Source organism: Anabrus simplex, chromosome 14, assembly GCF_040414725.1.
Source record: "Anabrus simplex isolate iqAnaSimp1 chromosome 14, ASM4041472v1, whole genome shotgun sequence".
NCBI classification, from domain to species: Eukaryota; Metazoa; Arthropoda; class Insecta; order Orthoptera; family Tettigoniidae; genus Anabrus; species Anabrus simplex.
In genome coordinates, this window is record NC_090278.1 from 98,928,850 (window position 1) to 99,072,500 (window position 143,651).

Here is a 143,651-nt window from a genome sequence, read left to right on the forward strand (position 1 = left end):
CCGAGGAAATCTTCTACAATAGTGAGCGTTTGAATTTAAGAATATTGTTTGTCTCCGGGTGGCTCGCTGTATGCTGGCACAGCACTTCAACCAGGAGCTGATGACAACATTAAGCTCCAGTATGACGTTAACACAGAGCTTGGGATGAATGACAGACACACGAATTTGGAAAACACCGAAATGAAATAACAATATAGAAAGGACCTACGTAAGCTGGCAACCACGATTGATAGCCGGTGTCCCTGTTGAAATACGTATTTCCACAGCTTCCCGTATAAATCCTACACCTGTAGTGTTTAGTGTGCGTAAGAGCTCGAACATCTTAAAACACGACATCATGAGATGTTGATAGGGTGTGCTCAGCTATTGCTGACTTGTCTGGCTGATTGAGACGGTTATTTCTTTGGAGTTGCTTGATACGAGTACCAATGGACCGGCATGTTTGACCAATAAATACCTTGCCGCAAGTACAGGGAATTTTGTACATCCTACGGCGTAATAGTGAGACAATTTGTCCTTGCTTTTACTTAAATTATGAGAACCTTTTAGAGGTAACAGCCATGCCTGAAGAAGCCTTTGGTGGAGATCATAGAGTTGTGATAGGAAAATTGAAAGTGGGAAAGATTGAAAAACCCCCATTAAGAAGAGAGAAAAGAATTAAAGTATGGAAGTTGAGGGAGAAAAGCATACAAGAAGAATTTCAAAGGGAAATAATACCCTTGGTACCCAGGACGGAGGTGGGGAATGTTGAAAATGAATTGAAAAGATTTAAGGGAGCACTGGGTGGATGTGCAGAAAAGGTATGTGGTAGAACATCACGAAATGTGAAAGACAAAGAGACACATTGGTGAAATGATAGGGTAAAGATTAAATTGAAGGAAAAGAAAATGGTGTGGAAAGCATGGAAAACATCTAGGACTGAAGAAAGTAGAAGAAAATATGTGGAGGCAAAGAATTTGGCCAAGAAAGTAGTGGAGGAAGAAAAGCTGCGTGTTATTCACACAAAAATTGAGAGATGATATGCAGGGCAGCAAGAAATTACTGTATGGTATCTTAAGAAACAAAGAGAGAGATCAAGTAAACATCAGATTTGTGAAGGATGAAGGTGGTATAATATTAACAAAGCCAGAAGAAATAAGAAATAGATGGAGAGAGTATTTTCAGAAGTTGCTGAACATAAGAACTGAGGACAGTCATTCAAAGGCAATTAGTTGATGAAGAAATGGGTAAAGAAATTACAATGAATGAAATTGAAATGGCAGTAAGAAAGATGAAGAATGGAAATGGAAAAACTGCTGGAATAGATGAAATTTCAGTGGAGATGATAAAGGCAGCTGGAGCTGTAGGCCTGCACTGGACATATCGGATTCTCAGGAATGTCTGGGAGAATAAGGAGGTCCCTGAGGATTGGCAAAAAGGAATAATCATCCCAATTTTCAAGAAAGGTGATAAAGTTTTGTAGAACTACAGGGGAATTACTTTAATATCCCTTGTTGCTAAGATAATGGAAAGGATACTGGAAAGTAGAATAAGGTTGAGGGTTGAGAATCAGATACAGGAAAATCAGTTTGGTTTCAGAAGAGGAAGGTCAACAATAGAGCCCATTTTCATTACGAGACAACTAATGGAAAACCATTCGGAGTACGGGAATGATATGGTGATGACATTCAATGACACTGAAAAGGCATATGATAGTGTCCCCAGGACGAAAGTTTGGGACAGTCTGGTGCAAAAAGGAATTGGACAGGGATTAATAAAAATGCTCATGGCAATGTACAAGGAATGTTGTAGTTGCCTGCAAACACCGGTTAGTTCAAAATCACTAGTGGGCTGAGACAGGGAAGTGTTCTATCACCAATCCTGTTTACAATAGTAATGGATGACATCATGAGAACAGCAAAAGCAACATATGGAGGAAGAGAAATGAACATAATGTTATTTGCAGATGATATTGCGATTTGGGGAGAAGACGACAGGAAGGTTCAAGAACAGTTGGATGTGGTGAATGGGAAGATCGAAGAATGTGGATTGAAAATAAGTGCAGAAAAGAGTAAAACTCTTGTTATGACTAGAGGGGAGAAAGAAGGGAAAGGTCAGATTAGACTTGCAGACAAGCCCCTGGAGACGTTCAAATACCTGGGGAGTGAATTAATGGAGAATGCTCGACTGGATGCTGAGAATACTAAGAGGATTCAAGATGGAAGTTGTTTCTATCATAGTGTAAGAAACATGTTATGGGACAAGGATGTGCCAATGGAAGCAAAGGATACTATGTACAAGATGTATTACGTACCCATAACAACTTACGGAGCAGAAACTTGGACAATGACAGTCGAATACAGGCAGCCGAAATGAAGTTCTTCAGGAGTATGATCCGGAAGAGTAGAAGAGACGAAATAAAGAATGAGAAAATCAGGGGAGAAATTGGAGTGGAAAAAATGAATGATAGAATAGAGAAGAGCTGACTAAGATGGTTTGGGCACATAAAGCGAATGAGTGACAAAAGAATGCCAAAAAAGGTGATGGAAATGCAAATCCAAGGAAGGAGAGGCCGTGGACGACCACGATTGAGATGGAAGGATACCATCCAACGCAGTATTATAGAAAGAAACCTGGACTGGAACACAGTGTTAGAGGAGGAGTGGCGGAAAGACCGAAGAAAGTGGAGAGGAACCATATTTGCCCCTACCCGGTTACAGCTGGATAAAGGGAAATGATGATGGCGAGCAATTTTAGTTAACACAATGTTCTTCTTCAGTGGGTTGGAAAAAGAAAAGTAGGTATTTTTACAGTTCATAAGTAGAGGAATTGTCAACTGGTCGAGTCTTGCACAGACACCTCTCATAAAACATCTCCCTCACAAAACACTGTAAATAAAATTGTTTTGTCAACCTCTGTAGCTGATTACAAAGCTGTTAGTACTAAATAAGTCAATCATAGTTTCAAAACTTATGGACGAATTTTTTCTGTTTGTAATTCATCCAGTTACTGTTCTACCACAAAATGATCGTTTTTGAAAACAGAATGCATAAAGAGCTATCAAAGAAATGATATGACACAATAGAGACTCAGTAAACTCGGCGTTGTCAACGTGGAATATGATATCAGGGAAATCATTAATACATTGTATGGTCTAGTTTCATTAGACTCTGATATTAATACAGTGAAGTTTAAAAATTTTAAAACCAAAAATAGAAGCATAAATTTATTAACATATTTCAACCCCAACAAAGTGTTTAATTTTTAAAACAAAATCCATTAATTAGTCTTGTAATCTTACTTTTTAATATACTGAAGCTCCCACATCACATTCATTACTCCTGATTTACAAGGGCGAATCAAAAAAAAAAAATTGCACTAGCTCGCCATGAGAGCACTCTGTGTGTCGTGACCACAGGTTGGTGTGCTATCCCGGCGTGTTGTGTGTGCAGAGCGAGCAAGGCTCAATGGTGCGTCAACTGGATGTTCACTCCAAATTGCAGGTGCGTGCAACGATCAGATTTCTTACCCTCATACAACAAGAGGTTTGTGTACTCAGATCCTGCTTAAACATATCATTTAACACAAGGGATAGATTAAATGATGCTGTAGTAAATCCATGTGTTAGAATGAGGAAACATCAGTATATTGCAAATGTGTGCATGTCCATTTCTTGTCCTGTTTACATGGTCAGATGTGAAGTGAGATGAATCTTTGTAGCAAGATTTTATGACTCGATGCACTTCCTGATGTCAAACTCATCAGAGGAGTTAATGACCATGCGAATGGCTGCATGGCTTTGGTCACCTACCTGTCAGTTTGAATTCAGGAGAGAGTGGGTTAAAACCTGATGATGGCTTTCTGTGGTTTCCCATCTTCGCCCCAGGAAAATGCAGGGCTGCTTCCTGTCCACTCCTAGCCCTTTCCTATGCCATCATTGGCGTAAGACCTGTCTCTGTCTGTACGTCGTAAAGCAAATTGCAAAAAAAAAATATAAAAAAAAAAATGAAGATTTAATGAGATTAAATGAATAATAATAATAAAAGTAGATAAGGTTCATAAAAAAAAAAAAAACATTAGACATGAACAGTTCCATGTTTGCTTAATCCAGATCATGACTTGTCTCTTTCTCACATTTGATTGTTCACATTGTTTATTGCATAGAGTGCAAATACAGTCTCAAGTGGGTTTGTGAAATTTTGTTGTTGACCAGATCTTGTGGTGGAAACCATGACACTTCTTTGACTTTGGAATTGTGTGGTCCAATTTTGGTCTGTTATTGTGCTTGTACTGTAGAATTTGAGGTGTATTCCCTTGTTCCTCAAATCGAGAACTCTGTCGTAGGATCTTTTAGATGGTAAGATACATACAGATGTTCTCACTGAAGAAGGTTACTTTTGTCAGTTCGACATTGCAGAGTTGCTTACTCCTTCTGCCCTCTTTAGGAATCTTGCTTTAATCTTTTCTGTTCACGATGTCAGAAATGAGAGGGTGAAACACAGTTCTGGCACATCCTCTCGAATAGCGTCAAGTGGTCTGCTCAAGGCTTAATGTCCCCAACCGACAGCAGCATATGACCTCACTCCTTATGAAAACTACAGAAAGGTTTGGAATTTAATCCAAGCTTTTGGCGTGCAGTCGGGTGATTAGAAATTGTATACCGCCACCTCTCATACCCAGCCGGCAAACAGGACTTAAACCAACTAACCATGGTGTCAGGCAATAGACTTGATGCCTTAATGATCATGGCCGCCAGATGGGCTGGTGGATTGAAGATATTCTTCTTCTCCTGCCTTTCCCAAATCTCTGAGGTGCAAACTGTGGAGATGCCCCGTTTTACGGTCGAATGCTCTTCCTGATGCCACGCCTATGTGGAGGGGTGCAATCATAAAGAGCCAGTCCGCGAGCAAGAAGAATTAATCAGACGTGATTAAAATCCCCGACTCGGCCGGGAATCGAATCCGGGACCCTCTGAACCGAAGGCTTCAACAATGACCATTCAGCAAAGGAGTTGTATGAGATTGTAGATAATTTCATAAAATAAAACTGCAAACATATTCACATAACTTCCATCATCTGAGAAGATAAGAATATAAGATACTTACAAGAATCTTGGAAGAACCTGTAATTTTGGAAAACAACTAACAGTATGCAGTAGGTCTGTAGGTGCCTAATTAGGTCCTACAAACATTCAAAATAAGTTTTAGGGGAAAATGGTCTCTGTTAGTACGAAATTTGGGAAATATACCTAAACACAAATTACAAAAAATGTCCAATGCTTCAATGACATTTACATAAATTTCTTCCTGGTTACTGAAAAAGACAGTAATAACTATCATACAAATACATTTGGTGACAAACTGACCACTGATGTAGGCCTGCCTGTACAACCGTTAACCCGTAACAACCACACATGGGTGCATGGGACCCGCTTGGGAATTTTTGTCACTTACAGCAAAATTATTGAAATAAAATATCAGTCATGACACCTTTCAAACCTTTCCTTAATTTGTTAATAATTTAGCATAAAATTATTTTGAAATATTCTTTGTTAATAGTTCGAGCAGGAGTTTCAAAATTAGCTACACCAAGAAAAACACTATTTCAAAAAATATTTGCTGTTCAAAAACCTATCAGTGTCTACTAATAATATTTAGGTAACATAAAGTAAGAATGAGTAGAAAACTGAAAAATTAACTTAATTGTCACATTAAACAAAAAACGGAAAAATCTCCCTCGAATAAACAACATAAATTTTTGATTGCTTCCCCCTTCGCTAACCTTGTTACAGGTATTTCTAGCATTGTATTGGGTATGTATCTACATATATATTAAGTATAGATTTATATATTAATAAATGTTTATATAATAAAGGGATAAATATATAATAACCTATATCTATTTAGTTTTTAACACTTCTTTTAGCTGTCACATAACAAGCTGAAGTGAATAGAATGGTACCACACAATACAGTTTGTCACGTCTACCACGAACTCTGCCTACTAACATTCATCATCATCAGTTTTCCATTCCAGTTGCCCGGGTGTGGTTTACGAGCACTCTCCACTTCTGTCTGTCCATGTACCACACAGCAGTGCCTTGCACTCGTCACACTCTCTGCAGGACTTACGGTCTTTATTTGAAGGACAAACTGAGCACCATTTCCTCTTGGATTTCTGAGCGTTAGCAAATGTTTCTTCTGACCGTGAAGTTGAAGCGTGTTGCTCAATTTCTAGAATACCTTCTATGGACACCCGAATCTGTTTTTGCAGTTTAGGTGACTGAGGTCTTCTCATCTGTCCCTCCACCAGCCCCCTTCCTACCTGAATCATAAAGTTTTCACTGTCAATATCGTCACTTACTTTATGACCTGAATATAAAACAAATGCATTCACACCTGCTATGTTCACCATGGCATAAAATATTGGCCAACATCAAGTGCGCTGCCCTGTTGTGTAGTTCGTACACTTTTCATCCAGCGCATCCACACCCCCCTTTGTTTGATTGTAGTAGTCGCATAGCTCCAGGCTAGTAACAGCTGAGACAAAAATAGAAAACAAAATATCGCTCAGGCCCCCTGCACCCATGTGTGGCAGTTACGGGTTAAAACAAACTTGACAGTCTTCCACATTTCCACTGAAGCTGACGCGACAGGGTTACTGTTTTTGCCTTCTACTCATACAAAAGTCTTTGATAGTATTCACTATAAGGTAAAATGTGTACTTACTTGCCTCTTATTCTCATGGGCTGAAGTATTTTTGCCACTAATTTCCTGTCACCATTTGTCCACCGTTATAGGTGGCAAAAGGATCATCAAACAGAATCTGAAATTGCTGGACCATCATTACGAAATAAACAACTGTAAGTACAAGATTTGTTTTGTAATGTAGGTACTTGAGATAAAACTCTTTAATATTAGCATTAGTTAATTTAATTGCTGAAAAAGACAGAAAAAAAAATCATGTAGATATGAAAATGACTTGAAGTGTCATAAATCAAAACACCTGCCCTGGTCAGTAATCTAAGAGGTTAAAAAGTGATTTTAAAAAAGTCAAAAACTTGGTGTAAAAGCAGAACTACCATGGGCGCCGGCAAGAGGGGGCCATTGCCCCCCCCCCCTGGAATTCTAAAAATGTTGATGTTCATTTGTTTAATATCATACCAGATTATTTCATAAACTTAACTTACTGACAGTTATCTAGCATCTGTTATAACTGGAAATTTCTGTAAACAATTTCATGTTGCTGACGTTATATTGGTTTTATATTCAAGAAATTTGTTAATGTGCCCCCCCCCCCCCTGGAAAAGATCCTGCGGGCGCCCATGAGAACTACCATCTCGTCGAGGACTCAAATAAGATAAATCAACGCCCTCTGCTACTACAGAGGGCCGTGAATAAATACATTACAGTTCGCCAGAATGGGCATGAAGGGTGTCTGTTTCTGCCTTTCAGTCTTTGTTATATTCCGACAGGGATTTCATTCGTTTTGGACAGGTTGTTATATATTACTTTTTTTACACTTCCTGTTCCAAAGATATCGCTGGGTTGATGGTATGGTATATCTTGGTTTGATATATTCTATGGTAGAATCCTATTATTTTGTGATTACATATCCTTGTTCTTGATGTTCTTCAGTTGAAGATTTATAATAATAATAGTTTTATTGCAGCCAAAAGGCCATGTAAAGTCGAGGATTTATTTTATGTTCTTTCCTGTATTATCGAAGAGTGTGTTCTATGACGTCATGTTCGTAGAAACATTCATGCGCTCCATATGAGTTCGTTGGCTCAATCCCTTACAAAATATCTCTCTGGAAGGATTCCATATTTTAAGAATGTGGGTGACCACCACCGTATTTTTCATAGAAAATACGAGTAAAATATTTCTTTAGTAGCGTATTTCATATTTTCTGTTGTTAAAATATAGTTGAAGAAGATGCAGCACTGAACTAACCTTATGGCTGGTTCAAGGAGTAAACTTTTGAGAAGCTACACCAAAGAGGATATGCTTCATTCTCAACCCCATGAGGCGCGAAATTTGAATTGCAATCCTTGATAACTAATCTACAAGTTCACTTAAATCGCCTATTAACGAGCTGGTATTTTTATTTCCCCATGCCCAATACATGATATTAATTTTTCTTTCAATACTCTGGATGTGACGTCACTGAACCGACTCACCAAAGTTCCCATTATATCCTGCATACCACAGTAGTGTGTTTTCGATGCGTGTGTTCACACCTCCAATAGCAGCGCTCCCAATATCTACTTTAGGTTTGTAAAGTAAGTTTGAGTCACGATTTATTAAAATGCATTCCTGTAAAGTGATAATTCCAATTCTAATTTGATATTTTACCATAAAATGTGTCGGAATGCTTGCTTCGTATCCCTGGTGGAACAAGTTGTTGAGAAGTAGCATTCAGACGTTCTTTTTTTACATTTGTATTTAACTTATGATTGAAATTATGTTAGTGAATGTTATCTTGATCATCCAACTCTCGAATTATTAATGTGGAATTCTTAGTTCATGATGTATATTAAGACTTTGTTTACATTTTTTGTAACACCTTCAAATGTGTATGAGAGTATGAAGAGGGGGAAGTGGGGGGGGGGGGGGGGTATAGCCAGCGATACGAGGAGACTAATAGCTGTATTTGCTAATAGTAGTTCATTTTTGTTAGTAAACTTTGACGTTCCTGATTGCTTGCCATGTTTCTAGTGTCCAGTGCAACTCTGTTCCTCCATATATGGACTGATTTTATTTCCCATTTTTCCCTCTGGAAAAAAACCGTTAGAAACAAGATATTTCCATTGCTTCCCCAGTCCCCACTCCAGTTTGCTTTACAATGTGACATTTCTTTGGGTGTCAATTTAGAAACTATCCCCGTTGTATAGTTTGTTGTAAAAAGGGCAGGGTGAGAAGAATTATATTCACTCAACGATAATGTTCATACGCTTGCGCAACGACAGTTCTTCAAGGCGACGATCTATCACGATTACGTCGAGATCTCACCTACAGTATTATGCGGTATTTCATAAAAGAAACCGAACTGAGTCATCCAACTTCTGTTGTCAATAAAAATCAAAATAAATAACACAAGAATGGACTGAAATGACTAGTAAAAACGATTCAGTCAAGGAACGTTCCACGTCGGAGTCCTCGCCTTCACATTATGCATAGTCCATCATCCAGGTTTCCTTATACCTTACACGCCGATACTTGAGCATGAGTATTTTTTTTCTGCGTTCTCCAAGGTATGCAAGTCCCATAACCTAAAAATTGTACTGTGCCACGAACATAACCTTTAACAAGGCTGGCATTCCGGTAAATACTGCTGTTAAAAACTAAATTTACTTTTACAAAATTTGTGAAACACATTAGGAACTGACTGTTTTTCATAACTTTTCAGAGCCAGACCTACAGTATAATGTCTTGCAGCTTCCACCATTTTTACTCTACGTCAACGAACATATTTGTAATTAAACATGACTGTACATTCAGTTAGCTTTGGTGCATTATTTGTCCTACTGGGTTGCCAGATTTCAGGGGTTGGGAAATTAGTTCACACGTTATCGACACTTAACTCTTTTATATAGTACGATAGTCAGTCTACCGATTTAAAAAATTGCATGTACCTGCAGTAACAGTTTCGTTGTTACTTTAACTCAAAAGGATATAGAAAATATAGTTAACCTTAGTCCTATGCCATTTATGTAATTACTGAATAACATATTGCACTTTTCAATAATAAGGTTAATGGCTTTACGTCCCACTAACTACTTTTTACGGTTTTCGGAGACGCCGAGGTGCCGGAATTTAGTCCTGCAGGAGTTTTTTATGTGCCAGTAAATCTGCCGACATGAGGCTGACGTATTTGAGCACCTTCAAATACCACCGGGCTGAGCCAGGATCAAACCTGTCAAGTTGGGGTCAGAAGGCCACCCCCTCTAGGGACACCAAGACCTTACATCGGTGGGAGACTTGTGTGCTTGTTGAGCCCGAGGGCTGTTCCAACTCAGGGTTACCCATGCTAGATTGGCCTCGGTGTATTGTCAGACTAACAAGGTGTTCCCACAGTTGCCTCAGAGGTGTCTGTGTTCTATTCTTCATTTCTATTCCTACCTTTCTATCATAAACCTCTTAAATTTCATCTCTCTCCTGTCTAGCCAACCTCTCTGCGCCTGTGGGTGGGGGCGTAGAATAGTACGCACAGTATCCCGTGCTTTTCGTAAGAGGCGACTAAAAGTGGCCCCAGGGGCTTTGAACTGGTGAGCATGAGTTTATGATCACGGGGCCCTTAGCTGAGTCCTGGCATTGCTTCCACTTGTGCCAGGCTCCTCACTTTCATCTACCCTATCCGACCTCCCTCAGTCAACTCTTGTTCTTTTCCAACCCCGACAGTATTAGGTTTGTAAATCCTGGGGAGTCTTTCATTTTTACATCCTTCGTTGCCCTTGACTTCCTTTGGCCGATATTTTCACTTTTCAAAGTGTTGGGTCCCTTCGATTTTTCTCTCTGATTAGTGTTATATAGAGATGGTTGTCTCGTTGTAGCCTATTTCCTCTTAAAACCATAATCACAACTACCACCACCACCACCACCACCACCACCACCACCACCACCACCACCATCACCACCACCACCACCACCATTCAGAAGGCCAGTGCCTCAACTGTCTGAACAACTCGGCCAGGTTTCAGTGCATATAAAACACATCATTTTTAGCGGTGCTTATTGGGTATCTTAAAAAACATTTGAATCAATTATTTCAGATGTAAAGATAAAATGAAACTTGTGGTTCGTTCATCTCTCTGTTTTGATGGTAATTCCGTAAGCCAATCGCAGGTGATGAAGCATCTAAAGTAGTGTAGAGGAGTGATGCTTGCCAGAGTCACTCTAACTGGCCCCTAGATGTACCGTATAGACTTGTTTTACGCAGCCTATCCTGTTTCTATGTAACTACTGCATCCCTCTGTCTTGGTCTGACCCTGCTGTTCTTATCAACTGCATCTCCCTCAAAAAGTAACTGAAGAGTCCTGGGTGTTCGAACATCATTTTATCCTTTCTTCTGGTCAGATGTCTCCAAATTGTTCTTCTCTCACCAGTTCGATCCAGTATCTCTGCATTTGTGATTTGATACACCAGTACCCATCACCACTGATGTGCCCAGGTGGCATATTTACCTAGTATTTTCTTAAATGATTCTAAAGAATTTGGAAATTTATTGAACATATCCTTCGGTAAGTTATTCCAGTCCCTAACTCCCCTTCCTATAAACAAATATTTCCCATTTGTCCTCTTGAATTCCAACTTCATCTTCATATTGTGATCTTTTTTACTTTTAAAGACACCACTCAAATTTGTTCGTCTACTGATGTCCTCCCACGCCATCTCTCCGCTGACAGCTCAGAACATATCACTTATTAAATGACAAAATAATTTGTTGTCATCCACCTATTCAATACTAGATAATCCTTATATTCAGGACATAATTATTTTACATTAGTTGTCATGGTACATGTTTCGCTTGTCCTTGCAAGCATCATCAGGCAATTTAACCTTTTAAAAACTAGCTCAGGGTCCTGAATTATTTACACAGTGTGTGAGATTATCCCTTAAATTCTAATGTTACATATATTTTGAGAATAGTACATAGTTGTTACATTACCAGGCGAGTTGGCCGTGCGGTTAGGGACACGTGGCTGTGAGTTTGCATCCGGAAGATAGTGTGTCCTGAATATAAGGATTATCTAGTATTGAATAGGTGGATGATAATAAATTATTTTGTCATTTACTAAGTATACTGAACTTCATTACAGTCATAAAATGAGATTAATCACTTGTAACATACCACTTAGTCGAGCAGCTCGCCTCCTTTCTCCCAAGTCTGCCCAGCTCAAACTTTGCAACATTTTTGTAACACTACTCTTTTGTCAGAAATCACCCACAACAAATCGAGGTGCTTTTCTTTGGATTTTTTCCAGTTATTGAATCAAGTAATCCTGGTGAGGGTTCCATACACTGGAACCATACTCTAGTTGGGGTCTCACGAGATACTTGTAAGTCCTCTCCTTTACATCCTTACTACAACCCCTAAACACCCTCATAACCATGTGCATACATCTGTACCCTTTATTTAAAATCCCATTTATGTGATTACCCCAATGAAGATCTTTCCTTATATTAATACGTAGGTATTTACAATGATCCCCAAAGGGAACTTTCACCCCATCAACGCAGTAATTAAAACTCGGAGGACTTTTCCTATTTGTGAAACTCCCAACCTGACTTTTAATCTCGTTTATCATCATACCATTGCCTGCTGTCCATGTGACAACATTATCGAGGTCACGTTACAGTTGCTCACAATCTTGTAACTTATTCATTACTCTAAACAGAATAACATCATCTGCAAAAAGCCTCATCTCTGATTCCACTCCTTTACTCATATCATTTATATATATAAGAAAACATAAAGGTCCGATAATACTGCCTTGAGGAATTCCCCTCTTCACCACATTTCAAAAGCTTCTATTCTCTCTGTTAGTTATTGTCCATGTTTCACTTCCAAACTATGCCACAGTCCAAATGAAAGTCTTCAAAAATATATTTATAATTCCTATATGAATGACAGAGCAAATTGGCCGTGCAGTTAAGGGTGCGCAACTGTGAGCTTGCTTTTGGGATATGGTGGCTCTGAAGATTGCTGCTATAAGACCTATCTGTGTTGGTGCAGCATAAAGCAATGTGTGAGGGGCCTGTTTCAATGTTCGAAGTGAGTGAAAGCTTGTGTTAGCCTGCATTTTATGTCCTCCTTACTTCTGCTACCACCCAAGTAACGATATTCCTTTAAGACTTCATTTCCGAAACTAATATTTCCGTCGTCGCCTCACTTTGTTTGATTGCACTCCATTAGTTTCATTTTGGGTTTGTTTATTTTCATCTTGTACTCCTGTCCATATCATTCAGTAATTTCTCCAGATCTTGTGGACTCAGTTAAAATAACAATATCACTGGCAGATCTCAGAGTTTTGATTTCCTCTCCTTGAGTTGTGATTCCCTTCACATTATGCCTTTTCTATACAAAACAATTATTTTTATAGACTAATTAAAACTGAGACTGTGTAAAGATGAGGAATGTGACCATTCTCTGTGTTGATATTGGCCGACTGTAATCAAGATATTTTCCTATTGTCTCTGATAGAGCTTGCGTTATGCATTCTCACAAGGTTGCTACCTTCGTTGAAAATAAGGAAGCTGCGCAGTTTAAAGTTGCCAAGCTGGACGCGACTGCTCCATTCCTAGACATCTACGAAGTAAGTTGTGATGCAACAATTGTGAAGCCAGCTACATCCGCTACAGCAAACACGTCAATGCCACTAAATATAATCGTTTTTCATCCATAGGGCAACATGTCGAAGAGCACTAATATCGAGAATGATATGGAAGTTCTAAATGTGAACCCCGCAGGCCCATTGGACCAACCTCTACTTAAATGAAATCACAGTTAAAACAAACATTCTCTTCAACACAGCCATTCCCATTCTAAAAGACACATATTTAAAAAGAATCAACAGACACAAACCCACACACAACCCAAAAGACACACCCCACTCCACCCCACCACCTCTCAATCTGAACACTACGACAGCCACACGACGTACACAGCACACTCCCGACTATACTTGAAGACATATCCAGCCGACACGTAAGTAACACACACTCAATAGCACACAAACCATTTAGCAGCCACTCTCTATCAGTTATTCTAATTCCTACTTCCTTTTTCTTTCTCAGATTTTTGAATTTATGTGAGCATAAATGCAAGTATGAAGAGGGGAGCTCTATCAACCTTAATTTCAAAATTTCATCCATAGCATGATATGCCTCAACAAGGATCCTGAAAGCTAGCATGTATCAGCAACAACATACACTCAGAATGAACGTAGTACCTGTTAAACAAGCTACAGAACCTCAGTTTACTATGTTCCCTGCAAAATTGCGGCCCAACAATGCACCTTGATTGTATCTATACAACAGTTGGACGGAATGCTGGCATACTGCTTAGATATTTGAATTTGACACCAAAACCTCAGTGATCCTTTATTCTATAAGAACTGTATTTTCAACCTCGGCTATACAATTTTTGGAATATGTGGCATTCAAGGGACTCCAGCATGCCAAAGCCCTTCATTGTACCATATGTATATATCTTAACAGTAGTATTAGTATATTAGAATAAGGCATTCTTGTTAAATTAATTTTTAGTAATGTTTTAATTACAATCGCTATTAAGCAGGTTCACCAACAACTGATGGTGACCTATTTACGGGTCGAAACTGGTACTGTTTTAATGTAGATAATTTTAAACATTTTGTAAATAAAGTATTGATTAGGTGGAAAACTCATCCTTCATTCTTGTGTTCATTTTACCAGGACAGCGGATGTTGCTTGCCCTCAGATCATATCCTAACAAAATGGAGCCTCTGGACTGAAGGCTGTGTTCATCAACTCAACTGCTGAGATTTTCAAAATCTGTACATTTTGCCTATGGTTGACTATTTGTGCCGTATGCTGAACAAAATAAGGAAAATCCATACTATATTCTTCTGGAAAGAGATGTAAGTCTGGCAGCCTTATTGTCTTAACAAAACAATCTCTCCCATAAAATTTACAAATTACCGTAATGACAAAAATAATACATGCATTTAGTTAAGTTAAACAATGTCCTGAATTTAATAAGAGAGGAAATATTAGTTGAACGATGCTGCAGAGCCGGCATTCCCACGTGTACTTGTCTGTTTCACACTTCAGCTTCCATCAAATAACTTTTATAAAACTTCATATTAGGGAATTTTCTTGAATTTTAAAAATTTTCCTTATTCGTCTTACAAATAAAGTTAATAAGACACACAATCTATATCACACAAATTGCATTTCTTTGCTGGAACCGGTTTATAAAAATGAATTTCCATCATCAGGAATAGTAAATTATTGCATAAGACGAGGAACTGAATCACAGCATGTCTAGTTTCGAACCAGTCCTGCTAATTTCATGAATGTTGTAACCTAATTTAAAGCAATAATTTGTTTGTGATGATTGGATTTAATTTCCTTAAACTAGTTCTTGCAAAGAAATGTGGTTTTTCCTGATACAGACTGTGTTTTTATTATTTTCTTGTATTATGAGCCATCTGCTCTCTATTTGAAGTATGGTTTAGCAATTTATGATGATTTTGGATTATTTATCTTCACTATAGTCACACATCTCAGTGAAATTGTAGATTCATGCTGTCTTCTTTGGCCAGTTACAAAAAATGCGGTCTTGGATTGAGGAGATGGTGAATACGTCATTTATTTATAACAAGTTGAAAATATTAAAATTAAAACAATGTGTGTGATACTGGTTATCTTTACAGTCCTACTAATAGTTTTTAGCTGATTATGTTAAGCTTTGTTTTGACATAAATATCTCTTATGATTGGGGGTCATCCGAAAATTTGCATTACGGAAGTTAGCATGACGGAATGTGTGACGGAAGTGTAACCCTAGCAACCATGCAGGCTGTGATGTAAGGGATGGATGAATGGCCAGACAATGTTACCTACTTAACACATTCTTGCAACGAGGTTTGCCAGTCCATTTCCTATTCGTGCGATTTGGTTGACCGTTTGATCTCAGAATCCCGTAATTTTGTTGATGGTCTTCCTATGTCTATTGTATACTGCCAAGATGTGGTACGTTCTTTTCCTCCCTGTCGTCCTTTACTCCTTTAAGAAGATTAATAGGTATCTTCCTGTTCTCCATGTATTCCAGAATTTATTAATTTATTTATTTGTTTATTTATTTATTACCTTGAGGGAGAGACTGCTCTTACAGTGATGGCTTTAAAAATAATGGGATTATGTTTTGACCTAGTTTGGTAGTTATGAATGTCTTTCCTGTACCTAATTTCTGTGTTTAAGGAAATCATATCATTTTTATGTTTGTACATGACAGTGCTACCTTGCCTCACTCCTTTCTGGTTTGCTGCTGCTTTTTCTTAGCCTCAGTTCAATAACTTTTTTACAGATTGTAGATAATTCTTTGTTCTCGGTACCACCACCACCACCACCACCACCACCACCACTCTGATCCCAATCACTTCCAGAATCATGAACACTTTGGTCCTATCAGCATTATGAAATACCTTTTCTAGATCTACGAGTGCCATGCACGTTGGCTCTAAGATCAGGCGTAAAGTCGGGTTTGCTTCACATGTTGCCACATTTCTTCTGAATCCAAGCTGATCTTCTCCCAGCTGTGCTTCAACTTGTTCTTTCATCCTTCTGTAAATAATACACGTTAAAATTTTGCACCCACTGTCGGCAGCCCTGAAGATGGTTTTTCGTGGTTTCCCATTTTCATACCAGGAAAATGCTGGGGCTGTACCTTAATTAAGGCCATGGCTGCTTCCTTCCCATTCCTAGGCCTTTCCTATCCCATCGTCGCCATAAGACCTATCTGTGTCGGTGCGACGTAAATCAACTAGCAAAAAATAATAATAATTTGCAGGTGTGGGATACTAAACTAATGGTGCGGTAGTTTTCACACTTGTCAGCAGCTGATTTCTTGGAAATAAGTAAAACAACATTCTGTCTAAAATCGGAGGGCATTTCTCCTGTTTCATTCATCTTACACGCTAAATGCTGGTTTCTGCTAAGGCAGTCAGTAATTCTGAGGGTATGGCATCAGTTCCAGGTGTCTTGTTCCTATTAAGGTCACTGAAGGCTCTGTCAAATTTTGACCTCAAAATTGGGTCTCCCATTTCATCAGTGTCAAGAGTTTCTTCTAGTTCCAGAATGTTATGTTCTACTTCAATGGTATGAGGGCCGTATTCAGCAACAGAAATCTCAACCTTCACCTCTGAGTTTGGATGTTGCAGTGTTATGTTTTCTTTGCCCTGGACGTTCAGTCATTTGCTGGAGAGGCAAATTGAATCTTTCAAAATATACTGTACTTGTACTGAGGAATGCTTCAAATATTCGGGGTAGAAGGAAGTCCCTCAACTTGTTAAATAAGAAAAAAGAACCATCATGGAACAAAAGATAATGTACATCGGGCAAGCTATGCAAGGTGATTGATGTGGATCTCTCCAACTCATCATCAACGTGAAACTACCTGTGAGGATACCAAGAAATTCCTGGCTTATGCTGTTGGTGTGGGTGAACTTCCGCTGAAATATGTTGAGTCGCTGTTTAGCGTTATATCATCAATTGGGTCGCCAATCTTTGCAGGGAGGCGGCGTCTTAATAATAATAAGAAGAAGCAGAAGAAGAATCCAAACCTCTTGGCTGTTCGGGCGTTGCAGTCTTCCCAGTAGTTTATCGTTTGTTCCGATCTTTGTGCCCTTTCCAATGTTGAAAATATTCATGTTGCAAGTTTCTTTCTTATGAATGTGAAGCTGATGTTTGTGTCCTGGATATTTTTGTTTCTTATTTGTGGTGTCTTCTGTTGTAAGGACAATTTCCTTCAGATCCTCTCTAATTTCTCTGATCCATCTGCATCCTGCTGTGGTCGAGATTATACTGCACCAGTTGTTTCAGAAGTCTCCTCTTATGCATAATGTCAGTAATCGGTTCCAACTCTTTGTTGGGTACTATCCGCCACTCTCCGTCATTCGATGTTATGGAGTCTACAGTTTCAATACGATTGGTCCATTATAGGAAGTTATACATTTTCCAGCAAACTCATTCATGGTTGTCAGAGTTTCATCCCAGTGTGCCAATTTCGGCTCATCAGTTGGTAACTAGTACATCTACCAAGATACACAACTAGTGCATATGCTACAAGCATGCACAGGCTGGAAGACCTACAGTGAGTTTGCTGGAAAATGTATAATTTCCAATAATGGACCAGTTGTATTGGAATTATGAATTCACTTATTCAGGACAAATATTTCAAGTTCCCTGTGGGAATAGTGATAGTTCATTCAGGTGAACGAGTGACTCTGCTGCATATGAAGCTTCTGTTAATCTGTATCAGTAAATTATAATTTAATCTTATTTTGTGATAGTCTTTCTTGGTTCTAATTGGTCTACTTTGGACCTCGCTTGTTCAACTGTCAGGCTTAGCCCAGTATTGGTGCATTTTCTGCTGGTGTAACTCCTTTCTTCCAGGGTTTTTCCTGAAATCCGTGCACTTCCTTCAGGGTATGTCGTACAGACCATCTGATAATCTGTCATAGCCCTGTTCTGATAATAAAACAAGCATAAACATGTAAAGACGGAACGACTCTGTTGTGTATTTGACTGACTCTCTGCATGGAGGGTCGCTGATGAGTAACCACAACAACACTGACGTGTCTTTACCCAAGACGTGTCCGCTCGAATAGGCCTCATTCCTTCAGCAGTCTGTGTAGCAAGCAGTTCACATTAGTTTTCAGGACACTGTGTGCAGCTAGCAGTGTGTTTGTGCATCTGATCAGTTTCATACCATATTACCTACAAATGGGACGGAAGCAGGAGATTGGAACTGAAAAACGTGCTGTAATTGTAGCTCTGCATCACGAAGGGTATTCTAGTAGGACAATAGCAACAAAAGTTGGCGTAGCCCAATCTACAGTGGTGTACACATTGCAGCGGTGCCAATGCAAGTGTTTCGCGATCTGGAAGACCCCGTGTAACATCATACAGGGAAGATCAGTTCATACGTGTACAGAGTAAACGTCAGAGGACTCGTACTGCACCTAAAATTCGCGAGATGCGAGCTGCTCCAATCTCTGTCTCAACAGTGCAATGCCGTCTTCGTGGACGAGGTTTAAAGGGGTGCATAGCGGCCAAAAAACTGGAGCGTGCAGCAATGGTCCAAGGTGTTATTCACGGATGAATTGAAGTTTGAAGTATTTGGGAACCATCGTCGAATGTTTGTTCGTCGACTTCGTGGAGAACGTATGAAGATTCAGTGTGTGACACCTACGGTGAAGCATAGTGGAGGGTCGGTTATGGTGTGGGGATGTTTTGCGGCTGATAAAGTCGGTGATCTAGTACGAATTAATGGAACATTAAAGAAGGAAGGGTATCACAGGATACTGATCAACAATGCAGTTCCATCTGGCAAGAGGCTTATTGGTCGTGGGTTTGTTCTGCAGCAGGACAGTGACCCCAAACATTCTTCTAAATTGTGTAGAGGGTGTGTCAATAGAAAAGAGAAATGTGGGGAACTGAAAAATATGATTTGGCAAAGTCCGTCACCAGACCTATATCCCATTGAACTGTTATGGGATGAACTCGACAGGGAGGTCCGAAAACTGAGGTCAACTAATGTTGAAGAGCTATGAAATAATTTACAGAGCTGTTGGACTCCAATATCTACACAAACACTACAAAATCTTATTTCCAGAATGCCAAGAGTTTGTGCAGCTGTTCGGAGTGTACACATGTGTGTAGATCTAGAGAAAGCATATGACAGGGTACCGAGGGAAAAGATGTTCACTATACTGGGGGACTTTGGAATTAAAGATAGATTATTAAAATCAAAGGCATTTATATTGACAATTGGGCTTCAGTGAGTAGTAGTAGTAGTAGTAGTAGTAGTAGTAGTAGTAGTAGTAGTAGTAGTAGTAGTAGTAGTAGTACACTCATTATGTTGTTTACATATTTACAGGACTCTGTTTCTTATATACATAACTCTTCTGATAACATTATTACTTGAACTTTATCTGTCCCTGTAATAATTAAGAGGGGAATTCCTCAAGGCAGTATTATTGGACCTTTATGTTTTCTTATATATATCAATGATATGTGTAAAGAAGTGGAATCAGAGATAAGGCTTTTCGCAGATGATGTTGTTCTGTACAGAGTAATAAATACTGTAAGTTACAAGATTGTGAGCAACTGCAAAATGACCTCGATAATGTTGTGAGATGGACAGTAGGCAATGATGTGATGATAAATGGGGATAAAAGTCAGGTTGTGAGTTTCACAAATAGGAAAAGTCCTCTCAGTTTTAATTACTGCGTTGATGGGGTGAAAGTTCCCATTGGGGATCATTGTAAATACCTAGGTATAAATTTAGGGAAAGATCTTCATTAGGGTAATCACATAAATATGATTGTAAATAAAGGCTACAGATCTCTGCACATGGTTATGAGGGTTTTTAGGGATTGTAGTAAGGATGTAAAGGAGAGGGCATATAAGTCTCTGGTAAGACCCCAACCAGAGTATGGTTCCAGTGTATGGGACCCTCACCAGGATTACTTGATTCAGGAACTGGAAAAAATTGTAAGAAAAGCTGCTCGATTGGTTCTGGGCGATTTCCGACAAAAGAGTAGCGTTACAAAAATGTTGCAAAGTTTGGGCTGGGAAGACTTGGTAGAAAGGAGCCGAGCTGCTCGACTAAGTGGTATGTTGATGTACATGTTGATTCCCATAGGGAACCTAAAACATTTGTCCTGAATGAGTAAATTTATAATACCAATATAATGGTCCGTTATTGGACATTATAAATTTTCCAGCTAACTCATTCTTGGTTGCCTGCATTTCGCCCTCGTGTGCTAAGTTAGGCTCGTCAGTTGGGACTTAGCACACCACCCAAGACGCAAGGCTAGTGCATACCGTGGAGGCCACTGCATAGGCTATTTGAAGCCACCAGCAGTGCCAATGCACTGTGAGAACCATGTCTCATTTCCAAAAATAGATGCCTGCCTGGCCATCAAATGATGTAGATGTTGATTCCCATAGGGAACCTAAAACATTTGTCCTGAATGAGTAAATTTATAATACCAATATAATGGTCCGTTATTGGACATTATAAATTTTCCAGCTAACTCATTCTTGGTTGCCTGCGTTTTGCCCTCGTGTGCTAAGTTAGGCTCGTCAGTTGGGACTTAGCACACCACCCAAGACGCAAGGCTAGTGCATACCGTGGAGGCCACTGCATAGGCTATTTAGCACAATAATTTTAATCTGGAAATAGTTTACATACTGAGGATCGCTAACATTTGACTCATCTTGCACTTCTTCACATGTAGGAGTCTATCTTCTTATTTCTTCTTCAGCAGATTTTTCACTATCTGTGTTTAATTCTTGTACCTCTAAATTAACATCTCTCATCATCTGAAGCGACATCATCAATAACTGCTTCGATAGAAGGCAGATCACAATTGACCTATCTAAAGCATTTGATAGGGTGGATCATGGGAGACTACTGACCAAAATGAGTGCAGTTGGACTTGACAAAAGAGTGACTGAATGGGTTGCTGCATTTCTTGAAAATAGAACTCAGAGAATTAGAGTAGGTGAAGCTTTATCTGACCCTGTAATAATTCAGAGGGGAATTCCTCAAGGCAGTATTATCGGACCTTTATGTTTTCTTATACGGTATATATATCATGACGAATATAAGACCCAGTGTGAGGACTCAGCCAATATAGCACTATAAGCGATTATATCCAACACGTGCTCCAGTAGTTCCGCCGAGTCGGGTACGGAAAAGTGCGGGAGACATTACTGTGCAAGCTATTTCAGCAAATAAGTTGAATTTTGTTTTCATTGTGTGTTGTGTACTTTAAGCGTGTATCTTATGTGGCTTGATAAATTTAATGGTTCAGCGTGCTGTACTGTTTTGTTCCTGGCTATGGTAGAGTAGTTGATGATATGCTACTTTATTTCACCACCAAGGGATTGAAATAAATTTTTAAAATGGGCCAGATCTATTCCACGGAAGGGTACTGAGTTAACGCGTAATAGCAAAATTTGTCATGTTCATTTCTCTTATGATTTGATAGTAAAATCTGATAATTTTGTACTGAATGAAATGTGGATATATCTTGTGTGAGACGGAAATTACGTCCGGGAGCAGTACCTCAGATTCAGTCCCGTGATACTCCCAACAGAGAAAGACACCATCAGGACAAGAAGACGACGGGAGTGAAGAAGCGAATGAGGAATTAAAAGATCAGTCTAATGTTCATGAGATTCTAGTGAACTTTCTGATGCCGAAAAGACAATATTATCGCTCGAAAGGCACCTAGAAATGTTTATCATTATTTAAAGTGCCGATTTTTCTTCAGAACGAAGGAACTCCTGCGAGATTTACAATATTACAAACCATCACTCTCATTTTTGATCCGTATTGAAAACGGCGATCTCACTTAGTTTACAAAAGGAGTACATTTATTGTTCCACCTATTCAATACAATCAGTACCACGTTATGTGGTTAATTAGACATAGAAAATCTAAATATTATGGGGACAAGTTTCGCCCTTCTTATTGGGCATCATCAGCCATATTAATTTAATCTTAAAACAAACATTGTTTAGAGGACAATGACACTTTATGATTTGTTAAAATTGAACTGTGATTTCTTATGATATTAACTATAAGATATGATGTAGGGACATGACATGTACAACACTTGCTAAAATTATTGTAAACTTATTTAAAATCTTGTCTAAAAGAAAATTTGTGTCAATATAAAGTTCTAAAAACGGCAATGTCTGGTACTGGAGTGGATCCTCTTCATTATGAAAGTCAGCACTGGGGCAGTTGTCAACGTAAGTTTTCAATAGACTAAAATGCTTGAAAACTTGAGGGTGAATTTTGTTTATATTTTGCGTTCCGACATTAAAAGATTGGCTAAGAAAAAAGGCGAATGTTATGATGTTATCCTCATAAAGTTGATTGGTCTACAATATTATCTGATATAACCGTTGCAAACAGACGTTAGTGTGCTGGTTGAAGCTGCTTTGAGACAAGTTTTTTTTTTCCCCCCAAGTATTTGACAGGTTATGTTTGATTTTCACGTGAAAATATAGTCCTTCTAGAAGATGTGGAACATCGATGAATAGAATGTGGTTATACCATATGCCGTATATATATCTATCTTACTGTATTAGCAGCATTCATCTGTCTGGAGTTCCTACTTCGCGTGTTGTAATGATGTGATAGAGGAAGAGGGGGCCTAGGAGTTGAAACGAAACGTTCATCACCTTAAATAAGGTACAGCCTCATCATATGCCTGGTGTGAAAATGGGAAACCACGGAAAACAATCTTCACAGCTGCCGACAGTGGGATTCAAACCCACTGTGTCCCGGATGCAAGCTCACATGATATAGATATTGATTCCCTTAGGGAATCTGAAATATTTGTTCCGAATGAGTAAATTTATAATACCAATATAAATGGAGGCAAAGTCAAAGACAAAGTCTCTCATAGTGCATTGGCACTGCCGGTGGCTTCAAGTAGCCTACGCAGTGGCCTCCACGGTATGCACTAGCCATGCGTCTTGGTAGGTGTGCTAGGTACCAACTGACAAGCCCAACCTACTTTGTTCAAAACAAGCACTTGCAGAATACAGAATTAAATGTTTTTTCAACCAAAACGCTGGCAACCAGGAATGAGTTAGCTGGAAAATTTATAATGTCCAATAACGGACATTTATATTGGTATTGCAAGCTCACAGCCATGCGTCTCCAACCGCACGGCCAAAATATATGAGTGAAATACTTCTTCTCTCAGACATTATAGGAACTCTGTGTTTGTTCAAAACAAGCACTTGCAGAATACAGAATTAAATGTTTTTTCAACCTAGAATGATTTCGGCGAACCCGCAATGGACATCCTGGAGACAGAAATTGAAATGAGTATAACTGGAGTCATACTTGGCTTTAGCACACTTGGGGTACAAAAAGTGCAATTCAGAAACTTCAGTTGGGCTTGCAGTAGATCACAATAGTCATTACCGGTTCATCGGTTTTCATACAGCACTTCTCTCCACATCAACGGATGTTAAGGGTTCATACTTGAAGCAAGTGAGATGCTGCTCTTCAAAAACACTCGCACCATTTCACTATTTTACTTTTCTTGTACATAATTTGATACCCCAAGTATTAGTTTCATTTCATTTTCTCTGTTAGTACAGGTGATCCATGAAGTAACGATGATTCCAAGTTGCAAAATACTTGTTAAGACCTAAAGAAAGGACAAATCAAACCCACCGTTTTGTGGCCTACAATGACGCAGAATGAACATATATTATGTCGAGCCTCACGTTTGGATACTCTAGAAAAAAAACTACTTCTCCTCAACTTCCGAGCCCTTTTCAAACTGCTTAATGACGTTCAGGAATTTACACAATATTTGTTCACGGGAAGGAAGGGACATCGTGTTCTTTAAAAGGTATGTTATAACAAGGAAGGACTGGTCTAAAATTATAAACACCACTTTTAATTACATAAAGTATAAAAGTATTTAATTCTATTTATATAAAGTATTACAAATTATATTCTATCAAAAAGTTACCAAAAGTCATTAATTCCACCAATTAGTTATGGAATCATTAAAAATAAATAGTGTTATAAATAATAAATACAATGCAGCTGAAGTCAGTCTCTCTACTTCAAATGACTCCACTGTGTAAAGACGGACCACTTGTTTTATCGTTCTGTCATTCGAAGACCTCAGTGAGTGTTTGTGCGAGGTAATGTCGAGAACCATGGAAAGGATTTTCGTGCAGTTTCACCACTCTACAGAGCATTATATATTTAGGAAGGTTTACGTGTATGAAACATAATTCTATGAGGAAAGACAGCCCAGCAGTCGCGATTTTAGGAAACTGTTAATAATAGACCGTAAGTTCCTGTGGAAGAATTGTTGAGCATCAAAAACTCTACAAATAGTCCAGGGTGTATACATCTATCTGCAAGTTGTTTTGTGCTATAGTTTGCAGTAAAAAATATACCTTAAAATGCAAACCATACTTGCAGATGCACAAAATAAATTGTTTATTCACCTCAATAAAGTACCCTTCAGAGTATGTAATGGTTTAGGAGTTATTGTGTGTTTAGTGAAATCCCAAGGAGTAAGACGGACTTGTGGTGTGGAATCTCTGTAACTCTCGGCTCACACTTGACCCTGAATGGACATTGCTGCCACTTGAACTGTGCAGTCGCGTATGCCACAGGGAGCCATTTCTACTCTACTGTATGAGACGCGAGACAATGCTTCTACGGACAACTGTTGGTTTTTTCCTATCTGGCCACTACCAGTCAACTCCAGTTCTCTTCCCACTCGGATGATATTTTTGTGAAGCTTATGGAGCCTTCTCTTTATATGCATTGCACTGCCCTGCAGCTACAGTAGCATGGAAATAAATGCAGTATGATAGTTTCTAAGGCACGTTGGAATTGTGCATTCGTGCCCCCTTTCAACCAAATTGCATTGCATTGTTGGTATATGGCAGTACTATTTCTACACAGTCATTAGTTGAAAGTCTCGGAGTGTTTAAAGTGGTTGGACATGTAAAGAGGACGGAGGAGGAAAGGATACCAAAACAGATGATGGAGAGAGAGCGAGAGAGAGGTGGATCGATTCAATAAAGAGGAGTGCAAGAAGAAGAAAGTTGAACTGGAACAAAATGAAAGAAGAGGAAGGTGAAGTGTCATAAATGCCCCGACCTGGCAGGAGTTGAATAAGGGGAAAGGAGGAGGAGGATGATGAGATATAGATGTTTGCTTTCATACCTGCTCTTAAACCATATTTGTATGTATGGGGATTCAAAGTGAATAAGAATATTTGGGAAAAAAATTGTCAGAATCCATGTAAAAATGTGTTGGTGTTTTCCTAAAGAACAAAGGGCACATCAAGTAATAATAATAATAATAATTTTGTGTGGTCATTCCTAGCCGAGTGCAGCTCTGTAAGGCAGACCCTCCAATGAGGGTGGGCGGCATCTACCACATGTGGGTGAATGTGTGTTATTGTGGTAGAGGATAGTGTTATGTGTGGTGTGAGTCGGATGGATGTTGGGGACAGCACAAACACCCAGCCCCCGAGCCACTGGAATTAACTGGAATTAAGTTAAAATCCCCGACCCGCCCAGAATCGAACCCGGAACTCTGTGAACCGAAGGCCTGTATGCTGACCATTCAGCTAACGAGTCGGGACGGCACATCAAGTATTAACGTATGATCGTTATGTGGCTGTAAAACTTATTTTCTCTAGGTTGTACACGTGTACAGAGTGCGATTAGTATCCGATGGCAGAAACATGCGCAAAGCCCCGAGTCTGGAGGGGGTAACTACTGCTGTGCTACTTGGAACAAAACGAAGCCTTGCGACATGAAGATAGTCACCAGTAGCAAGTAGTGAACTGAACGTTCCTCCTCTCTCAATGACGCTGCATCAAATGGACTTGTCCGTATACGAAACTCGTTTAGTGCCACTGTTAGTCCATCTTTGCGCAGTCTGCTCTAGTTACATTGGTGGACCTGCAGTCTCCTGTGGCAGGTCTTGCACTTGACGTAGCAGCACCAGTAGTATTTACAATGACACCTCTCCTGAACGTCTATAGTGAGCGAACTGTAGCCTCTACCGCAGCACATCTGCGTGCAGCTGTCGTACCCCTCCGAGGTGGCGTTGCACGTGCTGAAACAAACAAGTGCACATTGTTAGCAAACAGCAATGTTGTCTATTTCATGTAATATACAAATTAGTTAAGGTAATAGGTTTTGGCAATGCATTTTGCAAAAAGAAGTAGATTTTGTGAATATTTTGTAATTTCACACTAATATAGTTTTTCAAGAGATAATTCAAAAGTTGTTGTTTGGATCACGAGTTCATAGACGGGTTTGAATGAATGCTCTACCACTATCACACCTCCTACATTAACAAAACAATGAAAGACCCTCAAGACACTGGAAGGCAAGCGCTCGAGTCCCTTGGCTAAAAACTACTTTATTTTTAGCACTTGCTCTTACCTGTGGGTGGGAGACGCAGACAAAGAATACACGTATGGCATCTCCTGCCTGTTGTAAGAGGCAACTAAAAGGGGCAACAAACGGTTGATGACATGAGAACCATGAGACTACTTGTAATTAGTACCATTGCGTGCGGAACGCCAAGGCTCGGTGTTGCAGGTAATAGCATCTTGTGAGGAAAACCATGAGTATATTTGGCCTGTGATCAGTGCCACTATGCGAGGAACACCACGGGAATACCGGCGTCCATGATTAGCCCCAATGTGTGTGGAACACCATGGGTCTGCGTTGCCTTATGTGAGGAACGCCATTGGTTTGTGTTACCTGTGGTCAGGACCATTATGAGGGTCTGGTGGTCTAGGATTTTGGACCCCCTTCAGATAATAATGCATCACCTCTGTGAATTGGATCCACTGATTGTTTTTGTTTCACGATCATTTTTTCATCATCATTCATTTTAATTTTGTTGCACCTTGTACATACATACATACATATCCCACGTCGTTCCATCTTAAGCAATGGGTCGGCAAACGAGGCTTCTCCACCAGTTGCGGTCCCTGAACTTCTCTCCTTCTCCAATGCTTTCCAAAGTATGTCCTCTCTGTTGAATGTCAATCTTCACTAGTCCTTGTACCCGAGTCTTGGTCGCCCTCTTGGTCTTTTGTCTTCAAGTTTTAGATCGTACATTTTTTTGTAATCTGTTATCACCCATGCGTCGCATATGTCCATACCATCTTAGTCGCTGCACTGTTATTTTGTCCTGCAGTCTTACCACTTGAGCCTGCTTGCGGATTTCCTCATTACGGACTCTGTCCCTCCGTGTTTTGCCGATCATGCTACGGACAAATTTCATTTCTGCTGCCTGGATTCTACTAACATCTTTGTTTCTCATGGTCCATGTTTCGCAACCATAGTTCAGGATTGGTACGTAATAAGTTTCATATATGACTCTCTTACATTTGGTTGGTATTTTCTTGTTCCATATTATGTCTTTAACTATTTTGTAAAAGTTGCTACCTGCCTGAATTCTGTGGGAAATTTCCTTATCTATAGAACCAGTATCAGAGATAACACTTCCAAGATATTTGAATTGATGGTTCATCTGTAGCTGCTTCCCCTGCATTTCAATGTGTCCCATTGGTTGCCTGTAGCTCTTCATGACCATAACCTCACTTTTCTGTTGGCTGAAGATGAGTTCATATTCTTTAGCAGATTCTGCCCAGGAGTTTATTTGTCCTTGAAGATCTTCTTTAGAGTCTCCCCACAAGCATATATCATCCTCGAACAATATAACTTTCATTTTCTTACCTCCAATGGTTTGGTGAACTTTTCTCTGAATCTCGTTCATCACAGTGATGAAAAGAAGAGGAGACAGAACACCACCCTGTCTTAACTCAGATTTTATATCAAAGGTTTCAGTCATTCCTACAGGTGTTTTGACTTTACTTCAGGTATCTTCATACAAATTCTTGATCAGGTGTATCATGTCATCCTGTATTCCAATTTTCTTCAGTTGCACCTTGTATGACCTAGCTGTTAGGCCTCTTTAAACAACAAACATCATCATACATGGAGATTTACTAGTGATTTAAGTCCACTGGGGAGCGCTTATGATCGCTTTAGTCCTGCTGTTAGTTTTCCCTTTCTTTCCTTGAAAGTGCTTTGCGAGATTTAACAACCTTTGCTAGAGGTCACCACGAGTTCACCATTTTGCGGTCTGAGACATCAGTATGAGAAATCCCAGCGGGCTTCCAGTGTTGTAGATTTTGATGATTCTCGGAAGGTGCCTGTAAAACTTCAGCCACCTACATTGCACGCTAGTGTTAGCCATTTCCCACTGTTGCTACAGTTCGGAGTTTGCTTTCGGTTGATAGATTCCATCCCAGAGGTTACGTCTTTCAGGGTATCTTTCTTGTTCATCAGTAAGGTCTCCGCAGCGTATAACAACTGGGGTCTGACAACAGTCTTGTAATGGTATATTTTGGCATTCTTTGAAATGCACTTCTTATTTGTAAAAGTTTTGTGACAGTTGGTATGTTGCATTAAGTTTGGCACGTCTCTCTAAAATGGAGGAATGCTTTTCCACGTACCTACACTCATTAAGCGAGTGAAACACTGAAATATCGTCTAACTTCTGCTCACTGAGTTTAGATTAGGATTTTTTTAAAGTTGAAAAACAGGTAAGTCCCAGAACATGTGAAAACCATGACTGTATGATTAGGATACATCACCAGGAAACTGTAAGTACATTGTTTAAAACCTGCTGTAGCTTATTTTATGCCGTGAATACCAATTTGGAAATGCTAATGTGGTGGGACTGTGTTTGCACGTCTATTTATTTGTTTGCAGGCTGGGGTAACGAACATGTTCACCGCACACCACTGATTGGTTTAATGTCGCACTGTGGCGGCGCATGGATAAAACGTCTGGGGGTTCACTGCTGTGGAAAATAATGTGTTCAGATAATTATTGTTACTTGATGTTTACATAGATGTAAAATAATGACATTGCTTGATTAGAAACGCGACTTCGCTTTGCAGAGACACGGCTACAGCTCGAAGAAGTTACCAAAGCAATGAAGAATGAAAGACAGAGAATATGACGTGCAATTACTTTAAGCTGATCCAATTTCCCCTCATGTTGAAGACGTTGCTTACGTAGGAATAACTTCTTCAAGAACGTGAGGCAGACTACTGTTATTTATGTGTTGACACATTTTGCTGTTTACTTTTCATAAAACATGTATTACTAACGAAAAGTTTAATTTAATTACATAAACTTAGGCTACGTATGCCTATTAATGCTATACAAAGCGTAGTTAGCAAAATACTCCGGCTCATTGCGGTTAATTACATCAGAATGGCAAAATCACCAAATTAAAATCCCTTCAAAACCTACCACATACGACAAATTTTAACCGCGCGCTCTGACAATGCTTCGGCTAATTTCAGAACTGCTCCATGTAACTCGTGTCTATCGCTGGTCCAGTTGCCAGCGATTCTGGGCTATGTTTTTCCCGCTTCTCATAAGCCCTCGCCTTGGGCACCCTCCTTACATCTCACGGACCCCGCCTTCAGTCCTGAAATTGAACCTCTTCGCTGGTTCCGGAGAGCAACCGAGCGATGATGTCAAAAATATCACTATGCGCGCTGATATACAAGGAACAGGCTCTGATAAACCATTTTACCTAGACTTATCTATTTCTATTGAACCACTGAACATATAGAACGCGCCGCCACTCATGTCGCAGCAACCCAGGACTAGGACCAGGGGTGTTTGTGGCCTGAATATTAAGCTGCAGCCACTGAGGATGGTTTTCCATAAGTTCCCATTTTCACACCAGGAAATTACGACCATGGTCACTAGCTCCTTCCTTTTCCATGGTTGCCAAAAACCTAATATTCAGCGAGACGTTACAACACTCGCAAAAAGAAAATTTTCTTTCATGTACCCCTTATTGCTCACCGTGAAACCTGCCTTCATCTAGTCAAAGTGGGTTTTAATTTTACAGAACAAAATGTCAGGTTGCATTTTGCTTGAAAGATTACTGCATTAATTAATTATGTATTTATTTACATCAGTTAACACGATTGAACAATTGAACGATGTTAGGAATACTCTGCATTGATAGGGACCAAGCGACAAAACTCATCATAGTCGGTACGGTAAAAGTGTATAAGACATATGGTAAATTATGAGGAACTGCATTCTCTATAACTTTTGTTATGTAGTATTCGATAAATACATAGGTATTTAAAAATAAATAAATAGGCTAAACAGTACTCTACCTCGTAGCACTGAGAATATGATTTCATCCAACGTGAATAAAATTGTTTACAGGCTAGACTGTAGTACCGGTACCATATTCCCCGACTTAACATACTGATTTTCATTCAGTTCTCTTCAGCCATTTTCTGTGATGCAGGGACAGATAGAGTTCATGGAAAATTAAAAATTTGCTTGTTACTGTAGACACGATTGGTACAGAAATATAATTCTTTTAAAATTCTTAGCAGTGTACAGGACTCTTATTCTACATACAGAGATAGATGTTCCCTTTCATGCCTGCTCTCAAACCATGTATGTATTGTCTACTCGGGGTCGGCTACGAAGAGAGATGAATCTTCGTAGCGAGTTTTTACGACCGCATGCCCTTCATGACGTCATCCTCATCAGACGAGTTAATGAGATGAAAACAATGATGTGATATATGAAGCGAGCCGGCACATAGCCTACTGCTACACCACGTATACATCTCACCAGGTAGAGAGGCCTCATGCATGTTGCATACTGACGTAAGGTGACTTCTTGACTATAAATGTTTCAAAGGCATTGGGCCAGATATTCAAGCATTTTCCAGAAAATTTGCGTTGAAAAATTTCAAGTGCCGTATATCAACTAGACATGAGTGCCCGAGTCTTGTAATACGAAGTCCCGTTGCCTGCATTGCTTTATTTTCCTCCCTCCCCTGTTTTGATGTCACATTCCAGGTGGTAATAATCATATTAATAATATTAGGTAATATTATTGATAACGGTTCAAAAGTTGGGTACAAAAGTAAAAATGTCGGATAGGAAGTTGAACGTATTGTATTTTCCTTATCAAAGCAAAATTAAACGTTTCATTTCGTACCTAAAGGTTTTTAATTTTATTTTTGTATATCGACTTCTGAACCGTTACAGATATCGTTATGTAGAATATAACACATGAAATTACAAGAAAGAAAAAGTAGCCCATGCATGCAGCTGGACTTTAACCGGCGATCCCTCACTTCCCACTTGACACTAGAATCTTGAAATTCATCAAAGCGAAATTTTTCGGGAATGCCTGGACATCTAGCCGAATGGTTTTGAGACACTCATGTTTAATGACCATATCGGTATACTGTAACTCCCATCCTTCCTCCAGTAGAAGGCTATGGCTACACTCAAACACTACGCACGTATTCACCATTCTGCGAGTCTGTAATTTGCTGCAAAAGTAATTTTCAATGTGAAGAAAACAACAGAAACCAAATCTTCACTTAGCAGACACATTTATTTACAGGAATCTTTTCTGGAAGATGGCGGTGGACGTAAGCTTCCGGCTTCACTGCTATCAATGCTACGAGATGGAGTTCTGATTTAGCTTATTTATTTATTTATTTATTTATTTATTTATTTATTTATTTATTTATTTATTTATTTATTTATTTATTTATTTATTTATTTATTTCTTTCTTCTTGTAACTTTGAGCTTGAGGAAATCTCGTATCAAGCGAACCCCATTCTACTCCTCAGTCCAGAATTAAAATCCTTGAACTGGTGATGAAGGAGAGGGATAAAAGTAGAATAGAAGCCGTGGAAATGGAAGTTTCAAAGGTGTCGAGTAGGTTTAACGAGATTGCGCAGAGTAAAGAATATGGGAGTTTGGGAAGTCGTAAATGAGTTTCCCCTACAGGAAAATATAGAAAAATGGAGGTTGCAGTGGTGATTATTGTTTTAAGACGAAGCAGAACTAAGCAACCATCGCCTTAATAACAGAAATCGGACAGAAAAATACACAGTTCCAGCCCTTCTGACACGCAGATCAATGTTGAATACGTCCTAGGGATATGAGGTACGAATTTTAGCTAAATAAAATACTTATAATAAAGTATGAGGATATGATCTAAAATTTACGATCCTTTTCTTAAGCATCGTCCGGGCGATTACATTAGCAGTTTGCTTTTCTACCACTGCGAGCGCTAATAGTTTCACTGAAGTCCTTACACTCGGTGTGGACATTTTTCAAAAAATATAAAGAACGCGTGAGGGTTTTGAACCACGGAACACATTATAGAAAGAATAAGTTAATTTGGTTAGTATTTTAATGAAAAAGAGAACGAGAGCTGTGTTTAGGTCGGGAGTGGTTTGATAGAGGTACTTACAATTTGAAATCTTTGAGCACAGTTGAGGGGACCCGTAATTTAAGAAATGTCTTCAACATTCAAATGGAAGGAATGCAACACTTCGAAAAATGAAGGCATCGGCCAAAGAAAGACAAGGAGCATGAAAGACTCCCTAGGACTCGCAAAGCTAACACCGTCGGGGTGGGAAAAGAACAAGAGTTGACCAAGGGAGGTCGGATAGGAGGAGCCTGACAAAAGTAAGAGGAAGCCACGCTCCCTTGCGGCGCCTTACGACAGTGAGGAGACACCGTCGGTGTGTCGGTCTACCCACAGGGGGTTGTGGACATGTTAAGAGAATGGGAGAAGAGATGGAGACATAGAGGAAGACCGATGGCTGAAAGGTGGAAAGAAGAGCAACGAGGCGAGAGGAGGCACGCGCAGTCTGTAGTTAGAAACTGCTCCAGATGATGGTGAACTGGCCCCAAAACCTTGGAATAAGACACAGCCACGCTACCTCCAGACGACAGTGCTGGCTAATAATGATAATGTCCGCCTCTGTGGTGTAGTGGTTAGTGTGGAGGCCCGGATTCTATTCCCGACTCTGCCACGAAATTTGAAAACTGGTACGCGAGGTCAACTGAGAAGAAGTTGGTTCGATTCCCACCTCAGCCATCCTCGAAGTGTTTTTCCGTGGCATCCCACTAACTTAAGGCCACGGCCGCTTCCTTCAGTCTTCCCATCCCTCCACAAGGCACCTGTGAGACCACCTGGTCCTCCTCCCCTGTTGCATCTCCCTTACGCTCCTTGAGGCTGTACAGGTCGGATCCCTCGCTGAGTGCGTGGGAAAAACCTACCCTGGAGGGTGAACAGATTAAGGAAGAAAGAATAAGCCGGTATCTCTCTATGTGTCCTCTGTCAGAAATGTGAGCAAACAGAGAGAAAGATTCTTCACAGCATACAAAAGCGTCATCTACAGAAGAAAATCCAGACCAGAGATCTATTCCAAGATAGAGAAGATGGCGGACGCAATTCGCAAACGCAGGGCTCGCTTTTACGGTCTTTTACGACGGATGGGTGACTCTCGATGGACAAAACGCATTTTAAAACAGATTTGAGTCAAAACCCTGGTATGTTAATGTCAAGGAAAACCTCGAAGAAATGGGCCTACGACTAGACATTTTGAGAACAGGCACCGTGACTTTTGGGACTTGCCGGGATGGGAAGGCACTGGTCGGATGAGAGTTAATGGAAACTTACTCGATCAATCGAACATGCCGGAGAACTAGCTGGCCGATTAGCGAATAATAAATACACGTGTGTTTACGAGGTCCCACTTCATGGGTCTTGTCCTTCTTTTGCGGATACTCGACCAAGCGGTTAGGAGCGCGCATCCGGGAGATAGCCTGAAGATGGTTTTCCGTGGTTTCCCATTCTTACACCGAGAAAATGCTGGGGCTGTACCTTAATTAAGCCCATGGCCGCTTCCTTCCCACTCTTAGCCCTTTCCTGTCCCATCGTCATCATATGATCTGTGTCGGTGCGACGTAAAACAAATTGTATTTTTTTTCTTGTGGATACGTATTATTGTTTCGATTTACCGGAACTGTCTGCCCCCCTGTGGGTGGGTGGTAGAAGGCTCTTCAGAGGTGAACAACCAAAGTTCTCTCGTCTTCCAAGTGCAAAAACATATTCATGATTCTATGCTTTTCCGCGTACTGGTGAAAATGTTCGAATATAACTTTAAAAATGTTGTTGTCCGAGACTATAATTGTTCAAAATAAACATTTTGGTCACAACGTGAAATACAGAATTTTTAAGCTCCCATACGACCGTAGTGCTGGACATCTGGCCGTCTAATGGCTGTTCGTCTTGACCGGCCATAAACCATGAACTTCTCTTTGACGCGCCCTATTCTTGGAACGAACATTATTTCGAAAGAGGTCTAACATACAGCGAAAAGCGTTAGATAAAATCTCACGTTTTCATTTATTTTGAGCAGTGCCTCACTCTGAACTGCTGGAAGAAAAAATTCTACTGAATCGAATCTGTTAAAAATAACTAATGATACAAACGCAATAATTGTCTGTCAATATGTTATAGGACGTACCATTGTATTGTGATGGTTTATATTAGGAAGGCGTAGGTACGTCTAGCTTCAAGAATTTATTGTTTTATGGAAGTGAGATAAACGGGGCCGTATTTACCAACAAGGATGTTCCTAAAACTTATCACCATATATGATGGTGTACTTCGTACAATCTCTGAGTAAATATAAGTTTTGTTGAGAGTTTACCTATGTTTATGGTAACATAAGTAAGGCGGTATGAACAAGTTCAGCTGGGCAACCATACTCTTTTAACTTCAATCAGAGGAAGAACATATAATAATAGTAATAATGGAATATTATAGAACCAGTCTATCGAGTGATGACCCAAACAACAGCAATAGACTTTCACATAACTATATGCTGCCTATCCATGATGACATTTAACCTGGAAGTAAACCGATTTGCCATGCCCAGATGTTTCAACCTCTCTGCCTCAACTCGAGGTACCTTTCTGACGTCATAAAGGTTCTGAGCTATTTCGTAGTACGTCGAGTCTCTCCCAACTTCCTGTTGTGGGGCTGTGTCCACAGTGTGAGTGAATGTGGCTTTCATTTTACCGTGGAGATTGATCGCGCTTCATCCCTTCAGTGGAGATGAGCTTTCTTTTTAAACCTCGTACGTCGAAATGCTCTTCTTACGCATTATATTCCTTAAGACTGGTGACGCCTTCCAACCACATATTCATATGCAGTCCATCAGAATAACTTTCGTTGCATTCATTTTGCTATCAGTCAATCAATCATTACTGTTCTGCATTTAGGGCAGTCGCCCAGGTGGCAGATTCCCTATCTGTTGTTTTCCTAGCCTTTTCTTAAATGATTGCAAAGAAATTGGAAATTTAATGAACATCTCCCTTGGTAAGTTATTCCAATCCCTAACTCCCCTTCCTATAAAAGAATATTTGCCCCAGTTTGTCCTCTTGAATTCCAACTTTATCTTCATATTGTGATCTTTCCTACTTTTAAAGACACCACTCAAACTTATTCCTCTACTGTCATTCCACGCCATCTCTCCACTGACAGCTCGGAACATACCACTTAGTCGAGCAGCTCGTCTCGTTTCTTCCAAGTCTTCCCAGCCCAAACTTTGCAACATTTTTGTAACGCTGCTCTTTTGTCGGAAATCACCCAGAACAAATCGAGCTGCTTTTCTTTGGATTTTTCTTTTTTTCCGATTCCTGAATCAAGTAATCCTGGTGAGGGTCCCATACACTGGAACCATATTCTAGTTGGGGTCTCACCAGAGACAAATATGCTCTCTCCTTTACATCCTTACTACAAGCCTTAAATACCCTCATAACCATGTGCAGAGATCTGTACCCTTTATTTACAATCACATTTATGTGAATATTGAATTTTCACGACCGCATTGTAATTGAAACCGACTTTCAACCTATTAGGTCGTGTTACGTATATTTAGTACGTGTTGAAGAGATGTTAAGTACAGAACAAAAATGGCCAACCAGACATTAACACATGGAAGCTTTTTGGCGTCGGAAGGACGGAAAAATGCTAGGACTAGGAAGGTACAGGCTGGTGTGAAAACGAGAAACTGCGAGGGCTGCGCAACTCCAACCGCTCGGTGAGTTCAAATCTTCTCACCTCTCTAGTGGTTACTGTCCATGTCTCAGCGGCGTAGCTCCATATGGGCGCTTGTCTCACACTTAATTGGAACGAGGTATTTTCATACTCTCACCCTTCGGTAGAATCCTCTGACGTGCTAACACAAGGCCGTATCGCTGGACTTTTGTTTTCTCTTGCATATATATGATATGAATAAAGAAGTGGAGTCACAGATAAAAGACCTGGGCAGTGTTGTGTGATGGTCAACGGAGTTATGAGGGCACTTAGGGGATTTAATGAGGGAGTGCGACTGAATGGTCAGCGCCGAGAACGACGCGGGTTCGCGGCCTGCTTGTGGATTTTAATCGCGTGAGATTAATTCTTCCGGCTCGGGGACTGGGTACTTGTCCTTGTCCCAACACTCTCCTTTTCATATTCAGACAAAACACAAGCACCACACAAACACGCAATAGTGATTGGCTTGGCGTCAGGAAGGACATCCGGCCGTAAAAACAGGGCCAACCCACAGGTATGGGAAGAAGAAGTAAGGATGTAAATGAAAGAGGACGAGTAAGACCCTTTATACGAGAACTGGAAAAGACGGACGATTTCCGAGAAGGGAGTAGTGTTATGGGAGTAAGGAATGAGCTGCTATGTTCCGAGATGATTAAGCCGGAGTGAGGGAAACATTTCGACTTCTTTGAGGTTAAACAATCATTATTATTGTCTGTAAATTCCGATAAACAAGTTCGCACTATAACTGAAACTCCCGACAGTAATATTTGTAAGTGTTAAAATGTACGTTCTAGAAAGCCTTTCTGCTCCCGTTTCTACTCGCTCACACGGCCGAAGTCAGATACAATCAGTATTTTCAAATGAACAGAATTCATCACATTTCAGAGTAAATTTCGTGAACATCGATACCATACGTCAAGGAAGGCGGCCATAAATCAACTTAGGGTAAGTAGCCTATTAAACTCGAAGGGAAGCTCGGTTTACAAGGACTTGAGGACAAAGGTTCATCGGCACTGGAATACATGCTTCCTGCCCACAGATCAGAGTTCCATCATTATAATAATTAACCTCGAGTTTAGCGAGAATTCCACCGACAAGGTAGAAAGAATCAGTTCTCAAAAAAGCTGAAGCTCGCGCAGCGCCCGGGGCGAGGTATGCGCCATGGATGGGCGTGGGAACGGCGGGAGAATGCCCAAAAAACAGAACATAGTTCACATTTCTCCAAGTAGAAAACAACGAGCTTGGTAAGGTTTTACCAACCAACACATTTCCGAGATTTCGGTCCGCTAGAACTGCGAGGCCAATCTTCCGGCATTCAACAACTGAAAACAAATTATGGATGGTGCAATCGCAATAGCTGATACCGGTATTGCTAGTGACCATTTTCCATTTTCAAGCGCTTTTACCAATAAAATTTTAGTTATATTATTTTAAATGTTGATAGCAGACAGATGGCAGTGTAAACTCACTGGGTGCTTCAGCGCCGCATTTCCTCTTTATTTCAGTGACAATTTTTTCAGATATCTTCATTACTTTTTCAGTTATGGGTTTATTAGTACTTCATCATACTCATTTTAAAGATTTTTAGACTACTGACAACAATGATATGGTTTATAGTGATGAAGTAATTAGTTTAATATTGAGTAAAATAACAAATCTATTAATTCATAACTAAATAAGTAAATGCAAGCTTTAGTGGGTTGTAGTTGCAATTGTGACTCTTGGATAGTCCTATCATACTAACGAAACAAATTTTGAAAATGACTTACCGGCCTAAATGCAGTTGCTTGTTTCTTTACTCGTTTTCCTAGTCAAATTAAATTATTTACATAATTCTTTCTATAATGTGTTCCGTGGTTCAAAACCCTCAGGTGTTTTTGGATTTTTGAAAAATGTCCACACCGAAACTCTCCATTGACTCACATTAGCGCTCGCAAAGTGCTAATCTAATCGACCGGATAACGATGGTTAAGAAAAGGATTCTAAATTTTAGGGATAAATAAATGATGTATTCTCATACTTCATTATATTTTATTTATTTAAAATTTGTAGTCCACATCCCTAGGATGTTTTCAACATTGATCTGCTTGCCTGAACTGTGGATATTTTCAATCAGTAAAGGAAGGCAAGGGCCACGAACGGCGGAAAAGTGAAAGACTCCATAGCCCTCGGAATCCTAATACCGTTGAGGGTCGTAAAAGAACAATAATTCACCAAGGGAGGTCGAATAGGGCACATGAAAGTGAGGAGGCTTTTACGATTAAGTGGGAGCAATGTCAGGACTCAGCTAAGGGCCCCGTGGTCGCCAACCGATGGTGCCCCTTTTAGTCGCCTCATACGACAGGCAGGGAATACCGTGCGTGTTATTCTACCGTCTCCACTTGCAGGGGGGTCCTCCCCGTGACGATACTGTATTTACTTTGTCTTTAATCAACGTTTGGTTTCTCCCTTGTACTGCATTGAGGATTATTATTCCCCCAGCAGTCACAAGGGTCCCGGGTTCGATTCCTGCCAGGGTAGCGAATTTTAACTATCATTGGTTAATTTCGCTGACACCGGGACTGGGTGTATGTGTCGTCTTCATCATTTCTTCCTCCTCACGACGCACAGGTCGCCTACGGGCGAGCCGAACATGTCCTCGGACACTGCCGGCACTAAAAGCCACACGCCATTTCATTTCATTCCCCCAGCTTCTTAAAAAGAAAATACCTTGGAGCTGAGCTGTAGATCCGTGATAATAGAAGACCATATCAACGGCCAGAAGCCGTCTTGCGCTGTGTGAAATTAATACCTGATGGTAAGGAGAAACAGTCAAAAAAAATAAATAAATCGCTTTTTCCTTTGCAAAAATCAAATGATCACAAATATGTCTCTCGGTCATGGCCATCTATCAACGGCTGCTAATTTCAGATGACTGCCAGCCTTAAGACGGTTGCTAGGTAACAGTACCTGACATCACTGCCTGCACGGTTGCTATGGTTACACCTCCGTCACACATTCTGTCGCGTCGTGGCACACACATTTTCGGATGACGCCGAGCCATGAAACATATTCATGTAGAAAGAACCATGGCAGTTTAAGAAACCAGCCATGATGTATAAGGAAGTCATCATAAGAGCATCGTACTTTTAAAGAAAAATCGTGTGCCTATTACTAGCCTGGTGCAGCCCTTGTAGAGGCAGACCCTGCGATCTGACGTCTGCGGGAAAGTGCGAGTTACTGTGATGGAGGAATGCTGGCGACAGTCGACGAGCGAAAGGAATTAACCGTTTTAAGATTAAAATGTCCGCTGCAGTGCTGATTTTCTGTGGAGAAAACATTACATTTTTATTCTATTTTAGCCCCTGAAACTAGGAATTAAAGGCCTCTTGTCTTATCAGCTAATTCTGTGCTATTTCCTTTAATTAGCGGAAAGACGCACAACTTCCGTTCGTCGTGACTAACCGATTTGTATAGCGCCACAGCAACTAGTGGAGACTTTGCATGTGCTGTGAGGAAGGGTAGCAGGGGTATATATATATATTTTTTGCCAAGTTCATGGACACTGAGGTATTATTCAACCGCTTGCCGCACGCATTCGTCAGTCTGTTTCTTAGCGTGTAGTCAAAAACTGAAATTATTGTTAATTCTATATTCACGCCATACTTCTGTTCAATTGTAATACGTGTGTAATATTGTTCCTTTAATGAAAGTTTTGTTGTATCATATTGAATCATTATCACAAAAAAGGATTATTACCGCGCTTACGTTGGTCAATTGTCGGCCTTTACCTCTGTCGAAATTCTCTCAGAGAGCATCGAAAGCTTTTTGTTTAGTACGTTGTTTTCCAGTGTTGATGCATATCCCACACATCCGGGCACTTCTTGTTATCTATACATTTTTGTCCCCCTCCCCACTTCTAATTCCCAGTCGCCGAACCCGGGGTTCGATGCCAGACAAGCCGCAAGACATAAGTAATGATAAAGAGATGAGTCTAGATACAGGATGCAGCAGTTACTGTAACTGGAGATAAAGATGTTAAAGTACAGGCACGGAGGGCTGCTCAAAAAACTTATGTCGGTGTTAAATAAGAATAAACTTTTCACTTGACACCACATTGACAAGGTTAAGAAATTGCAGTCCTGTACGCCCGATTGAGCAAAGAGGCCTCACCAAAGAGCGAAACTTCAGAGTTGCGCCAAACAGCTCGATAGGTGGGCGGTCTGTCTCAAGGTGCGAATGATGAGTCATCAGCAATGACAAGAGAATGGAGTTCACAAATCAGTGTGTGCCGTGAGCCGGATACGAACCTAGCACTAATTAGTGTGCGAGGTGTGCTGGATCGTAAATCTCGGCCCTGAGTGGTAATTACAGATAAGAGATCTGAGTGGGCCGAGCACTCATAACTCTCGCACCGGCTATTGTCTGCCGAGATCTACACTCTCTCCAACATTATGGAGCTCTGTATTGCAGTCATTCTGAAATGTCTCTGGCAGAGTAATGTCAAAACAAAATGCCTGAGGTCATTATGACAGCCACAGTCGGAGTTCAATTCCCGGTGTTGACATAGAAACGTACCTGCAGAGCATCTTGCTCGGTAAGAGCTGCTCCACCGTGTTTCGTTTAGGCTGATCAAGGACCACGATATTCAACTGTTGCGTTTGGGCTGGGTTTTCATGTCTACCCAGTAATTGCGCATCATCTGGCTGTGGAGTTCCTTCCTCTCCTTCGTCTTTGTCCATTTGTTTCAGAATCCTCCTCAGAGATATCCTCCCAGTTCCTGCAGATCAACAAGAGAAGCTGGTTGGTCAATGCAGACGTGTCCATAAAATGCTAGGCGCTGGCCTTCTGACCCCCACTTGCCCCAGTCCGGTGGTACGTCACCCTCATGTCGGTAGATTTACTGCCACGAAAAAGAACTCCTGCGGGACAAAATTCCAGCATAACGGCGTCTCCCAAAAACATTCTTTTTAACTTACTTTACGTCGCACCGACACAGATAGGTCTTACAGCGACGATGGGATAGGAAAGGGCTTGGACTGGGAAGGAAGTGGCTTTAATTAAGGTACAGCCCCAGCATTTATCCTGGTGTGAAAATGGAAAAGCACGGAAAACCATCTTCAGGCCTGCCGACAGTGGGGTTCGAACACACTATCTCCCGGATGCAAACTCACACCTGCGAACCCCTAACCGCACGACCAACTCGCCTGGCATATTATTATTATTATTATTATTATTATTATTATTATTATTATTATTATGTTAGGTGTCTCTTGTTGGCCTCATCCGTCATTTTTGACAGCGCTTAATTGAGTAGCCTTTTGTATTCGTTCCCTTCCTCAATATTTTTCTCCTCCAGTCGAATATTAGACATTCTGAAGCGGATGACTGTCTGTGTTACGGGAGTAGGTGTCTTGGTCAGTTGTTCATGATAATACTACTCCTTCGGAGAGATCGGGCTCCAGGTACTTGGTTTTCGTGATCGTTCCTTGCACAAGGGGATTCAATGATGTATTGCGTTTTCTCAAATGAAATGTGTAGCCCTTCCTGAGTTTTCACTGAAGTTTCTATTATATTATTCTAATATATCAAATTGAATATAAATAAAAACCGTTTATATCCTTATTTTTTAATTTTACGTTTGTTATTCCTTATGTAATTATTTTCAGCTTGTGGGTGAGCCGGTATTGTATCATCCACGGTATTCCCGGCCTGTCTTTAGAGGTGACTGAAAGCTTCCAAACTGGGAGCGTCGTTTGGCGACCACTGGGCTTACGATGTCCACGTTTTAAATGTGAGAGGCCTAAGAAATCCCGTCGTGGTCCTTCATTACATTGAGCGTCGGACCTATTTGGTAGCATGGACAGTGTGGCAACCACTTCTTCTTCACGTTATTAGTCTGTGCCAGGACACTGCCTTCAGAGTTCTGGCGGTTGGTTGCTAGGGAACAGCAAAGCCCCTTAAACACGGTCAGAAATGTGACGCTCTCTCAGAAGCGTCAGTAGGGAATGCATCTCCTACAATACGTTGGCCACTACCATATACTGACGTTTCTGTCGTCCGTTTTGTTCACCGCCGAGCCAAGAGATGGCATCGTAAACTTCAGTACCACACGTACATGGGCAACTGAAAATGGTACTGATCGTTGACTGAATGGACCAGTGTATCTGACTTTCCTCACATACACGCTGCCGAACAGCTTCCCGCCAAGTTGGAGATCCAGTGCCCGATGTCCTCACCTTGCACTTTTGCGTTTGGGGGGAGACAAGAACAGTGTGGTCTACGTTAGTCGTCAACGACATCAACGCCCTGGAACAGTGTTCGATAGGACCCAGGTAGGCCTATCTTCATGCGGCTTCCGCAGTCCATGGTGAACTTACTCATGGCGGACACTTCGAGCATCTCCTCCGATGAGGCTTGTAACTCAGCACCAACGCACTGTACGATATGTGTTAACGGAGACATTTTTTGGTTGTTTTGATCCCAGAAATTACCCTTCGATTTGTGTTACGAATGTTAACATACACCTTGATTAACACTGTAAACTAGACGTTGTCGAACTGGAAACTCAAAATTCCCTTGCACAATACATTTGTGCTTCTGCAAAATGTCTTAGAACCAGTAACCGGTATTGGCCTTTAAATATTTCCTGTAAAACGCGTCCTCCATTCTACAAAAGGCTGAGACAGTATCTACTACTTCACTTACTGATCATGTCTGACTTCAGTGAAGGCTGAAACAGTGAGTGTAACATATTATTTTAGCTGGACGGAATGACTGAAAGATGTAATAGTTTTCAGTATTGTTGTGCACGTGGCCACTTGAGACAAATGTTTTGACGGGTGTTGCCAGGCGACGCCTTAACAAGTGAGACATTAGCATGGCCACCTGGTAATTATGGTGACAGCCGCACCTCTCGCATTAGCGACACCTTATTCGCTTGCAAGTTTCCCGCTCTTCACTATTTTGTTATTATCTTTACAATGACACGCATTCTGCTTCATACTGTACCATAATTTCCGAACAATTTAACTCTATACGGTCGGTAAATAACATGTAATTTTTGCGTCATATAAACTGTATCAAAAGCGTGTAAATAGTGTAGGTTGTGAAATAGTCATTTACGCAACAGACACCGGAAGTGATATTTTTCGTTAAGATTAGATTTTTACGGAATTTCCAAACGAGTGACTTAAACTTATCAGTTTAGTGTCTATTGCTTACAATGTTTTCTTTCATGAAAAATGAAGTCCACGGCCTGTTTCCAGCCATTCGACGGGCTCAGGGATGGAATGAAAGAGGCCGCCATCTAGCGCCGAGGATAGGAATTGTGCCTGTCGCACTCCTCTGGGGAATGATTAATGACTGGCAGATGAAATGATACTGGAGTGTGTTGCTGTAATGAAAGATGACAGGGAAAACCGGAGTGGCCGGAGAGAAAGCTGTGCCGCCTCCGGTTTGTCCAGCACAAATCTCACATGGGATTTGAACCACGGAACCCAGCGGTGAGGCGCTGCCGCTTGATCCACGGAGGCTACATTCTATTTCATACTGTGGCGAATTTACTCATTTTAAGGTGGGGGGGTCATAACTCAAATGTTGCGATTCTTGATCAAAGAATGGAATGCTCAATTTTAACGTTAAAAATCCGAGAATTATTCCTGTTTCAAATCCCTTTATCAGTTTTGTTCTAAAGGATAGCGGCACGGCCCTTTCCCTCTGGGATTGCCATTTTAATAATCGCGCTGGAATATATTTATCCTGCAGGGAGTCTACGCTGTGCATAAGAGGAAACAGAAGTCTGGGGGAGTAGAGCAATGTTAAAGCTTCTTAAAACTGTCCAAAATGCTTCTTGCGACAGAGTCACCGGAATTAAAAGTAGTTCTGCGTTTTATTACCATTTGAAGATTGTAGCACCGAACTAGATTCTTACCTATCGTATGAATGATGAGAAAGGTGTATCTCCAATTGTTTATGCCTGACTGCCCTACTAGGTAAAGGGCTAAAGGGACCAGAAATATTTAAAATTGCGAGTCTTGGATAATTCTATGAAACTAAAAAGCAAATTTGGAAAATCACTTCCGGCGAACCCTTGCACCGCGTCGTAGGGGACGGGCAACATGTAGAGGATATCCTGTACAGTGGCGACCTTGTGTGCCATGGTGCCTGTGAAGGTCTTAACGGCAGCTGGTGCAGCAAACTTGGCGGAGGAGGCAACCCTCTCTCTTGGAGGGCAACCCCTGCCCTAGGGTGAAGAGGGGTCATCAAAGGCTGACAAAGACAACACCAACAGAAAACAGCATGCCTGGAAGTTTCAAGTGGTAGCCCCAGCACCAGACTCGGGTACTGTGGGCCAAACTGGATACTTTGTTCCACGAGGAATTAAGTCAAGTCAAAAAGACCTAAATGCACTTGTTTCTTTACTCGTTTTCCATATCCTGGCCAAATTAACATAACATGGTCCTTGGTTCAATACCCTCAGGTGTTTTTTTTAATTTTTGAAATGTCCACACCGAGACTGATATTAGCGCTCGTAGTGGTAGAAGAAGGCAAACTGCTAATTTAATCGATGATTAAGAAAAGAATTCTCATTTTTAGGAATAAATAAAGAACATATTCTCATACCTTATTATATTTTATTTACCTAAAGTTCGTAGTTCATATCCCTAGGAGTTGCTTGCCTGAAGGGCTGCAGCTGTGGATTTTTGACAATTCAGCCAAATTATAGCACAAAAGAGTAAAACCAGTGTCGCAAGGAGCGTTTTCCATGCAACAGATAAAATACAAACATAATTGTTAATAACTTTGCAACAAATTAATTAATGAACTCCAAATTTCGTGTGGTGGTATATCTCATTAATAGATGCTTGTGTTTTAAATTTCGCTGCGATAAGTCGTCAATTGTACAAGTCCGATATTTCTGTCATTACTCCCCTTGAATTAAATTAATGTAATTATGAATAATTTTGGTTCGTTGCGACTCAAATGGTTTGAAGTGTTCTTGTTTTGTTGTTTGTGTCTCGCTATAAAAGATACAAGACGCGTCTACATGCAGTTGTTCTGGAATAAGCAGCGAAAAGCCCACTAAGCTACCAGAGTGGTAAGCATGGTCCTCGACTAATGAACGTAATGCGAACTTTATGATATGTGATATTTATCAGTATTGTGATGGCGGCGTGTTACTTGAGCTGAGAACACAGGTGGAGAAACAATGTTAAGTTTGCTGTTCTTTGATTCATTATCTCTCTCACTGTCCGCGTTTACATCGCTCTAAAGTGGAGTTTAACCAATGAAATGACGCATGGCTTTTAGTGCCGGGAGTTCCCGAAGACAAGTTCGGCTCGCCAGACCCAGGTCTTTTGATTTGACAGCCGTAGGCGACGTCCGCGCCGTGATGAGCATGAAATGGTGGTGAAGACGACACATACACCCAGCCTCCGTGTCAGCGAAATTTACCAGTGATGGTTAAAATTCCTGGGAATCGAACCCCGGACTTCTGTGACCAGCACGCTAGCCATTTAGCCATGGGGCCGGACGATTTCTATGAAACCAGTGCGGTAAAGTGAGTATGACGAGAATCCAACATTGCGTTGTCGTATGGAATAACATACAACTTGTTTGTTAGCGTAAAGTTCCGAAAATAAAACGTTACAGTCAGTTATATCCCGTACACGCGAGCACGCTCTTGCGTAATGTAGCGACAGTAACATACATTCTAGGGGTTCTGCTGGGCCGTACCCCTGATGTTTATGCGAAACTAATTTATACAGGTTAGAGCAGGGGTTTTCAAATAGCTGCCTGCGAAGCCATCGGCGAGGACTTAAATAAATATACTTTAAGAAATGTGAAGACAATTTAGAAAAAGTATTTCATAGCTCGTTCAAAAACGTATTAAGCTCTATAGACCCAAGTCAGAACTTATTCATTCTTTCATATTATTTCCTGTTTTTAAGTATTCACTTGGTCTGCATAGAAATGAAAATCCACAGCCTGTTTCCAGTCACTCGACCGGGTCACGAATGGATTGAATAAGGCCTCCATCTAGAGGCGAGGATAGGATTTGTGCCGGCTGCCGAAGCCTGTCGCACTCTGGGGCAATGATTAATGACTGACAGATGATATGAAATGATACTGGAGAGTATTGCTGGAATGAAATATGACAGGGAAAACCGGCGTACCCGGAGAAAAACCTGACCCGTCTCCGCTTTGTCCAGCACAAATCTCACATGGATAATGAGAGGGCGGCGCGTTGTCGTCTGAACCACGGAGGCTATTGGTCTGCATAGATTATTTCTGATTTAAAAACTGTAAAATTCAAACTTCAGCGGAAAATGAACCCTGTCAAATGCCAGTCTGGGTGTTAACCATTATAAAAATGGCCATGGGATCCATGCCAACCTCACTGTGGACATTTTATGCAAGGTAGCTTACAATGAATACCAAGAAATACTGTAACTGCCATTGGTGTGAGAAGTGGTTTCACTTCTTCGTTCTTTCACTGGTACACGGTGCCGCTCAATCGAAGAAAATATTAGGGAATGCTCCTGGAAGTACATTGGTACAACTCGTTGGCTGAATGGTCAGCGGTTCAGAAGGTCCCGGCCGGGGACTGCGGCTTTGTGTCCGTCCCAACACACTCTTCTTCATATTCAGACAACGCACTACACCACCAACCACCGCAGAAACACGCAACAGTGATTACATCCCTCCCAATAGGGTTGGCGTCAGAAAGGGCATCCGGCCGTAAAACAGCGCGAAACCCCATGTGCGACGTGGTTCGCACCCGCGACGCCACTAGTGTGGGAAAAAGCGGTAGGAAAAGAAGGAAAAGAAGACTGCTGGAAGTACTGTACATTGCTGGGATTCTAGGTTCTACAACGGTCTATGCCTGTACCCTTCCCTTTAAATTGTCCTCTTTAAGTTTCGTTTTGACTACAGTTTGTCTTTAGGTACTTTTTTCCTGACATGAACTGCCATTGTCGGATGCTCTTCTTGCAATTGACGTGGGTATAATAGCGTTTATTTTAAAATTTCACTTTATTATGTAATAATTCTAAGATAGTGCCTTAAGCAATGAAATGAAATGAAATGGCGTATGGCTTTTAGTGTCGGGAGATCCCAGGACGGGTTCGGCTCGCCAGGTGCAGGTCTTTTGAATTGACTCCCGTAGGCGACCTGCGCGTCGTGATGAGGATGAAATGATGATGAAGACAACACATACACTCAGCCCTCGTGTCAGGGAAATTAACCAATTATAGTTAAAATTCTCGACCCTACCGGGAATCGAACCCGGGATCCCTGTGGCACGCTAACCATTTAGCCATGGAGCCGGACGCTTTAAGCGATAAAATCATTAAACCTTCATGTCATTTGAACTAGGCATATTATTTCATAGTGGTTCCTCTGTTCTATTTGGGGAATTGCCCGGTAACCCTGAAACCCCTTAACATCCGAGCTCGACAAGGGTCTGAGAAAGCAATGAAGTAATGAGCCTACCGTCCGTGTGTGCCGAGACTGCCGAGCCTGGGGTCCCTGAGGCAGTAGTCTGGGGACTTGGTCACGTAGATGAGGTCGTCCTCGTTGTAGAGCCCCATGGCGGCGGAGGCGGGCAGCAGCTTGCGGCCGGTCCCCACTCGGCGACTCACCACCTCGGTGGCCTCGGAGAAGCGCCTCTTGAGCCGCTCGCCCACGTCGACCAGCCTGGGGAGCGCCCGCCAGCACGTCTTGATGTTACACGAGCCGGACACCCCGTGACACTTGCACTGCGTCACGAGCGCCGCCTCCACAGCCTGCAACACACTCGACATGTATGCGCTCACTAAGGAAGCTGAACAGATCTCAAAACTTAACAGTTTAAAGACGTCAACATTGGTATTTGAAATGTCCTTTAAAAATAAAGAACACGTATTTTTTGTTTTCGGAAAATCTGCTTAAGGGGGGCGGGTACAAACAAGTGAGAAAAGAGGTTCAATCCTTTTCATGAGGATACTTATATATCAAGAACTGAAGATGTTAGAGACGTGAAAATTGGTCCATGATATCTCCGCTAAATATAAAGAAATACTCTTTTCTGGAACACCCACTTAAGGGGGGTGAATTTATAAAATGTATAGGCTATTTCTAAATCCTAACATGTTTCAGACGTGAACATTGATTCTTGGAATCTCCTTTAAAAATAAAGAAGTATGGATTTTTGTTTTCGGAAACTGTAATTAGTGGCGATGGAGGAGGGGTGAAAGGAAGTGACAAATGAATTGAATTATTTTTATGAGGATACTTATATCTCTAAAAGTGAAGGTCTTGGCGTGAAAATTGGTATTTGAAATCTATTTTAAAAATAAGGACACACACATTATTTTGTGTTTTCCACTTTGGAGAGGACAGTTTCTCACTTGTACAGTTCTACATCGCACATTCCAGAGTTAGCTCTGCCAGTAGCAGGTTATCTCAGCCCCAAACGTCGTTTACAGAGAGATTCTGGGGTAAATGAAACTCACTTTTTGGTGAGTTTTTATACTTTAGGGATTTTCAGATAATATCTTAGTAAGTACCGATGAAATTAGGAAATCCACGCGAGCGAAACCGCGGGTAATTTATTTACTGCAGTGATTCATTTAATTTGCTGCCTATAGTTCAGTTATTATGAGTTTCGACTTGACGTTTGAGCGCTGCCTTTTGGCGGAGGGTAAGTGAATTAATCAACAGCCAATCATAGGCAGCCGATCGGTCCGATAGAGCGCGTTAGACTCCAGTTGCGGTTAGCAATGTTGTCGATTTGTTGTTTACTGTAACCACGTGCTATCAGCTGTGTGTTGTATTGTGCTCAGTTCTTTTCGCGGTCTTTGTGCTAGGTTGTTGTTCGTTTACATTTCGCAGTGTAGAGTTTATAAATGTATTGTTTAGTATTTTTAATAGTATAGCGCGTTATATTGTAGTAAATAGTGTGTGACAGGTGATCTATTTTATATAGTAGCTTAGTTTAACATTTCGTTCGGTAGTTATATAGTAGGTTAATTTTAGGCCCGTGTGTGAAGTTGATGTTCTGTCATGTCGACGCCTACGTTTAAGGATGAAGCTCCCAAGAGAAGAAAGCCCTTCGGACGAGGTACTCCACTAAGGAGCCGGGCCCGGGAAATTGTTTTTAATGTTAGAGAGTCATTCTTGACAATGCACTAACAATGGCGGCTAGAAAGAATGAGTTGATTAAGTGGTTGAAGGAGCACAATATTTCGGTTTGCGATGACATGGGGAAGGGGGATCTTATGCATCTCTTGAAACAAAACAAACCCCAGTGCCCAGTTTATGTGGTGGATAGACAGAAGGAACGGGCATAAAGTAGTTCAGACGATTATGTTTATTATCTCTTTAGGGTCAAGCGAGAGTGAAACCTCAACAGACGATGACAATGCCGATAGTGACTGAGAAATGAGTGGTATATTTGCTTTGTAGGATTATTTCCTTCGTTACGGGAAACTGAATCTAACAGCAACGCGAGATCTTCTACATGGTGAGTAGAAATTTAATTTATTTTCTCACGGGTTATCTGTTCGAGCATTGACATATTTTTATCTTGTAGCCTTATCCTAAATGTGTGTGCTTTATTGATCTTACGTGAATCATGGATGTTGCTACAAAGAATAACCGATTATGGACTTATATTGCAGTAGTTACATTTCTGTTTGTGTTGTGTATCGTAAATCAGCTGTTTGTATTTGTGGCAATTTGGCACCACCGGCTGACTTCCGGCTAGCTGTCAAGTCGAAACTCATAAAAACGGAACTATAGAACATTTTTCATATACATTGTTCTTTAAAGTATTTTTTTTCAAGAATTCGCCATTTTTATTAAACCTGCTTACAAAATTATATAATTTGCTAAATCTGTGTAGAAAAAAAAATCGTAGGAAGGGAGTTCTTCCGGGGAGCAGGTGAGCTTTTGTCATCTCGGTGCGGGCTTGCAAGAAGTACGCATTTGAATAATAGATGGAACAGTAAAATTCGTCATTACTTTGCAGTGATCAAACCTGAACCTCGTTATGCTTCAGAACCCCTTAAACACTTAAAAATGAACAATTAGAGACTAAAGAAAGGAAAATCATGACAAAAATCTTGGGGCCAAGAATTAAAAATGCAATACATGAGCCCAAACCCAACTCGGAGACTGCGACGAGTTCAGTGTAGAAGCATTTGGAAAGAACGAATAACTCCAGACTTACACATATTCTTGCACGAGATCAAAATGGTACAAGCAAGTAGAAGGACCTCACTGAATTAGGATCAGGAAAGTTGTTCACTCAAGGAGGAAGACGAGAAGAAACTGACACAACATACTTGGTCGGAGGAACAACAATGGATCAAAATGAAGAACTATTGGGCAAGGAGGAAATCTCAACAAATGTTGTGCTAAGTGACCCTTTCGTGCAGAAGAAGGCTTACACAGTCAAGAAGCAAGTTGAAGAACTAGAAAATGTTGGGGCCAAAACAGGATTAAGAATTTCCTTTCAAACAAACAGCATTCATCAACTCAGAGAAAGCAGATGACACGGAGTCAGTTTGGGGACATCCATTGCGTTCATGAATTTCAGTACCAGTGAGAGATTCTCACTGCCAATGGAAATGAGGTATTAAACGGGAGGGCGAGGAGGATGGAGATGGTCTTCAGACTGTCATGACATGTACAACTCCCAGTCCATCTCCGTTCAAGCGAAATTAAGACAGGATTGCTCAATGCTCAAAACTTAGTGCCTTTATGGGGTAGAAACACTGACAAGGGTGACACTCAGACGTTGAAAAAAAGAGAAAGGAAGTTGTTCGGAAAAATCTTGCTTGTAAAGAAGTTGCAAAGCGACCACCAAACGAGAAACTGTATACAATCAGCAAAGAAATAGCAATGATGATGAGGAAAAAGAGTGACCCTTCATGGAAACATTGAAAGGATGAATCAAGAGACGTTGGCGAACAAAATACTCCTTCTACAAGAAAAATGGAAAACATAAAGACCTAGTAGACTTGGGTGCCGGCAGAAGGGAGTGAGGGAGAAAGAGAAGAGCAGATAGACTGTGTAAACGTGGCCCTGCGTTATCTACGACAAGAAGAAACAGAGTAGCGAATAAACTACAAGTGCCGGAGGGGAAACATCTGTACAGAATGGATGACAGTTAGCAACAGGAAGTCAACAACAACATGGATTCACGAAGTCAAGAAAGATTTCTAAAGGAACAGCAACAGAGGAAGAGATTTTTAGAAAGAAAGTGTTTAAAATGGAAGGATTCCAAGGTCGGGACGGAAAGAAAGAATTCTCAAAATGGTTTGAGGAGAGGAAATGGAGACATGGAGGAAGAAGGAACAACAGAGGGTGAAGCGTCACGCGGTTCCATAGGAGACCCTAACAGAAAAACAAGATGAGGACATTTTGCGGTCACGTCTTGCTAGACTTACTCTGCTACATGGAAACTTGGACCTCCAGAAGAAGGGTTGACACGTTGCATGCCCCGAGACCTGAATATAGGGGTCTAACCATCGTCGTCTTGCTCTACCTCTACTTCTCTTACCCTACATATTCGAGTCCATTATTCTATCCCCCTCCATTCGCCTCACATGACCCCACTACCGAAGCCGCTTTATGCGTATCTTCATCCATCGAGTTCATCCCTAACTTAGCCTTTATTTCCTCATTCCGAATACCCTCCTGCCATTGTTCCCACCTGTCCGTACCAGTAATCATTCTCGCTACTTTCATGTCTGTCACTTCCAACTTAAGAAGAACATAATGCTGAGTCCACCCAACTTTCACTCCCGTAAAGCAAAGTTCATCTGAAAACAGACCGATGTAAAGATACTTTCATCTGGGAGCTGGCTTCCTTCTTACAGAATACTGCTGATCGCAACTGCGAGCTCACTGCATTAGCTTTACGACACCTTGATTCAATCTCACTTACCATATTACCATCCTGGGAAAACACACATCCTAAATACTTGAATTTATCGACCAGGTCTAGCTTTGTATTCCTATCAATTCCGTTAGGTTTCTTGCCTTCTGGCATTAGTTCGGTCTTGGAAAGACTAATTTTTATACCATAATCATTGAACCTATTCTGAAGTTCCATGATATTAGACTTCAGGTTTTCTGCATAATCTGCCATTAAGACCAGGTCGTCAGCATAGGCCAAACTGCTTACTACATTTCAATCTAATTAAATCCCTCACTATTTGCAAAACAAAATTCTTCAAAAGAATTCACTATAAGGGATCCACCTATTCAGTACTTAAAATCGACCATTTAACAATTACAAAAATCATACCTAGAACTGGAACATATGTCGGCCTTCTTGTGGCCATGGTCAGCTAGCTATATGTTTTATTCGATTCGCTATGCGCAACCAAGCAGCACGTTTTTTTCTTCCTCCATCTCTTCATCCTCTCTCTGCATTCCTTTTAACGTTGTTTAGTCCATGCTGTATTTAGTCGGGTGAGTTTCACAGAAAATTTGTGTTTGTGAATTAAGGTTCTGAATTTTATTCTATCTTGCTCGCTTTCTTCATTATTGGCAATTTCCTTTAGGTCTTCACTGATTTCTTTTAGCCAATTATTTTAATTTTTCATTGATAAGGCCAATTTTAAAATTTCTTTGTGGTCCTGTTATTATGCGTTCTGTATAAGTGACCATGAAATTGAATCGCTGTTGCCTGATTTTATCTGGGATTTTTTCTGTAACTTGATAGATTTCATTTGATTTATTTTTCATCCAAATTCCATTTTCCCACTTTGAGCTTAAGATGTGTGGTTCCAGGACTACTTGATACGAGAAGTGAAAAAGAAACCCAAAGAAAAGCAGCTCGATTAGTTCTGGGTGATTCCCGACAAAAAAAGTAGCGTTACAAAAATGTTGCAGAGTTTGGGCTGGGAAGACTTGAAGTGGAGTGTTCCGAGCTGTCAGCGGAGAGATGGCGTGGAATGACATTGAATGGTGTCTATAAAAGTAAGAAAGATCACATCATGAAGATAAAGTTGGAATTCAAGAGCATATTGTCGCAAATATTCATTTATAGGAAGGAGAGTTAGGGACTGGAATAACTTACCAAGGGAGATGTTCAGTTAATTTCCAATGTCATTGAAATCATTTAAGAAAAGGCTAGGAAAATAGGGAATCTGCCATCTGGGCGACTGCCGTAAATGCAGATCAGTATTGATTGATACCCAAATAAGAGAATTCCGTGACTTGTTCTATCGGCGTGTTATTTAATTTGAACTTTTTTCTAGACGTAGGCTTCTTTTAGTCTACTGACATGAATTTTGTTTTCTTTATGTTGATTTTTAGTTTCGATACTGTGCACCTGAATACCATTACAATTCAACCCTTCACTATGCCCTTTCATTTCTCTAACTGCATTTTCTACGAACAGGTTAAAGAGATATGGTGACAGTGGGCAGCCTTGTCGCACTCCTCTGGTAGTATCATTAATATTAACTTCCGTGGTTTGAGCTTTATATAGATTCAGAATAAGGCGCCTGTCTTTCTAGTGAACTCCAATATTCCTCATTACTTGAAAAAGCCATTTCCATTCAACATTATCGAAGGCTTTTTCCAAGTCAATAAATGTTACATAAGTTTTCCTATTGACTTCTATCCTCCTTTGTAGTGCTAATATAGCCTCCCTAGTTCCTTTGTGTCTTCTAAAGCCATATTGTTTCCTTCTAATTCTGTCTTTAATGATGACATGCTCTGTAATATTTCGTGGAGGATCACTATTTTAAATAGTTTAAATCTAGCTGAAGATGACACAAGAAAGGCCGAAGCGCGTTCAACTTTTAAGTGTGACTTTTTAATTGTTAAATGATCGATTATAAATTGAATAGGTGGAACCTAAACATTCCTTTTAAGAATTATATTTTTGCATATTGTTAATGTCAATACGGAACGAACTATGAAATTCGTAAGTGGTAATCCCTCTCTAATTGTGGATCCCGGGCTTTACATCCCCTCCCAACCGCCACAACAAGCCATACATGATACTCACCCTGCGCCCCGCTCTATTGTTGTGCAGGTTGACTGCCGCCACCTGCGACCGCTGCCTGTTCTTCTTCTGTTTCTTGCCGTTGCCCCGCTCCGCACTGTCCGTGAACTGCCTGGCGAAGTGCGTCCCCCAGCGGACGTTGTCGCCGCATCCACCCCACTTGAAGTTGCCGTTAGGAGGATCCCTAGGTGGAGACGAGCATGCGCAGTGGAAGAGCGCACCCATAGCGCAGGCGCGGGCGACTGAGTAGGCCACTGCTGCGGAGCTGAGCGCGTAAACGTAGGCTTGTTCCCGGGTACCTGCGACAGACGTATCCTGTAATTAAAGTTTGGAAGGGCACACTAAAACTACTGTCACTTGAATCTGTTACATCACTGGCATCCTGCAGACGAAGTGGGTTTCCTTGCCATTCGTGTGTCAAGATGGCTTTCTCAAGCAATGTGACAGATTTCTGACTTGGATCGAAGGAGAATTGTGTTCCAGTGTTGAATGATTGTGGGTTCAATGATGTGAGTATGGATGCGAAAGAAAGTCTGTTCACATGTTCACTTCCGATATTGCCTACAGATACTTTTATGTCTTACTATCTCCAGTTAACAGAAGTTTGTGTGTAGAATACACAGACCTTGATAGTGCGTCTTGAGGCGATATGAAAGTAAATACAGTAGTTTTATATCTCAAGAGCTACCTATGGGTTGTCAGCTTGTACGGTTGCTAGGTAACAGTACCTTACATCACAACCTGCACGGTTGCTATGGTTACATTTCCGTCACACATTTTGTCGCCTAACGTTACTCAAATTTTAGGATGACCCCCAGACATAAGACACATTTCTGTTTCATTTCTACCATATTAACCTTTTCACTGTAGTGGCTCACCGCCTTCCGTTCAGTAGAGTTGCCCTCTGTGCTAGGATCCACTACGGCCCGTTCACTTTGCGGGCTGTACAATCCAGCTCAATCGTGACATCCAGCGGTATGACCATAGGACTGTCACTTCATGTCTTGGTTTTGAGCGCATATGTGTGTGTGTGATAGAGCGAGAGAGAGAGAGGAAATGAGTCCAGAACACCTGCCTCTCACCCAGAGCCCATGGGTTCGATTCCCAGGTAGGTCGGGGATTTTACCTGGATCTGAGGGCATCTTCGAGGTCCAGTCAGCCTCGCTTGAAGAGCTACCTGATGGCGAGAGAACGGCCCCAGCGAAGAAAGCAAAGAATAAGGACCTAGATGATTCGTCGTGCTGACCGCGCGTCATCTGCAGGCCACGGCCCGTTCATTGTTGCTGCAGCTGTCTTGAGAACGGTTTCACTCCCAGGACAGTTCCCATTCACAGCTCAGCGACTTCCATTCCATCTTAATGCGCTCCTCAAATGAGGGCATCCTGCATATCATTTCATCTCATCCCCGACCACGCATCACAGGATCCTAAGATAGCGGGTTCAAACCCGGGAGAGGTAGTCGAATTTTTGAAGGGCGAATAAAGTCCATCCGACACTCCATGTCGTAGGATGCCGGCATGTAAAAGATCTCTGGTGACACATTTGATTGAAACTCAGTCATGGACGCCCAAGAGAGATTCGGTTTACCCGGTCTGCCATCTAGTAGGTCTAGAGAAAAGCGGAATGTAGAAATTGATGAACAGGAACGAGATGGCGTCAAATAAAAACGTTTGCTTATGATAGTTGAGGCCATAGATTATTATTATTATTATTATTATTATTATTATTATTATTATTATTATTATTATTATTATTATTATTATTATTATTATGATTATTATTATTTCGTATAGGCCTACTAAGGGCCACGTTATGTCAGCTGTCTTCTCTGGGCTTTGATCTTTGCCCAGTGCTCCTCCATTCGTTGTCGATGTAGCTTTTTTCTTCCCTCAGTACGTCTTCAACTTTGGCCTTTCTTGAAAACCCTGGAGGTCTTTTAGTTTCCTCCTGAGTGGATTCCGTTCTTGTATATCTTCATAAGAGATTCCCGTCTCCTGTAGGTCCCTTTCCACCTCCTCGAACCACGTTGGCTGGGTCTTCTTATCTTTAAAATAGGTAAAGATCTGGTTCGATAATCGCGTCGGTTTCATTCTTAGCAAGTCGCCATAAGAGGTAATTCTCCTTCTCCGCATGGCATCGGAGATCTTCTGGACCTGAGCATATAGCTCATGGTTATGGCGATATTTAGATTCAGCTTTCTTCTTAATTGGGCAAAGAATTTTGCTTAATATCTATCTATCTATCTATCTATCTATCTATCTATCTATCTATCTATCTATCTATCTATCTATCTACCTTTCTTTCTTTCTTTCTTTCTTTCTTTCATTTTTTAATTTTTACTTTTTCTATCAGGCTTTTGTTCTTGATAATAAGCCATTCCGCTGCATACAAAGCCTCTGGTCTTATGACTACAAGAATGAGTGAGTTTTTGCGTTCAAGGATATGGACTTGTTATTGTAAACGTGTTTGGTCATTTGATAAGCCATTTGCATGTAATTCGTGCGCGATGCGAAAGCTTCTTTTTCAGAGATGTTCGGTCATGTTCTTGTAACGCAATCTCACACATTTCTCCATTAGGGTCTTGTAGGTTTGTTGTTCCTCCGTTTCCTCTCCTCGGATCATTTTCTTTCCCTGCCGACCTCGGAATACCTAAATTTTTAACACTTTCCTTCTACAATGTCTCTCTCTTCCCTTACGTTTATACATTGTGGTAGCCACTTCATATGCATTTTCTCTAGTTTTACGCCTGGGTTGTCTTCCTAACGCCAGCTCTCTGTGAAGTATTACGTGTTTGTAGATGATGAGGGCTGTATTAAGAAATCCTCGTCCTCGTCGGGAGTCGAGCCCGATGATCAGTACGTTGAGCAAGAAAAGACGCCTGTATAGGAGGTCTTGCGCAAGGTGTGGGTGTCGTGGAGACTGTATGGGCAGGTTTTAATTAGTTTTAACTCTGAACGTGAGCGCATGACGTGTTCAATGGTCGTCGGCAGCCGGCAGAGGGCTCTTAATCAAGTCGTCTGTGAGGCCGATTTGATGAGCTCAATACCTGACTGGAACAAATTACAGTTCGTGGACCTAAATCATTTAACTGATCAAGTACAATGTTCCCACCTGTTCTGCACGTCTTGGCCGGCTGTCAGACAGCTTATGTCACGACACAGAACAGATTACAAATCTATAACCTTTAATTTTTATTTGTAGGTTCAGGTGACTCATACTGCATAAGTTGTATGAAAGTGGAGGTTTTTAGTAACTTGAAGCATTCAAGCGAAAATAAATTAGATGATGGTTTTTGGTGAAAGGGGCTGATGGTACGAGATGAAACGAAATGTTTATTTATATATGTAAAATCCTGTCATTCACAGCGATATTGAGAAAACGAGAAGGTTGGAACAGCTGAAATTGGTACCACTTACAGATTCTTGTGTCTTCTTTACAAGGAAAAGACAGTGAACGTCTCACGACCACGACGTTCGTACTTTAAAAAAGAAAAATACGTTTCTGTGAGCGGAGACGTTGTTGCATATTCGCCACTATGACGTACGTACTCAGCTCTATCTATGGGCATGATGTTAAACTGCCCACATCCTGGCTACTGTTGCCTACTACAGGTACAATGAGACTGAACTGGTACCAACCAGTTATCGGTTACAAGAAAAATGTAATGATGATCATTGTACTAGAACTGTTCAGTGAAATGTACTATCTTTCACTGAAACGAATTAACTATTTTTTCCATGTGGGATTTGTGTTCATCGATAAGCACGAGATAGACCGTACCTTGTAGCATCAGAATGTTGGTGGCGTGCTCATATGGAGTGAGGGCATGACGCTGTTGATGGTGATTCATTTTGGAGACTGAAGAGTGCGGAGATCGTTGGACGTCAAAGTACAACTGCACTCAGTGTGGTTTTGTTTCCATTCGAACGCCGCGTAGAACTTGGAAAGTGTAACTTTTTTCATAAGATATATTAAGAGTCCATTTAGAATTTCGAATATTGTAATTTCGAGTGTCGAAGACAGGCTTATGTACATGATTGTGAATTTAAAATAATCAGTGGATGTAATTCGTAATGCCTTGTTTTCTTATAAAATGATTTAAAGATGACTGTAATGTATTAAAATGGAAAAAGGCAGTTGCTCGATTATTGCTGCAATTAATCTGAAACGTTCGTTGAACTCGAAAGGACGGCCAAATCCAACATTAATTCGCTCGATGGTGAGCGATGTTTATTATGACTGCCACTGAACCACGGTCTAATTTTAACGCTCCTTTACTTCTAGCTAAACGCTAATTAGTTAGAAGACGAGCGCTTATACAAATACAGAGCACGTCACTTACCAGTCGGACAGTCTTGCATAGGGCCACATGTGTAGTCTGGTCCACTCTCAAATGTGATAAGTGTACGTCTCAAGGCGTGCGACTGCTGCTCTTGTTTCCAAATCCACTCCTTCACTTGAATTTTTTCAGGACCGGTAGTAGTATCGTAGACCCTGCAATATCGTTCTTCATTCCACTGACGAAAAAAGCACGTTTCTCCATCTGCCTTGTCGCGTTGTCTGTGAAGGGAACAGAAGACTCCATTGGTCGAACAGTTCTCCGGCCATTGCTTCTTCTATGAACTTTATTCCGAACAAGTTACGAGGTTTCCATCGCCCAACGACACTTATACACAGTATATTATTGGGGAACACGGTGGTGTAGCGGCTAGTTGGTTGCCTATCATCCCTGGTTTGATTCCCGGTGTTGCTGCCTTGGGATTTTCAGTTGAAAATGCCGCGCAGGTGTTTCAATCCTCAGTGCGTGCAGTGACGCTGAGCATGCGGAAGCATCCAGCGACAATCATTAGTTATTTCTGGTACAATCGCAATCGGGAGTACGAAGGTAAAACAATTGGATTTTGGGAGTTTCAGTACATTATTCTCAGTTGAGTAGAGGCCCCGCGGTCTAGGGGGTGGCGTGCTTGCCAGTGATGACTGCGGCCATGTAAGCGTAAGAGGAAGTGCGGGCATGACGTGAACAGAACAAAGTTTGATTGCATCATTTAATAAAACAGTCACCTGTTTATGGATTTACGTTTAAAGAGTCACTTTTAAATAAGCGACTACTGCGTGCAATCACACGTAGTATCTACAGCCATGAATTTTAGATGCAAAGTTTGGGCCAAAAAATGTGCAATAATTTAGTCTTAAAAAGGTCGAAAAGAGATGCAAATTTAAAATGTAAAGCAATTCACACACGTGGCTGCTAAAAGTAGTCTCAATTTGCTTTTCGTCATACAGATAGGACTAAAAAATTACAACAGTTTAAATTTGTTCCCCACTACAGCAGTCGGTGATACTGATTGGTGCTATTTGACTTCATCTTCTCCCTCTTCTCCTATTCGAAATCTTTCGCCTAACTGCATCCCGATAAAACGTGAACTGATATGTTCACCAATGGGAGTTCAGTGAGTCTCAATGTCTCCACTGAAGCAAAAGTAATGTCAGGGATACCACCCTGAAAACCGTAAATTCTAACAAGAGAGTACAGTCAACGGGAGAAACGTCACGAACCTACCAAGAGAGGTGATACTCCCACGTGGCGCGTCCCGGCTGGCGGACTTGGGCGAAATAAAATAGCTCTCGCGGAACAAACACACATCCCCCTGTGGGTGGGGGACGCAGATGAAGAATACACCCACGGTATATCCCTGTCCATCGTAAGGGGCGACCAAGGGATGATTGAATTAGAAGCATTAGTACCATCACGCGGGGAACACCATGGTCCGCCTTTACTTGCGAGTAATACCACTATGTTAAATTTGTGATTAGTAGAACAGACGGTAAGTCAGTACGGGTTTTAGAGTACCGCTACATGGGAAATACCATGGTTCTTACTTTCCTAGCGATAAGTACCATTACGGACCGATGACCTAGCTGTTAGCCACCTTTAAACAATAAACATCATCATAACGGGAGAAAAGTACATTAAGCCACAGACATTCGTTTTCAATTGTTGGATTCTTATGGGAATAAAACTTTCTCAATCAGTCATCAATCACCACTGATCTGCATTTTGCGCAGTCGCCCAGGTGGCACATTTCCTAGCCTTTTCTTAAATGATTGCAAAGCATTTGGGAATGTATTGAACACCTCCGTTCGTGAACTCCCCTTCCTATAAACGAATGTTTGCCCCAATTCTGCCTTACATGGTACTTGAAATCATTATCATGTACTACTGCTACAAAAATGTTTTCATGCCTCCCCTGAAGGGGGAGGCGGGCCTTCTCTCAGGCCGGGAGAAGGTGAGCGGCATTCGCCTTACCGTAGTGCAGGAAAATTGAGGTCCGGCTGTGTCCCGTCTCCCGAATGCAGAGCCGTGGCCACTCTGCACCTACCGACTGTCCATTTATCAGAAATGCCACGCTTGCAGTACATACAGATTTCATTGAATAACCTACATTGAATAATTCAATGAATGTATGTTGTGTATTCTGCCCGAAGGCTGCTTTGATCCTCTGCAGCTCCGCCCACAGCTGTCATAAATAGCCTAGGCGTCACTGAAAAAGCGTACTAGGGAAATGAGAAGTGAGGTAGTTTGCCGTTGCTTTCCTCACCAAGCCAGCCGTTCCTATTACATATCAGTCTGCCAAGCCCACTGAAATGCATGCACCAACCGACCCTATGAGCGATATTTTCACACCATTCATGACAGGGACTGGCTGCACAAGGAATGGTATTACTAGCATCACTCATACCTCAGTCACTTTCATATTGCCAAAGCCAAGGATGAGACTGAGACAGGTCAATGAAAGTAACAAATTTGATGTAGCCCATACCAGAAGACACAGCGCACTGTAAACACTACATCTCGCTAGCAAGGGCATTAATTCAATGTAAGTTTCATAATAAAGGACTTTTTGAAATAAACCCATGTATCGGGCTAACATAGAGAGATGATCGGAGGCGACTTTAATAGGGCCATCTACCGGCGATTACAGTTAATTACAACGACCTAAGCATTGTATTATTCGAATAAATGATTATTTTACGCAAATAAACGACTTAATGAAATAATATTTTTCTAGTAATCCTGAGATGGAAACCTTTCCTTTGATGTATAATACATAGGTGTTAGTATTGTGGGTTACACGTTCAAATTGTATACAGATTCCCAATCTGTTATTTTCATACCCGTAGATAATTCTTATTTATCGTGTCAGAAGCATTACTTTAAAGAGATAATACATGAAATACGAGGCTGAATCAAAAGGTCCCCGCGAGAGCACGCTCTGTGTCGTGACCGTGGCCAATGCGGAGCAAGCTACAGTAACTGCTGGTGTGGTATTCCATGCAGAGCGTCAACTGGAGATGCCTGCAGCGATCAGATTTCTATGGCCTAAACGGCTCAATTGCACGGACATTCATCCTGAAATCACAGCTGTATCTGATGAGCGTGCAATTTCTCGCCCAGGTAATGTAAAGCGGTGTAAGCAGTTTGACGCCGGACGCACGCATCTCGCGAAGGCAGGCTCGAAACGTCCAACACCGTATAAAATGTTGGGATCATAACACTGCAGGAAATTGCCAGCATGCTGAACATTTCGTATAGCACTGTTCACCACCATCTTGAATTTCGTAAACTTGGGTCAAAGATGGGTCCCACGTCTGCTTACCGGTGTTCACAAGGGGCAATTACTCCAATTCTCACTGGAGTTTTTGCAACGGTATTCTGTGGACGGCAACGAGTTTCTGGGGATGGAACGTGGATCCACCACTTCACCACCGAAACGAAGAGAACGAGGGAATGGGTGCAAGGACAAGGTCCAACCTTCAGCAGGAAAGGTGTACGTGGAATGTATGCCGAAAGTCACGACAGTGAACTCGGCTTCGTGTGGTCAAACGTAGAAGTGGTTGCGTAAGGCAATTAAAGAAGAACGGCGGGGAAAATTGAGCGCCAGTGTGACACGGCCCGCCAAACCTTCGAACTGCTGCAGCGAATCAAGTGGGAGGTATGCGATTATCATGTGTTCGGTAAGCTGAAGAAGGAGCACAGTGGACGACGATTCCGAAACGATGACGAGGTGAAAGCAGCTGTCTTAGGTGATTTCATAAATGGCCGTAACTTGGAAGTGTAAGTTACTTTTTGGTTTGCTCTCGTACTTTGAAAGAACAAAAACACATATAATCTATACTGTATAGTCGCAGGATAATACTGCAGAAGACCAAAATCTGGCCACTTCAGCAGTATTGAGCAGGTATTCACACAAACTGGAATCTACACTTCACTTCTGACCTGCATCTCGTGACACCTGAACGCAGTCTGTTAAGTGACTTCCCAGTCTGCTGTGTGACCCGGGGCGAAATGTTCATTTGGCATCATTTAGTTACATTTTTCACAGACTTCCGGGTTGCGGTAACTGGATATAGTAATATCAACCAACCTAATTGACAACTGTAGAGAACAAAGTAAATATCAGGACTAGGTACTCAGTTTGGTTTTCAGCTGTTAGGAGCGTATCACCATGACAACAAGAGGAGGTATGTAACCATGACAACAAGAGTAGAGTACTGTAGCAGTGGTCCTCACCTGTGGTGAGGTCCGGCGAGAGGTGCGGCGCCTGCTCTATGCTGGAACAGTTCCACCGTCGGTCCTTGAACAGCATCTTGCAGGTGACGACGGCCTGGGACGCGGCGCGCACCACATGGGGCATGGCGTCCACTGTGGAGCGACACAGCCGAGTTTGACGTCGAGCTAGACCGTGGTGTAGCCGGGCCAGGCGGCACGAGACAGTGCTCTGGTTCCACTGCAGACTGGAGCTTCTCAGCGCCCTGGACATAGAGAACAGCCTGGATGTGTTAGCAACAACATGTCTTTGTTTGGACCGACGACCTAGATGTTAGGCCCGTTTAAGTAACAAGCATCATCATACCTTTTTGTTCTTATAAGAGGAGTATGTTGATGGGGAACGCAGGCGAAGACTTGCCTGTCGTGAGGCGACTAAAAAGGAGTGACGTTAGAAGCGTGAGATTACTAAGTACCATTACGTGCGGAACATCAGGGGTCTGCGTTGCCTGAGAGTAGTACCCTTATGTGCGAAACACCATAGGTTTGTGTTACCCAGTGGTGTGCGACTGTGATCGGTACCAGCATAGGAGGAACACCCTGGCTCTCCTTTGCCACTTCTATTGATGATGCTTGTTGTTTAAATGGTCGTAACATCTAGGTCATCCCCCCCCCCTCCAATTAGTTCTATTACGAGGCGCCGGTGACCTGGATTTTGGACCCCTTTAGATGATTCGTATCAAGCGAGTAATGAAGACATTGCGAATTGGAAGCACTGATTGTTTTGTTTCACGATCGCTTTTTCATCGTCATTTGTTTTATAGTGTCGTCAGTGGAAGGTTTAACTATCGTTTCATTGCGTTGCACCTCGTAGCATAACATCAAACACCATCACCATTTTATGGAGTCGCCTATTGGAACTGAGGTAAAGAGAATAGAGCTCTGAATATCCCCAGCTGAGGCTCACTTCCCTTTGAGCTGTTACCAACCAGCGAAAGTGAAGCTGAACGGCGAGTATTTAACTTAACGACAAACGAAGACACGCAATGCCCGTCGAAATGAAACTAGCGAACTCAGCGGTGATATTTGGATTGATGCTTTCTCGGCCCGTAATTGCAAAGTTCTCCTTGTTTTCTCATACGGCAAAAAGTTCAGTATTAGGGCGGGTCACATGAAAACCGTCATTTTCTTTCAATATATTAACATGAATATGTTTTTGGGCTGGGATTCTATCTTGCCTAGTGCCATCACTTGTATTATACACACAAAAAAGAAACCACCTTTCTCTTTGCGAAAATCAAATATATGTCGTTAATTTCAGATAGCAACCAGCTTGTACGGTTGCTAGGTAACACCACTGCTTGCACGGTTGCTATGGTTACACTTCCGTCGCGTCATGTTACCCACAGTTTCGAATGAGCACAGACATAAGACATATTGATACAAATGAATGGTATTTTTGGTTGTTTATTTGTTGTGAAACGCCTCGAAAACTACTGGACAGATTGAGCTCAAGTTTGACGATATAATGAGTCGCCCAATTATATTTCACCGTTTGGAACTAGTGGGGGATTTTACAACGGTATGTCCCAGATTTCGGCAATTTCTACCCTGCAAAACTAAAATAACTCCCTATCGAAAAAGGAAGTGACGCATACGCTCTTGAAATTAAATTTTCTGGAAGAAACATCGTATACATTTTCCTCGTAACTCAAACGTAGAGTGACCAGATTACAAGCTTGTACTTCGGCTGCAGTTGGTTATTCGGCCTTATTTAATGTTAGAATTTCGTAGCACGAACCACAGACCTTACAAAGAGTACCATTTATTTATAGAAAACCAGTACTGATATTATTATTATTATTATTATTATTATTATTATTAAAACGCAAGCGGCCCGATTCCAGAACATACATCGTCTTTTTTGCTATGCACGATAATAAGTTGCCATTTTTGTCTGTCTCACTGGTTTATCCTCTGCGGGTGGGAGCGGTAGAAAAACCGCACGACATCCCCTGTCTATCCTAAAACGCGACTAAAAGGGGTACTAGGGGCTCTCAACTTGGGAGCATGGGTTGGCAACCATGGGTCCCCTAGCTGAGTCCTGACATTGCCTTCACTTAGTTGTGCCAGGCTCCTCACTTTCATCTACCCTATCGGATCTCCTTTGGTCAACTCTTGTTCTTTTCCGACCCCGGCGGTATTAGCTGTCGAGCCCTAGGGACTCTTTCATTTTCACGCCCTTCGTGGCCTTTGTCTTTCTTTGGCCGATACCTTCATTTTTCGAAGGGTCGGATCCCTTCCATTTTTCCTCTAATTAGTTGTAATAGAGGATGGTTCTCCAGTTGCTCATAAAACAATAATCACCGCCACCACTACCATCTGAGTGGTTTGTTATATATAACCAGAGCTTTGTGGTAAAGTTTAAACACGGTCTTATGCGCCCAATTAAATCGGGTACGCACTAATCATGGACCTTGTGCTGCCGTGGCATATAGGCTGCCTGCGACTCTGGCAATGACTGTCAGACAATCTACCACATCGAATCTGAATGTCCTACCAGGTGCGACACCTGATGGCTCTACTTGAAAGTGCCCATCATCAACTTCTTTTGCTTGTCTTTGCTTATTCCCTGTTGTTTTGTGCTCTATGGAAGTCAGACGCCTAATAGATAAGTAATAGACATGGTATTTTAAAATATGCGGAACGGTTTACTGTACACGATATTCGTTGCGTATACTTTTTGCTGGGACAGCCGGATACTTAAGGGAGGTTTGGTCCCCCTACTCCTCCGGTTTTCGAAAAAAAAATCGTTTTTCTTGTGTGTTTGGCTCTGGTCGCCTTCACTAATGAATAGGCTACTCATTTCGCGCGTAAGTCGTTGTTCGTGTGTTAACAGGGCAGCTGAAGAATGAGCGCGCCATTCGGAATGTATTTGTAGGATTCAGTTGAAATGGCTTTTAGAGCCGGGAGTATCCGAGGACATGTTCGGGATACCCGGTGCAGGTCTTTTGCGATCCGCGCGTCGTGATGAGGATGAAATGGTGATGAAGACCACACAGACACCCAGCCCCCGTCCCAGCGGAATTCCCGACCCTGCCGGGAATCGTACCCGGGACCCCTGTGACCATTTAGCCATGTAGCCGGACTAGGCTACAGGGAGAGTGGTAACTGCTGTGGCCTGTAGTTAACATCATCGTCATCGTATTATATTGTTTTTATATTTTTAATATTGTTTAGGTTTGGGATTCATATTTACCGTCTGTCTCACCATGTTTGAGAGTCGCAGTGTGCAGTCTGTGCGAGGTTTGGTTTTAGGAACGCGCTGCCTACATGAGCATCTGCACAAAAATCAACGTTGCTCACCTTATTATGTTCGGAAGAAATTTAGCAAGCATATGTTTTTGCTCATTATTACCAATATCATTAGAGTATTCCTTATTCTCTCTACATGCATATACAAATACGTTACATCCCAGACATAGGGAACAGTATGCGGGAAACTACGATCAGTTTCGCAAACATCGATCATCAATTAATACTGATCCGCATTTAGGCCAGTCGCTCAGATGGCAGATTCCCTATCTGTTGTTTTCCTAGCCTTTTCTTGAATGATTTCAAAGAAATTTGATATTTGATATTTATTGAACGTCTCCCTTTGTAAGTTATTCCAATCCCTAACTCCCCTTCCTATAAATGAATATTTGCCCAATTTGTCCTCTTGAATTCCAACTTTATCTTCACATTGTTATCTTTCCTACTTTTAAAGACATCACAAAAATTATTCGTCTACTGATGTCCTCCCACGCCATCTCTCCAATGACAGCTTGGAACATACCACTTAGTCGAACAGCTCGTCTCCTTTCTCCCAATTCTTCCCAGCCCAAACTTTGCAACATTTTTGTAACGCTACTCCTTTATCGGAAATCACCCAGAACAAATCGAGCTGATTTTCTTTGCATTTTTTCAGTTCTCAAATCAAGTAATCCTGGTGAGGGCCCCATACACTGGAACCATACTCTAGATGGGGTCTTACCAGAGACTTATATGCACTCTTCTTTACATCCTTACTACAACCCCTAAACACCCTCATAACCATGTGCAGAGATCGGTACCCTTTATTAACAATCATATTTATGTGATTACCCCTAGTGAAGATCTTTCCTTATATGAACACCTAGATACTTACAATGATCCCCAAAAGGAACTTTCACCCCATCAATGCAGTAATTAAAGCTGAGAGGGCTTTTCCTATTTGTGAAACTCACAACCTGACTTTTAACCCCGTTTATCATCATACAATGTTCTCTGAGCCCTGTAACTCAGTATTTGCTGATCCGAACTACATGTGGCCAGTTTTCTTGTTTGTGAATGCATAGCGTTTATATTTTTTAAGTGGTTAGAAGTGTAAGTGTCCGTGCAGAGAGAATGTCTGGTATTTGTAAACCATTTTGTGAGCAGAAGCACTAACGAGTAACGAGGAGACGTGTGTGTGAAATGTGTCCTGGAAGTACTCTGGATGAAGCAATATGTGCAGTGACCGACGTAGCAGATATTTCTACGCCGAGCTGGCCTTTGGTCACATGGGTCCCGGGTTCGATTCCCTGCAAGGTCGGGAATTTTAAGCATCATTCGTTAATTTCGCTGGGACAGGGGCTGGGTATATGTGTCGTCTTCATAATTTCATCCTCATTACGACGCGCAAGTCGCCTACGGGAGTCAAGTCACCTGGCGAGCCGAACACTCCCGGCAGTAAAAGCCATACGCCATTTCATTTCACCTTGGGAGGTTGACAGGAATCTGGTTACGCTTAAGGAAACACGTAAAGCGACAAACAAAAGTGAAAACAACCTTTTTACGAAATGCATTATGCATAAATAAATTTATTTCTTTTTAACAAATTAAATACTAGCTCTTATAAAATATTAGCCTCGGGAAATAGTGACTATACATTGTGTACATTTTCTCGTGCAACTCTTCAGACTTTTGAAAATTATAAACTTCACTTAAGTGACTCGAAATCGCCAGTGGGTTTTTTTAAATTCTTTTATTTTTTTACAATTACCTTTACGTCGCACCGACACAGATAGGTCTTACGGCGACGATGGGATAGGAAAGGTCTAGGAGTGGGAAGGAATTGGCCGTGCCCCTAAGTAAGGCACATCCCCAGCATTTGCCTGGGAAGCTGGGCACACTACTACGAAAATTTCGAAAGATTAAACTATAACATCTAGTAAAGATGGGTTTCTTAGAAGATTATCGAGTGAGTTTCGACATAGGAAATGGAAACGGTTAAAGAACGAAAGAGAAATGCTTTGGCACAGGTAATACACGAGCTTGCGGTTGTCTTCTTCGACTGTCAAACATGGTGAGACATACTGTAGCGGGTTTATAACTGACATTTCATTTTTCGTCATTACGGGCTGTGCTCTCGAGTGTCGGGGTATACGTTTATATACCCAATGAGAAGGCTCCGTCTACAAGACCATACACTTGCAAACCACATTAACGTAATCACTTTAATCTTTGCTCTTAGATCCGCACAAAGAACAGGCAGTTTAGCTAGTGACTGATAAGGTACCCTGAATAGTGACAGAAATTTTAATTTTTACACGTCAACTGTTACTTATTCCATCCCTGTTGTTGCATAATTGTACTTTGTCCTGGAACAAAGAATTTGTTAGGTATGAAGCTAAGGTGCTGTTGAAGGCGACATCCAGGGATGTACTTCCCCTTGCACTCCGTCTGGTGGCAGGTGTGGTTTGTTAGCACCTCGACTTGTTTCGGGAGCTCTCATTAATTAGCAGACTCATAAAGCAGACGGACCAATTAGCACCGTCATAAAAGTAGCGTGTCTGCAGACAAAGCCGTCTGTCTGTCCATTGTTTACCGCAATAGAATGGTTCTCCAGCATTTTACCGTCTTCAGACTAATTCCTAACGTAGCCTCTACTTGGTTAAAAATGACTTGGGAATTATTGACTAATCGAATTACACGTTACGAATGTCTTATGGCTGGCGGTCGTGTAAGGCGACGCGACAAAATGTGTACGGAAGTGTAACCATAGCAACCGTGCAGGCGATCTGAAATAAGAGCCGTTGATGGATGGCCATGACTGGCAGATATTTATGATCATTATTTGATTTTCGTAAAGGAAAAAGTTGTTTTTATTTAGTCATGTTTACTTGTAATCGTTACCTTTTACTGAATGTAATCGAGAGGGGAATTCGTCAAGGCAGTATGATTGGACGTTTATGTTTTATATAACTGATATGAGTAAGGAAGTGGAATCAGACGTAAGGCTTTTTGCGGATGATGCCATTTTGTAGAGTACCAAATAAGTTAGAACATTGTGACCTCGACAACGCTGTGAGGTGGACAGCAGGGAATGGTATGTTGATAAAAGGGGTGAAAAGTCACATTGTGATTTTCTCCAAGAGGAAAGGTCCTCTCACTTTTAATTACTGCGCTGTTGAGGTGAAATTTCCTTACGATATCTTCATTGGGGCGATCACTTAAAGGGGATTGTAAATGTTTGTTTTGTTTGTTTGTTTGTTTGTTTGTTTGTTTGTTTGTTTGTTTGTTTGTTTGTTTGTTTGTTTGTTTGTTCGTGCAACTCTTGTCCGTTTCTCTCACGGGGTCGGGCATAAGGCGACATAAATCTGTCGTGGCGAGTTTTATGACCGGATGCCCATCCTGACGTCAACCTCATCAGAGAAGTTAATGAGATGAAATGAATGAGGTGATATATGATGGTACAAAGGGAGAGGGTGAAACCCGGTGCCGGCACATAGTCTACTTCTGTCGAATAGCACTAAGGGGTCTGCTCAAGGCTTAATGTCCCCATCCGACTATCATCATCACTCCATACGAGAGGTTTCGAATTTAATGCAGGATTTGGCACGCAATCTAGTGATTAGAAATTGTGTACCACCATCTCCCCTACCCTGCCGGCCAACATTCGACCAGCGGGACTCGAACCGGCTAACCACGCTGTCAGACTTCAACGCCTTAACGAACATGACCACCAGGCGGGGTAAATAAATAAATAGCCGTAAGTTGCTATTACATATCAGTCTGCCAAGCCCACTGAAGTGCACGCAACAACTGACCCTATGAGCAACATTTTCACACCATTCATAACAGGGACTCTCTGCACAAGGAATGGTATTACTAGCATCGCTCATACGTCAGTCACTTTCATTTTGTCAAAGCCAAGGATGAGACTGAGACAGGTCAATGAAAGTAACAACATTGCTCTAGCCTATACCAGAAGACACAGCGCACTGTAAACACTACATCTCGCCCACAAAGGCGTTCTAAGAAAATATCCATGTTGAAAGAATGCCAGTCATCTCCTTAAGATTGAAGGTCTGTGAAGCAATTGTAATTTTACATATGAATTGTTGGAAAATTAATTCGTAATTGAGTAATATTTCTCAGATATGTCATTTAACCCAGTTACTTTTTCCTTGTACTTTCTCCAACTAGGGCCGGGATTATTATGTATTTCTTCGTATACAACTGAAAATGTTGACGAATTCTGGTTCTGATATGGTTACAGTTGAGTTTCATTATGTACACTGGCGAAATAAGATATCCAGACACCATTAAATAAGCAATGTAGAATACAGAAATTCTGGCAGTATATTTGTCGAGGTAACATATTTAATTGTTTAAACCTACAGGTTAATATCCACGCGAGAAAAATTATCACAAAATAATGTACCACGCTGGTCCATTAATAACCGGTGCAGTCGCCTCACTGTTGAACGCACAACACACGCACGCACTAGCAACTACCAGAGAAACACGCAATAGTGATTACAACCCTCCACATAGGGTTGGCGTCAGGAAGGGTATCCGGCCGTAAAACAGGGCCAGATTCACATGTGCTACGTTGTTCGCACCCGCGACCCCACAGATGTGGGAAAAGTGGTAGCAAAAGAAGAAGAAAGAAAGAAGACGGCAACGTTAAGCTTTGAGCAGACCTCTTGGTGCTATTAGACAGGAGTAGGCTATGTGCCGGTACCGGGTTTCACCCTCTGCCTTCCTGCTATCATACATCACGTCATTCATTTCATATCATTAACTCCTCTGATGAGGTTGACGCATATTTATATTTCTTCATACCGGACCGCGTGGACAAACACTCCGCGATTTACACTACGATTCTTTATATATCTGAACTATTTTGATTGTGCCCTGAATTTATTTAGTACCGGGTGGAGCTGGCTGTCCGGTTAAAGCCGCGCGGCTGCGAGCTTGCATCCAGGAGATAGTGGGTTCGAATCGCACTGTCGGCAGCGCTGAAGATGGTTTTCAGTGGTTTCCCATTTTCACACCAGGCAAATGCTGGGGCTGTACTTTAATTAAGGCCACGGCCGCTTCCTTCCAACTCCTAGGCGTTTCCTGTCCCATCGTCGCCATAAGACCTATCTGTGTCGGTGCGACGTGAAGCCACTAGCAAAATAAATAAATAAATAAATAAATAAATAAATAAATAAATAAATAAATACATAAATAAATAAATAAAAATAAAAAATTAGTAAGTAGCTACCGGATGCCGAGTGTCAAAATTAGGAAACAGTACACTCTGTAAGTAATTTAAAGTAGGGCGATATTGGAAGCCTTAGAGATGATCGCCGGCCGCAAATACGAGTACGAAAATAATAATATACATAGTTCAATAAAGTGAGGGTTTAATAATTTTAATTGCTTAAAACACTTTTGTAAAATTTCATAAGAGAAATTTAAAATGAACACTCTTATGTCCAGGACAACTGAATTTAGAAGGAGAGGACCAAGCAATGTCAATTCTATTTGACGAATAAGAAAAAAACTGAAATGAATAACATAGTCAAAACACAAGTTAAAGAGGGAGTGGGAGTAGCGTGAAGGGAAGAATGATAGAGAGTTGTAAATTGCTTGTAGTGCACAGCACTGTGTACCAATGACAGAGGAACGAAGAATTGAAACTGCTTCTTGCATCAATGCCAATTAAAGCACTTCTTGGTATTCGTTGGCTTGGAGTTCAGGATTTGGTATGGATTCCATAACTATTTCTATAGTGGTTAGGACTTCGCGCTTGCATTCGTTAGGGCTCATTCTCCGCCCAAGTTTGGGTTTTAGAATTTTTAAATCAAAAATAATCTATTCAAACCAAATCAATACTTAAAGAAAGAAAATGAATTAGTTCCGATTTGGGTGTAGAAAGGGTTTAAATATTGATACATATTTAAACGAGCTATGAAATAAATAAAATTCAAGGAACTCATCCGTCAAAAATGCCCATTGTTTCGCTCCACTGTGGAATGGAATACCGCATCTTTAGTGCATTAATACTGCTACATGTTTCGCACGTTGATATTACTGTACGAAAAAATCCGGGCGCTAGTTTTAACTAATGATATCTTACAATTTTCGTTTAAGTAAACACTGCAAGGTCAAATGATAATTGTATCCCCTGCCTGTCGTAAGAGGGATGATGAAACTGGAACCCATCAGGACGAATAGAAAGGCATAGTGTGACGACTACGCGGCGCTGGTGTAGCTAGAACATGTGATTCTAAATGAGATCTAATGTGACTTAATTCGGAATTTATCGTTTACATAAATGATTTAAAACCGTGTGTTAATTATTGTGATGTATGAGGACTGTGTATTCTGTTCACTGACCGATGACTGTATTTTCGATATAGTGTTCCTTGTTTTGAAAGTAATAAGTGAAAAATACATAGGAAATATTTTGCATTTAGTAATGATTTAATGACATTACTTCTGAAATCGGTTGGTCAGTATCATAACGAATATCTCAAACGTTGTATGTGCTTATAGAGCTAAGTGATCTTTCATTAATTCACCCCGAAATCAAACTCAGTTGCAATGATCAAACCCATTTTCAACTGTTGGTGTACATGCTATGTAATATAAACATGTTATAACTCTACCCACATGATTGTTACGTACCGGTATGGCATACACATTTAATTCCTATAGAACTACTTAACGGGCTTAGCTTAATGAATCTCGCCAGCACTTCACCGCATCAGTCAGTTAAGCGGACACCTTTGGTATTTTCCGGCTATGTTTTTCAGTCGTACGAGCTTGCATTTCTTTCCTTACTTCTTATATTCGGAAATAAAATCGGCATCGTACTGTAATGTAAAATTAAGTTTGGTAACAAGTCCTGAGCAGTGTTCAGTTCAACACCGAAGTCCATGAGAAACAGTAATTGGAGGTAGACTATCCAGGCATTCTTGAAATATTTCTCCCCATAAAGCTTCTTGTACACTAACATTTCTCACAACTTCCTCTACATGAGAAAACAACAATAATTAATTCGCTGGGTAAATGGGATAGTTGGGTGAGTTACTATATTCTGGTAGACTTGTTAGGACTGAAAACGGACTGCTTTTTGCCTCCTCTGTATTAAATAAAATGGCGTATGGCTTTTAATGCCGGGAGTGTCCGAGGACAACTTGCCTCGCCATATGCAGGTATTTTGATTTCATGCCCTTAGACTACCTGAGCGCCGTGATGAGGATGAAAAGACGACGCATACACCTAGCCCCGTGCCAGCGAAATTAACCAATTCTGGTTAATTCCCTGCCGGGAATTGAACCCGTGACCAAAGGCCAGCACGCTAAGCATTTAGCGATGAAGCCGGACTCCTGTATTGTTTTACAGAGAACCAATATATGCTGTAAAATCGCTCACTTTGCTTGCATGTTTAACAATATCCCCACAGAAGTGATGAATAACATTCATTTTTGAACTGGTGAAAGGAACTATTTGTTCATCTTCCCAACTTGATAATGGTGGCTTATCAAAGGTGAGTTTGCTGTATTTTTTTCCCTAAGCTGTACTTATGATTTTGGTATTCTCTTTGACAACACCGTTTGGCATGGCTCTAATCTGACTGAAAAATGACTTAAAGGCAGATCATGACGTAGGATAGCCTTCGATCACTTTGAGAATAGAGTGGGATCTTTTGGGTGTGAAAAAAAATGCCGTTTTTCATTCGAATGTTTATCGTAACCCCACTTGCAACCCGGGACATAGCAAGATGTAGGCAAATTCACATGCGTTAGTAAATTGATGCATATGCCAAAGTATACGCCCTACTTCTCAAATGCCTAATGTATTTCACTTTTCAGTTCACGAAAAGTTAACACCAGATATTTTGCACGCATAAAACTCGAGAACGTATAAAACCATTGAAGAAAGACCACAAACTGTTTACACACTTCCACAGTAAGCCGACGAAAAGCGCGCGAACTTGGACTTTTATCGACGGCAGCGCTGCACGTGGCGGAGAACATGTACACCGTGTCTGTTAACCACCGCCGTCTCAATCTCTATATACTGCCTGCTCTGTGCCGCGAGAATTGCGTTTACAGCGACATTGCAGATGGCAGCACTTACCGCACCCAGAGCACATGTTGGTTAAATGAGAGTTGGTCCGTAACACCAATATAAAATGAAAAATAATCCTTAACATGTTACTAATTGAAACTAACATTTCACATTTAAGCTTGGTTTAAGATATAGAAACGTAAAATATATAAAACCTTACCAGTCACAGTAGATATATTAGGATCATCCCATGCTTCATAGTACATACCAATTTCAGAATTTTTTCGACACGTGTAACGGAGCACCTTTTCCGTACTTTTCTTACTGTTATTTACCAGCAGTGGACGCAAAAAAGTTTCTGTCGCCATTTCGCTGACCGTTTGTTCATGAGCAGTTTTCAGGATACGTTTTATAGCACATAATGCAGTGCGTGCGTTCGTCATGTCATTAAATCCACCACCCAATCTCACTGAATTAAATAGAGCTTCTATTGCGTCTCCAGAAAATCATCTAGTGAGAACATAAAATAACCGATTATTTAACAGATAAGACACACATTCCACTATAGATTTCACAGTTAGCGAGACAGCATCTGCCGTCTCATTAGACAGACACTTCATTTTTTCACGTTCTGATTTCAACCGAATTATGTTAACGTACTCGATGAAATCATCATTCAACCATTGTAAGTATTTTATCTGCTGGTGAATAGAAATGCACACAATCTGGATCGTTTTGCTGAAAGGCATTACAGCATACCTGCCAACCCTTCCGATTTACCCGGAAACTTTCCGGTTTTTAACTCGTCTTCCGACATTCCGATTTATTTTAAATTCTTCCTATTTTCGACCAATATAACTTCTAGTACGGTCAATACTCTTCCCCTAGAATAAATTCTTATGTGCTTGTGTAATTTACGAAATCTCATTTTCAAGCGTATTTATTTGATGCTTTATTTCGTGAGTGTTTCGTCCGGCGCCTTCGTGTATCGTGTTTCCCTCTCACCACAGCAGCGTGTGCGCTTTAATACAGCTGGGGATTCGGGGCGGCAGTCGTCCTGCAAGCAAGACAGGCTGGCGTGCGCTAGCGACTCAGTCAATCGGGATGAAAGAATGAGTTTGTTACTGTTGCTCGCACGCTGTTAACATCGTTTCTGTGCGTAGTTTCGTTGGAGTTGTAGGCCACTTGTTTTTTCTTGCATTTCTATGCTTTCCCCCACTGCCAAAGTCGTATGTCAATAACGTATGGGACATATTGAATTGTTTTGTATGTGGTAGGTTTCGCGTATTTAAGTGCATAATTTTAATTAGTTGAATGTTTTTAAGGGGGTTGTGTCGGTGACAGATACTTTATTTTCTCGTTATGGCCAAAAAATATAACAAACCTTATCTCCAAGTGACCAGAGAAACCTATACATTTCCGTTTATTTTACCGTCTGATAAAGAAAGTACCGTATTCTCTCGCGTAATTAATGCCCTTGCATAATTTACGCATCCCAATATTTTTGGGTCCAAAGTGGAGAAAAATAAATATTCACGTATTTGACGCACCCACAACTTCGAACATCCATCACGCAGCTCCGGATGCGTTTCGAAATAAAGGTGTCAACTACTCAAGTAGCAGGCTTCCTATTGCGAAAACGGGTATTCTAAATACAGGGCAACGTGCTGTTATTAGCGGGCAGGAAATCCCACGGCGCTAGTTGTACGAGTGTTTCGGGTACGGGACATTCTGTGATCTCAGAATTGTTTGTCAGTTCACAGTATTCGAGTAATACTGCATTCTACTAACTCGCGGTGATCAGTTACGCCGAAACGTACGGGAATAGGGCAGCGGGCAACAAGTATTCAATGCCCAAATGAAAAACTTGCGCTTCCGCGGTAACAGACGTGCACTTCAAGCGGCCAACAAGTCTTGCAAAGCATTTTGCGGACCAAAAAGCGGCAAGTTTCCGCAAGTAGAGGAGGATCTGCTTAAATATATGATTTCGTTACGCAACGTTGGATAAGCCATTTTTCACGAAATGCAGTATTTTAAAGAATGTGAAATAACCGCTGTACATGGAATCAGTGTCTCGGATTTGAAGGTTAGCCGAGGCTTGATTAATTTTATGAAGAGAAATGGACTTCCTCTTCGGCGAAGAACATCATCATGCCAAAAAAAAATTACGAATCATTTAAACCATTTTCATTGCTTTGATATTGAGAAGCGTAAAGAGAAGGAATATTTGATCTCCCTTATAGGAACCGCAAGAAAGGAACATAGTTATCATACGCGCTACCGGAAGCAAAAAACGACGATGGACTGCAAGGCTTGCTGTAACAGCTGATGGCAGAAAGCTTGCACCTTACATTGTTCTAAAATGTAAAACAATGCCTAAAGCAAAATTTCCGCAAGTGATCCACGTTCGTATTCAAGAAGAAGGGTGGATTGACATGTCACTCGTACAAGATTGGTTACGAACGGTTTGGAGTAATGTAGCAGGGTCCCTCCTTCGATGCCCGGCTCTTTTCATGTTGGACAGTTTTCTTTTTTTTTTTGATGATTTATTTATTTATTTATCGTATGGCAAGTATACAAAGGAAAAAGAAAATTTACACTATATACAAGGACAAGAATGTTGGTAGCGTTCACATTTACAAATCACTGTCCAGTTGCTGTAGCCATTCTAAGAAGGAGGGTGTAGCACTGATGGCATCTTGGGCTGGTCCACCATACTTCCTCAGAGGGCACTCCTCAATAATGTGCTTGTTTAAAGGTGCCTAACATCTAAGGTCATCGGCCCGTTTTCTTTTTTTTTTTTTTTTTTTTTTTTGCCGGTATGTCATTGTTATGATATTACATGAATTGTACTTTTATTAGTTCATGTTTATTTCACTTCAGCTCGTAATGGTAAGAATATTTTCCAGTGTCGGTACTTCAATCCCACGTGTCTAACTTACCTGATGTGCCCTATTTGAATTTTCAGAAAAAATCTCACGCCGGAATTTTACGCCAAACGACGATAACCGCAAACGAGTTGAACGAATTGTGTTTATATTATATTTGATGTATCTTTGAAATGTAAATGAATTGTAAATATCTGAATTCCTTGAATAATTTACGCATCTGAAGTTTTCGCCTGTATTTTTCGTCAAAAACGTGCGTTAATTACGCGAGAAAATACGGTATTATGCATTTTGTTGCGTGTGTCGGTGTGACATAAATATTATTATTCCCCTAAGTGTCAAAATGAGAATGATTAGGTACATTTTCTTGTAACCATTTTTATGTTTTGGTAGCTTAAGATTTTAAATTTAATGGTCAATTCGTATTTTAACTGTAGATTTGTATGCCTTTTATCTTGACCTTTTTTCACCTAGACCGTGGAGGAATATATGTGCTGAAATCCAGGAATTAAAAAGTCTTCCTATTTTTGCTTTCTAAAAGTTGGCAGGTATGATTACAGCAATCATTTCTGGACTACAAGGGATAGATCGGAGACTTTTAAGCCTTTAACGAGGGAGTAGGCAGCAGGACTAGAGAACTTCTTTGAAAGTCAGATTACAAGAAAACACAATAGTTTATTCGCGAGAGTAGCAGATTTTACAATATCGGTGCCGCATACACTTTCAACATTGACCACGCAAACGAACTTGTCACTGGTTCGGTTTTAAAGGAGCCGTATCTAATTAACCATTTAATCAGCGATCACTGTTACACTCCTCTCAATTGGTTGATAGTTTTACATTCAGCTCAAAGCCTTTCCTTCACTAATTGGGAAATCCCGACAAACACAATCAACATTTTCCATTTAGGCTACCTGTCCAGAGTACTTTGTGACGGAGCTGACACTAGACCAGGAGTCGTGCCATATTCGTAAAAGTTTAGGATACTATTCCCCACGCCACATAGTACCGCGTGATTTGTTCAGATTGCCCAGATTTTGTCTTGGGAAAATTATGGTTTTGATTTTAATAAACGGTCGTTTTTTCCATTAAATTTACCTGCTTCCTTTACTTTATTCAAACGATCAATTTCTGGGTTGTCTTCGAATTGTCTCTATAGTCTTTTAATTTCATTGTGGATAGTCATCAGCTGTTATCGCAGTCTCAGAATTCTTGATCGGAGCCTTATCACTGCTGTCATTCTTACTCGTTGGAATATTGACTTGGATTGATACATCGCTGTTCAAATGAATTTCGTACTCGTCATCCAATATATTTTCTGCGGTTGAAGAGCTTGTGTCATCACAGATTTCTTCCGAAGAAATATCTTGTCGCTGTCTGGTCTTCCGTGGAGCTATTTTTCTGGCTTGAAGGTTATGAAGATAATTTGAAAACCGACTAGGCACGCTCTTTGGCTTCAATATATTTTTCTTTTAGCTTTATCTTTTATCTCCATCTCTAACATTCAGGCTACAAACACGGGAATAATCGGATGGAATCCATTGATCACCTTTGGTTGATCCTTGCCTTGATATAGCGTTAAGCCAATTTTCCCAAATTTCTTTATTTGGGGGGATAACAGGAATCTTCGCGCCTGAAGAATGTGGATTTCCTGCTTTGATATGCAGAGAGGAACACAACAATTAATCATTTTAAAACCAGAGACACACACACAAATGCTCGATGCAAACGCATTGGAACACAATAACGTGGGTACGGAGATAAGTTGGGTGCGTTAGCTGGCGCCCCTAGCGGAGGTTCGTGACACCAAGAGCTCACGCCGAGAAGCATGTTAACCGCATAGCATAGATCAGGGCAGTATATAGAGATTGAGACGGCGGTGCTGTTAACATATGATTCAGAGGGAGTCGTCACACTATTCATTTCTATTCGTCCTGGTATCATCATCATGAGGAACACCATTGGTCTACGTTACCTAGGAGTAGGAATGCCACGGGTCTGAGTGTTGCCTGATGTCAGTACCATTTTGTGAGGAGCACCATCGGTCTGTGTTGCCTGTGGTGGTACCATAATGTGTGATACGCCGTGGGTTTGCATTGCCTACAATTAGTCCCACGATGTGAGTAACACCATGGGTCTGTGTTGCCTGTGGTGGTACCATAATGTGTGATACGCCGTGGGTTTGCATTGCCGATGGCCTAGTTGTTAGGCCCCTTTAAACAACAATCATCATCATCATCATCATCGAGGAGAGATGAAATTTATGGCATGCTTTTACGGTCAGATGCCCTCCCTGACGCAACCTTTGTTTAGGAGCTAATGCGGGTGAAACGAGTCGGGCCGTAATACAAATGCTTGGTCAGGAATGGGCACTGCAGTATGTATAGAAATGATCGAGAGTTAGTGGAGCGCCCTCGTATTTTGGCGGCTTCCCTCAAGGTGCGACCTGCCGCCTGGTGGACAAACACAGCGCAGACGTGCCGAAGGGAAGCTGTTTAGCACCTAGACTGCCCTCTTAAGTGCTTCCTCTAAACAAACGAGCTACTAGCTTTTCTTGAACGTTCATCTTAACTACAGGTTTATGTTTTGGAAAATTGAATAGGGAGCAGGAGACAGAAGTGCTTCCAGGGCGTTTCGCTAACTGACTTTTCCTCCATGTTCTTACCTCCACCGATGTTGAGACCACTTCTTTTAGTCATGTTATTTCGTCCATCATAATACTCTTCCAGTACAGAACAATTTGTCCATTTTTTCTCTCGTCTACTGTCAATACGTCGACTCCCAAATTCGCCCATTTTCTCGTTTTCCTATTTTTGTATATATATCTTTTTATAATAAGTATGTCCGCCTCCGTGGTGTAGTGGTTAGTGTAATTAGCTGTGACCCCCGGATACCCAGATTCGATTCCCGGCTCTGCCACAAAATATGAAAACTGGTGCGATAAGTGGAACGGGATCCACTCAGGCTCGGGAGGCCATCTCAGTAGAAGGGGTTTGATTCCCGCCTCAACTATCCTGGAAGTGGTTTTCCGTGGTTTCCCACTTCACCTCCAGGCAAATGACGAAATGGTACCTAACTTAAGCCCACGGTGGTTTCCTTCCTCTTCCTTGCCTATCCCTTCTAATTTTCCCATCCCACACCCTTACAAGGCCCCTGTTCAGCTTAACAGGTCAGGCCGCCCGGGTGAGGTACTGGTCCTCCTACCTAGTTGTAACCTTGACGAAATGTCTCACGCACCAGGACACTGCCCTTGCGGCGGTAGAGGTGGCATCCCTCGGTGAGTCCGAGGGAAAAACCAGCCCTGGACCGTAAACTGCTTTAATAATAATAATAATAATAATAATAATGGAAATTGTACCGGGAGGTACACCCGCCGCGTTCATTTAAATGAAGCGCCTGGGAAAATGCCATCTTAAAACTAAACTCGCAACTACTAGCGCAAGAAGTTTGAACTTTTCTCTACAGATGTCTGTACCAAAAAACTTATGTTATGCCCTCTGCTGTGAAGAGGGACTATTAAGATTGCAAAGTAATTTGTTATTTTAAGGTTTACTAAACTGAATTGATTATTCTTTGTTTTTAGTATGTTAAAGTTGACAACACTTCTATCTCTTCCCGCCAACTTTGGATGGTGACCACTAGAAAATTTTGTATATTTGTGTTTCAAGCAATTACATCTATCTTGTATCTATTTAATTACTCAGTGGAAATTTGGGGTGTGTCGGGCTTGAGCCCAGAGTTTTCTGAATCCTTCCTCTTGGGTATAAAAGCTGGCACAGCCTGGCTGAGTGGCTCAGACGGTTGAGGCGCTGGCCTTCTGGCCCCAACGTGGCAGGTTCGATCCTCGCTCAGCCCGGTGTTATTTGAAGGTGCTCAAATACTTCAGCCTCGTGTCGGTAGATTTACTGACACGTAAAAGAACCCCTCCGGGACTAAATTCCGACACCTCGGCGTCTCCGAAAACCGTAAAAGTAGTTAGTGGGACGTAAAGCAATTATTATTATTATTATTATTATTATTATTATTATTATTATTATTATTATTATTATTATTATTATTATTATTATTAAAAGCTGGCACATTTTTCGACCAGGTGGTCTTATTCATAGCTCCAGTCTAGTGTGTGTGTTTTATAAAGGAGGCCGTGAGCCTCGTCCATCGCCGAGTAATCCAGCAGCTGGAGGTAATTGCAGTGATAGCTCGAGAGGAAGGTTTCCAATCTTTACTAATGTAACGTTCCAGCAAGTCAATAGAACTTAGCCGAAATCAGGGAATAGAGAGTGTGACACGCTCTCGCGTTTCCTATCAACTTGATTTTGAACTGACTATGATTTTGTAACCTGTTTCAGTTTGAAATCTTTGTACTTTAAATATTGTCTCCATCTAGTCAGCTCGGTTTTTTAGGCTTAGCCTCTGTAACTTCGGGCCAGAAGACCAAATAGTGCAAGTGTCCGCCTCCTGTATTCAGTTTCATTCTTTGATGTTGAGAGGTTAGACTGTTGAGTGTCTAAGACAGTGAATACTGTAGGTTGTGCCTTTGATAGGCCTGGACCTTTCGGGAACGAGGTTTCCAAGTGTAATAGAGCAAAGCCGCTTCTTTTCTGTAATGGTTAAAGGCCGGTGTAGTGAGTAGTCTCCTAGATAATGTTGTGGAGCAAAAGGTGCTCTTGAAGCATTGCATATTTTGAATAGTCTGTAAAAGAAAATGGAAAGTTCATCTCCTTGACTGTTTTTTTTAAAGGAGCAAGGTGGTTGTTGTTATTCAATATTCTAACATTGTTATGAACTTGTGTACCTGAATTATAAAGTTTCTCTTTGAAAAAAAGAAAAGATAACCGAGAAAATAAATATAACACTAATTTTAAAATGTTAATTAATATTTTGACTGTCTTAGATAGACCCATTAATGCCCGCACCTTCTTTCACCTCTGCCCGGCATCCCCGTATGAGAAATAAATGAAGATGTACAAGAAATTTATATTACCGAAGAAATAATTCAGGATAAACAAGCATACATTTGTAGAGTTGCCTGAAGATGGACAGAAGAATGCAGAAAGGAATACAGCGGAGGAACGAAGAAACATGGTGCTAAGAGAGTTCAGACGCGCTTCTTACTTGGGCATAACGAATCATAATAATAATAATAATAATAATATAATGTTTTATTCATCTGGCAGTAATCAGTACAGGTACGAAGTACTCCATTTTATACTCATTGTAACGGAATATAAAGTATCAAGAATAAGAAAAAGCAAATAAAAAATAAAAATAAAAGATAACAAGGAAAGGACTTGATAATAACGAGGTTTTCTTTAGAAATAATTGAAAGTGACTACCCTCAAATATAATGATGTGTATGTCACTCTTAACGTTCTCGCCAGAATGTGAACGGACAATGGAGACTTTACTCCCTCATTAACTGTTATTAGGTTTACATAACTTTAAAATAAGATACAAGCTTTTATGCTCGACGATGCCGAAATATAAACATTATATGCCAGAAAACTGAATCTTAATGAGGCTCACAATTTTCATTATGATACAGATTCTCCACCAATCAGAGTTCACGACTGTTTGACCAATTAGGCAAGGGTAGCTTCGCACTTGTTTCCAAAATCAAACATGTCGGACACACACGGCACATTCACTTCAAACAACTTGTATTTGAAATAAAGCTGGCTCTCTGATCCACTCATGGAAAATCGGTAACCCAGCGCATGCGCTCTGCGCTCTGTTCAGTAAACTCAACTGTCAAACGGCATCTCAGCAGAAATTTATGAATATTTAAAAAATTGAGTTATAATTATCGTCGAGCATAAACAGTCGTATGCAACTCGCCTGTAAAATTTAAGACACTCGTACGGAAATTAAAAAACTCACTTCGCTCGTTTTATAAACATACTCGTGTCTTAGTTATTGCCATTATACGTTGGTTGGTGACTACAGGCCTAAGTATACAGTTCACCAGGCGAGTTGGCCGCGCGGTTAGGGGCGCGCAGCTGTGAGCTTGGGAGATAGTAGGTTCTGTCGGCAGCCCTAAAGATGGTTTTCCGTGGTTTCGCATTTTCACACCACGTAAATGTACACTAATTAAGGCCACATCCGCTTCCTTCCCACTCCTAGGGCTTTCCGATCCATCGTCGCCATAAGACCTATCTGTGTGAGTTCGACGTAAAGCAAAAAAAGAAAAAAAGAGATTATACATTTAAATTTGGGTTTGAAGGGATGATAGGGAATGAAGGCGTCACTTTCATGTAGGGCGAGGGCATTGGCTGTTGTTGTGGGAAGTCTGAAGAACATGGAGCATTGTTGGAGTGTATGAGCGAGTTTGGAGCGGACGCAGTCAGTAGACGCCAGGAAATGGATAAGACTGGAATGGAAAATGAGGCTACAAAGATTTAATCATTTAAGATTACCGCTGTGAAGAAATCTGACGTTTACTCAGGTCCAAGATGTTGAAGTGTGTCAGAATTTCTCTGCTACTAAACTGTCTCTGGTCGGAGTTGTAAGGTTTGATAATGTACGCAACGAATGAGAATACGCAGTTAATTTTGTAGACATTTGTGAGGGCAGCTGATGACGGACTGAGGGAGGAGAAATCAATGACAGGAGGAACATACGTACAGAAGTATCATTTAAGAACCTTTAAGTCACGATATAAATAATTATAGATTATATGTAGAAGTGAATTAAAGTTCGAAGCAATTTTTGCTGTATACGAAGAATACCCTCAAAATAATAAATGTAGACGTGTACCTACAAACCCTCAGGTACGAACCTAAGTTGTATTCTCTCCTCAAGAAGACGAACACAGTAGAAACTACTACCTGCTTTTTCTGGTCATTTCCAACCGCCTCTTGAAAATATAATAATTGTAGACTAGTCCATTTTTAACACTTTGAATACATTTGGTATTAAAACATTTTACAGTATTTATTTAAATGCTTTATACGCCAGGTGTTCTGCATAAATGTCTTATGGCTAGGGGAGATCTGAAATTAGTGAAACAGAATGTGTGATGCGATGTTACCCAGTAACCGTGCAGACTGTGATGTGAAGTATTGGTGGATGGCCATTACTGAGAGGCATATCAAACAGGGGCGTTAGATTACAGATGTTCGATGTGATCTTGCAGGCAGTGATGTAAGATATAGATGGATGGCCAGGCAATGTTACCTAGCAATCGTGCAGGCTATGTCTTAAGGCTGGTTGCCATCTGAAATTAGCAGCTGCTAATAGATCGCCATGACCGGGAGACATATTTATGATAGTTTGATTTTCAGAAGGGGAAAAGTGTTTTTTTTTAATAATTGAATCTATGTTTTTCTAAATTTCCTGTGGTTTCTTTTTTTTTTAATCCAAATTCCATGTTTACATTTTGAACCTCATACTTTTCTGAGAATTTTAATGTCTTGTTCTTCTATTAGTCCTTTTGTGTGTGACCTACTGTGATTTATCAGTGTCTTCGATGCAAGAATTGCCTCTTGTTTCACGAGTGTGTTGTATTGCCGTAATTTTGCATATTTTAAATATAGACGTATTATTATTATTATTATTATTATTATTATTATTATTATTATTATTATTATTATTATTATGTTTCAGCGAAGTTTGAGCCCCTGAATTTTTGGCGCTGCACCCGGCAGTCGTGCAATCAGTACTATATCACTGAAAACTTCAGATCAGTACCAGTAAGTACAGATGCTGCTTAAACTTGATTATTTTGCCGTTTGATGAACAACATCCTTCATAGAATGATATTTCTTCAGCAAATGTTTTTTTTCTTAATCACCCCCTTCAGATAGATTTTTCTAATCATTGCGCTACTAATTAACTTTTAGAAGTGACATTAGGTTTGTAAAGGAAAATATAATGTTGTTTATATAAATGTACACCACCGATTATGATGTGTTCAGGCTTCACACGCTAATTTTTGTTTTCACTGGGCCGATTTTAATGATGTTTGTCATTCAAAAGCTCTGACCGAGTCTTAAAGTGGCTTGTTTCTCTGAAATATCCACAGGAAATGTGAAAATTCTTCCAATTTCGGAAGTGTTAAAAATATCGACTTGGGGCCTTCTTTTATTCGAGTTCTCTGCCCAGAAAAACAGACATTTTGTGACCACATATAAATTCCGTAAAGTTTAGCGCATTCTTTTTCTACCACTAAAGGCTTCTTTGAAGAAAGCTACTAAAAGCGCTCGTCCGTTGTCAGTAAGTTGCTAGCCGCAAGAGATATTACGAATGCTTCGGCGTGTGACGTAACATCACGTGATTGTTCCGTAACATTATTCCCCGAGTGCCATTACAACTGGAACTGAAAAAAAGAAAGAGGTCATCAAATCATGTATAACACATTGACGTTGCAAAAATGGAATGGAAACTACCTGGAAAGGGAATCGACGCCTCTTTCCATAGTAGGAAAAGCTAAACAATTTGAATAATTTTGGTTAGCAGTCGTCCGAGGAATCTTCCCTAGATCCATTTGTATTTGTCTATGTAGTAAATCATTTTTCGGTTATGATGAAAACTATGTAAAAGGGAAAGTTACGGTCTACAAACACAGCGCGACGTAGCGACAAACGTATCGTTTGAAATAGTGCAGACAATTATATTTTGAGCCGATTGTAGAGGGAAAAAAATTAAAATATTTCTAAATGTTCTTGAGTTCTTCCAGGAAAAATTTCAAAATTTTATTTTAAACGGTGTTAACCTAATGAGAGACTTTTGGTGTTACATTGTATTTTCTCATGGATATCATGTGTGTGATTGTTATCTGTATATAAAAGCAATTTCCAATTTTCCTTTGAATTGTCGTTGTTCTCATTGTTTCATTTCGTGACTCTTCTTGGTTTGGGGATTGTCAAATAACTCCACATGTTGTAACGTCTTATAATGTATAAACATTTCGTGCTTACAACTGTTCTGCTATTCTGGACTGGTCAGGTCCGGTAGTAACAAGACGACAGGCACAAAGAAAATGGTGGCAATCTTTGGTTTCAGGCCGCCTCTGTTTTACTTTTTCTATATAGATAAGAATATTTCGGAGGACGAGAGAAAATAATACTGTAGCATTGCTTTCAAAGTTACTTACACGTGTTAATAATTCAATTTTGAAGGTAATCTGGTTGCAGTCGGTTGAGTTATTAATTTAGAAATTACATACATTACAGAAATATCGTGTGCATAAGCGATCATTATTGGTACTCATTTATGGAACTGAGATTCATTTTCCAGAGAATAAATATCTAGATTGTATCGTAGATATTCCTTATATTTTAAGTTTAATGCTATTCGTTTGTTCAGTCTATCTATTAAGAGTTTTGTACCAAAAATGGCATCAACACATAAAGCGTTCTACCCGTATATCCATGGCCGGACATTACTTAGTGTAGTCTGGCCATGGTACATCACATACTGTATTATGGCCAATTTTATTTCATTAAATATTTGACATTTACGATCAATACGAGCGCTTTATGATGCTTGGTACTGATCTTAGGCGGCGTGAAGATTTTTATAACGGAAGACACCAACTTATTTTTAATTTTATAGATACAGGAGAACAGCGTAGACAAGTGCGAACGAGGGAGGGGTAAATTGCGGGAGATTACGCGAGAAAGGAAAAAGAAATAGCGTTCCAACACGGACGTCTGTTGTCACGAAAGTATTATAAGAAACAAACACAGTGTATGGTAATACGTAATTTCAGTTTACAGAATAGATTCTATTTGAAAAATTAAACTAAACTAACCGTTTTTAAAGTTATTGAAATCTTCATGATCAGTTCAACAGTTATTCAGTTTTAAGGTAACAAAGTATCACGAATACTCCCATCACGTAGTTGCGGATGGGCAGAGTATCCATTTATTGCAATCTGTTTATTCGATACCAGCATTAAATTATCCTTCTTACTACACCAAATGTTATACTTAAACCTAACATTCCCTTATTTATTTTTACTTTACAGTGTTACATATTCTAGGACTAACATGCATCTTACTCTTCAGATGTTAAAACTGGTACTTGGAATCTCCTTTAAGAACAAATGAACACACATTTTTGGAAAATCCACTTAAAGGGGTGAAATGAAAAAAGCGAGTGAATTTTTAAAACGAGTATCTTCTTCTTTTACCGCTTTTCCTCCACCTGTGGGGTCGCGGGTGCGAACTGTGTTGCATATGCGGATTTGACCCTGTTTTACGGCTGGATGCCCTTCCTGTCTCCAACCCTATGTGTAGAGATGTAAGAACTATTGCGTGTTCCCGTTGCAGTTGGTAAAGTGGTGTGCTGAGTGAATATGAAGAGGAGAGTGTTGGGACAAACACAAACAACCTGTCCCCGAGCCAGAAGAATTAATCATACGCGATTTAATTCCCTGACTCAGCACGGAATCGAACCCGGAATCCTGTGAACCGAAGGACTCAACGCTGACCACTCGTCCAAGGAGTGGGGCTGTTTTTAAAATGAGTATATCTACAGTATATCTCATAAACTTAACATGTTACAGACGTGAAAACTGGTATTTGTAATCTCCTTTAAAAATAAAGTAACACGTACTTTTTGTTTTCGGAAAAATCAACTTAAGCTGGAGATCAAAAATAAGTGAAGAAGGGGTTGAATTCTCTTTATGAGGATAATTGTATCTCAAAAACTAAGATTTTTTGTTTTGTTTTCCGTCGCACCGACACAGTTAGGTCTTATAGCGACGATGGGATAGGAGAGGGCTAGGAGTGGGAAGGAAGCAGCCGTGGCCTTAATTAAGGTACAGCCCCACCATTTGCCTGGTGTGAAAATGGGAAACTACGGAAATCATCTTCAGGGCTGCCGACAGTGGGGTTCGAACCCACTATCTCCCGAATACTGGATACTGGCCGCACTTAAGCGACTTAAGCTATCGAGCTCGGTAAAACTAAGATGTTACAGACGTAAAAATTGGTATTTGGAATCTCCTTTAGAAATAAAGAAACCCTTTCTTTTTTTCGACTTAAAAAGGACTGTTCCTCGCATGTAGAGTTCCATGTCGCATGTTCCAGATTTAGCTCTGCCAGTAGCTTGGTCATCTTGGCCCCAAAAGGCAATGCCACAAACGTGGTTTACAAAGAAGTTCTGGAGTAAATGAAATGCAATTTTTCGGCGAGTTTTTACACTTTAGGGATTTTCAGACAATGTCTTAGTGCAGTAATGAGGAACAATTACTTTTATCATCTTACGAAATCCTAGCGACCGAAGCCGTGGGTTACAGTTAGTCTTTAATAATTTAACAATTGTATATAATACTTTCTCTCTTTGTTTTATATTCACTGCCCAAATATAAGTGCGCCAGTTTCCCTACGTACTCTCAATAAATGCGCCTCATCCGGTATTTTTCGCCTAAATACACGATTTTCGTCATGTTTCTCTCTCTGACCCTTATTTGTATACATCTCCGTTAGCCGCCACACCATATAATTAAACAAAATCAAAATCGAGTTAAATTATATGGTAGTAGATATCATGAGTTCGATTAACAATTGAATAAACTACAGCAAAACAAAACAGTTATTTTTAATAGTGACTATTTTTCACGTGTGTTCATCTTTTTACAACTTGGATTTTTTGGGCATTGTTTAAAAGCTCACTTGAATGTTCTTATTCACATTGGCTCTGCTGCGCTCTGCACAAGTCATCTGCAGACGTTTGTTGCCTTTTCCTCAAAATGTGCGAGTTTGTAGGTTCTTAGTGTGAGAGCTTTCGTTGGTGATGCGTGAGAGTTGACATGTCTACCTGAACTTTTATTTCTTCGTCTAGGGCTAAAAGCATTCTGCTTCAGCAGTGGATATATGCAGAACCAACCTTATACATAGCAGGAAAACAAACCCGTAAGAGTAATTAGTGGGACGTAACGCCAATAACATGTTTATTATTAGAAGGGGTAAAAAGGTATATTGCAGAACATACAATAGTGTATATCTTGCTGTTTTCATTGGATAGGAATCCGGCGTAATTGTAGGTTGGTGACATTAAACACTAATCTGTGATAGGACAGAGCCAAGAAAGACTCCCCACTCAGTTGAATGAAAATACTGGATAGGTAAAGAGATACTCACAACCAACGGATGGCCCCGGTGTAGTGTAGCAGGAGAATGGTGCAGACCCACAGCGGCCAGCTCATGGTGTGGGCTAGCTGGGCATCGCCATACCTGCAGCAACAACAACAACAACTCTGTAGTAAACACTCCCCAAACTCTCTCCACAGCAGCGGTCAAGCTCAGTTACGTTTGCTATAGGTGGGTCAAAATGTTGGTCACACTGCAAAAACGATATTGCCGCCATAAGAACTATTGCTATTTGCTTCACGTCGCACCGACACAGACAGGTCTTTCGGCGACGCCTAGGAGTGGGAAGGAAGCGGCCGCAGCCTTAATTAAGGTACAGCCCCAGCATTCGCCTGGTATGAAAATGGGAAACCACGGAAAACCATATTCAGGGCTGCCGACAGTGGGGCTCGAACCCATTATCTTCTGGATGCGAGAGGTCACAGGTCATAATAACAGAAGATTACATGACATGGAGAATTTTTAGAAGTACCGGTATGGGAAAAATGCTTTCAACACCAATTAAGGTTATAATAAAATATATTATCACACAAAGTTATACTAGTTAAATCTAGTGCGAGGTTCTTATCATCGCGATGTTACAAAATACAGTGGATCTACGGATATCGGCCGACAAGTATCTCACTTTACATGCACCAATAAATCTTTAAATAATACGAATATAGCGGGGCTGTCACAAAAGGTTACACCGAAAATGTAGAAGCCTTATTCTTCTTGCCTGATTTACAATCTGCATTCCACAACTTGATCTGCAGGAACTCAGGGACGGTCCTTCCCCTCTCGTACAGGTTAAAGAGTTCTCTGTATTAATTCACGTGTCTGAGTATTATGGGGTATGCCTCGGCGCATAGGACGAGGGTTAAGGGATTGGAATAAATTATCAAGGAAAATGTTCAATCAATTTCCAAGTTCTTTGAAAATATTTAATAAAAAGCTTGGTAAAGAATTTATAGGGAATCGGCCACCTGAGCAACAGCCGTAAATGCAGATGTTTGATTGATTAATTAATAGATTGATTGATTGATTGATTGATTGATTGATCGATCGATTGATCGATCGAAGGGCCATCTCTTCTCGATTCATCAGTATTATTTCCACGACATCGAACTGCAGTGGCTACGACAAAACTTCACAGTTATGTCCCAAAGAACACACAAATGCGCGAACGATACCCGACAACAGGCAACACTTCAATATCGTAGTCAGATGACACCATTGTGCTAAGCATATTGCCAACCACAAATAAATGAAAATAATTTATCTTTATTTTGCAGCTAGTTTGAACATTAAAAGTAAATTCTTATATTTTTGTAAGTAAATAAAAGGTTATGAACAGCATACGAACTAGTATGTAAAATATGTATAACTATATCCGAAATAAAAAGTGGTGGATTGTTCATCACGCCATGTATTTATTGTAACGGTACCAATCAAGAAGTACAGTCGAACCTTGTGCCGCCCCCACAGAGTCTCCGCTCTGTTTGTAAGCATGTATAGTAAATGTCAGTTCTCAATGGTACGTGCCAAAATAATGTGAAGAGAATCTTGTATGTAATCAAGAAGACCGTGACGAAATGTCAAAGCGTCTCAGCGTATTTGTGAGCCACGATTACCTTCCATATAAAATGATATGTCCCATTTTCGTTCCATATTATGTTCTAATAGCGAGGTATGTTTATTCTCTGTGGCGTATGGCGACCATTTTGACATCGCTATTTTTCAGTCTGTGTTAGCGTTGTCAAATCTTTGTAGATTCACAGAATTTTGTCAGCATCTACGGAGGCGTGCTTTTTAAAAGTGGATCTACGGATATTTTAATCTGTTAATGTGTCCATTTAGTACTTTTTAGCGGACTCTAGTAAATACTAATATATAAAGTATACTAAAGAGGTTGGAATTTGTGAATTATTACGAAAATTATTATACGACTTAGGCGGATATTCAAAGACAGCGGTTCATGTCCGAATATAGGAACCGGGCGTCCCTCTCAGAATTCAATAAGTAACTCAAGGTATGAACATAAATATTGTGAATGCAAATAGAAGAGGAACATGAGATTTGATCTGGCGGGTGATAGAAATTTATAAAAATAAGGGGTGGATTAGGGAAAAGGATACGGTGAGATCGGTAAGATGCCTTTTATGTGGTGAACATACGGAAGAATTTCAATGGGTGAATTGTTGAAAAGAAACCATAGCGCTTAGAACGAAATTTATGAATAGTAATAAACGACTGTGTTAAGTCAGGACGAGAATGTCTATAGAATTATCAGAATGATAAGCAAGGCTAGTTATTAATAATATATGCAGTAGAAAGTTGCAAAATCTAGAAATTCATTCTGGGCAGACTAAAGCTAGATAGCTAATTTTGGGCCATGAATTTGTTATTAATGGGTTAATAGTAGAAATTATAATACTTAATACTATTATTATGATGATGATTATTATTGTTGTTGTTTTCGTTATTATTGTTCCTGAATATAATTCATGGGGCCGATGACCTAGATGCTGTGTCCCTTTAAACAACAAGAATTATCATCAAATATAATTCATTGTTAAATTGCGTAAGAATTTGCTTAGGTTTCAATAGATGGAATGTTCCTGGAGTTCCGTAGCTGAGAACATTCATAACGTATGTCCAACCGCCCTGCGTGGTCGGCTATGAAGCGGGATGAATCTTCGTGGTGAAGTTTTACGACCGGTTGCCCTTCCTGACGTGACTCTTATCAGAGGAGTTAATGATATGAAATGCAATAGCACCAAGGGGTCTGCTCATGACTTAACGTCCCCATCCGACGGAGGAATCATCATCAACAGGGTCATATGCCCTCACTCCTTATGAGAACTGCGGAGAGGTTCGGAATTTAATCCAGACTTTTGATTAGAAATTGTATATCACCAGCTCTCCTACCCTGTCGGTAAACATTCGAATGCTGAATTCGACCAACGGGACTCGAACCGGCTAACCACGGTCGATCAAGGCCACGAGGCAGGCTCGTTGATCATAATGTGTATTGTAATTGGAGGATAATTCTACACGGACTTGTGACGTAAATAAATAAATATGTCTTACTTTGCCTTTGCGGGTGAGTTTACCGTACTCCTGTGATCTGTGTCAGTCTCATCCTTGGCTTTGACGTATGAAAGTGACTGAGGTATAAGCGATGCTACGCAGCCAGTCTGTCCTATGGATGATGTGAAAATGTCCCTAATAGGAGTTGATGCGTGCATTTCAGTGTCATTGACAGGCTGATGTGTGATAGCAACTTTTGGCTCGGTGACGACAGCAGCGGAAAACTACCCCACTCCTAATTTCCCTTGAACACCTCTTCGTGACAGCTGATGGCGATGCTGTTGAGGATCGAATTTTCAACATACACGTTTTTTGTACCGATCTATCATAACAACAAATGTCCGAAACAAACATTCTTATCTAACCTTAAAATCCTTGAATGTGGATCCGATCATGTTCGATAGTCGCGTGAAGTTATTTGAGCCTTATATATCCCTTATACCCACTTCACCCTCTCACCTCATCCCCCGCCCCAACTTCCACATCTCTCAGTCGAAGTGGTTTTTTTCTCCGTCGTATCTCCTAGATCAAGATTGTTGGCTGGACTTCTTCTTCTTCTTCTTGAATGGTGTGGTTGGACTCATTTGTTATCGTCCAGTCACGAAACCAGATTAATAACTTCAACACTGACACATATATCACTCGTAGTGAAGCGTTAAAGATATATTTGATAGAAAAAAAAAACACATAGGACTTACACAAAAACATGATGACCTCATATAAGACACAGGTTAAGGTGATTTATACCCCACCAAAAATATGACAAACATTTTGCAATGGAAGAGTGAGAACAAATAGGCTGTTAAAGGATTATAATACAATATGTGCATCATCAAGAAACTGATTTATATTGTTGGCTGGACGGAGAGCAGAAGCTAAGTCCAACAAACAAAAGAAGAAGATGTTAGTGCCGTATGGAATAAAGGTCTGCTGTTCGTCGGAACGCATGTTCTTTGGATTTGAGTCACAGAGAGTCCAGATTTCACGAGCTCTGCCTGGTGGACATAATTCAAGTAGAACACAAGGATAACTGCTGCAGTAGGTGGACATAAACAGTGTTCATGTCATAGCTCGCACTAACACATGCCAGGGATGTGCTTCCACACTATCATTTTACGACTACGCAAAGTACAAGTTGTCTATGTGCTATTCTTTCGTATGTTGACGTCTTCTTGCTTGATTTATTGTTATAACTGCAGAGCGTTGTAGGCTACTAAAAATAATATTTCCTTGAATAATTTCTAATATTTCATAATTGCTTATATAACGTACCCTGCTCAGCGCGACTCTCATAAACTCTGTGGTGATCTGCATCTCTTATGTGAATTAATCGAACTCCTTGATTATTATTATTATTATTATTATTATTATTATTATTATTATTATTATTATTATTATTATTATTATTATTATTATTATTATTATTATTATTATTATTATTTGGTTAGGAATTTTGAAAACTCTTTGCAGATTTACTTGAAGCTGAACGTGACATTTGTGAAGAGTTCATGGTGTTAGTTGTGTTAAGAGGAACTTAAACTGCGCAACCAACTTATATTAACACTCAGCGGTGGGAAAAATCTTTCGAAAATGAAGATATCGGCCAAAGAAAGGCAGGGGTCACGAAGGGCGTGAAAATGAAAGACTCCCTAGGCCTCGAGTGCTCTAATACCGTCGGGGTCGGAAAAGAAAAAAAGAGTTGACCCAGGGAGATCCGATAGGATAGATGACAGTGAGGAGCCTGGCACAAGTAACTGAAAGCAATTTCAGACTTTGCTAGAGAAACTCTGGTCGCCAACCATGCTCCCAAGTTGAAAGCCCTCGGGAGCATGGTCACCTAGTACAACAGGCAAGGAGTTAATGCAATTTCTTAGTATTATGTGTTTGTTGCAGATATTTTGGGTGAGTTTCCATTTTTCGGCATCTAATTTCGTTCGCTTTTATTTACTCTCGATCCCATAAATGATGAGCTGCATTTAGAGCCGTCGTCTATGTGGCATATCTCCAGCCATTTCTCAAATGTTTGCAAAGAACTCGGAAATTTATCGAACAGGTCCAGTGGTAAATTATCCCAGTCCCTAACTCCTCTTCCTATAAATCAATATTTGAGTGGTGTCTTTAAAAGTACGAAAGATCACAATATGAAGATAAAGTTGGAGTTCAAGAGGACAAATTGCGGCAAATATTAGTTCATAGGAAGGGGAGTAACGGATTGCAATAACTTACCAAGGGAGATGTTCAGTAAATTTTCAATTTCTTTGAAATGCTTTTAAAAAAAGGCTAGGAAAACAACAGATATGGAATCTGCCAGCTGGACGACTGCCCAAATTGCAGATCAGTAGTAATTGAATATTTGCCCCAATATGTGGTCTTGCATTCCAACTTTATCTTTATATATATATAATAATGATCTTACCGAATTGTAAAAGCCACACTGAAATGAAATGGTGTATGCTTTTTAGTGCCGGGAGTGTCCGAGAACAAGTTCGGCTCGCTTTTGATTTGACGTCCATGAGCGATCTGAGCCTCGTGATAGTGAAATGACAAAGACGACACAAACACCCAGCCCCCGTGGCAGTGGATTTAACCAATTATGGTTAAAAATCCTGACCGTGCCGGGAATGGAACGCAGGATCCCTGTGCCCAAAGACCAGCACGCTAATCATTCAACCATGGAGCCGGATTAATCCCCACACAAGCTAATGCCATTCCACCACTGACAGCTGGGAACATACCACATAGTCGAGCTGCTCGTCTCATTGCTCCAGAGTCTTCCCAGACCAAAGTTTGCAACGTTTTTGTAACACTTCTGTTTTGTCGGAAGTTACCAAGAACCAATCATGTTGCTTCCTTTTGGACGTTTTGCACTTCTGGTATGATGTAGTCTAATTGAGGGTCTTGCCCTCGGCTTTATACCCCTAAATACTCTCATAGCAGTGTGAACACCCTTCTTAATATGGCTACGCCATTGAAGGTACTTACATTGTTCCGTATGGCGAACCATCACTCCAACATGTAATTATAACTGATAGGACTTTTCCCCATGGTGAAACTTTCAACGTGACTTTTAACCCTCTTTACCATCGATTCCGGTTTCCTGAATCGTTTCGCCGGGGTGCCTGACTTAGCGAAGTCTAATGAACATGGATTTCGACACCACAGTATAAACGTATGTTTTGAGTTTTGTTAGTTTTATCGATTCTAGGTTATGTATTAAAAACTGATTAGACATGTTTGCAAAAATATTAACTGGCGAGTGTGCCGGCCTCTCATCGCTGCGTTCCGTGGTTCAAATCCCGGGCACTTCATGTGAGATGTGTGCTGGACAAAGCGGAGCTGGGACACGTTTTTCTTCGGGTACTCCGGTTTCCCCTGTCATCTTTCATTCCAGCAACACACTCCAATGTCGTTTCATTTCATCTGTCAGTCATTAATCATTGCCCCAGAGGAGTGCGACAGGCTTCGGCAGCCGGCACAATTCCTATCCTCGCCGCTAGATGATTGATTCCATTCCTGATCCGGTCACTGACTGGAAACAGGCTGTGGATTTTCATTTTGTTGATAGAAGGCAGTTTTGGTTTAGGCAAGGTTATTCCACTGAATCTCAACTTGTAAGATTCCAGCAAGATACTGCAGCTATTGTAGATTCTGAAGGTCAAATGGACTGTGTCGCTGTTGACCGATCCAAGGGTTTTGATAGGGTAGATCGTGGGTGATTAGTGACGAAAATGAGGGTATTGGACTGAACAAAAGAGTGGGTGAATGGGTGGCTATGTTTCTGGAAAATAGAACTCAGAGAATTAAAGTAGGTGAAGTGTTACCTGATCCTGTAATAATTAAGAGGGAAATTCCTCAAGGCAGTATTATTGGACCTTCATGTTTTCTTCTATATCAATGATATGTATAAAGAAGTGGAATCAGGGTAAGGCTTTTTGTGGATGATGTTATTCTGTACCGAGTAATAAATAAGTTACAAGATTGTGAGCAACTGCAGGGGGACTTGTATCATAGTTTATAATCGATGCCACAACAATATCATAACAAAATATAGATATCGAAATATCGAATATGAGTACAAAAGTATCTCACATCGATAGCATCACAGCATCACTACTTCAGGTCTGCAACGGTCGGATTCGAACCCACCATCTCCCGAATAAGAGTTCACAGCTAAGCGACCCTAACCCCGCGGCCAGTTCACTTGGTGTGCAGTATTTTGTTTCCATTTATTATTATTATTATTACCAGGAACGCGCGGCAGAATTCTCCGTGATGGTGGAGGTGTGTAAATGAGCCTCTCTCACCAGGCGGCGCCTCGGGGAAAAGAAATTGAGCCGTTCGTGGTCACGCAACATTCAGTTCTTTGTTTGAAGTTTACATCCTCCCTAGTCGGACACACATTATGAAGAGAACAGGTACAAACTGTTCGTCGGGGGTGTTTGAATTCGAAGAACTGCTGGATGACAATAAGCACGGCAATGGAAGCACAATCTATCTCCGTACAATGATCGCTGCTGGCCACAGTTCCCTCGTTTGTGTTAATAAGGCGCTATGCACGTCCCTGATTTCATACTACGCCAGTCTTTGCAGATCCACAAATAAAGGCAGGACTTGAACATTTTGGAAGACGTTCATAAATGCGTAGTTACACTTACTTAAAATTAAATTTGCTTCACAGTGTAGACTTAGTTAATGCAACATTTTAGTTTTTCAGCGTGTTAAACACAAGATACAATATTATAAAACACTGAAATAGACACACTTTCTTAATGTTCAGTCATTATTCTTTCTCATCCCCGCCGTTCTTCATTACATGTAGAAACTGTGTTCCTAGTTTCTTCAAGATGTCTACATGAAGAAATAAAGTCTTCAAACCTACAGTGTCTAGCACGCGGTATACACAGCCCCTTCAAATTCTTTTGATCACTCAATATTTTCTTCTATACCAAAGAAGTCTACAAGACATATCACAAACGTTTGTAGCTGAGACCTGGACACTGACAATGGAATTCGCTTAGAATCAATCACCATTCATTAGCATTTACGGCACTCGTTCTGGTGGTAATACCTACTCTTTTCTTAAATCATTTTAAAAGACTTGGAAATTTCACGGACATCTCCGTTGTTGAATTTTTCCGGTCTATAATTCCCCTTTCTGTAATGAATATTTACCACAATTTGTCCTCTTGAATTCCAACTTCATATTGTGATCTTTCCTGCTTTTAAAGACATCACTGAAACTTATTCGTCTACTAATGTCATTCCACGCCATCTCTCCACTGACAGCTCGAGACATACCGCGTAGTCGAGCAGCTCGTCTCCTTACTCCCAAGTCGTCCCAGACCGAAATTTGCAACATTTTCATAACACCATCTTTTGTCGGAAATCACCCAGAACAAATTGTGCTGCTTTCCTTTGGATCTTTTCCAGCTCTCGCAAGTAATCCAGGTGAGGGTCCCATACACTGGAATCATACTCTAGTTGGGGTCTTACCAGAGACTTATACGCCCTCTCCTTTACATCCTTACTACAACCCCTAAATACCCTCATAGCCATGTGAACATATCTGCAACCTCGTTAATGTTATTACAGTGTTCCCCATACGGAACATTCGCCCCATGAGCACAGTTGAGTACTTTCCCACTCGGTGAAACTTACAAGCTGACATCACCCGCTGTTCATCTCACAGCATTGTCTAGTCGCTCACGATCCAACACCCGCTAAAAGCCTTTTCCAGTTTGTTACTCGTATCGCATCCCTCTTGATGTTTACAGTATCAGATAATCCTAATACTAAAAGAGGTATGTAATTCCGGAGGATTGTTTTTTAGAAGACAAGGAAAGAGAGGGAAAGATGTATAGCTTGCGTTTTGATATTCAGGAAGAAGTTTGACATGATTTGGACATAATAAGGGAACCGGGAAGTGTGAAACGATACAAAAATGTAACTTCGAATGTTTAGTTACATATCTCAGAAACTAAAAGAGGTATTTCCCTTAATGTTCTTTTATATATTCAGAATACATCCATAATTCTTTGCGTAGAATATGAAGCTTCTGTGTTTAATGTTTTGTGCCAGAAAGAATATTATAAAAAATAATATTTTTAAAATATTGTTAAAATTCCCTCAGCTGATATACTTTTTTCTGAGAAAATAATCAAATAAGACCCAAGAAACTTTGCAGCCATAATAATTAAACCGTTTTTGAGCTGACGAAGTAAAGTAATTGTCTTATTACTTACAAGAGCTGAGAAATTATTTCTATATCCTAGTTGAAAACTGAAAGTTCCTGTAAAAATTTCAGTGCTCTTGAAGCTGGCCTCCATGAACTAATCAAGATATCTAGTTAAATTTACTTCCACAAGCAGATCTATGTGGTGTTTAAGAGACGCTACGTTTAAAATACATTGATGTGATAGTTTTTGAGAAAAAGGAACACAAAGTTTCAAAAACACGACTTGCGAAGAATCCAAAAATAATGTTTGACTGGTAGCTGGCATCTAATGATATTCAGCGCACTGAGTTATGTTTAGATCTAATTTTATTGCCTCAAATATAACTTAAATAATAATAATAATAATAATAACTTAAATAATATAAACTAGATTCTTCATGAAAGATTAGAGATTTTTAAGCTCAAAAATGAAAACTGACTTTTTTGAGCCTATAACACTTCCCGGTTCCCTTGAACGAATATATGTATGAAGAAAGAATGCTCTCATTGTGTTCATGATCTTGATATTTCTCTATATCTGGTTGAACATCATTACAAAGCGGGACCTAGACCTACAAATGCTCATCGGCACGGAGTGGTGGACATACAGAGTAAAACAGACCGCAACCGTACCCTTTGCTGTATCTCGCTGAAGGGAAATAATGACGATCCGCTTTCAATATCATCTAGGATAATAATAATCGTATAGGCTCAGCTAACGTGTGCAGGCATTTTGATTTGACACGATGTGGTCTGCCTGCGCGCCAATTTCGATGTTCCGTTTTACTCCACTAGATGGCAGACCAGACCGAACCAATTCTCTGTTGGGCCATCTGTAGCTGAGTTTGCTGAACACCAGAGATATCTTGCGAAATGGAGTGTAGAATGGACTTTTTTCGCCCTTCGAAAATCCTATTACCTGTGCGGGGTTTAAAGCCGCGATACCGACAGAGGGAGCTAGGTTCCGCAGCGCAAGTATAAATTGTCTTGTTAGCCTACAAAATGTCTAGCTGCAATGACGCGCTCTGTCGGAGAGTATGCGAGTACGGCACTTTGTCGTCAGATGGCCACACCTGCTCTAATAGAATAATTCATGAGGTGGTTAGAACAATGTGGGGTACTTAATTCAATTACTCATTCAACACTATCACTGTAATCAGGTCTCGGCTTATTTGAATATATTAGAGAATGACCTGTAAACGCGACACTATTTACTATATTTACGCATTCCACACATTTCATTCCTGTGGCAATGCCACACAAGTATTGAGTACCGTACGTCATATTGTTTCTCCCTTTCGATAAAACTGATCAATTCAACAGTTTATGTATCCTGTTTTTCTTTTTTCTTGTTAGCATATTTTGTACACTGCAGCCAATTGGTGGAAGCAGAATTTAGAAATACATTTCCCACATACAATATTATCGTCCATAACACTAACAAGACAGACGCTGCCCACCCTTAGCCTTACAAGGGCTTGACTCCAAACCTACAAAAACAGTTATGTATTTAGGATTGTTTCTTACGCATGACGCATGCGTAGTGTCTGAAGCATGGTATGGTGGGTGGCATAACCGGAGGGGCAAACGAAGCTACTGTATCGCACTCTACTTCAAGCTCTTTACTCGGACAAACCATTCGCTAAATTTTTATATTTTACGAATTGCAGACATTCATCTTGACCTTCCGTATTCATCGACCGTGGACGTGGTGATCATCTCAGGAGCTCAAATATCCACCCCTTCTGTTGCCGGATTTGTTTGTTGTTGTAGACATTCATCGATATTGTGTACAGGCCTCCGAATGCAGCAGGCAGTTTTTATGAGAATTTTACCATCATATGATCACGTGATTCATTTCGACTTTAAGGGGACCCGGCATGCCCTATCCCTACAATGCTAAATTATCAATATTTGATGTACCTTTTCTTAAAAACTATCCATGACAAACGTATGAAATTTTTCTCTGTTTAATATATTTACCTTGACTAGCCACTGAAGCGTATATAATTAAAGATGTACCTCAGATTTAACAAATATATATTGTTTGTTAAGTGTCAAAAATATCCTGTTTACAGAACATAATTTTCATTAAAGTGACTAGACATTTGAAATCAAACAGTTACAGACCTTTAGTACATGTAGAACACTGGAATAAACAAATTGTGAAAGTTTCAAGCTCGTACATATAGTAGAAGGTGAGAAAAGGTACATTGAGTAATAAAACATAAACTTACGGGAAAATAGCCTTGAAAGTTACAGTTTCAAGATAAGCCTGTTTCAAAACTTGGGTCTTCCTTCCCCATCTCAAACTAGTCCAGGAGTTTTCTTTTGGCTGTGGCTTCTCTGGTTAAACCCTGGAGCTTTTGGTGAGCATTTCGGAGTCATTCCTTGTCGCATCAACACTTCGACACCCAATTCTAGCTTTTACAAAACTGTACATCTTGTTACATTTCCTTCATTCAATGTTGCCACTACATCAAATGCTAAGTGTAGGGTATAGATAACCACACACAATGGAATCCAACTCCAGATGAAAATGTTCAAACTCTCGTTTGGATTTTGTGTCCGTCCGTGCAGATAATTTTTTTTCAGCAGAGCAGGATGTGTTAAGTCCCATAAAACTGGCTTTATTATTTCCATCACAGCAGGAGATACTGTTCGTGGATGGTTGTATTCTTTTCTCCAGTCATCAAACCACCACCGACTTCATTCCAGAAATGCTACATTTGAAATACTCACAGTGAAACCTTGTCGGCCATAATGGCTACCAGCTGACTTCGTGAACTATTTTAAGTATTTTTAAAAATAGTTACATTTATCATACAAAAGTTATTTATATAACATTTTAAAGCCAGGATTCCAAAGTTAATTTTATATTAAAAATAAGAAAATTGATTTAGTGTCCCCCAGTCTCCATTCCGGGTCCGCTTAACGTATGACGGAAGTGATGTCACAGTAGTCGTTACCGTAGGCCTTGGTCGCCAAAGATGATCTGCGAAATGGTGCAAATAAATCGTTCGTTATCAATATTTGAATTTAACTTATTGAAAGAAATATTCATCATCATAGGTTTTCGCAAAGGTATATTTTTTTACATTTACAAGCTGCCTTGATTTCATTATTTTTCAATCATATGACATGACAATTAACTTATGCCCCTCGAACCAACTAACCGCGTTCATAATTCCACTATCTTATGTGATAGATCCATTGAACTCATGATAACCCATAATACAATAGGGTTCTTAAACACGATCAAATACCTGTTCCTGAAATATCAGCTCATTGACCTATATACTCAGAACAGTTCCTAAATATAGGTGGAAATGTGAATTTAAAAATATAGATTTCCAATGCGTAAAACAAGATGAATGTAAATGTTCTTGGGGTGATATAACACTAATGGAATTGTAAAATATTAATTCTGATATTCATGGACTTTACAAAAAGCATGCCCCTAAGCGCTGTGTGAAAGTAACACGCCCGCTCTGTCCTTGGCTGACACCTTAAACTACATTCATGATGGTTCAGCGCGATCCGTTATATCGACGTTAGAGACAAAGTTTAACAGTACCGCGTACTGCGAAATGGAATTTAACCAATTATCCGTAATAAGAAATGTGATTACTTCGGCGTCTATCCAATAATATATGTATATAAATACCGTATATTTCCTGTTTGCGTTACGTCGCACCGACATAGACGATGGCACAGGAAAGAGCTAGGAGTGGAAAGGCCTTAACTAAGGTACAGCCCTAGTACTTGCCTGGTGTGAAACTAGAGCTGCCGAGAGTGGGGTTCGAACTCACTATCTCCCGAATGTGAGCTGATAGGTACATGGCCCTAACCACGCGGCCACTTGCTCCGTACATCAGGTAGCAGAAAGCTTCCTGTGAACCCAGACGTACCACTTGATGGCACTTATCAGTAGACACGATATAGTACAGACCACCATCAATTCTGTAGCATGACAACAAACATCTGATCGTCCATCATACTGCTTCAGAGCTTGAAGTGAGAAGAGAGGCGGGAGTTGATGAAATGCCTTTCTTCTTTACTAACATTATGGATATACTGTTACTGACTTACTATCTCTCTCGCGGTTATTTCCCGAAAAAGCGGAAATATTCACATGTTTTCTCAGAAGGTTGCCAGCTAATATAACATCCGACTTTCGCCCTGTATGCATTCTTTCATCACTGTCTAAAGTTCTAGGAAAGTTGTATATTCTCTGCGTGACGCCTTTCAATTTGGTTTCAAGAGAGGCATAGTACAGGGACTGCAATAACAAGAATTACAGACACATTAGACGAACGCGAAGTGACTTCACTTATTTTACCTGACTTCAGTGGTCCGTTTATCGCTGTAAATGTTGACTTATTGGTGAAACTGAACAGATTTGAGTCTTGCTGTTCAGCTCTTATATCTCAGTACTCGGCGACAACGTGTTCTTTTAATCAGCATGAGCACGGACTGGAATAGTCTGTCCCACAGAGATCTGTCCTGGGAGCTCTTCTGTCTACTATATATTACCATTATATCTTTTTTCACTTAGTCGGGCTCAGTGGCTCAGACGATTGAGGCGTTGGCCTTCTCACCCCAACTTGGCAGGTTCGATCCTGGCTCAGTCCGATGGTACTCAAATACGTCAGCCTCGTGTCGGTAGATTTTCTGGCACGTAAAAGAACTCCTGTGGGACAAAATTTCGGCACCTCAGCGTCTTCGAAAACAGTCAAAAATAGTTAGTGGGACGAAAAAACAAAAAAACAATAGCTACCATATGCATGTGAAACTGATGATATTGAGTTTGAAATTCATAGTATTTTAAACCTTATTGAGAACTACAGCAGACCATGAATAAGATCATGTGTAGAATATATCAATCTATTAAGAAAAACTGTGCCTCAGTTGTGGGTCCCAGGAGCCATTTGCGGTGTGCTTAGATGTACTGACCGTGTGTTGGTTGTTATCTTGTTATTAGTGATATTGCGGTCATATTTTGCTACATTTTTGTGCTCTCAGTGTCCGACATCTTGAATTCTTACAATCAATCCATAGATAACACGAGTTTGAAGGGCAATTTATAATTTTTGTCGATCATACTGCTCTAAATGTCGGCCATTATGCATAGCCATGGAAACCATGACCCGACTCTTCATGTTGTGCGTTGCCTGCGTAGGGTCCGAATATCTCCCGGGCCTCAGGCAGCTGGGTTCCGTAGTTCAGATCCCGGTCACTCCACGTGAGATTTGTGCTGGACAAAGCGGAGGCGGGACAGGTTTTTCTCCGGGTACTGCGGTTTTCCCTGTCATAATTCACTCTAGCAACACTCTCCAATATCATTTCATTTCATCTGTGATTCATTAATATTTGCCCCAGAGGAGTGCAACAGGCTTCAGCAGCCGGCACAATTCCTATCCTTGCCGCTAGATGGGGCTTCATTAATTCCATTCCTGACCCGGTCTAAAGACTGGAAACTGGCTGTGGATTCTTTTTCATAAGGAGATCCCCTATACCAAATGCCAAGTGTCCCTGGGAGTGGATGAACAGGTATAGGTTAGGGCACTCTATTGTCCTCGAGGCAAGAAGTTGTCCCTAAAGGCGGAGGACCCAAATTTGGGTCAATGGCATAAGGATGCAGAAGGCAACGGGAAACCACTGTATTCAAGATCCTCAAGAATATCCCTATACATTCACATAGTAATGGCTCGATATAGTGCAAATCTCAGAGCTGGCTACGTGAATCGCCAGCCTCCGTAAGGACACGGCGTGTTAAGCACCATTCACAATGCAAACGTAACGTAACGTAAACTTAAAATTAACGTTAACATAGAAGTTTGCGGCCATGTTATCTGATGGAACCATTCACAATGCGCCGTCGTAAACTTAACTGCGAGTCCGTAAAATTAAGGGATTGCAAACTCCAAGCTCTTGCGGTTAATTTTACGTTAGGTTTAAGAACCAACTAATAAGAGCAGGCGTAAACATTGTATTTTGTATGCTATGTAATGACTTCTTTCGACGAAACACTTGTAATTCTCCTAAAAATAATCTTTGTGTGTATGTATGTTCAAAGGAAAAAGAATTACAAAGACGCTGTGCCGAAAGAGAATACCTGGAAATAAATATGATGTAGCAATGAAGTCTGACGGTAAATGGCGGGAGGTAAGCTGGCAGTGCTGGCGACCGGGCGAGAGACAATCCCTGTCAGAGATAAAACAGTGTCTCTATATATTTCTTAACATTACGACAGACTACTAGTTTGAGAAAACAATATCATAAAAACATCTCATCGGAGTGTGATAGCTAGGAGAATAGATGTTGGTAAAGGAGACCATACACTTATTTTTAGTAGGAAAGGGGAATCAAATCGTAAGATAGTGTCAAACATCCACATGTACAAAACGAAATGATGAGGGACATTTCGTATAGTAGATTACCGAAATCGCTCTGAGGTAACCTTCTTTGATCCAGGTGATGAACCCATTTTTCGCACCGTTGTTTAGTTCGCCTTTTCATGTACACAGCTCCCAGGACCAAAGCAAGAGATGTTTGAAGTAATATGAATTCCACTACCACGCTGTTTGATTCCATCGAGGTATTAAAATATAAAACTGACTTCCGTGCTAAATAACATGGCAGTATTTTTATTGGCTGCTGTATATTCCTTACGTTCATGCATTGTAAAGGAGGAGAAGGAAAAACTAACCAAGAGATCATTGACTTCAATTTTGCTTTGTGGTGCTGATATACCATTTCAGAAGTCCTAATAACATTTTGGGATTATCATAAGTGACACACTAGACTGGAGTGAGTACATTAGGAAAGTTCACTCTTCACGTAATATTCTCAAAACTCATCAAATAATTCTTCCACAGAGCGTGAAAATTAAACTTATCGAGATACTATTTCCCATACTTAATTACTGTGATGACCGAGCTCGATAGCTGCAGTCGCTTAAGTGCGGCCAGTATCCAGTATTCGGGAGATAGTAGGTTCGAACCCCACTGTCGGCAGCCCTGAAAATGGTTTTCCGTGGTTTACCATTTTCACACCAGGCTGTACCTTAGTTAAGGCCACGGCCGCTTCCTTCCCAGCCCTAGCCCTTTCGCGTCCCATCGTCGCCATAAGACCTATCTGTTCGGTACGACGTAAAGCAACTTGCGAAAAAAAAAAAATACTGTGATGATTGATGCCGTCATGTAACAAGCATTGAACACTATCGTGTATCAGTTTTATATTTTCGATTACGTTTTCAACTCACATCTCCCCTATTAAACGTAGGTTGATCAACAAAGACTGTATCTCCCGTGATAGTTTCCTATCTGTAACATAAATATGTGAAAATAGCTGGTTTTTATGTATAATGTCCATAGGCGGCAGCACTCTCGTATCGGTAGGTGTACCATATCCACCTTATAACCCTGATCTAGCACCCTGTGATTTTTTTTTAATTCCCATCATTAAAGGCAAAGCTTAGGGGCATTCGATTTGAGAACTCTGAAGTAGTGCTCAAGAAAAGTGAGACGATTCTCATGGATGTGAGAAAGAATGGTCTGCAGCATCTGTTCAAGCACTGCCAGAGACGCTATAAAAAGTGCATTGAAGTAGGAGGAGACTACTTCGAAAAAGATCATGTAAACATTGAATGAAAATCCACAGCGTGTTTCCAGTGATTCGACCGGGTCAGGAATGGAATGAATGAAGCCCCATATAGCGGCGAGGATAGGAATTGTGCCTGTCGCACTCCTCTGGGGCAATGATTAAAGACTGACAGATGAAATTAAATTATATTGGAGAGTGTTGCTGGAGTGAATTATGACAGGGAAAACCGCAGTACCCGCAGAAAAAGCTGCCCCGCCTGCGCTTTGTCCAGCACAAATCTCACGTGGAGTGATCGGGATGGCGCGCTGCCGCCTGAGCCACGGAGGCTTTAAACATCCGTGAAAGTAAATCAGTCTCAGTCTTTGTTGATCATCCCTCGTAAAACACTACTGCCCAGAACGTGGTCAGGTTTTTCCATTATTTACTTATGTTTTGCGGAAGTTTGTGTTTATTATAAAGTGGTGAAGTGTAGGGCCCTAACTTCGGCGCAAATAAAGACATGAAATAAATATTTTTTACAAAATGTAACCAACGAAGTTTACTTTGCTTCAGACAGGCATATCACTTTTATATCAATATCATTGAAGAGCCACTTTTGTGTGCCATTATGCGTTTTAAAGGGTTGCTCTCGATTAAAAAATATATTATTTTGATGTTAATTAATGAGTGGAGAAACTGACTCATTTTATTGTCGTGTTAAATGAAATCATTTAATCCGGTCATATTTATTTATTTATTCGGTTTGTGGTTTCCTGGGCTCTACGTTAATTATGGGAAGGGCGCTTCCTTCACACTCCTAGTGTTTTTCCATCCTATCGTCGCCATAAGATCTATGTCGGAGGGACGTAAAAAAATCCCACACCGATATTTACTTACGAAATATTATGCCAATGTTTCAAAAGACCTAATAGGTACCGAGCGACTGAGGTCGATTGAATTCTGGTAATGATGGACTGCAATTCCACTGTCGGTAGCCCTGAAGGTGGTTTTTTATTTTGACAGCAAGCAAATGCTGGGGCCACGGCCGCTTCGTTCCCACTCTTAGCCCTGCCGTATCCCATCGTCCCCATATGACATGTTTCTTGACAGAATTAAGGACGATGACCAACTGTCAGCACTTATCGCCTTTCACAGCTAACATACTTATTTCTGGAAGCAATAAAGGTCTTGGAATTATTTTTCAGACTCCTTACTTCTATTTAAAGAGGACGGTGATTGAATTTTTTCATACAATATTACAAGAGCTTGTAATGTGTTATCTTCTTGCTCTGTCACTTGTCTTCTTTCATTTTGCGTTTCGTGTTTAACACGAAATAATAATTCAGTTTTTCGGAAAATATTTTTTCTCTCTGCAGCTTAATTAAATGAATATGTAGGCCTACGTTTACACGATAATCTCTGAGGCCGGTGAATAAGCACAGATGAGATGATTCCCTGTGAATCCTCCGTGTTCGTGCACAACCAGGCCCTCATACAGAGATATCTACATTATCTGATTATGTGTTTAACCATGCAAATGCACCTTATTCGCCGGGGGAGAAATATTACCCTCAGTATCCTCGTATGTAGACAGTAATACGGCAGCATCCGTGACTGTCATAAAAGTTATCCTTCTACTCTAAGATATCTTGAGTTCGAGTTTATTCACACGAGGACGAGTGGCGAGAGGGGCAGTCATCGTCCCCTACTTTGTGAAGAAAAAATTGAATTTTCATTTCATTTTAGCCACCTAAAACTAGGAATGATTTTAAAAGGGTAATTTATACAACTCCTTTCATCTATTACCTGATTGTTTTCTTTAATACAAAATTATTAGCGGAAATACGAACAAAATGTCATTCGACGTAGCTGAGCGCCGCAGCAAGTGATGGAGGGTCGCACTTGAGTAGTTGTTCTTCTGGTGAAATTTGGATTGTATAGTGTTCTATCAAAATAAAAAATACTATTGCCGCCCTTAAGTTGGTAAACTGCCAGTCTTTATTTCTCTGTCGAAATGCGCTCAGTCGTTTAAGTGCGGCCAGTATCCGGGAGATAGTGCGTTCGAACACCACTGTCGACAGCCCTCAAGATGGTTTTCCGTGGTTTCCCATTTTCACACCAGGCACTGTACCTACTTTAATTAACGCCACGGACGCTTCCCTCCCACTCCTAGCCCTCTCCTATCCCATCATCGCCATAAGACCTATCTGTGTCGGTGCGACGTAAAGCCAGTTGTAAAAAAAATCGCTCAGAGAGCATGAAAGACTTGCCATGTTATAGCTATTTTGTTTCATTGTTATTGTGTACCGCTGACTATTTTCCCCAGACCTTCGGTACATTTTTTGTTTTCAATGCATTTTTGTGTCCCCCCCCCCCCCCTTCTAATTCCCAATCGCCGCTACTTTGTAAGATAATAAGGTTTTAGTGTTTCCTTAACACGTTTCCAGAATGTTATCTCAGAACAGAACATGTCTAAAATACTGAAAGGGCATACAGACGATTCAAACTCATATCGATGAGTAGGTCTGGATACCTGGGTGTTAATTTAGCACCGTGAAGTTGAGCACAGACAATCTTTATCGACAACAAGAACGCCTTTCAGAAAACAAACAGGGAAATGCTAATTAATAATTATTCCCTTATTGAGATATTATAAAATATCATGATGTACCATAATTGATATGGATGACAGCGTTAATAAACAAGATGATGATGATGATGATGATTGTCGTTTAAAGGGGCCTAAGAGCGAGGTCATCGGCCCCACAGGGTGACTCCCATAAATCCATTATCATTTTGCATTGTTACATCTCACATCATGGACACATTCATAAATTCACTAGAAGCTGCCCTAGATACGTACACAGGTGACATGATCCCGGAATCGATTGATAAGACACGGTTATTGACAGCCAGAGGATCCGACTCCGCGGGTGCTACAGCACTCGAACACCGCTCCCCACGCCCTCACCCTTCCAAAATTTGTGTACGTGTCACCTCCCCCAACAAGCAGGGAGAAGAAACATAATGAATAGATCATAACACAAGAAAAAGAGAGAAAGGAAGAAGTGGGGATTTTTTTTTTCGTACTTCTTACAAGATAGCAATACTTGTGCATTTCCAACTGTGGGGAAGGGGGGGGGGGGGGAGCCTACTAAAACATTTTTTCTTTACTTTATTCTCAATTCGCTGATTTTTGCTTTAACTTTCCCCCTTTTTTTTCATGTACATAAGAACGTTCTTCTTCCTCCCTGAGGAGATTTTGAAAATTCCTGCGCAGTACCATGACGCAAGGAAAATTGAACGACAAAGCAATCATGCACATCTACAATTAAGAAATGAAAATAAATTTAACCTAGAAACTGGGGCGAACATTTTCATCAGACGATCAACTGTTCGTAGGAACACTTTATGAGTGAGAATTAAAGAATTTAAGTTTTGTGCTAAATACTTTCAGGTTCTCTTTTATTTTGTACTAATAATACGCGCCAAATTTGAGGCATTTTTTTGAACTGAGTTTGATATTATTCCAAGAGAAAACTAGACTCTTAGGTTTTCTTCCCTTGAGATTTTAGAGACACAATCTGTATTTCTTTATATCCCATCCTTTTAATTCACATAAATTTAAAAGGTAAAGTCTCTTACTTTTCCTTTATTAAAACAAACTTCTACATTTTATGTAAATTTATGTGGTCTTTTGTTTGTATTCATTATTGTTGAAAAAGCGCCTAATAAAACATTACTTTATGTTTTCCAATAAGTATTGCTAATTCAAAAACATATAAAAATGGATTTTCATGAGACTTAAACTTCGACATTTTCCGGGACCTTCCCCCACTTGTTTTACTTTGATTTAAAGCACTCCGACTAATTTTCAAAACCCGGCGCCCGTGCTGACAACCCGGCAAAAGCTTGGGGTGTTATATGGACGGATAAAAATGATATTTTCGTTAGTCTATACAAAGCGCTTCGCATTACTTTCTGGTAAGGAAGGAAGGCCTCCGTAAATGACATAAAACACCAGGAGCCTTTGAAAATCGTAAAGAAATGTAAATATCTTGGAATTACATCGCAGGCTACATAGCTGTAGCTATATACAGAACAAAACTAGAGATTTCTGTGTGTTAAAACAGTAACCATTACTTTCCAGTGTGGACACAGTACTGCAAGTTCTCCAGTGTGTCAAACCCGCTGTTAAACAATGATGGAAGTGCCTCATTAAACACGTTCGAGTATTAAACGGTATGTTTTACGAAGAGATGTACTTCCATCATTGTGTAATAGTGTGTCTCTTATTTTTTGTTTTATAATATGGGGTTTTCGCAGATATGTTCTGGATTGCGCTTGTTGTTCCGAGAACTATAAGTTAAAAATTACGAAAACTAGAGAAGCTACTCGGGCAATATACAACGTACGAATCTTACCTCAGCTGTTTTTAGGAACAGCAGTGCCACTCTTTGCAAGCACTATATTGGCTATCTTAGCCCGACTGGTAGCTCGTTCGAGTCCCGTTGGTCGAATGTTGGCCGGCAGGGTATACAATTTTTAATCATTTGATTGCGATCCAAAAGCCTGTTTTCCATTCTAAACCTCTCCGCAATCTTCTTGTGGAGTGAGGGCATATAACGTTGTTGATAGGGACGCTAAGCAGATCCCTCGGTGTAATTCTACAGGAGTAGGCTATGTGCCGTCACCAGGTTTCACCCTCTCCCTATCATCATCATAATACATATAGACGCGCAGATCGCTTATGGGCATCAGCTAGAAAGGCCTTTTCGGAGGCCACACATAACAGCACCTATAGCAACATATTGTCTAGAATTAATTTGAGAAAAAAAAATAACAAAATCTTGAAAGAATAAGAAGAAATGAAAGCATGTTTTTCGAAATTTGCGTCGAGAGGAGGAAAAACAGCTCCGTCAAAGTCTAGTCTATGAAATAGCCAAGGAAATGTATTTTACTTCAAATTACCGCTACCATCTACCGGTGGAAATAAGGAACTTAGAACATTTCGACTGCTATGCCCGAAACAAAGCGGACATAACATAATCAAGATCAAAGACATGTTATGATATATTCTGTTTACGGTTTCCACTATAAAATTTGTAATAACATTAAAATTGTAAAAGAAATATGACAGACTGTTCAGTGATGACTAAATCTCTGAAGGATTACAGCAAGGATGAACTTGGAATTATTAAATGCCCATTCGGGCGAATCTTAGTAAATTTATTGTTTAACATTTCTTCTATTAATCTTGGTAGTAGCGAAGGAATATCGTAGCGATATATCGACTCAATTACTCGACTTGATATTGTCTACGAGGACTCCAAATCAAAGCTGCGTATCATTATCATTCCATGGTGGTTGTTAATACAGGATTATGTATTTATCCTTCTTGTTTAATTTTTTCAGGATTAGAAAACTTGTTAAAATGAAGGAGAGGTTACTTCTCTTCTTTTGAAATAAATGATCTCAACAATACAACCAATTTGTGAAGATCCATGTTTTCATTACTTCGGTGATGGCCATTAATCCCATGTGTACGGGGTACGTAATATAAACAATCTGTAGTAGAAATTGGAAAAGATGCATTATTTACCTTCGAACAGCTTTTTTTATTTTTTTAGCCCGAACATAAGAGAGATGGTAACAAGTGCAATGTAAATGCTGTACTGTTCTGCTAATATTATCTGATATGATTTCGGTAAAGTTTAACCGGTATTGGGATAAATCATCATTTTCTAAACTGCCAACACAGTTGACAAATTTATAACATTTTCTCTTGCTAGTCTTGAATTACATTGTTAATCAGACTCGAATACGGAACAAATACATAAAGAAATATCTAAGTAAATATATAGCATTGAGGGCGAACTTACACGTAATACAGACATGAGGTCTGTTCTCTCCTGCTACATCAAAAAGAAACAGTATTTTGAAAGAATAGCTTACGAATAACTGAAAGTCTTCAGGTCAAGACCCATCAGACAGAAGACTATCAATCTCAGTTTGAATAGAAAGCTACAATTACTGGAGGCCCCTTCAGTTTTAAACAAGAATGAATCGTACGTCATAATTTCTTGCTCGTTTGTGTCGTGTGAGAAGAGCATCTGTTGGTAGCTAAGCAGAACGCACATCACCGGTAGGTCCTGGGGATGGAATTTGTGCTTTCTTCTAGAGAGGAAATTACATCAATAAAATGTGTAAATCGAAAGTGATGAACGTGTGACCGACCGAATTTCAAATTAAAGAGGAGGGGAAACTATGCTCCTTTACAGATTATTTTAAAAGATATGTTGTTTCGTTTTGTTTCCAGCGGCCTGAAAACGACCAGGCGACTTGCGAATCGCTTAGTTCTGAGAAACCATGGAATTTGTTCATTGCTAAGCCACTCACGCCGTGATCTTATGCTTTCGGGTGAGGATGTTTATGGAGAAATTTAGCATAACACTAGATAAAGATCACATAGGGTACGTGTTGGAAACATAGGTTCGTGCCCTGTTCGTGTTGTCGGTATATTTCTACATCATCTCCGAGTCACCCAGCTATTGCACTAGTCTACTGTTAATGAACATTACATTTAGGATATGTCTTGGGCTTACTTGTATACTAGTTAACGCGGCAATGCGCATTTACAGTTACACTATCTCCTTTTCATAAAACTCGACTATCCTCAACTGATGGTTCCGTGCGACAAAGCTTGCAACTGTGAAATATTTCAAATATCTTGGCATCACCTTTCAGAGTCTCGGGAATACATTCGCAGTACATGCACGAGAAGCACTTTCAACTGAAGTATTGCGATGAACGATATCCCGCTTTCTCTAGGAACAAGATCATACTAATTGTGACTTATGGTCTAAATTTGATATGGGACCACCTTAAGAGACATGAAGGAAATTGAAAAGGTGAAGAGACTACTTTGCATCTCCAGATATACATCTTCGAGTCTGGCTTATGAGTTAACGAGAGTCTCTCCTTATAGACGATTTGAGATCGATGATGGTGAAACCATCTATTTCACAAAGCTATATTGCGAGAGATGAAAGAGAAGGCGAAACTCATTTGGTTGGAGTTCTTTTCTACGGCGGCTATGACTTCTGTTGAGTGGACACAAGTCAAGATTTGAACTGAGGCACAGTGCATGGATTTCACCACAGAATTTGTAATAAGAAGAAGTTCCATGAACCGTCTCAAGAAGTGTACAGAGAGGTCGTTATCAATTACGCAGCTATGTACCGAGTCATTCACTTACCTTGTCTCTCTTCCTCTTATATGTATGGCCGTTGGTTGCAATAAATATTTAAAAAAAACGAACGAGTTTCCTTGCGTTTCTTTGATAATATGAAATTAAAATCGCAATTGCATAGAGTTAATGTATAACGTATAATTAAATTGTACATTTATTTTAAATTGCTATAAGCATAAGATAGAAAATTATCAAACTTTTATTGGCGCAAATTTAGAACGATAGAAAGGAAATGTACAAAATTAACTCATGTTTATGAAACTAAAGAAAACATTTTGTTCTATCACTTACATTGCGGAGCTGCTCGGAGGAAAGTTGGGATTTTGAGCTCACAAACTCCAGAACAAGAATAAATATCATGAATAAAATGTCATTTAATGTAAATATCGCGTGTTTTCCATTTCTGTCTGTTTTTTAGTATAAATTTCACATTTTATCTCGCTTTCAAAAATTGTTTCGAGATCTAGAGAAGTGAAAACAGGAGCGAAAGATCACCACCCGTAGATGTACCTATCCAGGTTAAGAGAAGATAACCGAGACTGCACTCTTGAGCTCTCCTCATTGTACATTCGATCGCGAAAATAACTCAGATAAGTAACTCACCCAGTGATGTACCCACTTCCATAAAGCACAAGCACTCACTCACTTTGTTTCCCACTGTGTGAGCCGAGCATCAACCTGCTGTTCTCAAAGGCTGGCCGCTCCATCATTACCCCCACCTGTGGGCTCTAATTGTTGAGCGCCCGCCCAGAGCCGGGAGAGGGGGGAGGGACAACCAATTTATTACACCTGACCTCACCTCCATCCTCCATTACTTCGGCTTTGGCGAGGCTAAAATAGAGTACAACTTTTTAAACAGTTTTTATGGAAACATCATGCGTTTTTTATAACAATGAAATGGCGCTAATATGTATATAAAATGGTAGTGTCAAATTTCCCGTTGGGAAAATGATCATAAATAGGTGACCCGGGACCTAAACTAGGATTTTTCATTTTTGAGATATTTGTTGCTCTAAAATTAAAAAAAAAAGAGAGAATGCTTCTAGGAGCAATATTTCAGATTAATAATAATTATTATTATTCATTATATTAATTATAATTATTGACTGTTGCTATTAAGAAAACTGCGTATTGAAAAGAACGCAATTACAACTTTCACAAATTTTCTTAACAATTATAAAAAGGTATCATTACATCGATTCGCGAAGACTCGAACTGCTACGTAACTTAGTGTCTCAAGAAGACCCTAGGCTGCGTAAGAAGTCAAAACATAGACATGCAATTTTTACACCCCTGACACAGATCTGCTGTAAAATGCTCATTGCCGACTGTGGCTCCTTTCCGCGCAACGGGTCACATGTGTCTTTCAATAAATGAAACTCAAATTGAAGGGAGTTAATTTATTTGCATCTAACGAATCGTTTCCAGGAGACATCTCTATGGAATTTGAAGTCGACAAGTGTAGGATTCAGTGCATGGAAAGGGAGATACCAACACTTCTCTAGAGTATGATGAGATGAGGCCTCCTCTGTATGTCTCAGTCATGGCCACCCATTGACACTGCACGGTTATAAGTAACAGCGCTAATTTTGTGACGCTAAGTTTCAGATTACTTCCAGCCATAAGACATATTTATGTCAAAATCCATCTTAACTGCTTCCTTTTGACATGAATGCGTCTTATGACTCAGGTCATCAAAAAATTTGTGTAACGCGACAAAATTTGTGACGCAAGTCACGTCACATTAGTCCATGCCGTAGGCCTTGGTCGCCAAAGATGCTGCGGCTGTGCATTTGTACAAATACAGTGTGTTGAAATAGAAAGTGTACCGTCAGTGACGTTACATTAGTCCATACCGTAGGCCTCGGTCGCCAAAGATGAAAGACATTCATGATCATTAGATTTTCGAAAAGGGAAAAGTTTCTTTTTTTTTTTTTTTTTTTAGAAGAATTTAGTTATACCAATTATCAGCTATCAAGCGACATTCTTGTCTCATTAATATTACAGTAGCTAGTCTCCAAACTGAATCTAGAGCTTTACGGACTCGTGGAAGGCCTGTATAAAAATACTAAAAGATTTTAACATAGAGAGGTCCAAAGAAATCTAAAACAATGTATTTAAATATATATCTAACAGCTTACATATACATAAAGAATTTAGTCGTTTCTTGGTACTTGTCCGTTCAACTTGTAAGTCCATTGTAATTTTCGCCGTTATCCACTCTCTTTAACGCATCTCGTTTCTGTGATCACATTGTTTTGTCCTCTTCTCAAGCGATATTTTTACTCGCAAACCAACACAGCATTCAACTTGAAAACTGTCCCGCACAACAATTGACTTGGAAATGGCAAGTCCAATCTACGGGAAGTTTAACTGAAAGAAATTCGTGCAGGGTGTCCATAATCCAAAAGTTCAATATTGTCGTCATTAAAAAGTCCAAAACTAGAACATAGGCCTAATTAGTTGGGCTGAAGGAAGTCAAGAACATGACGTATTGCTGAACAAATGTGTACTTCTCAAAGCCCAAGAACAGAAGAAAAGAACATGATTCTGAGCGAGCCTATGAAATTCGCTACATAGTACTTGCAGCGTTCATTTACAGATCTGATGTTATTGTTATCTGTCCATACAAAGCACCCTCTCAACATACGCATTACTGTATACCCAGGAACAGAAAAAAAAAACATCCTATAATTTTGAATGTTTCAGAATATTGTTACGCCTAAGCGTTTAACAAAGTGCATTCAGACCCACGTCCTGTAGACAAAGGAACGCTCAAGCTACAAACTGAAAAGACCAAAGATTTCCACTTATACATTTTCTGCGCTTCATGGAAAAGCATAGGATCGTAGGCATGTGTCTGCGCTTACAAGACGAGAGGGTGGGTACAGAGTATTTGGTTGTTTCCCTCCTAGTAGCCTCGTACAGTCTAGACCTTGTAAATATATTATTATTATTATTATTATTATTATTATTATTATTTCTCCTTCTTTGTTATGCCCTTTCAAAGAGCGCCTTTGAACTTGTCCGTTGATTTTCACCTTCTTATCCTCCCAAAATCTCTTCATGAATGCACGGTGCTGCGTCTTCCGTTCTGTTGACCACTTCCCAGCACTTTTCTTTTTTGATTTCTCCACGAATTTGTGCTTGGCTACTATTGTACTAGAGGCTCCACGATCTTCTATGATGTCGTCCGCGATATTAATTTGTTGGAGGTCCGCCTTAGTTTCCTCTAGCCAGTTTATTTTTATTTTCTTTGAGTTGATTACGTTAAATAATCTTTTGGTGAGTCTTTCGCTGTTCATTCTGTAGCCAAGGCCATAGAATCAGCAGTCTCTTGCGTACGGCATCAGGGAACCTGTCAGTCAGTGAGTAGAGGGCCGCTTTTCTCCTTTTAATCCACATTCTATTTTCTCTCGTGGGACCGTAAATTTTCCGGAGAATTTTCCATTCTTGCTTTTCAATTTCTATAATTTTAGTGTGATCTCCAAGGGTATGGTTTCTGAGGCGCACAAAGCTTCCGGCCAAACAACTGTCTTATCATGTCGTAATTCTGCATTACGCGATGTGACTCTCTTGTTGTAGTAATTCCACGTTAGTCTGTACGCTTTATGGAGTTCAGTGGCTCCTTATATGTTGGCCCTACTGTCTAGTTCCGATGGAAGTATGATATCCCCAAGGTATTCGAAGGAGGACATGTGTGAAATTGTCCCGTTTTCCATCTCTAGTGGAGTATTTTTTGCTATGTTGATGTATATTTTCCATGAATGAGTTTTTTCGTACGATATTTGGAGGCCTGCCTTTGATACTATATTTTGTAATCCCTGTGCGGCGTATCTGGCTTCATCTCTGGTCTTAGTAATGAGTACTGGATTATTATTATTATTATTATTATTATTAGCTAGCCCTGTGGTGTAGAGGCAGCGTGCCTGTCTCTTATTCCGGGCCCCTGTGTTCGTTTACCGGCCAGTCCTGGACTGAGAAGTATAAGGAGGTTCACTTGATCCGAGATGTCCTCAAGCTCTTAGTTACACGAAGAAAGCGCACACTGAGGAGATGACGCTGGTTACTATGATTGCAATGATGTCGGAGAGTTCCAGCGCCAAGCCCAAAAATCATATTCATATTAAAATAGCGACTATCACGATTGCTGTAGTGATGGCATGATCAAAGATATAACTTTGCTCGTCATGATTTTTAGATATTTGGCGTAACATTTAAATTACTCGAAGCTGACTTCCAAAAGTTCTAAATAACTAGACCTACAATCATATATCGTGGAATTTTGTCTTTTCAGCCGGGACGTTCTTCTTACTCCATAAAATCGTGGATTGTCCCAAAAATCTGTGGCATATGGCAACCGTATACTGCATGCCATTCAACCTTTAGCACTCCGAAAGTCCGCCTCACTTGATGTGGATGCAACTGCCCCACTTTCAAAAGTTGCTGAACAAAGGAACGTCTTCACATATCGGGCCTTTATGTATTACTGTTAGTTCCCTACCGCTGTTCAAAATACACAAATTGATAAAAGAAACATATGTAACAATGGTTTACGGTTGTTGATATCACACGCAGTTCGTGTGCGTCTTTCCACCTGTAGGTCCTGTTAGATTTCTTTCGTGTCACCAATAAAGAGTATAGCTTAAGTCAAATGTACCTCCATTTCAGGTCACATGTTTGAAGTTATAATACAGAGACATTATTAGTTGTAGATGGTTTGAAATGAATAGGCCTGGTTGTGTTGAGTCATCAGTCCATAGACTGGTTTGATGCAGGTCTCCATGCCACCTTATCCTGCGCTAATCTTTTCGTTTCTACCCAACTACTATATCCTAAATCTGCTCTAATCTCCTTGTCTTATTCATGTCCTGGTCTACCGCCTGCACTTCACTCAAAATCCAACTAAACAAGTGTAGGGTGTCAAGATGTGCTCTATCATTCCATCTCTTCTTCTCGTCAAATTCAGTCAAATCGATCTCCTCTCGCCAATTCCACTCAGTACTCTTCATTTGTGATTCAATCTATCCATCTCACCTTCAGCATTATTCTGTAACAGCACATTTTAAAAGCTTCTATTATTTTTATTTCAGAGCTAGTTATCGTCTATACTTCACTACCGTACAAGGCCACGCTTCAAACGAAAGTCTTGAAAAACATCTGTGTAATTCCTACATCAGTGTACGAAGTGAGTAAATTTATTTTCTTAAGAAAGGGCTTCCTTGCTTGTGCTAGTCAGCATTTTATGTCTTCCTTACTTCTCCCATCATCAATTATTTTACTACCCAAGTAACAATATTCATCTATCTCCTTTAGCACTTCATTTTTCAATTTATTTCCTGCATCACCAGACTTAGCCCGACTGCAGTCCATTACTTTAGTTTTTGACTTATTTAATTTCATCGTGTCTCCCTCCCTTAAGACTCTGTCCATATCATTCGACAATTTCTCCAGATCTTCTGCGGTCTCGGATAAAATGAGAATATTACGGCAAATCTCGGAGTTTTGATTTCCTCTCCTTGGATTGTGATTCCCTTTTCAAATACCTCTTTTGATTTCCTTCATCGCATGTTCTACGTAAATATTGAAAAGGAGGGGGCACAAACTGCATCCTTACCTCACTCCTTTCAGGACTGCTTCGTTGTGGCGGTCCTCTTTCCACGGTTCGTTGACGAATCTTTGACAATGTTCCCATACAATGTAATCATCATCCAAGGAACTTGTAGAAGCAGCATCTTTGGCGACCAAGGCCTACGGTAACGACTAATGTGACGTCACTGACGGTACACTTTCCGTTTCACACACACTATTTATTCACAGCCACATGCCGTAAGGAATTTATTAAACGACATAGAGGAAGCTCATGATCATATCATACGTTTGTTTTCCTTGGCAACCATAGAGAGGTGTTGTTTGAACTTCGGCAAATAGTTTGAAGTTTATTTACTGGTATATTTTTAAGAACTTTGTGCGTCCAGTCGCTTCCGAGTACTTACACAGTGCGGTACGCTTAGTGCTTAGTTGTGTGCTCCGTGTTTTTCAGTGCTTGGTTGTGAGGATTCTTTTTTCTTGTTTTAGTACTAATGCCGTGTGTTATGATGGCTGCCTCCAGTGGAGGTGACAGCCTTTTGTTAGGAAATAAGTTAGTTGTCGCGCAGGAGGAAGAACTTCGGATGCAAGACGAATCTTCTGGAAACCCGGCAGCTCAATTAAATTTGACATACTCACAGTTATCACAAAGTTCTAATTATAATAGTGACAGTGTACCGCCACCTGTGGAACGTGAACAGTATTCTCATTCACACCGTGGACCTTATATTGTATACGTTGAATCTCTGGATAACAAAAAATTAGGGCAACTACATCCTATGGCCCTTGGGAGACATTTTTACGAACGTGATATTTCCGTCTATTATATCTCCCATAAAGGTGGTAATCGTCTACAAATATTTTTTAATAATGCGGAGCAAGCCACCACTTTTCTGTGTCACTCTCTGCTCACATCTCTACATCTTAAAGCATATATCCCGTCTTCTAATATTTTTCGTGTGGGGATTATTCGAGATGTGGATAAGAACGTTTCTGGGGACGACATTCGACTTTATCTTACTTCAACTGTGCCGGTTAAAGCAGTAGAACGCCTGAACCGTCACATTGTTTCCAATGATGGTGTTGGATATGTCCCCACTGGGTCAATTAAAATTACTTTTCGAGCACAAAAGTTGCCTGTACAAGTATCTTTATTCCAAGTCTACTTGCATGTTGAGCCTTTCATTTTCCCCCCTGTTCTATGCAGAAAATGCATCCGATATGGACATACACAGGCCCAATGTCGTGCGCAGGTAGCACGCTGCGGGAAGTGTTTAATGAGGCACGCCGCTGATCAATGTACATCTCAGATTGCAAAATGTGTGTATTGCAAAGGCCCACATCCAACGGGAGCAATAACTTGTCCGGAAGATAAATATCAACAAAAGATAAAGAAGGTCATGAGCACGGAACATATCTCATTTCATGATGCTAAGAAAAAAACTTCCCACCCTCATTATAATCCGTCTCAACACCCCCAGGATCCCCCCTCCCCCGCCTGGTACCAGAACAAGTCTCTTCTTTCCCTGTTCAAGAGTCTTCTAAAAAACGTAAATTTACACAAGTAATACAAAAATCTGCACCCCCGCCTTTGACTCCGGCTTATGATAGAACTGGTTATCTTGCCTTGGTAACGCCCTGACCCTGTTTCTACAGGCCGGGTTCCATTACCTTCGCCTCCGCCTGCTACATCATCTGTTCCCACAGCACCACCTCCCTCTACTTCGGGTCCTAGTTACCCGTCCCGATCCCACGACTCGCAACTGTTAATGCAGAGAAACCAAGTGCGTCAAGAAATCCAACAAATCTTATTCTTGCTTCTCCAGAATGTGGGAGGAGAGTCTCCCATTTCACCGGTAATTTATCAACTACGAGATCGCATCGCTCATATCCTTACCCTATATGATACGCGTTTTGCAGTGGAACGCTAGAAGTCTTTTTCCACAAAAAAACATGAACTTCAACTATTAATTCAGGAAACATGTGCTAACATCATTATAATACAAGAAACGTGGTTTTATGCAGACACCGTTTTTCAACTTCCTGAGTTTCATATCGAACGCCTTGATACTAATGGAAGTGAAGGCCTTGCCATTTTTATTCATAAGACTATTCCATATGTCCCTTTTCCACTGACGCATTGCATTCCAAATACTCTTGCTTTAGGTATTATTGTGCGTAATTTTTATTTCATCAATGTGTATTGTCCTGATATTTATATCGCTACCTCTCACTGGTCCCACTTCCTTTGATTCTATTGACAATGTTTTTCTCTATGGTAATTTCAATTGCCACCATACTGCTTGGGGTAGTTCTAAAGATACATCTAAAGGGAAAATTTTCTTACGGCATCTCAATCCCATCACTTTATCCATTTACATGATGGGTCCCCAACTAGGCTCTCCCCTCCTGGAGCACCCCCTAGTGCTGTTGATCTTTCGCTCTGCCATGACCACATGACTCCTAATACCGTGTGGCGTACACTTCGTGACACTCATCTGAGTGATCATTTCCCTATTCGTATTTCTTATGGTGTTTGTAAACCAACCTTTTCTTCATCCCCACCCTCCCAGCTCAGTAATATTAGATCTTTCCGGAATTTTGACAAACAATCGTATTTTAATTCCCTTCACACCCATCTCCTTCAATACACGCCCACCACCTTAGAGTATCCCACCCTTCTACGCATTCTTTCCACATATGTTGAGACTTCTCATCCACGCATATTCATCCCCTCCCTCTGTCCTCGTCCTTATCAGAAAACACATTGGTGGGACGACGAATGTCACGATTTAATACTGCGGCGAACAGCTTTATTTAAATTGTAACGTAAGAATATGACGCTAGCTAATTATTTAACATTGAAACGCCATAATGCATGTATCAAGAGCCTCCCTGGCTCAGACGGCAGCGCGTGGGCCTCTCACCTCTGGATACCGTGGTTCAAATCTCGGTCACTCCATGTGAGATTTGTGCTGGACAAAGCGGAGGCGGAACAGGTTTTTCTCCGGGTACTCCGGTTTTCCCTGTCATCTTTCATTCCAGCAACACTCTCCATTTTCATTTCATATCATCTATCAGTCATTAATAAATCACTTTGGGAGTGGCGACCCCATCGTACTAATAGCCTATATCTGATTCATTCATTACATCCCTGACCCGGTCAATGACTGGAAAGCAGGTTGTAGGTTTTCATTTTTCAATGCATGTATCAAACGCATATTTAATGCAAAAAGACGCGAGTCTTGGAAAGCCTTCATCTCCTCTCTTAATCACCGCGTATCTGCAACATCCCTTTGGAACGCCATTCGCGCGCTCACCCGTGTTACTTCTGTGCACCCTGCGCATTCGATTATTCTGCCTAATGTCCTTCTTTCTTTTCTATATCCTTTAACACCTGACTTCACAGTTCCGCCTCCCTTTTCTTCATCCCGTCCCACATCTCCTCAATTTTCTGTTTTACTTCAACCCATCCAACTGTCCGAATTACAGTCCGTTTTACAAGCAGTTCGTAGTTCGTCTCCTGGTCCTGATAGTATCACACTATGCTCCGACTTTTACCCCATTCCGGTCATCTTGTCTTACTTTCTCTTTTTAATAACATCCTTCTCACCTTGCATGTGCTGACACAGTAGAACAACTTTCATTCCTTTAAGTTATCGTGGCATTGTTCTAAGTTCATGTATTAGGAAACTTGTTCAAAAAATTCTACTACAGCGTCTTTTCTGGGTTATGGAGAAACATCAAATCCTTCCTAAATATCAGTATGCCTTATTTAAAGGACGTAGCACACAAGATCCACTCAATATTTTGTTGACTGATCTCCTACTAGCTAGACATCGTAAACATAGCACTATTACGGTTTTTCTTGATATTCAAGGAGCTTATGATTCCGTTCCTTTACACGTTTTATGGTGTTGCCTTGATTCCCTTGGCTTTCCCTCTTCTTTTATTTCTCTATTAGAAAGCCTATATATTTCTCGTACTCTCATTATCAAATCCCCCTACCCCCCGTTTCCAGGAAGACACGTTTCGCATAGGGCCCCACAGGGTGATATACTAAGCGGTATCCTCTTTGCGCTTTATATGTGAGATTTAGAACGTATAATTACAAAAAACGCCCGAGTTTTAGCTTACGCTGACGACTATGTTTTATGCGTATCACATGATAGTGTTGATGTGTGTAGGAGAAAAATGGAGTGTGTCGTTCATGAGGTTGCTCTCTGGTTACATGAACATGGCTTCTCACTCTCGTCTTCCAAATGTGCTGCAATGCTTTTTATCCATACTCGCGCACCTAACCGTTCTCCTCTCCTTCTTGATCGTCTTACCATCCCCTTTGTCAATCAGCATCCCTACCTTGGAGTCATATTAGATCACAAATTATCGTGGACTCCTCATGTGGTTTCGCTTCAACGTAAAACTGATCGTTTTATTACTATATTACGTACGATCACCCGTCGAAGTTGGGGCGCTGACCCCGTTACAGCTATTCTCCTTTACAGAGGAACTATTCGATCCTTACTAGATTATCGCGCTCTTTTTATCGACACGCTTCTGCTACTACCCTTGCACGTTTAAATACAATACAATACAATACCGCGCAGTACGTGTCTGTTTAGAAGCACTTAAAACTACACCAACCAACGCCTTATTAGTAGAAGCCGGTGAACAGCCTTTAAAGATTCGGCGACAGACGCTAGCCGCTACGTATGTCCTCAAACATTTTACTGTCACCCGGTCTCAGCTTATCCCCAAGCTACGACTGTTTACATTCTTATTATTCTTCACAACCTCCCCGTGGAAATCGTGTCCCTGCTTTATATACCGCCTTTCGTTCTCTTATCTCGAGAGAAGTTGAGCTCCTCCGTTTACCCACATTGCCCTTATACTCTATCCCTTACTTTTGTCCTCAAGTTATTATATCTTCTTTGGAATCATTTTCTTGTCTAACACATTCTACTCCTCTTTCCCCTCTTGCAACTAAACGTATTCGACTTTCCCTCTACTTAATGGAAGTAAGAATTTATACTGACGGGTCAAAATCAGTACACGGCGTTGGTTCAGCCTTTTATATCCCTCAACCGTATACTCTCTCTGAGTTTTCCCTCCCTTCTGCCTTTTCTGTTTTTACCGCCGAATTGTTTGCTATTCGACAAGCCCTCATCACCATCAGGTCACATGCGTATGATAAGGTTACGATTTTCACGGATGCACAAAATGTTCTGCACGCCTTATGCTCGCCTCTTTCTTCCCCTAATTGGTACTTATATAGCTTCAAGTGTCTCTTATATATCCTTACTCGTTCTGGTGTTTACGTAACTCTGGTATGGGTTACCAGTCACCCTGGTATCATGGGGAATGAGACTGCTGATCAGGCAGCTAAACGAGCATCACAACAATCTCCCCCTCCTTCTCTAGCGATCCCTCCTTCTGATCTCGTGCATGAAGTGCGGGCTATATCGTATCAACAATGGCAGTCTGATTGGAATCAAATGTCACGAGAAAAGGGACATTTTTATCATCCATTACAACCTGTTATTCCTCATAAACCGTGGTTTTATTATGGCACGTACTCTCGGCGCCACATCACATCTATTATTCGTCTACGTTTTAATCATGCTCTTACTCCCCAATATAAAAATCGATTTCATATTTCTCCCCCAACTTCCTGTGTTTGTGGCTTGTCTGATACCGACAGTAATCACCTCCTGTTACAATGTCCTGCTTTTTATGTTCTCCGCCAGCGCTTCCTATCCTCTTTGCTTAACATGGACATCCCCTTCCCCACAAGTATTTCGTGTTTATTATCCTCTCTAACTCCTGCTCTTGTTAACAGCATAAATCAGTTTCTTGACGATGCACATATTGTATTATAATCCTTTAACAGCCTATTTGTTCTCACTCTTCCATTGCAAAATGTTTGTCATATATTTGGTGGGATATAAATCACCTTAACCTGTGTCTTATATGAGGTCATCATGTTTTTTTGTGAGTCCTATTTTTTTTCTATCAACTATACCTTTAACGTTTCACTACGAGTGCTATATGTGTCAGTGTTGAAGTTATTAATCTGGTTTCGTCACTGGACGATAACAAATGAGTCAACCACACTATTCAAGAAGAAGGAGAAGAAGAAGACATAGAGGAAGCTCTTAGACATCCCAAAGGAATAATTCATACAGTATTCGTAGACTTCACAAAAGCTTTCGACTTATTGACCAGATCAAAGCTTGTTCAGAAACTAGAACATATGCTAACGGAGGACCACGGATTTGCACGGGTAATAAGGAACATTTTGGCCTACAATAAAGTGGAAGTATATGACGGAATATCGACCTAAAAGAAATAATCCAGACAAATGGAGTTCTGTAAGGGGACCCACTGAGTCCCATCCTGTTTAACGTCGCGACAGCAGACGTCACAATGATTGTAGAGGAAACAACTTCAGTTTCTCTCTATGTTTACGCAGACAACATGGTCCTGGGTTCCCCAAACCGGCAAAAGCTACAGAATGTCCTAAACAACCTTCACAATTGGGCAGTTGATAATAATCTCAACATAAACCAGAGAAGGACAGTGTACATGGCTTTCCTAAAAGGGGGAAAACGAGCAGCGGAAAACAAAATTACTCTCGGCGAAGAAGAACTCACGTCGGTCAATACCTGCAAATAACGTGCCACTCTTTCAGACACGACATAAAGGAACAAGCAACAGCTGCCATCAGAGGAATATACGATCTGAAGAACATAACCAAACTCTCACTACGAACAGCAATGACACTCTTCCACGCCAAAATAACTCCCACTATCTCATACGGCCTAGAGCTAATGTGGGAAAGGCTAACCACAACAGACCTAAGCACGATTCCTTAAGAGAGCAATGGGCGTGGCAAGATCGTCACCGTCCAGACTAATTAGCAAGGGAACTTTTCTATATAGAAGACCTCCGATTCAAACTACACCTGCCATCCACCCTGCAAATGGATAAGGTACTTGAGCAGAAGCATCTGAAGCAACAGGACATACCACTGGATTTTTACGCAACGGAAGCAATGACCGATAGACGATGGACACAGGAAAACCAGGAACTAAGAAACGTAATCAGTAGACTCGCCGTACATGGCTTCCATCACAAAATTTGCAAAAACATAAATTATAATGAACCGAACAAAGAATGTATATGTTCTCTGTGTGAGAATCCATGCGACAAATACCACATAACACTGTGTAGTAAAAGGGAAAAGAGCATAGTTGACTATAGCAAAGACTAAACCGCCTCGAGCGTCTGTTGTGTGACAATACTTCATGCTTACTTAGTAACCTTGAAACCTATTGTTGTATCCCATCATATGGCCATCTGGCTGCAATAAATTATTATTATTATTATTATTATTATTATTATTATTATTATTATTATTATTTATTCACTGCCGCAGCAACCAAGGCGTGCGGTAACGACTATTGTGACGTCAATGACGGTAGCCTACACTTTCTGTTTCAACAAGGGAGTAAAGAATACAGGGAGCTGCCCGCTGCGCTACCCTCTGTGGCTATCGCTTGAAACCAACGGCCACACGCCCTATGGTTACCAAAATATGGCGATTCTTACGTTGTGGATATATACAAACTATGACATTTTCTCGGGAGTAGGGAAACTTCGAATCGCTCATTTAAGTACAATCGTTTTCAAAATAACACGGCGATTAACTTTTCTGGCAAACAGACCTGTTAATGCTTTTTACTGAGTTCTAAAGAAGCGTTTCTCATGACCCGCAGCCTGAAATCTACTCTCTCGCCAGTTCACTATCGGTACTATAAACCGAGTATCTTAAAAACAGGAGATGCAAATCTTCACCAGATATCAGTAAAGATAAGGAGTAGGCTGTTATTAAGGGCATACCGCAATCTGAATGTTTTACGGGAATGCGCAGTAAATCATCAAACTGGGCATAGCAACATGTCTTACTACATATTTTGGAGTGATGGTGGTGGTGATTATTGTTTTAATAGGACGTACAAACATCAAGTAAACCATCCTCTGACACAAGTGGAAACAACTAAGCTAAGGGCCCATTGGACGCCAACCCACACTCCGAAGTTAAGAGGCCCTTAGGCCACATAGACACCAAATCACACACCGAAGGTAAAAGTCCCTTAGGCCCCCTAAATCGCCTTTTAAGATACGTGGTGGTAAATGAAATGGCGTATGGCTTTTAGTGCCGGGAGTGTCCGAGGACACGTTCGGCTCGCCAGGTGCAGGTCTTTTGATTTGACTCCCGTAGGCAACCTGCGCTTCGAGATGAGGATGAAATGATGATGAAGACGACACATACACCCAGCCCCTGTGCCAGCGAAATTAACCAATTATGGTTAAAATTCCCGACCCCGCCGGGAATCGAACCCGGGATCCCTGTAGGCTAAGGCCAGCACGCTAACTATTTAGCCATGGAGCCGGACAATAAACACATGTTTCATTCTATAAGAATATGTCATTTTCTATTTATTGCTGAACTAAAAGGGCCGACGGTTCTAGAGCACTCGAGGTCTAGGGAGTCATTCATTTTCACGCCCTTGTGTTCCTTTCGCCGACACCTTCATTTTTCAAATTGTCGGATCCCTTCCAGTTTTTCTTTCTTATTACTGTTATATAGAGAATGGTTGCCTAGTAGTACTTTCTCTTAAAACAATCGTCACTACTACCACCTCCTCTACCGCTTCAAGGAGAAGTGGGAAACCACAGAAAAGTACTTCTAGGATGGCTGGGGTAGGAATCGAACCCCCTCTTGAATGATTTTTAGTGCCCAGAAGGCAAATTTTCCTTTGCTAAGTCTGAAACATGACGAACAAGTGGAGAAATCGGGGCAAATAGGAATTGGAGAGAGCCTTTGCTCCACAATACCAGGAGTTATCGTAAAATTAGGCATGCTTTATAAATGAAAGCTTGTGAAATTTAAATCACCTGAAGTAACATTAATAGATCAGAAATGTAATTGGCACTTCATGAAAACCAATTTTTATAATATTACTTTATTCGTTACAATGGTCTATGGACCACGTCTACATAGTGCGCCAGATTTCTCTCTCAAACTTACTCCCTTTTCCTTGCACTCTTCTTTCACTTCTCTTGTGCCGCTCTTCAACCGAGATGTTGCGTAACTTGGCGAGTGCATCCGTCCTTCACCGAGCGAGATGTCCGTCTTCATGGCTAAATGGTTGGCGTGCTGGCCTTTGGTTCGATTCCCGGCCGGGTCGGGAATTTTAACCTTAATTGGTTATTTCCACTGGCTTGGGGACTGGGTGTTTGTGTCGTCCTTAAAGAGAAAATACGAGACAAACAAAGAGAGAATTAGAAAAAAAAGTTCGCTGTGCTGTGACCTTGCGTTCGGGAGATTGTAGGTTCGAACCCCACTGTCGGCAGCCGCAAGGCCGCGGTCGCTACCTGTCTCCGTCGGGGCGACGTAAAGCGCTTGACTGTCACTATGATAACGGCCGAAGCGTTCTGACGGTTTCCTAGACTTTATTGTTTTCTCTGTTTCCCATAGTTACGCCTCTTTTCGTTTCATTTCTTTAATTCCTTCATCATTCACTTTTCTCGTTTCAACTCTTTACTTTCCTCGTTTTCCCGAATCTTAATCAAATCTTTCTTTTACATTATTAAATTTGTCATTTTGTACAACTGACCAGGATGTGTTCACAACGACAGCTAACGACCGCGCGAGTCAACACAGAACCATCTTATAACGTATCCGCGAAGTTACTATAAAGTAGTGCGGATAATAATGAAGTTTATTGACTTTTTACTCGGGTATGCTGTTATTTTTGCTTGCGGTTACGCGACCCTTGACAATAATATGGGAGAATAGTGATATGTATAAAGAGCCTTGAAACCGTAAAGCCGTAAATCTTAAAACTGTCCGTAGTTACAGGAAGGAAGGAAGGAAGGAAGGAAGGAAGGAAGGAAGGAAGGAAGGAAGGAAGAATCCGAAAGAGAACCGCTCAGTGTGTCGCAAGTTGTCGCGAGAGGGTTTCTAGTGCCAAGTGTCAGTCCTATTGCATTGTATCAACAGATCTATCCTTTTCAATAACTCAGTCCGCCTCTGTGGTGTAGTGGTTAGTGTGGTTAGCTGCCATCCTCGGAAGTCCGGGTTCGATTTCCGAAATCTGAATAGTGATACGAGGACTGGAACGGTGTCCACTCACGCTCGGGAAGTCAAATGAGTAGAGGAAGTTCGATTCCCACCTCAGACATCCTCGAAGTGGTTTTCCGTGGTTTCCAACTTCTCCTTCAGCCAAATGCCGGGATGGTAACTAACTTCAGGCCACGGCCGCCTCCTTCCCTCTTCCTTGTCTACTCCTTGCGATCTTCCCATTCCTCCACAAGGCACCCGTTCAGCATAGCAGGTGAGGCCGCCTGAGCAAGGTACCGGTCCTCTTGCCCAGTTGTATCCACGACCCAAATGTCTCACGCTCCAGGACACTGCCCTTGAGGTGGTAGAGGTGGGTCCCTGGCGGAGTCCGAGGGAAAAACCTACCCTGGAGAGTAAACGATTAAGAAAGTAAGTAATATAGTTAGTTACAATATCTGCGGATGCGGATACAGAGGCTGCGTGTAACGTCTCGTATTTAGCACAAAGCCTGTCTTACTTCAATGCGTTATTTCATGAAAACTACCGTGTTTATTTTTTGCAACAGGTAGCCTCCTCTCTATCTGTCAATTGAGACATTAAACATAATCGTAAGTGAATTATTGTCGGCGATATAGGCCCTCTATCCAAACAATAAAACTTTTTTTTTCATGAACCGGTTGTCGAGGAAGGTAACTCTACGTTACAACTGTTGTCTGTGCATGTCTTCAGAGAGGTGTACTCGCTCCACTAAGAGTGTTTATCTCCTATGTAAATTACTCGCTGTACTGTTAGAGCGCACTATTGTTCGCCTCAAGTGATGTGGTGCTGCCGATGCGACGCACGCGCGCTCTTGGCAGCCGCACTTGACGCCGCCTCTGATAACTGCGCTCACCACCACGCCCACGACTCAAGGCTGATTTTCCTCAAGACTCACCAGCGACCGGGCACGGGATCATAATAGTACGTCCCACGAACTATATTTTCGGTTTTCCGAAACGTCCGGGTGGAGAAATTTTGTCCCTCTACAGACACGAGGCTGACGTATTTGAGTAGCTTCAAATACCACCGGACTGAGCCAGGATTGAGCCTGCCGGCGCCTCAACCGTCTGAGCCACTGAGCCCGGTTTCAGGAGCCAATGTATGCTTATTTATTTAGCCTGTGCCCTTCATGCGAGGATATACTGTATTTGGGTGACCTGAGTTGAGGAGGTCTTTGTACTCGACGCCCTTGAGTGGCCTGCACGTTACGGTAATGAGATAAGGAGATTCGAACTCCGCTGTCGGCAACCCTGAATATGTTTTTTCCGTGGTTTCCCATTTTCACATGAGGCAAATGCTGGGGCTCTACCGTAATTAAAGCCATGGTCGCTTCCTTCCAAATTCTAGCCCTTTGCTCTCTGCGTCGGTGCGACGTAAAGCAAATATTAAAAAGAAAGATGAATTGTATGGAATTCCTGTCCACATCCACAGCTTAGAGAAGATCGTGGACCCCAAGAATGCATCGCAGAGCCACTTCTTCCGTGCTCTTACACTCCGGCCAGCCCATTCTTCATTCCAGAGTAATTCTCTTTCATCTGTTATTGAGCCAACACCAGTCGGGTTGATGTGATTCTGGTGAACTGGAAGTTATTTATCGGCCTGTTCTCGGATAAGATTGTTGAAGACGGTGGCTAAGGCAGTGTCTGATTCAGCACGGCAGGGTTGTCAGATGTGCGATCGAGGAAACCAACAAGCTCGTATTCTACAAGTTACAAACTTCGTTTCAAAATGATACGCTTATAACTGACATCATGGTGCAGTTTTACTGCGCGCCTTAACATATACAGGGTTATTCACCTAACAAATAACTTCTAAACCATTAAAGATATCAGCATTCTGTTTTCATATTCGTAAATGGTACGCAGGGTCTTGTGAAATAACGTGCTACTTAGTCTCATGGGGTGATCAACAACCGAGATAATGATACGAACTCCATATTTTTAAATGGAACGGCACAAATTTATACAGCTGATTTAAAAGTTCATCTGCCTACAAGTTCAAATATGTAAGTATTTTCAAAATCGGACAATTACTTATTTTTATTATTAGAAAAGCGCACGGATGTGCGTTACAAAGATTATTGACCGTTTTAGTCTTTGCTATAATCCCATAGAGATTTGTTGTTTTTACATCTTGTGATGTGATATATGTCACAGAACTGATCACACAGCGAACACACATTTTTCATTTGGGTCGTGATAAAACATATTTTTATATATTTTATGGTGGTACCCGTGTACTGCTAGTTTTATTATCACATGCCTTAGCTTCTGGTTGGCGTTCGTCCAATTTCGATCCAACATGGCATCTGTGCTGTAGAACTCTAGCGGAATTTCTTCTCTCTTCTTCCGCCTCTCCGCTAGGTGTGCTTCTACATTCTTTGCGGATGGCAGTGGTAGTTTTATCCTCAGTTCTTCAATAAGGAAGGGTTCCCGTGCTAGTTCGTATGTTAGGAGGGAACGCGTGTATTTTGAGATGTCCATTATCGTCTTTAGGAATTTTGCCTTAACTCCTCCTATGGTGGCCAGGTCTCTCTTTGTTAGTCTTTCCCATATCAAGTGGATTCCATAGGTGAGTATTGGTAGGATCTTTTTGTCAAATAGGCGCATAGCTGTTTTTAAGGATAACTGCTGTAGATTGTTCATGTCGTACATGGCTTTCATGGCTGAAACTGCTTCGTCTTTTATGAGTAGTCTGAACGTCCCACTAGTCTGCAAGGTTATTCCCAGGTATTTGAATGAATTTACTATTTCCACTTTGCCGTCTTCGTATTCTACGTTGTCGTTTGCTGCATTTCGTCCGCCTTTCCGAAAGACCATCTGTTGAGTTTTTCTCCAATATATTTTCAGACTGTTATTTCCTGCCCATTCAGCCAGTGCTGAGAAGGCGAGTTGGAGCTCTTCCTTCTTTGTTGACCCTAGGACCATGTCGTCTGCATATATGTAGATCACTGCAGTTGTTACATCCGCGGTGGCAATATTGAATAGTATGGGGCTGAGTGGATCACCTTGCAGCACTCCATTAGTTTGGGTGATTTCCTTTGTTTTATGGGTCGCATCGTCTATGGTGATCTGGTTGTATGTCAGAATATTTCTTATTAGAGCTGTAAGGGGAGTATTTCCAATCATAGTTTGGAGTTTTGACATTAGTTTCTTCCTCTCTGTTATGTCGAAAGCTTTTGTATAGTCTATGAAGACTGCATAAAATTTTCCTTTGTGAAGCCGTTGTGCTTCTTCTATGTCATTGAGTAGGTTTTGAATTGCATGCAAGGTTCCTCTTTCTCTTCTAAATCCAAATTGCTCCTCTGGCATTTTGGGGTCTACTTCTTCAACTATCCTGTTGGTTAGGATTCTTGTTAACAGCTTGAAGATATTGCTTTCTAGAGCGATTCCTCTGTATGAGTTAAGGTCGATGGTTTCACCTTTCCCTTTATAGAGGGTTATAATTGTTGATTTTCTCCATTCATCGGGAATATTTCCTAGTTCTAGGCATTTATTAAACAGTTTGGACCATATTTCTGCTAGATGCTGCGCGGATTCTTTAAGATATAAATAAGAACAGCATGCGTGGTTTTGCATGCCGCATCAGACGGCGTGAAGTCGGGCAAGGACATACTGAGGCGCAAGCTGCTTCCTGGCCTTGATTCCAGCCACAGAACGGATACCAGGCATGTGCTGTAAACATAATGTGACGTACCGTAACATACCCTGGGTGTGCAACGTTATTGTATGACTGGCGAACACACAACGGGGAAGGGAGATTAAAGTTGTATTGTTTTGTTTTGACGTGTAATAGGCTGCGCTCAGTTTAGCGTTTTTTTCTGACGGATGGGAATGGGAAGGATTTGGAAAGAAAGTCGGCCGTGGCCTATCTCAAAGGTACCTATCCGGTATTTGCCTGGTGTTGAACATGGGACACCATGAAAATCAATGTCAGGTTGGGCGAGGCAGGACTCCAACCTACGCTCTCCCGAATGCATGCTACTACAGTCGCGCTGGAGCTCTGCGGGGATTAATGCGTGTAAAATAAAACATAGATAATAGTGTTGCGTTGCCTGCTGCCATTTCTTGATGGATACAGTACTTCTGTATCCATCCCTTGGCACAGGCCAGAGTAAAGTGTAGCTTTCACCGAAGTCCCAGTCTCATCCATGGCTGTGACAATATGGAAGCTGCTGGGGTATGGGTGGTGCTGAGTATTGACATTCAGAGCATGACTAGTGCATCTGAGTGTTATGAAAGGTGTTGCTCATAGGGTCAGTCGTGCTGCAATAGCACTTTCTGACCCAGTGAGGAAAGCAATGGCAAACTACCTCACTCCTAGTCTTGCCTAGTACGCCTCATTTTGGTGCTGCCATTGGTTTTTGCGGTTTCCTTATAACCGCATAACCTTTGGTGGTGCTATTTGAGGATCCAACCACCCTCTGGGCTGATGACCTAACAGACAATAGTGTTGCTGTCATCTCACTACGATCAGCTCTGAACATTTGCTTTTCTAGAAGGAGCTCTTCCAGTGTTTTGTGTTATGTTTATTTCTCAATTCATAGAGTAGTATAAACTGTACACTAAAACCAGTGACAATTATAGCTTTCGTTATGTTCCTTTCAAGGCAAAGTACTTATTTTATTCGTTTTAAACACATCAACCCTTTCTGTCCTGTCATGTGTTCGCCTGTCATACACACTTTGCAAACCCATCACATGTGTACGAGGTGCTTACATGCCGGGTACCCATTCTGTGGCTGAACTCACTCCCAGGAAGCAGCTTGCGCTTCTGTATGTCCTTGCCCGACTTCACGCCGTCTGATGCGGCATGCAAAACAACGCATGCTGTTCTTACTCATATCTCAAAACGTAATTGTCCGATTTTGAAAATACTTGCATATTTGAACTTGTAGGCAGATGAACTTTTAAATCAGCTGTATAAATTTGTCCCGTTCCATTTAAAAATATGGAGTTAATATCATTATCTCGGTTGTTATTCACCCCATGAGACTAAGTAGCACGTTATTTTACAAGACCCTGCTTACCATTCACGAATATGAAAACAGAATGCTGATATCTTTAATGGTTTAGAAGTTATTTGCGTGTAACATGTTAGGTGAATAACCCTGTATACATAGAAGACTGAAACTTAAAGTACGGAGCAAGTTGTCCGCGCGGTTTGGGTCACGTAGCTTGTGTTCGGGAGACGATGGGTTCGAACCCCACTGTCGGCAGCCCTAAAGATGTTTTCCGTGAGATTTCCGATTTTACACCAGGCCTGTCTTAAGGCTACGGTCCTAGCCCTTTTCTATCCCATCGGCACCGTAAGACCTGCCTCTGACGGTGCGGCGTAAAACAAATAGGAAGAAAACTTAGTTTATTTCATACCAGTTCATCAATTTCAATATATTTTCATTTCTCTGGAGTGCTGTTAACAGTTTTTTTGTCATTCTTGGCAATTTCATAAAAATCTCTGCATGATTTACAGAAATGAACAGCTCAGACCTAATCAAGTGAACAGAACTTGCGTCGGACTCGGACTAGCTCAAACAGCTGTCGGCTATTACGCGTCCTCATCGCCTGGATGGACAACGCGAGAAAATCAAACGATAAAATAAAATACAAATCTACGAACTCGCACCAGATAAAGAAACCAAGGAGTGAAGAAATCTATCCTCTTCGAAAGAAAGAAGAACAGCTCTTGGTACTTATCAGAGGTGGAAACATTGGCGTATTTCTCTCGAGGTTCAAATTACGGGACGTCTGGCAAGCCTGCAGCACTGTGCTGTTCGGCCACACGTATTGCTGATGTCTCACAAATAAGTAACGTAAGCCTGCAGCCGGCGAATGAAATAAACACATTAAGGCTGAATACGTCACACGAAAGTGTCCATTACCGTATGTCTTTTTAAAGAGAGCAACAAGAGTCTCGGACCTCGATAGTGTTTGTGAGAAGTCAGCTTGTGGGTTTGATGGTGGACTCGTGGTACTTTATGGAAATTAATGTTAAGTTTGTAGGTGGTAATTTAAGGAAAGATCTTCATTGTGTTAATCACATAAAAGGGATTGTGAAAAACAGATCTCTTCATGTGGTTGTGGAGAAATTTAAGCGTTTAAGTCTTTGACAAGACCCTATTTACAGTATGGTTCCAGTGTATGGGACCGTCACCAGATGACATTTCAACATCTGCCCTCTACTCATTACGATTTCGCAAATACTTCACCATCACTGTTAGCTTACACCGAGCGAGTACCTTCGGGATATGATAGATGTGAATCCCTTCGTTGGCAACCCTGAAGATTGTTTTCCGTAGTTTCCCTAGACTGTGCCTTAATTACGGCTACGACCGCTGCCTCGTACCGCCGGAAACCTGTAACGTGACAGCTATGAATTTGTAATTGGCATGCATTCTCTTCTCTAGTGTTCCTAACGTCATGCACCCAAAATTGTCCACGTTTATATCATCTCTTCTTTCCGTCCATCCTCGCATTGAAGTCCAACTGTGCGGAAACTGAATCGGTGTCGTAATTTTAATACGTTCAACCATGTTTTATTTTAAAGGAGAGGATACGAGACTTTTTTCATTTTGGGGCAGAATTCATAATAGTTTAACGGTTGTTGTTTTAAAGTAATATTGTGAACATGAAAACAGCGATATTTTTATAGCATAATACTTTTAAAAAATCGAGCCCAAAAAGAGTGTTTTCAGCTACCGCATATTGTTCTCGTGTTTAATGCATACGGTACTCATATACACTGACTGACAGAGCAAATGCAACACCAAGAAGGAGTGGTTCGAAAGGGATGAAAGTTGGGGAAAAAACAGAGACGGCACGGACGAATAATTGATGTTTATTTCAAACCGATATGCAGGTTACACAATGCGCACGGCATCGACTCAGTAGGATGTAGGACCACCGCGAGCGGCGATGCACGCAGAAACACGTCGAGGTACAGAGTCAATAAGAGTGCGGATGGTGTCCTGAGGGATGGTTCTCCATTCTCTGTCAACCATTTGCCACAGTTGGTCGTCCGTACGAGGCTGGGGCAGAGTTTGCAAACGGCGTCCAATGAGATCCCACACGTGTTCGATTGGTGAGAGATCCGGAGAGTACGCTGGCCACGGAAGCATCTGTACACCTCGTAGAGCCTGTTGGGAGATGCGAGCAGTGTGTGGGCGGGCATTATCCTGCTGAAACAGAGCATTGGGCAGCCCCTGAAGGTACGGGAGTGCCACCGGCCGCAGCACATGCTGCACGTAGCGGTGGGCATTTAACGTGCCTTGAATACGCACTAGAGGTGACGTGGAATCATACGCAATAGCGCCCCAAACCATGATGCCGCGTTGTCTAGCGGTAGGGCGCTCCACAGTTACTGCCGGATTTGACCTTTCTCCACGCCGACGCCACACTCGTCTGCGGTGACTATCACTGACAGAACAGAAGCGTGATTCATCGGAGAACACGACGTTCCGCCATTCCCTCATCCAAGTCGCTCTAGCCCGGCACCATGCCAGGCGTGCACGTCTATGCTGTGGAGTCAATGGTAGTCTTCTGAGCGGACGCCGGGAGTGCAAGCCTCCTTCAACCAATCGACGGGAAATTGTTCTGGTCGATATTGGAACAGCCAGGGTGTCTTGCACATGCTGAAGAATGGCGGTTGACGTGGCGTGCGGGGCTGCCACCGCTTGGCGGCGGATGTGCCGATCCTCGCGTGCTGACGTCACTCGGGCTGCGCCTGGACCCCTCGCACGTGCCACATGTCCCTGCCGTGGACACATCCCTATGGGTATCGGCTGCGATTTGACGAAGCGACCAACCTGCCCTTCTCAGCCCGATCACCATACCCCTCGTAAAGTCGTCTGTCTGCTGGAAATGCCTCCGTTGACAGCGGCCTGGCATTCTTAGCTATACACGTGTCCTTTGGCACACGACAACACGTTCTACAATGACTGTCGGCTGAGAAATCACGGTACGAAGTGGGCCATTCGCCAACGCCGTGTCCCGTTTATCGTTCGCTACGTGCGCAGCACAGCGGCGCATTTCACATCATGAGCATACCTCAGTGACGTCAGTCTACCCTGCAATTGGCATAAAGTTCTGACCACTCCTTCTTGGTGTTGCATTTGCTCTGTCAGTCAGTGTACTTTGTACCTGACTGATAATATACCGTACCAGAAAAGAACCCTTCCTCCCCCACATACCTATATGAGTACCGGCAGTCCTTCTTTCACAACCAAACTAAATTATCATAATATTACACAACTAATAAAATAGTTACTTACCCAACACCCAAGGGCAAAGTCAGTCACCTGTTCTTTCAGAAGGGTTTGTAGAATGAGTCTTTGGGTTTTGTTGTCTAGGCCTGCTTCCTCGAGAATTTCACTAAACATTTGATGAAGTCATAGGTCTTTTCTCATTGTTTTATTTAGAAGATAGTAACACTGCCTACTTTGTACAAGCTAAAGGTGTGTAAATTAATTACATTAAACAATCTGTTGAATTTTAATGAAAATAACCAAAGATAATTACTTAAAATACTTATTGATTTTAAGGGAGAAGGGGCAATGTCACTAATCCAAGATATTGGCAGAACTCAGTGAATTTTCAAAGTGTTGTGCCTCCACTCAGCTCAGCCTATGACTTTGATCTTACTTAGGTTACATGCTTGCTTATGACATCACTAGGATTACTTGATTAGTGAATTAAAAAAAAAAAAAAAACTGGATTTATTCTGAGTGATTTGCAACGAACGAGTAGCATTATGAAAATGTTGCAAAGTTGTTGGGAAGACTTGGGAGAAAGAAGACGAGCTGCTCAACTAAGTGGTAATGAATACCAATATAGTTGGTCCGATATTGGACATTATAAATTTTCCAGCTAACTCATTCCTGGTTGCCAGTATTTTGCCCCAGTGTGCTAAGTTGGGTTCATCGATATGGGGTGTGCTATTTACCAACTGATGAGCCCAACTTAGCACACTGGGGCAAAACGCTGGCAACCAGGAATGAGTTAGCTGGAAAATTTATAATGTCCAATATCGGACCAACTAAAATAGTATTATAAATTTACTCATTCAGGACAAATATTTCAAGTTCCCTATGGGAATCAACATCTATATCATAAGTGGTATGTTCCGAGCTGTCAGCAGAGAGATGGACATTAGTAGACAAATAAGTTTGAGTGGTGTCTTTAAAAGAACAAAATTGATTTTTTTAATTATTACCCCTTCTGGTAGTTAAAGGTGTAAACTATATGTCTGTATCTCGGAGGTATATCCATTTTTAACCAAAATAGGATTATTGGCACACCCATATGGGTTTCTTGTCCTCTACCCAGAGGTAGCCTATAGAACACCACATCAAGTATTGGGGAGTTGCTTTTAAAGGAACATGTGGTGGTGATAAGAGGAAGTACAACTAGGCCACCATCCTCTATAGAACACTAATCAGAGAGAAAAAATGGAAGGGATCCAGCCGGCAGTTCATATATTGAAAATATTGGCCAAGGGAAGACAAGGGCCAGGAAGGGCGTGAAAATGAAAGACTCTCGAGGCCTTGCAAAACCTAATACCGTTGGGGTTGGAAAAGAACAAGATTTGACCAAGAGAGCTCAGATAGGATAGATGAAAGTGAGGAGCCTGACACAAGTAAGTGGAAGCAATGCCAGGACTCAGCTCAAGGCCCCTGGTCAGCAACCCACTCACCAAAATTGAGAGCCCTTGGACCCAATTAAGTTGCCTCTTACGACAGGCAGGGATACCATGGGTGTTAGGCCTATTCTTATGCCCCCATCCACAGGGGATTTTAAAGGAACACCAAGTCCACTTAGAGGACATAGTGTTGTATAATTTTACAGTCTGATGGATTTTCCATGACCCAAGGAAACACAGTTGCAGTCCAGTCAGTTTTACACGTGCTTTGACGTCTTTGTGTGTGTGGTAGGAGTTGAGAAAAAGTAATCCAAACTCTCATGGGTACAAGTAATAGTACTGTCCTTTTATTAGTTAATAAAGTATTTACTACGACTGCAAACATAACCTAAATTATTGAACATTGGTATTTCAACCCATGACAGTGTTCATGCCTTGATAGAGAGGAATAGGAGAGCATTTTACCACCCTGGGACTGGTAAAACAAACTCCCAGCAATTACACTGTACATGATATGGAACTTGATGATTTTTAAAATTCTATCTCACTGTATGTCGCAAGGGACTGTACAAACCCTTCTCTTGTTCATAGGAACAATGTTGACAAATAGCATTGTCTTCTATCAAAATGTGTAAAGTTGCAAATGAAACCCATAAACATCAGAACTCTGTATTTAAAAAGACCCTAAATGGTGACAACCAAGAGGTTGACTTCATTAGGTTCCCAGACATGCACCTATACTGTACATTTACAGTACATTTAAAACAACTCTTAAATGTCCCACTACCTATTTCCCAGTAGAAATACACTCATGTTCATCAGAAACAGAGTACTTTGAAAGACTAGAGATGGAAGTTCATACCCACAGGACTTGTTCATTACTATGTTCTGCAGAAACCATTAGCATTTTAGTCACCTACAGTAGGTTCAGCATGTGTCCTGTTGCCTAGGAGGCACTTGGTCCTCCATGGGCACTGATAACTTGCTCCATGCGTGATGGCATTGACGTGTACAAGGCGCAAATGGGGTCCTGGGGTATAGCCATCCATGCTGCATTCACTTGGTTCCACAGTTCATCTTTGGTCCCTTCGCACCTGTCGTTTCACCATATCTAAATAAAGTTAAGTTATAAGGAGATTCCCACCTTCCAATACTTGTCAATTTCTCTATAATGGTTTTATTAATTACAGGATATAATCCAGCTTTATCTCTAGGACATGTTTCGTTCCGATTATGGAACATCTTCAGCTAAAAGATTTGACAAAATGGCAAGACAATTAAAACACGTGATAGTTATGATGATCATGTCATTCTGAGTTCTGTGCGCACACAACAAGAAGGCACGTCTTCGTGCATTGTCCTGCTGAAATATGGTGTCTTGCAGATAGGGTATGGCTACGGGTCGCAGGATGTCATTCATGACAGTCAAACTGGTCACAGTGCCCCAGACACGCACCAACTATGATTTTTGGTTGTACTCAATAGCACCCCACACCATAAGGCCTAAGGGAGGACGCCAAATACGACACAATCGACTATAAGAATCATTTTAATAATCTAACTGCAACTCAACTTCAACTACGGTTGTTTTTCAAGAGTTCCCCCGATAACTATACTTTAAGAAAATCTTTTATATCTCTAATTTTATCTTTAAGATTAACAAGTATACACGTCTCCAACATAAAGAAGAACCCTTACGCCGATTTTACTTCATCATTTGAACACTGACTTGTTGAAATTTTAACCCAACATGAATGAACATTTTTATTTTATCATCATAACTATCACATGTGTTTTAATTGTCTTGCCATTTTGTCAAATCTTTTGTCAAATGTTCCATAATCGGAATGAAACATGTCCTAGAGATTAAGCTGGATTATATCATGTAAATAATAAAACCATGATATAGAAATTGACAAGTATTGGAAGGTGAGAAACTCTTTATAAGTTAACCTTAGTTGTGTTGAGCCAATATGGGACAAAATATGAGATTTATAAGCTGCTTCACCATATCCCACACATTTTCGATTGGCGACAAGACCGGTGATCGGCAGGCCAGGGCAACAGTCTGACATCCTGTGACAACAAGAAGGCACATGTTCGTGCATTGTCCTGCTGAAATATGGTGTCTTGCAGATAGGGGTATGGCTGCGGATTGCAGGATGTCATTCATGACAGTCAAACTGGTCACAGTACCTTTGACACGCACCAACTATGATTTTTGGTTGTACTCAATAGCACCCCACACCATAAGGCCTTGAGTTAGTGCTATATGTCGTGTGCAAATGCAGTCAATGTGATGCCTCTCCCCCTGTCTGCAGCGAACCAAAATACGACCATCATTTTCAAACACAGAACCTGCAATAGTCCGAAAACACCATTTGCTGCTATTCCTGTCCCCTGTGATGTTGTTCCATACACCATTGCAGTCTAGCATGTGTATGTACATTAGTCGTAAGTAGGCGGAGAGGTGGACGATGCGCTGGTAACCCAGACCATAATAAACCGTGACGGACTGTCATTCCTGATAATGTGCGATGTGTTTCACTGTTCCACTGCTGCATCAGAGCCGAGGAGGATGTAGATCTGTCCTGCAATGCCATTCGGATGAAGTGTCCGATCTTCTCGGTTGGGGGGGGGGGGGGGTGTCTGGGTGGAGCAACCATTCTACAACCTTCTGTGAACCATTCTGTACACACCTGTTGCACTGCTGACACACTTCGTACCATACGAGCAGCAATTCCCTGGATGGATGCATCACGCTCTCTCATTCCAATAATGCGCCCTCTTTGAAACTCACTCATTTGATGGTACAGTTCTCGCATATGTCTGCGAGGCATCTTGCACATCTGCTCAAGTCACACTGATCCATTATCTTTGGTTTATAGAGACAATGAGAGCCGCAGGCACATTTTAACAGTTGATGGTGGTGCACCGAGATATCGATGTTGATCTTGTAACTTGAGGGCCGACATGGTTCAAATGCTAATCATTTCTTCAGAACATCCTAATGCACATGTCCTGTGAATATGAACTTCCTATCTCTAGTCTTTGAACGTGTTCTAGTTTTTATGTACATAAGTGTATAATGATTTAATGGCACTATTGGACTTATGCCCCTTTAGTTTTTTTTGCTTGTGGCTTTAAGTCGCACCAACACAGATAGGTCTTTTGGTGATGATGGGATAGGAAAGGCCTAGGAGTTGGAAGGAAGCGGCTATGACCTTAATTAAGATACAGCCCCGGCATTTGCCTGGTGTGAAAATGGGAAACCACGGAAAACCATCTTCAGGGCTGCCGAAAGTGGGATTCGAATCCACTATCTCCCGGATGCAAGCTCACAGCCGCGCACCGCTAACTGCACGGCCAACTCGCCCAGTCCCTTTAGTTTGCCATGTGGTTGATAAACATTTAGAACATACAAATGTAAATAGGAGAGAGAGAGAAGACACAGGCAAGGTTTAGGACCAGATGTAACATTTATGTTCTTAGAACAACTCATTCCACAATATGTGTAATGTCCTGTTTATATAATAATTAAGAAAATGAAATTAATTGTGGTCGAGTAATGTTTATCTGGTTCTTCTTCAATACCAAGGACACCATGTCATATATACAAAAAAACTCATGAGAGGTAAACAACACCATGTCCATAACAAAATCAGTAAATAAAGAAACAAATAATATTAAATGTAAAACACCCCGATACACAATGTACAAAGAATTAACTGGTAGAATTTTGTTATGAAAAATGCTATAAAAAGGCAAGAAAATTAAGGGAGAACAAAGTAAAAAATCTTCAAAGTGTTCTCCTCTAAAATTTACTAATGTGACATAGTGTCCTATAGCTCCCAGGTACAGATATAGTTTATTGTTCAGATAACTGCCATTCCTGAGTCTGAAATGAGTTAAAAATTACCGTATTCTACAATGCACTAATTTGTTGGCTAGTAAATGATGAAAAACAAAAAAAAGTTAAAGGAATTGCAGTAAAGCATCAAATGACCAAGCGCCATTATGTCAGATTACGACAATATATTTAGAATACCACTAACGCTTATATATTTTAACGAGAAATTGATGTTTTCATCTTGATTTTGATATATAATACTTCCCATTTTGTAGGAAAGATGAATTAATGCAAAGGATTTTGCATTTGTGTGAATATCTTGGAATCTGTTCTTGGTGCATGGTGAAGTGATGCATAACACCATTCAGTTAGTTGACAATGAATACAGCCATAAAGCTAGATAGTCGATTAATAGGTTATTGACCTCTCTATAGTTACGAGTCATTGAAATATCAGATATGCCTTTCATTTCATCCTAAACCAAGTCATAAAAACCCATCAGGACAGTCCCTCAAATCATACAACCTGTGACAATAAAGTTTGGTGAATGAAGTCAGAATGGTCGATCCGTCAACACACAACGTGCACCTGCATAGTAGCAGGTTTTGACCACCTGCTCCCAACGTTGTTCAGTTGAGCATCGTGTGTGTGCCATGTAAGACCTGTTTTGACACAGTGCGTGTTCAGTGCGTTGGTTCTGAACTGCACACAAGAACATGAATGACCAAAAGATCAATGTATAGTTTTGTTTTTAGCTTGGCAAGACACCAAAAGAAATGCATGCGATGCTGGTACGTGTTTATGAAGATCAAGCACTGTCCTTGAAGTGTATATACGAGTGGTTTGCCCGTTTTCGAGGAGGCCGGGAAAGTGTTTCTGACAACCCCCGTATTTGAGTGCTTGTCCAGAGAAAAATGACTTGTGCAACCTATGGAGATGAAAGCTTGTGACCGAAAAATGGATTTAGTCAATTTATCACCTTACACAGCCTCCATTCTGGGAATATTTTGCGAGTGAATATAGAGACAACAGTGTCTGGTTCACTTCCATTCCCTTATTCAACCCAAAGCATGTTTCCCACCAACACTAGGAATGCGAAGCTTGTTGTGCCCAACCAACATAATCTGTG

The 143,651-nt window shown here is 40.9% G+C and overlaps 1 protein-coding gene across 1 annotated transcript; it reads right to left on the reverse strand.

The window, feature by feature from the left end:
• Window positions 1-24,267: 24,267 nt before the first annotated feature.
• On the reverse strand, window positions 24,268-113,932 carry LOC136885727 (protein Wnt-11b-2). The gene is made up of 6 exons (XM_067158463.2): window positions 113,884-113,932; window positions 89,147-89,239; window positions 62,836-63,077; window positions 54,267-54,562; window positions 47,747-48,039; window positions 24,268-26,386 (listed from the first exon to the last, which is right to left on the reverse strand). Exons 2-6 carry the CDS (start codon window positions 89,209-89,211, stop codon window positions 26,212-26,214), a joined length of 1,071 nt encoding a protein of 356 aa, XP_067014564.1. The 5' UTR covers window positions 89,212-89,239; window positions 113,884-113,932; the 3' UTR covers window positions 24,268-26,211.
• Window positions 113,933-143,651: the final 29,719 nt, after the last annotated feature.

Coding starts and splice junctions, on each gene's coding strand:
- LOC136885727 (XM_067158463.2), bottom strand. CDS start 89,211: ATGAGCTGGCCGCTGTGGGTCTGCACCATTCTCCTGCTACACTACACC. Junction 63,078..89,146: donor ACCGGGGCCATCCGTTGGTT/GTGAGTATCTCT, acceptor CTCTATGTCCAG/GGCGCTGAGAAGCTCCAGTC. Junction 48,040..54,266: donor ACAATAGAGCGGGGCGCAGG/GTGAGTATCATG, acceptor AGTGTGTTGCAG/GCTGTGGAGGCGGCGCTCGT.